This window comes from Rhineura floridana, chromosome 6 (genome assembly GCF_030035675.1).
Source record: "Rhineura floridana isolate rRhiFlo1 chromosome 6, rRhiFlo1.hap2, whole genome shotgun sequence".
Lineage (NCBI taxonomy): Eukaryota > Metazoa > Chordata > Lepidosauria > Squamata > Rhineuridae > Rhineura > Rhineura floridana.
In genome coordinates, this window is record NC_084485.1 from 144,156,955 (window position 1) to 144,301,133 (window position 144,179).

General features: G+C 42.4%; 1 long non-coding RNA gene across 5 annotated transcripts; it reads right to left on the reverse strand.

Annotated features, from left to right (window-relative positions):
- Positions 1 to 793: 793 nt before the first annotated feature.
- Positions 794 to 105,445, reverse strand: LOC133387990 (uncharacterized). 5 transcript variants are annotated; one of them, XR_009763617.1, is made up of 6 exons: positions 105,218 to 105,445; positions 100,859 to 100,955; positions 98,515 to 98,610; positions 95,328 to 95,476; positions 78,343 to 78,463; positions 794 to 2,595 (listed from the first exon to the last, which is right to left on the reverse strand). It is a non-coding gene; the product is annotated as an uncharacterized LOC133387990 (long non-coding RNA). The 5 variants fall into 5 exon arrangements; XR_009763619.1 differs by lacking the exon at positions 98,515 to 98,610; XR_009763618.1 differs by lacking the exon at positions 78,343 to 78,463.
- Between the last annotated feature and the right edge of the window lie 38,734 nt (positions 105,446 to 144,179).

Sequence of the window (144,179 nt, forward strand, 5' to 3'; positions counted from 1 at the left end):
CTGATCTATTGCAGCAAATGACACAGCAATTTACTAGTAGATTCGGATCAATTTTCTCCCCAACCCATCTTGGCTTTTCTTTAGACCTGTTTTTTTTTAACCCTAATTAAATTATTGTGTGCCACCCCAATCTCTGAACAGTGCAAGACTTCCAGGGATTTCTGTGCCTACTCAGGGTTTGGTTTCCTTGGAATGAATGTCAGTGGAGACTGTGGTGTCTTTATGACATATGGTTTATTTACACATATTCACAGCCTGAGCATAAGATGGAGGAACTCTCGGTATTATCAGTCCATCAGATCTTGATCCCAAAGGCCCATCAAAGACACAGAGAGCAAGCAAGTCTCTCTGTCTGTTTTTCCAGCTTCATCCCAAGATGCGATTAAAAGACACAAGCCTTTCCTTCGCTCCAGGAAGGGGGGAGGAAGGTCTCTCCTTTGAAAAGAGTTTCAGTAGCAATAGGATCTCTTGTGGCCACGTTCCTTCGGATATGCAGATTGACCACTCAAAAAGCCTGTTAACTCCTAGGCTGACCTGGTTAAACTATTAGCTCATGCAAAGAAGGAAACTTTGCCCAGTCTAGCAGGTCTAGCCACTGCAGATTGTATCTCTTACAGGCAGACAATTATGAACTAGAAGGGATCTCACAGACATCATCCAAACCCACCTCCACAATCCTGTAACAACATTACAGACTGAGATTCTATGGTGTATAGTCCAGTGAACTCTTAAAACACAAAACAAAGCAAGAACTCAACAAAACCACAAATATATTATAATAAAATAAGTCGGCTTAGTTTATTTTTCCCAGAAGACTTTTTATATGAAAAATGAAGGTGATCAAGAACCAAACTGCATCAGAATAATTGATCTTCAAAGGCCTTGTTATAACACAGAGCGATATCTCGTTAATGGAAATTGCTACCAGGAATGGGGCGACCACATCGCTTTAGAAGCAAAGTTAAAAGCTTCTGTAGAATATTAAACACATTCCAAGTTCATTAAAACAGTTTTGCTCCATCAAAATCACTTGTTACAGATGCCGTTTAAGTTTCCTCTCCAAGCTGTTACTACCAAACTTCCCCTGTCTTAAACCTTTCTTTGGAATGCTATGTAATTATTTCTCTTTTATAATTCATTAGAGTGTCCCAGGGGTTGGATCTCTTCCAGGTCTCTATTTTCCTTCCACATTATTGGCAAAAGAAATAAAAAAAAGAGGAGAAAATTACGCTGGAATGACGCCAGTTGTAACCCATTTAATCAAAATCATTTCTTCTGCACAGGCTATTACCAAGTCATAGCCTCGTACTGGTTAAATAATTAACTCGTAATTAAGAAATCCAAAATTATGAGGATGCCCTTGAATTGTTCACAGGATTTGCTTGCTTGCTTGTGTGTATCTGTGACAGTATTCACACATTCATACATAATGGCTGCAGATAAGAATCCGTATTATATAGTCGATGGACCTAAAACATGGTAAATATCACATTAATTCTGAAGATCAGACATATCCCACAGGGTTTTGTACACCAGGGATCTATCTGACAACTCTCCTGGTAACATTAAGCAATAAAGAATTCTATGTGAGCAAGTGAGCCTGGTGGAGGAAATATGAGTCATTCTATCCCTCTTCCAGCAGCTCACCTGATAGAAGGTAATTTTTTTAACTAGCCTGCTAGGAGGCTAGCATCCTATATTTCCATGCTGACCATAGGGTAAGCTCCCTCCTCCAAGATCAGCACAGAAATGGAGACTATTAGGCTCTTAGCAGCCAGGCTAGTAAAATCAATCAATCAATTGCAAGCTAGTAATTTTTGTGGACATTTTCAAGACTGTAACAACAAGAACAACAACAATAATATAATTTATATCTCATTCTTCCTCCCAAAGGACCACAGGGTAACAAACACATATGTGATAAAAGACCATTAAAATAATCTAAAATATTTAAAACATTTAAAACCAATTAAAAGCATGTAGTGTTTTTTTTTTTAAAAAAAACCAACACAATAAAGCAAATTTAAAAACAGATGTAACCAAATCATGTGTCTGGATAGACCTGCTGAAACAGAAAGGTTTTTAGCAGGCATCACCTGTCGCGAAGGTGTCCACATAATGTCAATAGACAGGGCATTCCAGAGCACAGGTGCTGCCAAACCAAAGGAAGGACTCCTTGCAAATGCGGAATGAACATATCATGGGACACATATGGAGTAAAGTGAGCATTTAAGCAATCTGGTGCTAAGGGCTGTATATACCAAACACTAACATCTTGGACTTGGCCTGATTGTGAACGTATGTGTTGCGGTATACACAGCCAGTGGCCTGTTGTTTAGATAGCTACCTGCCATTAGTCATGATGAAGTTGAATACTTTTTATCAGTGCAAAGATGTCTTATACAGATAGAATCCCCTGATGCCAAAGATTCTACACCACATCTGTCAATTGACTCCTGTTATTTCTATGGTTCAGTCCATCTGGAACAAATTATTCTATTCCACATTCACATCTCCTGTGATCTAGATCAGTGTTGCTTGGGTCTTGCTGACTTCTTTGCTCCCGACATCATTATAATCAATTGGATCCAGATTCTAGAAAATAAAAAGGACATAGTTAAACTATGGAATTTACTACCACAATATGTATTATTAATATTATTACTATGTAATTATTAACCAATTTATTTATTATTAATGTAGTGATGATCACCAACTGGGAAGGCTTTAAAGGAGGCAACTATCTCAAATAACATCAACTCTATCTCCAGCCTACTTGGCATGGATATGGGACCAGGGGGACATTCCTACATCTTTGGTGGGAGTGTCCCCCTGTTCATGATTTTTGGGTGGAAGTATCTCAAGAAATTTCAACGATACTTCACACAACTCTTTCAATTACTCCACAACTGTCTCTGTTAAACTTACAGGACTCTCAGATGGTAAGGTTTCATGCACAAGAACTGCTAACATGGATGCCAGCTGTGGCTTGAATCTCAGTTGCACAATAATGGAAAACTGCTCAGGACCTTCACTTACCTTTATTTTGTTTATTTATTTATTATTTGATTTATATCTCGCCCTTCCTCCCAGCAGGAGCTTTATGGTATAAAAATCTGAGGAACTTGGCAATCTTGGAGAAATTGACCCATGATTTATGGGTAACAAGCAGAAGTGAGGATCCAGAGTGCTTCTATGCAGTATGGTGGGAATTTATTCTACTCTACCAATTCTACCAATTACACTATTCTACCAATAGTGAGATGTATAAATCTTTACCTGTTTCTATGTGAGACACATATGGATGGCATAATGTACTCATTTTTTTCTTTTATGGGCTCTGTTCGTAAGATTGGCCCTAATAATGTAACATCCTGGAATGGCCTTATTTTATATTTCTGTTCTATGTTTGTGTTTATGCATGTACAATAAAACTTTTTTTTTTAAAAAAAATTCAATTTCCAAAACACTTTTGAGAACTAAAACACAGCCATCCTTTCAAAATTCACGCTTATTAGAATTTTGCAATGCTGTTCACCAACCAACTGATGTTTTACAAAAAAAAGTGTGCATAAAAATGAATATGTGCGTGAAATTAATATACAAAAACAACATACAAAAATGATCACCTCACCATCACTGTATCTGAGATTGCTGTCGACACCCATAAGAGAAAGCCAAGCAAGAGACAACATGCACAAAAGAGACCAACCCCCTGCTGTTGCTCAGCCCCACCCCCAGAACACGTATTTGGTGGGGCTTCCACCATGCTCTGCTGGTGAGGATATCACTGTGGAGCCTCTCGCCCACCCATTTGGTTGTGGGTTAGGGGATATCAGCTCTGATGGAGTGATGTCACTCTGTTGGCAGTGAAAGGCTGGCTGAAGTAATAGAAGAGATGCTACAGCTCATTGTAAGGGGGGGTGAATTGCAGTCTTAATGATTTATGGTAATTGATGGAAGTATTTTTGCTTTATTTGTGAATATTTTGTCAATATGATATGTGAAATGGATTCTTGAATTTTGCTAATTTTTTAGCTATATTTTGAATTATTACAGGTTGACAGAGTGTTTTTTTTGGTATCATTTGTCATTTCTGTGGTTGTAAACCACCTTGATGCAGTAGTGTAGAAAGGTGGTATACAAATTAAAAATGAAATGAAAATGAAATCCTATGATGAGAAACAGCTTGCAAACATGTGTAAATTAGTCAAAACCGCCTACAAAATGTGTTTATTGGGAGACATTCTTTTTTTTTATCATTAATTTTTATTCAAATTTTCAAAGACAAGAAACAAAACAAAACAAAAACAATTAAACAATAAAATAAAATGTTGACTTCTGATTTGTCGCAGATCAGTTATAGGTCTACAATATATAACAATCCTATCTCTAAAATTATATTATAAAATCACTTTCCTCCAGTAGTTATCTTAATTAATCATCAAATCTCATAAACATTATTTTATTCTTTCCACAAAAAGTCCAAGAGAGGTTTCAATTCCTTGAGAGATATATCTTTCAATTTTTCTCCAAATAAACATATCGCTTAATCCATCTAATTCAAATCTGTTAGGCCCAATAATTTCAATAGCCATTCTTCCATTATCTATATTAATTCCATCTTCCATCTTCAATAATCCTGTTAAGTCCAGTAATTTCAGTAGCCATTCTTCCGTTATCAGTGTCCCATAATAATCTTGTTGTCATTGCCATAGTCCAAGCAAACATATCAATTAATCCATCTTGTCAAATCTGCCAAGTCCAATAATTTCCACAACCATTCTTCCATTATCCATTCATCCATTATCAGTATCCCATGATGATCTTGCTGTCATAGCCATAGTCATATAACAAGAGTCTGATAGGAATTTCCCCCATCACAAATATGTCCTTGCAATCAATTCTGAATATGTTGTTGAAATATTGTTGTAAAGTCACATCTCTGCTCTGGGTGCATCTCTGCTCTGTCACATATTTGTAGTTAATTCCATAACTTTTTTCTATGTCAAGCCCCATCACATCATTCCAGTCAAGAATTCTGAGTATGTTGCTGCAAAGTCATATCTCTGTTCTTCTTTTTTACAAAATGCACTGGCTCATTTCTTAAGAGTTTCTCCACTGTCACATATCTGTAGCCAACTCCATAGATTTTTTCTATGTCAGGCTCCATCATATCATTCCAGTCCAGAAAATTATCCAAGACATTGATAACTTTACCACCAAAATCTTCATTAATTTCTTCAGAGACAACTTTGAATTCCAAACAGTAAACTTTATTTCTAACATCCATAAACTCCAAATCTTTTTCCAATTTCACATTTGTTCCAATCTCCAGGGCTTGTAGCTTCCCTGTCCCATCAAACTCCTCTCTCACAGAATCCATTGTTTCTTTAAGCTCCTGCGTCATTTTGTTAAATTCAATTTTCATCTCCTGTCTACCCTGTCTCAGGGTTTGTTTCGTTATCTCAATCTCAGCCATTATTTTCTGAAACATAATTTCTTCCATGGTCTCAATCACTTTCCTGGTTGTCTTTCTTAAAACCGCAGAAACAAAAATTATTTCAGCCACAATTGGGTTAATGTTCCAGGCTTGCTTATATCAGTGTAGACATTACAGCCTGCCTTATCTCTATGTATTCAGGAATACAAAAACAAACTTAGTTCCCAACATCAAAACAATTAGTGGCGTCGTGAACAAGCAGATTCGTCAAAATGAAATAGACCAAATAAAAAGTTTTTGTTCCCCCCTCCTCGAAATAGAAATCCCTCTTCCGTTGGTATCTTTAGAATGCACCTCCAGGACAGCTTTTTGCGATAAAAACAAAGATAAGCTTTTTCAATTTCTTTCCTCCTTAATTTTGTTAGTGAAAGAGAAAAGCCATAATAAACTCACCTAGAAGTTCTTCACAGCTGATTCATTGACAAATCTCTTTTTTGCTACACCAATTTAAACCAAGTAAAAAAAGAAAATAGAAAGAAGGATGCTTATCTGCCTGTTGAAGTCCGTTTTTCTTTAAAGAAAAGATAAACGTGTCACTGTAATCAGCAAGAGCTTGATGAAAGTCCATCCGGCATTGCAGTTTGAACCTTCTCTCATAAGTAAATGAAATCCAGTCCTCCCCACAAAAACAGGCTTTGTGGTTGATCTCTACGTTTCTCCCTGACCGGGAGAAAATCTTTACCAGTCAAAAAGAGCGTTGTGACTGATTTTAAAGCTGAAAAAGCTTCTTCTGAGACAAGAGCTCGTCTCAGAGGCAGCACAGGCAAAGCAGCCCTTCCCGGAAGTCTATTGGGAGACATTCTCACTGGAGAATTCATGAGGATTTTTTAAAAAATTACAAATTGCTGCAGAAATGCAGAGAACTGAATTTAAGACTGGAAGAATAACGTTTCTGCATTTTTGCAGGGGCGGGTTTGCCACCACCCTATTCCTGGGAAGACTTGGGAAGGTTCGAGAAAAATTTGTAATTGGTCAGGTGGGGCATCCTGACCAATTGGGAAAGGGATTGAGCAGCTATATATAGCCTGCTCCTCCCTAAAAACGTGCCTTTTTTGCCTTGCGGCACGCTGTGGATAAGCTCTGTTACCTAGATCTTCCTCGTGTTAACCTGAGTCATCGCTGGTGATCGTATAATCTATCTGGTTTTCTTGTTTTTCTGTCCTTAGTTCCCTGTAATTGTTTAGGCGTGCCAGAGTGGGTGGGGGGGTTCCTTTACCGCCTTCCCCCCTTAACCCCCTTTCCCCCCTTCTTCATAGTCAGTCCCCGCATTAGCTGGGGATCAGGGGCCGGGTGGCGTTCTCCCTGCCTTCCAGCGTTAAAATATTTACGGCACATTTTTACTGCAGGTCAGCTGTGAAGCGAGGGGAAGCCGTCCTTTCAGCTCCCTTAAGCGACATTGCAGGTCAGTGCCGCGCTTGATTGAGGCAGCCTGTGTTAATTTGGTTTCTCGGCTGGGCAGCGTGTGCAGGGCGGCTTTTCCAATTTGTCTGCTGCCGCTATAGTCGCGGCGCGTGGCCTGCCCTCCCGGCATTGCGTTGATCTGCGGCCCCAGTGTGCGTTGTCTTCGGTGCCTCTAGGGCCCTGCCGGGTGCCCTGATTGCCGCTGAGTCAATTTATTTTCCCTCCTTTTCCCGCGGATCAGCTGTGAGGCGGATCGGCTGTGAGGCGGCGCGGGAGGCTTTTCTGAGCTTGTCTGCAGCTCCTAAGGGCCTCAGCGTTGTCTAAATTTCCCGCCTCTCTGTAGCATTGTCCTGCATTCCAGACTCAGCCGGGTAGTTGGCGAGTTTGGGTGAGGCTGGGATTGAATTGCTCCCTGTTGTTTCAATTAATTAATAAGTTAGCCCCATCTACCCCATTTGATATCATAACATATATATATATATATATATATATAATTTAAAAAAAAGAGAGGGGGAGAGAAAATAAGAAAAGAAAATTAATTTAAGTTTAAATATACTCCATAGTTCTCTTCTCTGTTATTTAATTTAATTAGTTAAGCCATATAGATAATTAAGTATAATTAAGTAACATTGTTTCTGTATATGAATAAATAAATTTAAATTAGTGATATATACAACTAATAATATAGATATATTGAATTGATTCACCCTTTGAAATTTACCCCCCCCATTTTAATTTCCTTGTGCATTAATTGATTTGGCCAATTGGGTGGTGCCTGTGATTTATTTCTTTACATTTAAGGTTGTTGTCAATTTAGTTACTGGGTTATTTTCATAAAGGCATTTGGTCGGCATTGCATATTGCTAATAATTGTTGTTGTTCTTCTTCTTGTTGTTGTTAATATTGTTAAGTTTAGCTGGAATTCATCATGCCACCAAAGAAGGCTCAACAAAAGAGAGGGGTTCAAGTGGTGAATCAGGCAACTAAGTGCCCCCATCGCGGCAGGAGTGCCTGTCCTTGGATGATGAAGATGATATGGGGACGATTCATGCTTTGGTCGCTTGGGTGGAGGCCCTTGAGGGAGAGCGCAGGCATCCTTCAGAGCCAGGGGCAGGGCCTAGCACCACCCTTTCAGGTAAGAAGTCGGCCCGCTTGGCGGCTAAGGCAACTAAATCAGGCATTCTTTCTGATTTGGTTGCCAGAATTGGTGTCCTTGAAGCGGCAGCGCCCAGAGATGATTCCACCATTCCAGCGGTACCAGTCTACACATCTGCGGCACCTTTGGCATCCACTTCTTCTCAATTTCCAGTCTCCGCTGGCGCTGGCCTTCCCCAAGAACAACTGCATCCGCTACAACCTGGCATTCAAGCTCTTCCTACTGTTCCTTCCGGGGTAGCCACACCAGCAGTGGTTGCGTCTCCAGCTGCTTATGCGGGTGAGTGGTGTGTACCATCACATTCTTCTGCTACGCAGGTCCAGCAGACACAGCAGTTTTCTGCAGCTCCTCAAGCGCTAGGTGGAGCACATCAACCCTTAGTTTATATGGGAGGCGTCTTAGTTCCACAGCAGCCTGCGCTTCCTTGGCCCACTGTGGCAGTAACACCCTGGTAGCTGTCCGTGGCTTCAGCTAGTACACCTGCTCTTCCGCTGCCTCTTCCTTCTGGTGTATATCCACAGGGTGATACTTCCCTGCCATTGGGTGATCACTTATTATCTTCCACTAAGGAAAAGATTTGGCGTGGTGAATATATTGATATATTCACACTCCTTTTTTGGGAATCTGAAATAAAGCCCAAACAGGGTTCAGATCCGAATGAGCATGAGGTAGCGATAAGAAAGAAAGTTGATCGCATATGGCCTAATTGGCTTAATGTGTTTACTGTTTATATGGGTGTGATGACTCAGGTTTATCAGTCCAGGGCCATGTCCCTGATTAAATATCAGGACATCATTCATAGGGCCTTTAGGGAATTCTCTGGTACTGCTTGGTTGCGGTACGATGAGAATTTTAGGCAAAGGGCGGCCTTGGACCCCACGCTTTGTTGGGATGTTGAACATCCTGGTCTTTAGCTGCATTCTATGACTTCAACCAGACCCCCATTGGGAGACAGCTGATAGTGGGCATATTTTGGTGCGTGCGCAGACTTCAGCCTCCAGTTCCAGCCAGGGCTGGCAGCGGGTTCAACCCCCTCAGGTTTGTTGGACCTTCAACAGTACTGGACGCTTTTATAGGCACCCGTGTCGGTTTAGGCATGCATGTGGACTCTGCAGTGGCACTCACCCCAGTTCCACTTGCCAGAGAGCCCGTCCAGCTCGCCGGGGTTCAGGGGAACAACAACAACCTAAACGTGGATCCGGCAACAGCGGCAGTACGTTGCAAGGCCAGTAGCCCTATTAGGTTGCTTCCCCTAGTGAGATTATTGAATAGCTATCCCAATAGATCTGCGGCTAGATGCCTTTGGTATGGTTTTTCAGAGGGTTTTCGTATTCCTTTCGAAGGCCCGAGGGTTCCCACTTCCCCTGCCAACCAGCCTTCTGTTTTGGGTATGGCTCCTGTGGTTCTCAAAAAAATAAATAAAGAAATAGCTGCTGATAGGATTTCTGGCCCTTTTACTTACCCTCCCTTGTCGAATTTGAGGATTTCTCCTATCGGTATAGTTCCCAAGAAATAGCCAGGTGAATATCGCCTTATTCATAATTTGTCTTTCCCAAAAGGTGCCTCTGTTAATGATGGTATTTCATCATTATATACATCAGTTCGATATACTTCCTTTGATGAGGCTGTTAAGGTAGTCAGGAAGGCTGGAAAGGGCACTTTGATGGCAAAGTGTGACATAAAGTCTGCATTTCGATTGCTCCCAGTGCACCCTGGCGATGTTGATTTATTAGGTTTTCATTTTCAAGGCCAGTATTATGTAGATAGGGCAATGCTTATGGGATGCTCCGTGTCCTGTGCTGCATTTGAGACCTTTAGCACATTCCTCGAGTGGGCCTTACGGACAAGGGCTGGTTCTTCCTTGTCTGCTCATTATTTGGACGATTTTTTTGTTCATTGGCCCTGCAGGCACTTCTCATTGTCTGCATTTGATGCGAACATTTGAGGAGTTAACTATGGAATTGGGTGTCCCTTTAGCTCCCGAAAAGTCTGAGGGCCCTTCTATTTCCCTTTCATATTTGGGGATTCTTTTGGATACACAGTCCCAGTCTTCCAGTCTGCCTCAGGATAAGTTGCTCACATTGAGGCAGAGATTGCGCTCAGTTTTGACTTCAAAAAAGGTCACACTTGCTCAGTTGCAAGAGCTTCTGGGTCATTTAGTTTTTGCTTCTAAAGTCATTTCGCCAGGTAGGGCATTCCTTCGTCGTCTCTGTGACGCTATGAAGGGAGTTCGTTCTTGTTTTCATCTTATTAGGGTCATGTTGGGAATGAGAGAGGATTTCAAAATGTGGCTTACTTTCTTGGATAATTACAATGGCCTCTTCTTCTGGCGTGAGGACTTATTAATGGAAGCTGAGCTGCAAGTACATTCCGATGCTGCAGGTGGCATTGGTTTTGGTGTAATTTTTAGATCTCAGTGGTGTGCTGAGAGATGGCCTTCGGAGTGGCTAGCTTCTGGGCTTACTTCAAACATGACCTTTTTGGAATTCTTCCCAATTGTGGCGGCAGTCTATATTTGGCCTTTGGCATTCCAAAATCGCACTGTGCGTTTCTGGTGTGATAATGTGTCCACAGTGTGTGTGGTCAATACCCAGACTTCAAAATCACCTCAGGTGATGCGCCTGGTGCGGGCCTTTGTATTGCAATGCAACCATTTTAATATATTATTTGTAGCTCGCCACGTTCCGGGATTACAGAATTGTGTTGCTGATGCTCTCTCCCGCTTACAGATGGCACGTTTCTGGGAACTGGCACCAGGAGCAGCTCAGGATTCGGTCCCTGTCCCTTTCTTCCTGTGGAGCCTTGGGAATTAGAAGTTGGGGCCGCCATAGCCTCTGCCCTTGCTCCCAACACTCAGAGAGCGTATCAGCGTGCTTTTGGAACATTCCAGGCTTTTCATGCCAGCAGTGCTTTGCCTTCTGTATGGCCTATTCCTGTATCACATTTGCTGCAGTTTATGTTATATTTAAAAGGGCAAAATAATTATGTTTCTACCATCGCCGGACACCTCTCTGTGCTGGCCTTCATTTCTAAGGCAAGAGGATTGCAGGATCATTCTGTAGATTTTAGGGTCAGAAAGGTCCTTCAGGGTTGGTCGTGTTCCGCCCACAGGCCCGCTGACTGAAGGAGGCCAATCACGCCCGATGTTCTCCTTCAGATCCTGCCATTATTTAGGTCTATGTTCTCATCGCCGTATGAGTCGCACCTGTTCGCCGCAGTAACACTGACGATGTTCTATGGTGCCTTTCGCCCTAGTGAAGTATTGGCTTCCTCAAAGCATGATGTGTCCTACCGAGCCTTCTGCTTTGGCAATTGCACATTAGGTGCTGACATAGTTAGGCTTTCCCTTCGAGTCTCTAAGACTGATCAAAAGGGCCGTGGCAGTATTATTTCAATGAATGTTTTCCAGGTTCCTGAATTGTGCCCAGTTGCTGCAGTGTGTCTATTTTTGTCTATCAGGCCAGCGGGCCAGCGTTACCTCTTTATACATGCGGATGGTTCTGCCCTGACTCAATTTCAATTTTGGGCCGTTGTTCGGTGGACCTTGTTGGCCAGTGGTTGCGATGCTGGAGTCTATGGGCTGCATTCCTTTCAGATTGGGGTGGCTATGGCCGCTGCCCTCGTGGGCGTGAGCGTTGAGGATATTCAGGAGATAGGAAGGTGGCGTTCTTCCGCTTTTAAGTCTTATATCAGGTATTGATTCTAATGTGTTGTTCTTTCTTTTCTTAGGTGTGCTGAGCCTTCCAGTGCCTGCGAGGGTCGTCCTGTGTGGCCACTCGATTTTATTTTGGGCCCATCGGAGGGCCTTCTCTACTCTGGCCGGGACACAGCTGCAGCTTTCTGCTAGAGCAACGGTTGGCTGGGAGGCTCAGAGGGGCATGCTTTGGGATGCTTTAATGCCTCTGGTGTGTCGCCTTATGTCATCATCTAATGATCTAATGGGTGTGATTTATTATTGGAGGATTATAGGTTGGGTTTGGGGGTTCTGTTTTCTCTGGGTTGAGGGGACCAAGCTTCAGCTGATCCCCTCTTGTGGCGTCGAATTCAGGCAGGTGAGGTAATTGGGGTTAAAATTGAGGTGGGTGAGGCATTTTGGTAAAGGGCACACCCTGGTAAAACATCAAGGCATAATGTCTGGTGTGGATCTGGGGAGTGTCCACGTGGGACCGGCTTGCGCATCATGGTGAACGCCTGTACGGCAGGGCCAGGATGCGGAGGTTGGAACCACATACCTGACTCCAATTGCAAGGAGGGATAAGTTTTCCCACATCCTTGACTGGGGAGTTGCAGTACGATGTGACTGACTTGCCTCCTGGTTTGGAGGGTCTATACCCTCATAGATAGGTTGAGCCTCACCTGCCCGAAGTATTTGATATTCATTAATTGGCTGATTTGAATTTGATTGATTATGTGTTATATTTTAATAAATATAACGTTTCTCCATATATGTGTCACGAGTCTTCTTTGGTGTGGTGGCAAAATGAGAAACCAAGAGACCTGAAATTAACAAATCTTTCCATTTTTACTTTAAACATGTCTGTCCTATCAATCCTCTTTGGGAAGCTTTGTTCATACTTTTCTCCTAAAGGGCAAACTAATAACATTGCTTTCCCACCTACCCACCTCCAATTATTACAAGCTCCATGATCCCAGGTGGAAATTATCCTTCAAAATAGCAGTGGCTTGCCCAGGGGGAGGGAATCACAGCAATAACCTCCCAGCAGCAGTCTTTCTGCTGCTTACCAGGAGGGGAGAACTGAAGTGTCAACAAGGCTGGAGCTGCCAATTCAGCTCTCCCAACGGTGCATCCACACAGCCCCATCTTTGCTGCCACCAGGCCCCTCTCTCTGCTGGAGTGTCAGGGGCACTGCTGCCAGGAGGTTATTGCTATGGCTCTACTCCACCATGTGAAGTACCTTCTGGTGTCTTTTCTAGAATCTGGATCCAGCCCATTGCAATGATGCTAGGAGCAAGGAAGCCAGGAATCATTTGCTACTGTGGAGTAGGGCTTATGTAGAAATTTGGTTCGGTTTACATGTTAATATGAAACAAAACCTGAACAGAAAAGCAGATATCCTTTAAAATTTACACTTCTCCCAATTCTGTGATGCAGTTCTCTAACAACATATGTTCAAAAATGTGTATATTAAGAGAAAGTGTGCATATGAATGCTTATATTAGTGAACATATCATTCAAAAAAAGTATTGTTGCACGCCTCCCCCAATCTCTGAGCGGTGAGATTTTGGGGGTCCCTGCTCTTCTCCAGGGTTTGGTTTCCTTTGGGAAGAAGATCAGCGGAGACTGCGGTGTCTTTATGAAATATGGTTTATTTATTTACACACATTACAACCTGAGCTCAAGAATGGAGGGGTTCAAGGCATCAGCAGTCTAATATCCAGCTTTTCCATCTGGGTGCAGGGGCATCCTACAGCCATGATGCAGCGAGCCAGCCTCTCTGCCGGCCTGCAGCCACAGCAAAATCTCTAGACACACTGAAACTGCAAGCACACACCTTCTGCTAGCTGTCAGGAGTCCGGGGAAGGCTCTCCTACAGAGTTTTAAATGACAAAAGGGGTCTTCCTAGCCCATTCTCCTTTGCTAGGCAACTAATTGGCCCATTATCTTACCTGGCCAATCTATTTGGTTAACAAAAGACTCATTTGACCAGCAGAGAGTTCCTCATTCCAAGGCACAGGATTCCAAATCAGAGGCTGGAGACCCACAGGAATCACCCATCCCAACCCCACATGCTCATAACAGTATTATTAGGGGAAATGTGGAGAGGAGAACAGACCTCAAGTTTAGAAATGTGAGAAACTGAGAGAAACCAACATGGTAACATCCATCCATCTTTACTGAGGAGGTCTGTGAGTCATCTCACTGGCGGCAAGGTGTCATTTCCTGCTACGGATCATGGGACTTGTAATCAGGCTCCATGTCCCCAGGAAGGAACATCTATACATCAGCTGCCACAAGGCAAGGCCCTAAAAGAGCCTTCTACCACCTGTTACCTGCCCCTCCATGGCAAGACTTTTCTCTTGAGGAAAAAGATCAAGGAGTGACAGTGGTGGGGTGTGAGCCCCAGTTCAACAAGGCTGTCCCCATCTCAAGTGTGAGTGCTCTGTTCAGTCGGACCAGTTTATACTTTCAAGCACTGCAGGCTTTTAACAATTGCTCCATTTTAGGGGAAAACTGACATACACTGTCAGCTTTGCTTTAGTTAAAATCTTAGTTTTTATTGTATAATTGATTGTAAAATATGTTGTAATCTGCTTTGTGAGGTGTTTTACCTTGAAAATTATGCCTTAGATTCATTAATTGATTGATTTTTAAAAACCCAACACCATCTCTCTCTTCTTTCAATTGTCTTTTGAAAACTATATTGCTTAGACAGGCCTTTGTAATTTGAATGTTCTCTTTTTAACCAATCTGTATTTATTGATGTTTGAATAATGTTTTTAACAATGTTTTAATGGTTATTTTTACTGATTTCTTTTTTATATGCTGCATTCTGCCTCAATATATTCTTATGAAAGTGCAGATTATAAATATGTAAATAAACATAGAGATGTGTTGCCTTTTCTAAACTCTTTTGCCTTTTCTCAAAATTCTTGTTTCAGAAGTTTGTATTTAACTTCACGGTAGGCAATACCTTGGGGGCAGCTTTACTTCAAACATCTATTTCTCGAACCTGATGCCCTTCAAACATTTTGAACTCCCATCAGCCCTGGCCAGCATGACCAATACTTAGGTCTGATGAGGACTGCAGTCCAACAAGATCTGGAGAGCACCTAGTTTTGGGAGGCTGTGTCATTTTATGCAGAGGCAAATCCATGTTTTTTCTACTAAGCAGGACAGCCAATGATGTCTCCCTGGTGAATTTGTGTGTATAGTGTATGTATTTCAAGTCTTTAGATAACAGAAAAAGGAAAATGTGTGTGTGGAAGATGACAGAGATTTTTCTCCATTCTTTTCTTCATAATGCAGACACATTTTCAGAGACAGGGAGCCATTGCTTTGTCTTTACGTAGCATTGTCAAACACACATGTAACTGCTCCTCTTAGACTGTAATGGAAAATCAGTAAAAAATGCTTCCCCTTCCTACAGAGAAAAAGTCTAGTAGCCATTTATTTCATAGACATGGATATGTAAGGTTTCCCCTTTATAAATAAGTCTTCTTTGATCAATTCTTCATTGAATAAATCACTAAATTTGGGTATGCTTCCCTTTGAAATAATTTAATTGCTTTTAACATCTAATGCTTAGTTGTGAGTGCTACATTAAGCACATTAAGATGTTGAAGGGCTATTTTCTTTTACTGTTATCTGTGAATCACCAGCATACTATACTTTGTCGAGCTTTCCCTTTTTGAAATCCCATACTGACTGATGGCAATACATATTTTATTATTACAGGGTTTTAGGATGCCCTTTCCTAATTAAATCTGAGGCGAAGGGGGGGGAGGAGGAAGAGAATGGAAATTATCACATGTATTAATGACAACAAAAAATGTAACACTAAGTGCATTAAACAGCTTTGCCTTCTCATCAGGACAACTTGATGATAGTGAAGGCCTATATTAGTTGAATAATCTTGCAGACATGAACAAGCAGTTTTTACAGGCAACTCACCTTGATATCAATGAGTCACAGGAGAACAGTGGGTTTTGTACCATTGACTTGGAAGGGATTGTTACTTGCCCCCGGATTGGCTAATTAAAAAGCAGTTACAAAGGATCATGAGATGTAGTTGAAATTAAGGTAATAACTCTAATCAAAGTGTACGTGCATGTGTGAAATGTGACTTTCTCATAATATCCACAACCATGGTAGACCTGTTAGTTTACTCCCCAAAGACTGATCATTCCAGATAATTCCCAATCTGCATGAGAGGATGGGTCTTCTGATATGGCCATCGATTTGTTTATTTTATTTCCAAAAATGTATATATTGTTTGTATACTTCATGGGCAACAGGGGAAGACCTCAAGGGCACCATGATGCCCACAGGCACCACATTAGCAACCCCTGCTCTAAGGCCTTTCCATCTGTCTCTTGACATTGGCCCCAGGCCATGTCCCTCTCTGCTTTGGCCATACCTACTCCAACGTTATCTTTTTACCCGAGCAGATATGATCCATGAGAAAGATGTCAGTAGCACAGTGTTTCATATGGCTCTCAAAGCACAAGTAATTCTGGTAACAGCTCTTCTCTGATTTTTGGCAGTGATCAGAATTGCTTCTCCAGAGTACTATCTCAGTCTCACAGCTGCATTCTGCATCTCTTCAGGATCCACTGAAATCCCATGTGCAGTTCTGTAAGTGCTCAGTTACTTTTCCAGCTAAGTTATTTAGAATTGTACAGCAACAATTGCTGCAATGTCTCAGTGGTTTGCTGTCACAGTTTTGTAAAGCTTTTAGTAAATAAAATTGCCCGCATCCCTTCCAGCTTGGACTACATTGTTCAATCAGAGTATACAAAATGTTGTCGGTTATCCTCCCTTCTTAAAAAAAGAAGAAGCACAATCCAGCTAGCAATTCCCTCCAAGCAGAACATTTCTCCCTCTGCACTCTGTTTTTGTTTTCCAGCAGTCACATGACAATCGTTGGCATACTTCATTGTGCTATTTTGAGGGAGATGCCTCCTTAGCTGTTATTATATGGTGCTCTTTACACTTGCAAACCCTGGGGTTCCCCAGAGCATGCTGAGATCTCCATCTTTTTTTCTTGTTGGCCCTATTTTGACTACAATCCTGTCAGCACTGAGCTTGATATCAGGAGTGATAATCAACACTTAGCAAGTTTTATTGGATGTTCAATTGTTGACACATGAAGATGTGGACAGGGTGTGTTTGGCATTGACCATATAACATCTTGCCTGCTAGATCCATGCCCATCTTGGCTTGCATTAGGTTGCAGGAGATTGGGCCCAGTTAATAAATAACACTTCTCTAAAGGAGAATAAATTTTTGCTTGTAATGAAAATGTGGGCTGTGGTGAAGCTTAAGTTGAAAAAGTCTTGTGATTAAAATTATTATAGGCCAAATCAAATCTTTATTATTACAGTCGAAGACCAGTTATACATAAAAACAACAACGGCAGGAAAAATTGCATATATGTACAGAAATTGTATTTTTAAAATATTTAAAAAGTAACTGTCACTTGACACATAACTTTCTCCAATGAATTGCAGCAGATGTATATTTAGCTACTGCAAAAGTGACCTGGGGAGAAAAATCCCCTAGCAAATAGTCTGGATAAAATCTTTCTGATCTAACGGGTAATGACTTTAAAATGGGCACAAGTATTTGCTGTCTTAAGTCATGATAAAAGGAACAACGAAAAAGCACATGTTCATTGGTCTCGATCTCATCAGCTCCGCATGGGCATAGTCTTTTGGAATAGGGTGTTTTGTTATATCTACCCATTAACAAAGCAGAGGGAAGTATATTCAACCTAACTAACGTAAAAGCTCTCCTATATTTAGGTAATTCCAAAGTCGATAAATAAATCATTAAAGTGAAAAACTTAGGATTATGTCTTCGGTTTCTAATTTGCATTAAATGATGTTGAAAATCATTGTCATTAATACGCTGTTTAATTGCTGTACTTGCTGAATCTAGGCCCATCTGTAAAATAATTGGGAGAGAAAATCCTAGTTTGGATATTTTATCAAGGACAGATTTAACCCAAGGAGAATGAAAGGAATCTAATAGAACATGAGGGGCCAATCCATTTGGATTAAATAGCAATTTTAGCCATAGTAATATTTTCATTTTCCAAACAAGGGATTCAATAGACTGAAGGCCAACTTCTAACCTCAATATAAAGCTAGGCACACAAGAAGGTACTCCAAGGATAGCTCTAAGAAATGAATTTTGAATAGATTCTAAGCTTGAGATATTCTCGCTTATGAATAGTTGGGCACCATAAAGTAGTTGTGGAATAACTTTTGCTACAAAAACTTTTATAATAGGTGGAACAAGTTGGCCTCCCTTGTTATAGAAGAATGAAAGTAAGGCCTTAGTTGTTTGCTTTGCATTTAGCAATGAATATTTAAAGTGCATTTGCTGGGAACTAATTGCTTGGAAAACGATTCCCAAATATCTGAAGGATTTAACCTGATCTATAGAATAATTATTAATTCTCCATACATGATGTATTCTTCTCCTTGTAAATGCAAGGACCTTTGTTTTCTCATAATTTATTACAAGTTCTTCCTTCAAACAAAAAGAAGCAAATGCCCTCAGGAGTCTTTTCAATCCAATCGGTGTTAGAGAGAAGAGGGCTATATCATCTGCATAAAGAAGGCAAAATCTCGAGGCACCAGCCAATTTCAGAGAGTGGGAGGAAGTAGAGACAAGGCTTTCCACTACTGCATTAATATAAATATTAAACAGAAGGGGGGCCAATATACAGCCTTGCTTTAGTCCTTTAAATGTAGGAATTGGATTAGTTAAATGCCCCATATTATTACAGCAAATTTGCAAATATGTGTTGGCATATAGACCCTGTATAAGTAATAGTAAGCGCCTATCTATATTCAGAGCTGACAATTTCTCCCATAGTCTTGTTCTTGAAATCAGATCGAATGCCGATTTGAGGTCAATAAAAGTCGTATACATGGCTCCTCTCTTTTTGCAACTATATTTGTTTATCAAGTGTTGCAGAACAAGGGCATGATCAAGGGTTGAATGCCCTAGACGAAACCCGGCTTGTTCTGGGGCCAAAATTTTGTTTAGATTTATCCAATGCAATAGTTTTTTATAAAGATAGCTCGTATACAGTTTGCTTATTATGTTTAGCAAACTTATTGGTCTATAATTGGCCGGGTCTAAAAGAGAGCCTTTCTTATAGATGGGTACAATAATTGCGGTTCCCCAACCCTCAGGAATTTGCATCGTAGAGTTTATTGTAGTAAACAATACGGCAAGGATTGGGGCCCACCACTTGGTATTAGTCTTGAACACTTCCGGAGGTATACTGTCAGGTCCAGGAGCCTTTTTGGGGTTCAAGTCCGCTATAAGTTCTAAAATCTCTTCCATTAAGACAGGCGGCCAGGAAGGGGTATCGGTTGGTATGTACATCGGATTCCGAGAGCTAGAGTTAGTATTTTGAAACAAATTGGCATAATATTCTTCCCATACGACTGGGGCAATTGTACATTCAAATTTAAACGATGGTTTAGGCCACTGTTGGGCTATTTGTCGCCAAAAAATAGTAAGAGTTTTTCAGTTTAGATGCCTGCAAGAGGCTTTGCCAAGATTGTTTTAGAGCTAGCTGTTTTTTCTTTTTTATTAGGTGTTTAAATTGCCTTCTTGTTTCGCAGAATTTCACCAGGTTTTGTTGAGTTCTAGAATTCTTATAGTCTAAGTGTTTAGCCTTAAGGTGTCTTTTATATACTAAACATTCTTGATCAAACCAAGGCTTCGTCCTAAGGACTCTTCCTCTCGATTTATTCATAGATTTAACAATGAGAGGCTCTCGAACTTTAGATAATATAAGATGGAAGCAACTGTAAACCTCTAGAGTTTGAGATGTGGACATTAGTTGAGCTTTAATAATTGATAGATCAGGGGAAATTAATCTGCTTTGAATTTCCTCCTCCAGTTTAGGTAACCACTTTACTCTTGTTGGATGTATGATTACTTCATCTATGCCGAATACTTGCTGATCTATAATTAAAGGCCCATTATTCAAAGCAAGGGTTAAAGTAAGAGGGGAGTGATCACTTTCAGGTCGAAGCATAACTTTATAGCTAGCAACCAGGGGAAAAAGTTCTTGTGAGACAAATATCATATCTATTAAAGAAGCTCCTCTGGTTGATAAATAGGTCAGTTCACCCTCCGGATCTTCTCTCGCACGACCATTTAGTAGCAATAAATTTTGTTTTAATGTTAATTGCATGAGACATAATCCAGCGTAATTTAAGCCCTTATCTTTGGATTGTCTAGAAGGGATGGTCAAAGGGCCATCAAATAGTGGGACTTCCAATTGAAATTTAGAGAACAATGCGTGGTCAGTTGTGCCCACCCTTGCATTAAAATCTCCAGCTAAAATTATCATGGCTTCAGGGTGGGATTTTATTAATTCGTCTAAATAGACTTCTAATTTTTTAAATTTTTTTACAGCAAAATTTTTATTTCGGCTGGGCGAGATATAAACATTTATAAAAAGCAGGGAAATGTGCAAAAATTTTAATAATACTGCTAGTGCTAAATCAGGTAAGGGTTTCAGATTAATAAACCTAGCCTTAATTTTGGTTGTAATAAAAATACAAATACCCCCTTTGGGTCTCCCCCCCTTTTTACTCAAAACGGCATTCAGTTTAACTGATATATAACCATCTAGGCACATATCATCAATCATCCACATTTCTTGGATTAAGATAACATCATATTGTAGAATAGTATTCAGAAACGTCGGGAGTTGAACTTTATTAGACCACCTGGCAGTATTCCAAGATATTACTTTTAATTTGTAAGTGGGGTTTTCTGTACTTAGTCAATGTAGCGGTCTTGAAGTACGCTCTTTTCCCCCATAATTAGTAACAACTGATCGGGCGTTGATTGTTGGGACCTGCTCCTCAATGGAACTCAAGTTCTTTAGTGCCGCCATAAGATTTTCAAGACTGGTCATAATTTCAGATTTAGCTTCTGGTGGTAGAGTAGAGAAGGAATCCAAGAGTATTAATTCTTCCGAGATAAAATTTTCACAAAAAATTGGGAGATCGTTAACTCTCCTCAATTTGTGAAGGGCATTCGAAACCGAATCAGAAACTACAGGTGGTGACTCAAAGGTTCCATGTGCCCCCAACATCTGGTTTAATTCCATAGGCTATACCACTAGGGGATTTGTTAGAAGACATTTGTCCGACTTATTTTGATGTAAGACCATTGTAGTTTCTTCCTTTCCTTTATTATTAATAAGTAAATTTTGCCTTACAGTTTGATTTTGTATTTCAGTTAAGCAATTTGAATTACTTCAAATAGGCACAATGAGGCTTTGAGGTTTAGCTAAATTGTCGTATACCCGTGCGATGCCTAAGTTGTATTTTAGGAACAAATCTCTCTTGTCATATAATCGTTTAGCCTTATCTGCCCCATGAAATGTTATCATAGCTCTTGCGTTAGAATAGTTATAGAAAAGGTAGACAATATTTGCAATATCTACCTTACGTATTACTCCCGGGGATATCTCGTTAATGATCTTTAGGAGATGGGATATTCTTTCTTTCTGCATTAACTGACCTTTCAATTTGGGATAATTTACTATTGCCAGTGTTTTGGTATTTAATACTAAACTCCAATTTCTAGCATTTTGCTTATGAAAGGAAGAATTTGTATTGTTTACGTTCTTGGTAGTTATTTCAAATTGGGATGAAATCATATCATCCAGTGTAGATTGTAGTTCTACCAGTTGAACTTCAGAAGTTATTAGTTCTTGTTTATTCTCAATTGTGTCTGAGTTATTAGGTTCATGTCCATAGGGTAATTTATTTATATTTTTGGTAGTTATCTCAAGTTGCCTTGTATCCAAATCGTGCATTGTAGGTTGTAATTCTATCAATTGTACATCTGGGGTTGTTAAGTCTTGTTTGTTCTCAGTTAGAGCTGTGTAATTTGTTTCTTGTCCATGAGGTGATTTGGGCTTTGTCTTCCTTTTCTTTCTTTTTCTCTTTCTGGTCTTTTTCTTAGTTGTCTCCTTAGAGGTGTCTAGCAGTTTGAAAAGCTTTTTAAATTTCATATGACATCTACGATGTGATCTAGGCACTTTAATATTTTTGCTCTTTTTAACAGGATGAGATGTTGGTTTACTCATCTTCTTTTTATTCTCCACTGCCGGGCAGATTCTCAGCAGTGAGGTTTGGCACGCCTGTGAGACTGTTTCTATAGTCCTTGCCTCAGCATTGGGATAGAATTCCTTATCTGCAACCAGTTTGGTCAGTGTTGTGAGCAACATATTTGATTCGGCCACAAATCTAGAAACTTGAATTAGTGAATTTGACATTGCTTGACACCAACTTTCATTCATTGTTGCTGTTCGAGGATTAGATGTCCCAGGGGCTTTTTGGTGCGATAGCGGTGAACTATAACAAGATATCTCATAAATGTCCGAGGTTTCATTGAACTGGCAGTACTTATTGCTGAGATATTAAACTCCAATATAGATCTTAACGAGTCTTGTCCCTTCTCAACCTCTTCAATTTCACGGGCTAGGCTTTTTAACTCAGTCTCTTCATTGTTCATCATCCAAGGAAGAGGATTTGTTAGAGTCCAATTATTAATTAGGTTGTTGCATTGCAAAGTATCTTTTATCTCTGGCTTGGTGTTTATCTTAATGTCATTCACACTTGGATGGTAAAATTGGGTTATTTTGGCTTGCTTCCCTTTAAAGGGGGGTGGGAGTTCTTCCATATTCAGTGCAATGCCTAAGTCTTTGCATTTTTGTCTTGTTAACACCATATTAACAGTCAATTGATTTATTCCTTCACAGCCCAGCTGAAATCATTTTTAATTGCCCGAAATCCTTCAAAGTTATGAAGGATAAACAAAACTGAGCACTTTATAAATTCCAGCCCACTTTATAAACTGCAGCCCACGAAGAGATAAGCTATCTTTCCATTTTCATTCCACATCTAAGAAACCCTCCAAAGAGCCGAGAGTCAAACAGTCTGCCCACAAGACTACAGGTCCGATGGGGCTATACTCCAGCTCTGGTAGGAATAATCTAATTTGTTTCGTTGAGGATAGAAGAATAGAAGGATAGAAGATTAACAATTCTGTTGCACTTACTTAGCTTCTGACAGAGATATTTTATCTTCTATTTGTAACTACAAAGTTTGTAATTACAGAGTGCCGATTTAGACGTCCTTACTGTTTCGCGGCCATTTTGTAAAATTATTATAGGCCAATATCTAGTAATATGGCCTTTAGGGTTCATTGAAAACTGGATGGAGATTCCTTAATTCTCCTATGCAAGTTTACTCAAAAGTAAAAACCCCACTGTATCCAATGAGTCTTACATACAGTGTACACAGGATTATTGCCTCTGGTCAGGGGTATAGTCATCTGGGGTCCTGGGGGGTCTTAGACCCTCTTATCCTTTGGGGAACCAGGTCCCAGTAGGGTCCAAATATCTCCAGCATCCTATGGGCCAATCACTGGGAGTGTGTTGGCCACTGAGAAGAGTCCCACTGAGTGTCAATTGCAAGCAATCCTTTATTAGTTCCTACTTCAAAAAGCCAAGACAAGTTGCGGAGAGAGAATTCTGTAACTTCAAAAGAAGAGATGGTGAATCCCGATGATAGCATCCTATCGACATCATCAGGCAGATTGGTAGTAGCAGGAGATAAACATGTAGACACTGAATTCAGTAATTCAAGCAATAGCTCTGACAGTGAGAAAGGACAGTGAGAAATGTATGTTCTTAAACTGCAAGGATTTTTTTGCCTGTTAGTGAATTTCTTCATCCTTACATAAAGCTAGATGGCGAGACTAACATGTTAAACAAGCATAGACATCAGTTATCCTGCTGGATTCAAGGAATAGGGGGAATCACATGTTGTGATAAATGCAAAGTTTATGGGTATAAACTTTCCCCCTGCGGACACAGCCACAGTCACAAAGAGGGATTGGCATAAAATACAGAGGAACCCTTTTCCATCCATCACTATTCAGTTCTTCATTCACAGGTAAATGTGTGCTACAACAGAAGGCTCTCTCCCTCCCCACTGCAGGTTACTTGAGCCTTGAGCGCTTGACACTATCCTCAACCCAGATACAGTGCAAGCTAGAAATTCAGTTAAGATCATTACAGTACAACTCCTTTAAAGTGTAACTAACTGGCTATAGTGTTTAAATACTAAAAGTCAAATACATACTAATAGTACAGCATGAGGAAAAGAGCAAAGAGCAAAATAATATCTACACACACAGCATTCATAACCTGCTGCAGCACCCTCTTCACCCATTCTAGTCACCTAATCAAGTGTTTTTGCATCTTGACTGGCAATTAGTTTAAAAGACAAAAATATAGGTTTTCTAGGATGAAGCCCTAGCAGACTTCTTTTGTTTCTTTATTTCAGTCGTAGACCAGCAATAGCAATACAAAACAGTTCACTTATAAAATAAATATTTACAAAGTAGAGGCTTGACTTGCAAAACTGTCGTTAAGACTATTATCAATAAAACTAGAGAGACGTTTTAAAATCTTTAAGTAAGACCCTCCTGTGAGCGATAGCTGCTGCACAGAATTTATCTACCAAATCTGTGACCTCGGGGCGACGATCCTCGAGTAAGCTATAGACATATGTTGCCTCTAGGGCTCTTGGCATTTTGGCCAGACAAGGGGAAATAAAAAGATCACGGAGATCATGATATAACGGGCAGTGTAATAAAACATGGTCCGTGGTTTCCACTGCACCGGTCTCACAAGAGCACACCCAATCAGCGTAGGGGATTTTCTTGTACCTTCCTTCCAAGAGCACTGAGGGAAGTACATTGAGTCGCGCCAATGTAAATGATTTTCTGTATTTGGCAATACACAAGTTGTTTAGCAGCCCGCAGGCGCAAAGGGTGTCACACTGTTCTGGTAAGAAGGGTATGCAGCCACACAACTCAAATTATTTTGTAGCTCGATGTCTTTAATACGTTGGCAGATGACTTCCTTGGCCTTATAGTAACCTAGGGCTAGCACTACCTCCCTCGATAGACAAATAGAGTGAAATTTATTAGTTACGATGGTTTGCCACCATGATTGAAAAGTGTCTTCCAAAATTAGTGGGGCAAGTCATGAAGGGAGGAATAACAATTTTAGGCAAAGGTTAAACCTGTGAATCCAGGCATGAGCCTTTACCGAGAGCGACCCAAGTTCTAAGCGCAGCACTACATTCGGGACACAATTAGGAACCCCGAGAATGCTTCTGAAAAATCTAGATTGTATACACTCAAATGCGGAGTAAGTACTCTGTATGCAGAGCTGTGAGCCGTATGACATTTGGGAGAGGACCTTAGCGTTGAACACCTGTACGGCCGAAGGGATGAACTGGCCGCCTTTAGAGAAAAAAAAGGCAAGTACTGCTCTTGCACTTCTGTGCTCATTCTCGGCCACATTGTTCATATCAGCAGAACACGAACCTGAGGAATGGAATAATATTCCTAAGTATCTAAAGGTTGAGGCTTGTTCAAATCAATGATCATTTAACTTCCATCGGTGTTTGGTCCTTTTTCGGGTAAAGACCAGGATCTTAGATTTATCATAATTAATTTCGAGCCTCTCTTCCTTGCAATAAGCAGTTAACACTCTCAAAAGAAGCCGGAGTCCCATGATCATTAGGGACAGGAGAACCGCATCATCAGCATAAAGCAAAGCAGATAAAGATCTACTAGCCAATTTGGGAGGGTGAGAGTTTACTGCCGCTATACTAGTAATTAAAGAATTAATATAAAAGTTTAAAAGGGTAGGGGTGAGTACACAACCCTGTTTGACTCCATTAGTAGTTGGAATCGGGGCAGTCAGATGTCCAGCGCAGCTACATCTCACCTTTAGATGGGTGTTTTCATAAAGACTCCGGATGAGAGTCAATAATCGCTTATCAATATTGGTCTCCCTTAGTTTTCTCTAAAGTCTGTCCCTGGGGATCAGATCAAAAGCTGCCTTGAAGTCTAAAAATGCCGCGTAGAGAGATCCCCCGGGCTTTGAGGTGTACTTATCCACCAAATGTTGGAGCACCAAACACTGGTCTACCGTGGATCGTCCTACTCTGAAGCCGGCTTGTTCGTCAGCTAAGATATTTTCAGCCTCCATCCAATCCGTTAGTTTTCCTAGAAGGTGGGTTGCATAGAGCTTACTGATGATAGCAGGCTGATAGGTCAGTAATTTGCCGGGTTGGCTCTATTCCCTTTTTTATAAATAGGGATTATAATGGCTAATCTTCAGTCCTCTGTGATGTAACCTGTTTGGTCAATAGATGTAAATAAGGCTGCCAAGATTGGTGCCCACCACTCTATGTTGTCTTTAAGAAGTTCCAGGGGGATATTATCACCCCTGGGGGCCTTGCCCAATTTAAGGTTGTTAAGAAGAGTGGTAAGAGATAGACACTGCGGGCCAAGTAGGGAGATTGTTGATATCCTCCCAACCTAAAAATGAAGTACGTTGCCCCTTCGTAAAGATGGATCTGAAATGAGATTCCCAAGCACTGAGTGGGATGTAGAAATCCGCACTAACAAAATTAGACTGCCATCCCCTGGAGACCAGTCTCCAGGATGTGGCCATGTCCTTTGCTCTAGCGGCATTTATTAGGTTTTGCCACTCCTCTCGTTGGGCCTGCTTCCGTTTTTGCTTAATTAAAGATTTATACCTTTTCTTTAGCTTCAGGTATTCTGCAGGCATGGAAGTTAACTCAAGACTTCTGTACGATTTATATTTGTCTATAAGGGAATTCTTTAAGTCCCTACATTCCTGGTCAAACCAGGATTTGGAACCAACTAAAGAAGTGTACGGCTTTTTTAGATTCTTGACAGTTAATTGTGCATCAAAAGAACTGATCATCTCCTGGAAGAGATCTACAACTGTCTCAGGGGCCTTGGTGGATAAAAAGGACTCGCACAGACTGAGAGGACCAGCTGAATGCAAAAAAAATTGATAAATTATTTGCTAACTTGGAGGTCCATTTGATACGCAGGGCTCTTTGTTCAGCAGCTAAATTTAGCATAGGCTCGGAGGACACCTGAAGCAGCTGGTTCCCCAAATCAAGAGAAAGAATCAGGGGTAGATGGTCACTATCGCCACGGGCCCCCACACAACAATTGAGCACACATACTAAAAAGCTGTGTGAGACAACAATATAATCAATTGTTGAGGGCCCCGAGGACTTAATACAAGTAAATTCCCCACACCTATCACCTGCCACACTACCGTTCAATATCACCAGATCTAGTCTGTTTATCAACTGTATAAAGTAAAGTCCAGCATAGTTACATCTACTATCTTTGGATTGCCTGGTCAGGAGGAGATGTGTCAACTCAACTTCCGGTTGGGCTAGATGGAAATGAGAATATAGACCTGCATTGTTGGGGCCTATCCTTGCATTGAAGTCCCCAGCCAGGATAACATAAGCCTCAGGGTATCCACTCATCAATTTAGCAATAAATTCCTCCAATTTCCTCCAAATACCCTTTATTAGGAGTTTCTGATGCAAAGGAGGAAGATAAATGTTGATCAACAATAAATGAAATGGAGTTTGAGGAGCAGGGCCATCGCAAGATTTCCCAGCTCTCCTACCCTTGTGGTAATGCGACCAAGTTTGGTCGACACCAGCATGGCTACGCCTCCTTTGGGATGACCCCCTCTGTCACTAGGAGCTGCCTCGAGTGAATGGACTGCAAAGTCACTCAGCACTAATTCCTCTCAGAGCCAAGTCTCATGTACTAAGATGATGTCTTGTACATTGAGAAAAGCAAAAAAGGAGGGATCAAAGCTCTTGTTCACCCAACTGGCAATGTTCCATGACAGTAAAGACACTTGCTCATTTGACCGGGGAAATTTCCGTCAGGAAGAGGGACTAAGAAGCTTTCCTGCCTTTTCATTCCTGTGGCTATCCTGTTCTTTTTTGGATGCCATGTCACCATATACGTCCTTCTGTGATTGCTTAGACTTTCCTGTCCTCTGGGGTCCACTTAAGTCTGGGGAGGAACACTAGTGAGAGGGGCCAATATGGTCTGAGCCAGAGCTCAGTGCTTTCCCGGTTTTGGTACTGGAATGCTTGTTTCTCACTTTAGACTTGACTCCGTGGCTCTCTAAAACCTCAACGTCTTTTCCGAGAAGCTCAATCTCCTCCAAACATGGGCTCCGCTTGCTAACATTAGAGTGCGGTCGACTAAAGTTCATATTCGGGTATTCATTCGTGGATAGTATTGGTTCCGGCATACCCAATTCCATTGGCTCCAACCTTCTCATCTCTAGCCAAGAGGAGAACACTTTTGACCTCACAGGACTAGTGCTGGTAGATGTACGTTTTGTGATATTCAAGGTATCACTGCAGGGAACGTTGCTAACTACAGGATCCACATCCGCCAAAACCTGGAGCCTACATGCCCCAGGCACTCTATCTTGCACATCCTTCAAAACCTTTGAGCAGGTCTCTCTTTGAGTTGAAGTTGAATATTTTGCTACAACATTGGGGCTTTCATTTTTTGATCCACTTTTAGCGAAAGTGATGTCAGATGGGATTTTAGGGATTCCAGCCGTGCTATAATTTCCATTTGGGCTACAGCTGGTAATGCGCCAAACGAATTGAGTAATCTGAGTTCCTCCTTGTCGAAAAACCCTGCCTCGTCACCAGCGGACTGGGCTTTACTTGCACCCCCAACATCCTCAACCATCATATGAGTTCGACAAATGTTTTAAATTGTATATTTGTTTTAATGTTTTTGGTTGCTGTAAACTGCCCAGACAGCTTTGGCTATGGGGCGGTATATAAGTACAATAAATAAATACATACATAAATATTGTTAAAACCAACAAAGATCTGCACAAGGCAAACATAAAAAGGTGAAGGCAGGCACCATTGCATGCTAGAAAAATTGTAGAAAGTATCCCCTTTCTCTCTATCTTAATATTGTATTGTTATAGGATTGGGGGGTTAGATTGGGATCATTTGGATGATATTTGTGCATACTCCCCAAGCCTGTAATTCTGTATTACAGAGACCTGCTGACCTGGTCAAACCAGTTCTTTTCATAGGCTGATAGGCCAAGCCTGTCAAGTGCCCCCATTAACATGTCTAAGGATTTGGGCAAGAGAAAGTGCATTGCCATAGGAACTAGGATAGCCTTCTCCCCTGGCTGGGACAGGAGGCAGATTATGAATTAATCTAGTGTGGAGCTGAAAGCTGGAAACAGAGAGAGGCATGACTGCTCTGCATGCTGAACCTCAAATCATGGCTTTGGGGAGTCCCCAAGAAACCTAATGGGGAAGCAAGATCTGTTGAAATGTTAATGCTGAGAAGCCTTCCATCTTATGCTCAAGTTGTATATATGTGTAAATAAACCATATATCATAAGTGAACCACAGTCTCAGATAATCTTCATTCCAAGTAAACCAAACCCTGGGTAAGCATTGGAACACCTGGAAGTCTCATACTGCTCAAAGACTGGAGTATGAGCAACAGTATTTTTACACTGTTGTAACACACCCTGAGACCTGAATAATTTCCGCTGACTTATTCAGTCATCTTCCTGCTCTGCTATGTCACCACTTCCTTTTCCAAAGCATTCTTGTTAGTTTACATAATAATAGATTGTAGGCAGCCAGGTTTGGAAGACAATAAAGCTCATGCATAAATCTGTGTCCATTTTAAGTGGACACCATTTTAACTATGAAGACTGGAAAGCTGGGACTTTCAACATATGGAGTTCTACACTAGATACTTGTAGCAGATGCTCAGAACACATATCCCTACTGGTGCTATTCAACATTTGGGGAAGAACAAGAGATTTTCCAGTAAGACTTTAAACTTCAAATACTAAGGGTTAGGTAAAAAGAAAATGTTCCTGGTAAGGTGCCTCATCATTTTACATCTCACTGCTCTCGGTTTATTGCACACAACTCTGTGGCATCTGGTGTTGGCAACAGATAAGAGGGTGGATGTTGGGACATTCAGTCTAGAGATATTTAATTGATGGGCTGATTCAACTCCTATTAAAGCCAGGGGGGGAGCTGCAGTGGGCCATGACGGCATCATAATAACACCACATTAGTATTGCCTACAAATGAGATTTGGTCACCAGAGCATGAATGCTTTTATAATGCTTTTATGAAGCTTTATCTAATGCACTTAGCATGTACACAGAGATTCCAATGACATTCTAAGTATCTTGACATTGATAATAAAACATACTAAAATAAAATGGTTTGGCCAAACAGACTATCCAGACCAGCCTTTTATTGCCAATTTCTGTCTTCATTTGTCGATGCAAACATGGCTATCATTCATTTTGCTTGACTCCCACTATCTATGTCTGCATCTCCCTTGACTGATTAATCCATAGTGACATCATTTCTAGGATGACTGTCATATTGCTTGACTTCTGCTCTTGAACAATGGGCCATCTCTCTGCCTGATCTTGCCAATCCCTACAGAGATGTGTTGTGACCAGGTGTATAGAGTTGGCCATGCCATTTAACCTTGAACTGGTGTGGCGCATCAGCATGTATACATACCAACAGATCTCTTGCATGTTCTCCAACATTTCACAGATGAAAACTGGAACAGCCCTTATTTTATAGTAAGGGTTGCCTCCTTCCATTACGAAATGCAGATGGTACTAGTCAAACTGCTGTCTGCAGCATTCATTTACTCTGGGAAAGCCCCTCCCCTCTTGCCTGGCAATCTGTTATCAATAGTTCCAAATAAGTTAACCAGTATATATGTAGTTAGTATTGTTGCGCACCACCCCAATCTCTGAGCAGTAAGAGATCTCCAGGGGTCCCTGCACTTGCCCAGGGTTTGGTTTCCTTGGAAAGAAGGTCAGTGGAGACTGTGGGGTCTTTCAGGAAATATGGCTTTTATTCACACGAATTGCAACCTGAGCTTAGGATGGTTAAAAGCATCAGCAGTCCAATAGATCTTCCTTTTCCATTAGGCTTACAGGAGGCATCCTAAAGCCATGGTGCAGAGAGCCAGCCTCTCTGCCTGTCTCCAGTCTCCAGCCTTTCCTCAGACTCAACTAAAAACACAAGCCTCTCTTTTGGCCTGGGGGGTCATCTCCTGAGGAGTTTCAATAATAGGATCTCCCTGGCCCATTCACCAGTTAATGGGCACTTGGCAGACCCATTAACCCACCTGGCCACTCTATTAGAGTAACAAAGGGGACTCATCTGACCAGCAGAGCAGGTTTCTCAGCTGCAGAGCCCACCTCCAGGGGCAGGGTTCCAAATCAGAGGCTGGAAGGGGACTCATAGAAATAAACCCATAACAGTATACATTTATCCTGCCCTTGAGTTTACAATCTCAGGGTGGTCATAAATAAATGAAAATACAAATAACCTAACAAACAGACTGAGTAGATAAAACATACCTAAAATAAACTGCAGCTCAGCTATAAAAACATTTTATGGAACCAATACAAGTCCTTATGACATCAGAAAGTACTGCTAGCAACTGAACAAAGCCTGGGCAAACAGGTAGGTGTTAACTTTTACTTCTGGGGAGGGTGTTCCATAACTAAGGTGTCCCTGGAGAGGTCTGTTTGACAGTATGTCAAATAGGCAGTGTTCTACATGACATCTTAATGTTCAGCCAGCCATATGTTTTTTGTTTTGTTTTGCATCCCTATGCATTATAGAGACAAGATCCATCCATCCACAAATTAGGGACTTAACTCCTAGAGATCCTGGGGCAGAGCTGAACCTTGAAGAACAAGTATGCTAAAAACTAAATTTTTCACAAAGCATCCCCCAAAGGCAAAAATTAGAGACAAAATAGAAGCCAGCAATTTAACAGGAACAGGAACCAAAACAAAGGGAACAACCATTTTATATATTGCTTAATTACCAAAGTGACTTCTAAGTGGTATACAGGTATATAAATAGGGACAGTTGAGCATATGCTTTTATAGGCACACCCTCCTCTAGCCTTCAGCAAGGACCTCATTGTCACTGAAGTGGTAAACCTATGTCCAGGCTGTGTCACTTCAGAACTCATATGATGGAATGCTCCTTCATACACACAAAAAACTCTTCCACACACAAAAACCACATGTTGGGACAGGAGGAATGCTAGCCTACCCTGTCTCTCTCAGGCTAGTTTTGTATGTGAGGACAGCAGGGTTGACACTAGGCCTGACTGGCCCTTGGGCACCAGCCAGTCCTGGGCCAGCAGTGCAGTATGCAACACCCCCCAGACAGGCGACACAGGGTTAATAAGTCCACCCGTACGCACCACCTACCTCTCGTGCTGTGTGAATGATGTGCATGTGAGCATGCCTGCCATCAACCAAGATAGTGTCAGAGGGCATTAGCCCCTGAGGGAAGCCTCCACCATCATACTGGGTGATGGCAGGCATGCACGCACAGCACACACAGCATTCATGCTGATGGGAGAGGGAGGTGGGGCACACATGCGGGCTTACTGAAGACTGCACTGTCTGTATAGGGGGGTGCCTGGGAGCTCCCTCTCTGCAATCCATCAGGGTTACAGGAACCGATGCTGCCACGGTTCATGGAACAGGAGTGCCACCCTCTCACCTAAGGAGAGGCCATTCTGGGCCCTCTCTGGGCCACAAGGATCCTCAGCTAGGACCCAACCTGGCCGGCCTCTGGCGCTGGCCCTGATGGCAAGGCCCAGTTGTACCACAATGACTGTGTTTCAGCTTGGGAGGCTTTTGTTGCCAACTCAGATTTCAAATGAAAGGAGCAACTGTAGTTGCCAAGCAACTTCTAAGCACACCCTTTATCCTTACAGTGATTTCAGGATGCAACAATATGGACAGTTTTCTCTCTCCTTCTCCCCAAAAACTACCAAAAAAGGAAGACTGGGGTCATATTGTTACAGGGGAATAGTGAATCATTCTGATAATTGTCTGGTATTTTTAAAAAGGGAACATGCAAGTTTGCTTATTCAAACAATAATTAGTTTGAAAGACACAGGAGCCCTCTAACCATCTCTTCCACACATAGAGTGAATGCATGGATAGGGTGGGATATCCACCACTATCCTCAACTCCAACATTATAAAAGAAGAAGAAAAAGAAGTTGATTTCCTCGCAAATGTGACCTGATATCAATAAAGCACTAAAACCAATTGTAACAAACCAATTTTTAAAAACCCTAAAAAGTATCAGTATAGATAAAAGGTCTTGTGAAACCTGCCATGCTAAAATAGGCCACCAATACCTGAAGCCCTTCAAATTAAGGACCAAAAGCCAGGATAAGAAGGAAAGTTTTTGCCTGGTGCCTAAAAATAGATTATGATGGTGTCAGGATGGCGGAGAGCATTCCACAAGTGGGGAGCCACCACTGAGAACACCAATGTTCTCGTGTTGCCACCCTCTGCACCTTTTGGAGAGGGCACATGGAGAAGGGCCTTGGATGAAGAACACAGGGTCCAAGTCAATTCAAGTTGGGAGAGATGGTCCTGGAGGTATTGAGGTCCAGAGTCACATAAGGCTTTATGGGTCAAAACTAGCACTTTGAATAGAGCCTGGAAACTAACTGGTAGCAAGTGCAGTCATGCCTGAATCGATGTTATGTGTTCCAACCCTCCTGCCCCAGTCAAAATCTGGCTGCCAAATTCTGCACCAGCTGCAATTTCTGAACTGTCTTCAAAAGTAGCTCCATGTATAACGCATTGCAGTAATCCAACCTAGAGGTTACAAAAGTGTAGACAACAGACATTGGGCTGTCCTAGTCCAGTTATGGGTGCAGCTGGGCCACTAGTCAAAGCTGATGGAAGGCACTCTGCACCACCAAGGCCACTTGAGCCTCAAGTGACAGTAATGGATCCAGAAGTAACCCAAGCTACTCATCTGTTCCTTCAGAAGGAGTGTAACCCCTTTCAGAGCAGGCCCATCGCATCCATCCAGTCTAGGGAACCACCCACTAACAGTGCCTCAGTCTTGTCTGGATTAAGCTTCAAGCTATTGGCTCTCATCCAGTCTATTACCAAGGCCAAAACATCAGTCTAGTACCTCCACTGCCACACCTGTAGATGTAATGTTAGATGCAAAGGAGAAGTAGAGTTCTGTGTCATCAGCATATTGCTGATAATGAATTCCAAAATGCCAAATAACTCCACTCAGTGGCTTCATGTGGATATTAAAAAGCATGTGGGATAAAATCAAACCCTGAGAAACCCCACATTGAAGGCTCCAGAGTGCCAAGCACCATCCTCTGAAAATGACCATCCAAGTAGGACTGGAACCACCACAGAGCAGTGCCACACACACCCAACTCCATCAACTACTCCAGAAAAATACCATGAACAATGGTATCAAAAGCTGCTGAGAGATCAAAGAGAATTAACAAGGACATACTCTCTCTGTCTTTCTCCTGACAGAAGTCATCATACAGGGTGACTGTGATGTCCCTGTATATAGATATTACTGTAAATATGGTAAGTGCAGGTTTATTAAAGTATATATGGTAAGTGGACTGAGTGAGAGGGGGAGTACATGGGCTAGAATGCTGGAGAATGCTGTATGATGATTGGCTGAGCATTTGAGTGGCTGAAGGTATAAATGAGAGGATGACAGTTGAGAGGGGTGGAGTTTGGGAGTTCTGAGGTCGGTTGTTGTATGTTGGAGTTGGTTGTGGGTTGGACTGTATTAAGCTGGTATTGAGGCAGATTATATATGACTAGAAACATAAGGAGAATTGCAATATATGAAACCATACACTTCTTAAATATACCTTAAGTAACCTTGTTATTTCCTGGACTTTATAAATAAATATTTTCTTGGTTTACCAAAAGCCTGATCCTTGGCTGGGGCTTTCATAGACCAGAAGGGTGGGCAGGGTATTTACCAAGGTGGAGAAACAGTATCAAATGGTGGAAGCAGTGAAGAGATAGTGTAATATCATCAAGTATCCAGAGCAACCCAGGGCTGTATGCTTTATAGGCACAAAGATACAGGGGGGTTGTGGCCTGCAAGTGCACCCAGACACAAAGTAACAATAAGCCAGAAGGAGACTAAGGCAAAGTCCCAAGGCAATATTGTGAAATAGGGAGTGGCTGGTGGTGCTGCCTAGCAGTGGGATCTTGTGAGATCTGTGCTAGAGCCAGTGAGAGAACAAATAAAAACCAGGATCCTGACTGGTGGGACCTGACATGTGGTGGCAGCAGGAGGAATCCTGACAGTGACCAAGGCAGTTTCTGAGCTAAATCTGGCCTAAACCCTGATTGAAATGGATCTATAAAATCAGTTTCCTCCAAGAGAACCTAGATCTGGCCTGCGACCACATACTCAAGGACCTTGTCCTCAAAGGGAAAATTGGCTACTGGTCTGTAATTACTTAGATTTTATGAATATAGGGAGAGTTTCTTAAGAAGTGGTCTTACCTCTACTTCCTTTAAGCAGGCAGAGACCACCCCCTCTCTCAAGGAGGCATTAATTATCTCCTTGGCCCAGTCAGCCATCCCCTCCTTGATAGTTTTTATCAGCCATGAGGGGCAAGGGGCAAAAGCACAAGTGGTTGCCCAGACCAAGCCAAGCACCTTTTCTACATCCTCAAGCCTTACTAACTGAAACTCACCCAACACACCAGGACTAGACAGTGTTCTGAACACCTCTTGAGATTCATCTGCTATAACAGTGGAGTCAAATGATTTGCAAACAAATCACAGCGAGCCACCATTGGTTGAGTCACCTCCTTCAGGCCAGACTTCAAAAGGGCCCGTGCTAACCTGTGGAGCAGGACTGTAAGGAAAGCTCACCTCCTCCAACAATGATCTTCAGCTGCTTGTGCCTCCCAGAGAGAAAGATATCAAGGCTCCAACAGTGCCATGTCCCACTGGCCCCATGACCTTACTTACATGTGTAGTACTTGAAATGGGCAATACTGTGCTCCTCTGCCCAGCCTTAAAAAAGGGACCAGAAGGACAAGTGGCCACTTCCTGGTCTCCATCATGGAGAGGCTGCCAGGGCTTGGGAGGAGTGAGCCATGTATATAAGGATCCCCCCATATCCTTCCCTCTTCAGCCAGCACCCAGCCTGCCTTCCAGTATGCAATGTGGGATTAGCTGGTCACCGATAGGGGACGAGTGGATATTTTTATTCCCTTCCATGATTGGCCTGTTGAGGGAATTTTTTCACCTCCTTCATAGCTGCAGTGCAGGATAGGAGCAGTTAGTGGTGGGAGCTGAGTTAATGGGTTAATCGGTTGAATTGGGTGATTGGTTTGGTCACGTGGCAGGAATGTGCAGGAAAAGGGGAAACATTAGCATAAATAGTGAGTACTAGGAACTGTTCCGGTGAATAGACATTCTGGAGAGTTGCACCAAGGACTGTGGGACCAGTGGTGGCAGAGAATGGATCACTTTTGAGGCTACCCTGTGCCACTCAGAGTTGTAGGGCTATAAGGGGGCATAAGTCAGGAAGACCTCCCTTTCTGTCTGAAGGTGTATGGCATGGGGGGAGAGGTGGCATTAAAGCCACATTTCCACCCTCCAGAGTAGGCTTGCACAATGATGACAGGCATAGGAGCCTGATAATCTATATTTCCTGCACATTGACTTTCTCCTACACAGATCATAGGATGGTATTTAATAAAAACTGGCCCTAGTTTAAACCCACACCTTTGTGTCTTGCCATATCTCTTCACACAAATATGTGAACAGCTGTACATTTATTTATTTATTATTTATAAAACTATTTCTATACCACCTTACGCTACAGAGAGTACCAAGGTTCTTTACAATCAAAACCAAAAAAAACCAATAATATACTGATACAAAATAATAGACATGTTTTTATGAATATCAGTAATTATTAACAGTAACCAGGGTGCTAAAAACTGACATTAATGGTCTGGAAATGCTTGAGCAAATAAATACTTTTTTAAAGAATACTGGAAGTACCCAACAGTTCATGCCTGCCTAATCTCCAAGGGGAAGACATTCCATAGAGTAAGTGCCACCAACACAGAGGAGGCTCTTTTCTGTACCATCTGAAGATGAACTTCTGCAGGCCACACAATTAACAGGGCAGCCTCTATAAGTGGTTCATTCTTCTCAATATCCAATATGAAGTTTCCTCCTTCATCTGTTATTTTGACTTCTGCTCTGGGCAGATGTTTATCACTACCAGAGCCGCCATCTGTATTAGGATTTCATGATGATTCCTTGTTTCTGTTCATCCTGAGTCCTCAGCTGGAAATGTGCTTTCCAAAGTTCATCCCGCTCATGGGACACATGCCAGTAGGTATCACCCATCATAGCAATAAGCAGATACAGCATAGAGATGGTGGCAATCACATCAAAGGCAGAGTCCACTTCAGGGTTGGTAGGTCCTAAAAGGTTGATGGGGTAGTTATAGAACTCATTGGGGTCATCTCTTTTGAAGATAACATAAAATGCAGGTGCAAAGCCAAGTATTACCACAGCCTTCTGCCAGCAGAAGTGTGTAAGGTCTCCAGGCATCATAGGATTATATGGCATGATTCTCCTAACAAAGTCTGCAATGCCAACTTTGAAAAAATCTGGAATCTCCAGAATTAATATCACTATGGCCACAGTAGTTAACTCATACAAGAGGTCATCCTCAGGACCAAGGAAAGATTCCAGCCATTTGATGCAATTTAGGAAGATTTCTAACAACATCTCTCAGGTGTCTCAGCCTGCCTGTTTTTAAAAGGGGAAGATGACTGCAATCCATGCACCACCTACATGCTAAGTGTTGCTGGTTGCAGAAAGTAAACATTCCAAGGTTGCTTAGAAACAAAATGGTGAGTGATGACATCAAAGGAATGCCATTGTTTTAGATGTTAGCGGGCTTTTCAGATTCCATACTTTCTGGAGAAACACCAGCCTTGGGGGACAGGGAATCACAGGTGGAGGTTCCCCACTTGAACCCCCCCCAAAACTGTCCCACCCAATGCAGTTGGGCTTGAAAAAGTATTCTGTTGTAGCCAAGAGAAGTGTAGGAGGGCATTTTCAGGTCAACCCTTTCCTCCCCACCTATGTCCCCCTGAAATTGCCTCTCATGAAACAGAAGGGTGAGGAGGGGATGCTACAGGCACCAGGGAAGGCCTTGGTGGGTCCATTTATATTCATGGGTGCTTCATTTTAACCTCCCTATAGATAAACACATGTCATCCTAGTGTGGTGAATGGTTCTACATGAGTTCCCAAGGCCCTTATCTGGATTAAAAATTGCTTTGTCACACATTGTAACTTTAAATTCTAGACCTCTTTTTCTGCAGGTGTATTGATAGTTAATTTCATCTATGCAGCTATTGGTCCTCTATGTTTTTGGTGGTGGTCCTTCATTATTTCAAGGGAACTGACTACCTATCTTCTCCTTCCAATCCCATTTGCTGGGTTGTTGGTTTTTTGCCAAGTCTGTTTTAAAATCCTAATGCTTTCCATCACAAAGCCAGACTTCTGCTCTCTGTCCACATGGAGATTGCAGGGGCAAATAGTCCTTTGATGTCTCTGTGTGAGTGTGTTTTATCTGATTGGTGACAGCCAAACAGGATGGCCAGATTATCTCCACCACTAAACCCCAAACTAAATCTGAAATACATAGGACCTTAGGGATATACATATTTATACAATACACAGAAGGCATATGCACTTGTGAGGTGCAGGCCCTGCAGTTTTTTAGGACCCAGGGCAGCTCACATGTTCAAAACCTATATGTGCTGGGGTGTACATGCGTATACTATATGCAGATCTGTTCAAATACATAAAAGTTGAGTGGTCAGAGGGGGTGGAGCCAACAAGCAAATGTATCTCACCCTGACTATGCATCTGTACATGGCTGAAATATTAAGATGTTCCATGTTCACCAGAGTGGAGCTCATTACAACTCTATGAAAAGCCCAGATAAACAGAGATATGTTATGTCTTCCATGCAATGGGAGCCAAGGTCTATTTAACTTCCATAATTAGTGGTCATTTATTAAGAATTCATTTCATAATTTTCTGAAAACCACTTTTAGCAAAGATAGCAGGAAAGCATGCAGCCAGATTAATAACTGCACATTCCTGCCATGGTTCGTGTTTAAATCAGACTTTGCCTTTTTCGTACAACAAATGAAATGGGGAAACGATAAGATAATGCAAGGATTTTTTTTAAAGGAATATTCAAACAAACCCTTCTCTGACAGTAATAAAAGTTCTGCCTATAGATTTCTAAATAAGCCTTACTTTTTCCATTGGTAAACTAGGGTTGCCATATAATTTTGTTGAAAGAAAAACTTTGCCGCTCCCTTCTTTGAAGAAACGCCAGGAAATTTTAACAATAGCAATAAGGCTATTCAAAGCAATTTATATACAGTGGAGGCTGGTCTGTTAGGGTGAATGGGGCCCTGCTCCACCAACCTCAGCCTGTCCTCAGCCAGCCCCCTCCTGCATGCCTTCCTGTTATAAGCACTCCAGGGAGTGACACTTCCTGTAAGCTTCCTCCACCTTAATCTCAGTATTGCCGCTTGGGAGGAGGATGGGGACAAAACCAGAATTAGTTGGTTCCACCTATCATTGGCTCTGGCTCCACCTGCTGTTGATCTCCCCAGCCTTCTGGTCTACCAGCACCAATAGGCACCAGCCACCACTTTCTTCCTGACACCTAGTTTTCTGTGTGGTGAAATTTTGCATGATGGAATATTCCATTATATGAGCCTCCTCCTGGAGTGGCATAGTTCAGGAACAGGTTTACCACCAGAGTGAGAACTAGGCATGGAGTGTTGAGAACTTGCCCCTAGTCCAGGCGTGAGTAACCTGCGACCCTTATGATACTGCTGGACTGCTGCTCCCATTGGCCCCAGCCAACATGGCCAATGGTCAGGGATGGTAGGACTTGTGGTCCAACAACTTTAGGAAGATCACAGGCCATCTCTGCCCTAATGACTTCCCAACAAGAGGTGAAATTTAAATAAGAAGTCAAACCATTTAATCAAGCCTAATCATTTGATGGAGTGGAACATAGAGCAAAACAGAAGCAGTGGTTCACAGGATGAGGTCTACAACTTTGGTTTGACAGTTGCCAATTACCTAGGACAGGGATGGACAGACTTCAGGCTTGTGGGATCTGCTTTGATTTTCATTAGAACCCGAAGACCTACCAATCAGAGCCTGACGCAAAAATACAGTTAGAATTAAAATACAGGGCACCTCTGAGCAGATTCTGAACCTAAGAATTTATTTTCAGGCCTGGAACAGAACTCAGCTCACAGTCAAGGTAGAAACACATTCACTGTTCTGCTGGTTCCAATGCGTCTCTCCCTCTCTCTTCTGAAAACCAGGGCGCATGACGCTACTCAAACTCTGCCTCTTTTTACTGTAAAGCCTAGTGGGAGCCACTTGACTCCTTCTAAGAGATTTCATAACTTATTGACAAATCAACCCATTCCCCCTCTGGGTGAGGCTAATGGAAACACTTTGATCTGACGACTACTGTGTTTACAGCCTCATTTCACACAAAAATTCACTCCTGGATAGCTTTCTTCATCTCAGCAGCATAATTTAGGTGGGAAAAGTCATTTTGTTGCTCTGATTGTTAAACAATAAGAAGTCAGAAACCTTTGCTGATCTACTGCAAATCACCCAGAGATCTATAGTAGCTCTTGATCTATTGTCTGCCCACTCCTGATCTAGCAGAACACAACCTTTCCTTAATGAATTATAAACTGGAACCTGTTCTCACCCCCACACACCAGACTGGTTTTATACCGTCGTTGTTTCCACAGCCTAAAATAATACATTACAGAAGGGCATTCCTTCATTTACAGTGATTTCATGTCTCTCTTGGTCTGGTGATTTTTATTCATAAACCCAAATATGCCCTTATCCAATATTGATTAAGATCAAGACAAGGTGACTAAGGAAGGCAGTAGTGGATGAATACATAAATTGGAAACTATTTGTTGTTGTGGATGCTGAACATTTTGCTTATGCTTTCAGCCACTGTTTTTGTGGTGTTCATTATTGTTACTGTTAAGAATTGTTGCTGTTCAACAGGCAAGTAAGAGCCAACTGTTTAAAAAACCTGGTCCATTGTTTGTTTAAAATGATACCTTGATTAAAAGCACAAGCTAAATATATTATCGTTTAAAAGCACAAGCTTCAATAACAGCAAGCATTTATATGGAAGGAAGGAAATGTAGAGCACACTCCATCCTTTTATGAGCTCGGCTCCTGTGTGTGAAGAAAAATATTCACAGGATTGAACAGAGCCCTGTTTGCTCCCTTCTCCCTTTTAGTGCATGGGGAGGGGGAGAGAACTAAGAGGGAGGCAGAGAGACCAGAAATAATGCAGTTCGCAAAACTGTCAATGACTAAGACTGATTACAGCTCAAGGTGTTTTGGAATGCTGGGGTCTTTCTTCAGGAGCAACCTTAAAACTTGCAATTTCTAAAAATGCTAATGGAGGATAGCTACAGCAGGCTGTGTTATGTAAAAACTCTCAACCTTTCAAGATGAATCAGCCATCAACTGCACGAAGAAGAAGAGAAAGGTAGTTGGGAGGCAGGTCTGAGAGTTGTGGAGTTGGCTATGTGTTAGCCAGACCTGACTACTTGTGAAGTATATTGTCCCCATGGTGATCATTAACCCTTCTTGCTCATCTATGTGGGAACAAATGACACTACCAAGTATAACTATGAGCATATCATATCTGACTACAAAGCTCTGGAGAATAAGGTGAAGGACCTTGTTTCCCAGGTGATGTTCTCATCAATTCTTCCTGTAAAAGGTAAAGGAATACAAAGAGAAAGAAGCATACTTCAGGTGAATGACTGGCTATGCAGATGGTGTCAATGAGAGAGGTTCAGTTTCTGCGCCATAGGCTAAGATGCCTGAACATATGATATCTGATAGGCAGGGGGTTGCACCTCACAAGAAAATGTGTTCAGCAGCAGCATGTCAGACCTGAGCAACTGGGCATTATGTTAAATCTTGAGGAGGATGAAGACAGAAGCCTGAAGGCAAGTACTAAAGTAAGCAGTAAAGATTGGGACTTGGGTGGTACAGGAGAAACTGGGGGAAGTTGTTGTGGCTCCTAGGAAATCCCAGAATAAAACAGAACAGACATTAGAATATCCATGAGAATGGCTGTATACTATAGACAGCATGGATTTTTCGCATTCTGCAATGTTACATTGAAAATACCCACCATGCCATTCTGATGTTTCCCATAAGCTCATTTCAAAGCAAAACCTTACAAAACTTATAGCAAAACTGTACAAAACTTATGGTCATGAACTCAGAAATGCTTGCTTAACAACCCTCTAAATTTTTGTGGCAACGCACAAAACAGAGAGAATCGAGAATTCAAAGTGTAACAGAGAGAGAAAAAACAGACCCCTGTTGGACTATTTTCTGTCAGAGTTCTCATAATTTGTTGAAATTAATTAAAAATCAGCCATGTTCACAGAGTACCTGTAATCCTATTACTGACCTTGCCCCATGTTCCCTCCATTGGAGGTCCAGCACAAGGCCAGTAGTCCCATCAAGCTGGCCCCATTGGCTAGGTTGCTGGAAAGTTACCCAGACCACAAGGCAGCTGCTTATTTGTGGGCTGGGTTTTCAGGGTGTTTCAAAATTCCATACCAGGGTCCTAGGATACCTGTTTCCACTTCCAATCAGGACTCCATACGGGAGTTGAGCAATTTTGTCTTGGCCAAGCTGGCCGAGTAAATTGCAGCTGATTTAATTTCTGGCCCCTATTTCAGCCCCTCCTTCCCAACCTCCTGGTTTCTCCTCTGGGCATTGTCCTGAAGAGACAGCCTGGTGAATACCGCCTCATTCATAACCTGTCCTTCCCAAAGGGTGGATCGGTAAATGATGGTATCGCACAGGAAAGTATGTCTGTGATGTCCCTGTATAGATAATACTGTAAATATGGTACGTGTGGGTTTATTAGAGTGTATGTGGTAAGTAGACTGAGTGAGAGGGGGGAGTACATGGGTTGGAATGTTGGAGAATGTTGTATGATGATTGGCTGAGCGTTTGAGTGTCTGAAGGTATAAATGAGAGGATGACAGCTGAGAGGAAGTTCGGTGCGGTTAGTTCTGTTGGTTGGATAGGGTGGATTGGGCGGGTAGTGAGGCAGGTTATTGATGACTAAGAAACAAAAAGAGTAATGCATCTTATGAAACCACACGCTTATTGACTAAACCTTTATGTAATCTTGTTATTCCTTGTGTATATAAATAAATATCTCTTGCTTTACCAAAGCGCCTGATCCTTGGCTGGGTTTACACAGACCAGAAGGGTGGGCAGGGCATATACCAAGGTTGGGAAACAGTATCAGTGGTGGCAGTGGTGAAGAGATAGTGTAACATCATCAGGTATCCAGAGCAACCCAGGGCTGTAATCTTTATAGGCAAAAAGATACAGGGGGGTTGAGGCCTGTAAGTGCACCCAGACACAACGTAGCAATAAGCCAAGAGGAGACAAAGGCACAGTCTCAAGGCAATATTGTTTACAAGGAGTGTCTGGTGGTGCTGCCTAGCAGGGGGATCTTGAGAGATCTTTGCTAGAGCCAGTGAGACAACCATTAAGACAGCAGGACCCTGACGTGGGACTGTGACAGGCCGTGACCACAGGAAGGGGCCTGACAGTGTCTGTGTGATACACTTCCTTTGATGGGGCTGTCAGAGTGGTCCGTGGGGGGGCATGGGGCATTGTTGGCCAAGTGTGACATCAAATCGGCCTTTAGACTACTGCCAGTGCACCCTTCAGACATTGACCTCTTGGGTTTTAAGTTTAGAGGTCAGTACTATGTGGATAGAGTGATGCCTATGGGCTGCTCTGTCTCATGTTCCGCTTTTGAGGCCTTCAGTACCTTCCTCAAGTGGGCTGCCAGGGCCAGGTTTGGCTCTTCCCTCACAGCCCATTACTTGGATGACTTCCTTTTTACTGGAGCAGCCGGTACAGAGCAGTGTTCACACTTGGTCAACATTTTCTCAATCCTTACTGAGGAGCTAGGTGTACCATTGGCTCCCGAGAAATTGGAGGGCCCTGTCATATAATAATAATAATAATAAACAATAATAATAATAAACATATATTTGACATACCTAGGCATTGACACGGTTTCACAGAGTTCCAGGTTGCCAGCAGATAAGTTAGCGCTACTGCGCTCACGTCTGGGTTCGGCAGTTATGACCAAGAAATTGACTCTCCTGCAGCTCCAGGAAATGGTCGGTCACCTAGTATTTGCCTCCAAGGTCATCTCACCAGGCAGGGTGTTTCTAAAACGTTTATGGGATGTCACAAAAGGGGTGCACTCTAGGTTCCATTTCATTCAGATTTCAGCTGGCATGAGGGCAGATGTACAGATGTGGTTCACTTTCCTTGAGGAATACAATCTCCTCTTCTGGAGGGATGAGTTGCTCCTAGAAGCAGAGCTCCAGGTGATGTCAGATGCTGCAGGAGGAATGCGTTTCAGTATTATATTTTGAGATCAATGGTGCGCACAGTGGTGGCCGCCGGCATGGACAGCAGCCAGTATCACCTCAGACTTGACATTCTTGGAGTTTTTTCCAATAGTGGTGGTGGTACACCTGTGGCTGTTGTTTTTCCAAAACCACACAAAAACACAGTTAGTTTCTGGTGCAACAAACAAGCCACTGTGTGTGTAGTGAATGTGCAGACTTTGAAGTCAGTTTGGGTGATGCATCTGGTTCATGCTTTTGTATTGCAGTGTTTGCATTACAATATTCTGTTCATGGCCCAGCATGTTCTAGGACTCCAGAACTGCATTGCTGACTCCTTATCTTGCTTCCAGATGCAGCATTTCAGGAAGTTGGCTCCTGGTGCATCACCCGACCCCATGTGAATGCCGGCCTGCCTATGGAACCTTCGGAGGTAGAGGTGCAAACAGCCATCGAATCTGTACTAGTGGCCAGTACAGGGAAGGCCTATCATCGCAGCTGCTCAGCTTTCCAGTACTTCTGTGTCTCACAAGGTTTGCCTTTGGAATGCCCCATACTGGTGGGACATCTTATGCAATTCATGGGGTACAATTGCCCCTGAAAGACCAGGTCCGTAGCCTCAGGGTCATTCTTGACTCCCAACTGTCCATGGAAGCTCAGGTTTCAGCTGTGAGCCAGGCAGCGCTGTATCAACTCCATCTGATATGGAGGCTACGCCCCTACCTTCCCAATCATCTGCTCCCATCGGTGGTACATGCCCTGGTCTCCTCTCGCCTAGACTACTGTAATGCGCTCTACGTGGAGCTACTCTTGAAAACGGTCCAGAAGCTGCAACTGGTACAGAACATGGTGACACGCCTAATTAAAGGCAGCCACCGGTGAGATCATATCACTCAAGTGCTAAAAGAGTTGCACTGGTTACCAGTTGCTTACCGGGCCTAATTCAAGGTGTTGGTTTTGACCTTTAAATCCCTATACGGTTTCGGCCCAGTCTATCTAAAGGAGTTCCTCCAGCATCATCAGCTATGCCACCCAACAAGATCAGCCTCAAAAGACCTTCTCTCCATCCCATCAGTCAAAACAGCCAAACTGGTGAGGACTAGAGAGAGGGCTTTTACAGTTGTGGCCCCCACCCTGTGGAACTCCCTCCCAAATGATCTCTGCCATGCCCCTTCCATGATGAGTCTCCGCTGGGCCTTGAAGACCTGGCTCTTCAGGCAGGCTTTTGGGGTGGGCTAGATTTTATCTTCATTGTTTTTAGATTTTTAATGTCTAGGTATTGTATGCCTATTTCGTACATCGCCCAGAGTGGCTGGACAGCCAGCCAGATGGGCGACTAATAAATTCAATAAATAAATAAATAAAAATGCTGTCCCTTAGAGCCGAGGGAAGGGCAGTCGGCACCATAGTGGGTCATTTGTCAGTCTTAGCCTTTATCTCTAAGGCAGGCAGGCTGGCAAACTATACATCCAACTTTCGGAAAATGAAGTTGCTTGAGGGATGGGCACGTTCTTCCACTTGGGTCTCCGACAAGCCTAGGCCCTTTACTCCTGATGTCCTTTTGCAGCTGTTTCTAGAATTTCATAAGTCGTGTTCCTCTGCCTATGAGGCATTTTGTTTACAGCAACGGCACTGGTGGCCTTTTATGACATTTTCCATCCAAGTGAGTTGCTCGCCAGTTCCAGGACCGATGTGTCAGGGAAACATTTAGGACTGGATGACTGTCAGGTTCATGAGTTGTCCCTCCACCTTTCGTTGCGGTGGTCTAAAACAGACCAAAGAGACAAAGGAAAGATCATTCTGTTGGGCTCATGCCCCCGGTTGAATCTGTGCCTGGTGGCAGCTATGAATGCATATTTATCTTCTAGGCCAGCGGGCCAAGGCTATCTGTTTGTTCATCACAATGGATCCACTCTGACCCAGTTTCAGTTCTGGGCTATGCTGCATAGAGCCTTGTAGGCTATTGGGCGAGACCATGTGGTGTATGGCTTACAGTCTTTCCGGATTGGGTTGGCTTCTTCCGCAGCCCTCGTTGGCTTACCCCCAGAGCAGATACAAGCAATAGGCAAATGGCAATCTGCTGCATTCAAGGCTTATGTCAGATTTTAATGTTAATGTTTAGTCTTCTTGTTAATGGTTTTTTCTTTGTGTTGCAGGTTTGCGGTCTCTGCTGTTGCCTGCCCAAGTGGTCCACTGAGGGCTTTCAATCCTGTTCTGGGCACAGACAAGGGCTAATTCATCTCCCATTGGTACCCAGCTACATCTTTCAGTCTGGACAACTGTTCAGTGGATGGCCAGATGGGGGATGTTATGGGGAGAGCTTCTCCTGACTGTCATCTGGGTCTTGACAGCTGTCCCTGTCCCACATGTACTGGTTGTGCACCTTGGTGAGAATGATTTTGTGCAGTGACCTGGTCTTAATTTGCTGCACAGGATTTCTCACAATTTTAATGGGATTAAGCACAATTTCCCGGGCCTCTTTGTAGTATGGTCTGACATCTTGGAAAGAAAGGTTTGCCAGGGGGCTATTCACCCCGCAAAAATCAACAGGGCCAGAAGATGCGTCAACAGGAGAGTGCACAAATTGGTGCTAGCAATGGGTTGGGTGTTTATCCCTCATGTCAGAATCGGACATGATGTCCCATAATTTTTTAGAGATGATGATGTTCATCTCTCTACTTCAGGATGTGACATATTTTTGGAGGACCTGCAGAGGGGTTTCTCTGAAACTTTTTTTGTGGGGAGAGATCATGCTGCAGCTGATAGTCTCCTGTGGCATGGAGTTTGGGCAGGTAAGGATGGAGGGTTAGTATGAGGTATACTGAGGCAGTTATGGGATTGGGGTGCCTTTTGGGGAACTCCCAGTGTTTAGGCCTGGGGTGCACCTGGGGGGTGCCTCTGGGGGGCTATCTTGCACATTCTAGTGAATACTGGTACAGTGGGACCCGGATGTGCGGGGTAGGTGACCACCCATTGCTCATCTAGCAAGGAAGGATGTATTTATCCACATCCTTGGCCGGGGCCCCCACAGCCTATGGCTGTTGACATGTCCAGGGGTCTGGGGGGGATGTTCCCCCACCAGAAATAGTTTTAACCTCACCTTCCCAAACAGGTTTTTTTTGGTTAATTTGGTTGATTTGGTCTGCAGGTTCAGCAGAATTTATTGTTATATTTTAATAAATATAACATATTCCCAATTTTGTGTCTCGAGGCTTTCTTGGTGCTGTGGGGGCAATTGAACTAAATACCTGGGAGTGGGGAGAGATTTCTTCTTTGTTGATGGTCTTCAAGCAGAATCTGGACAGCCATCTCTTGGGGATGCTCTAGCCCAGGATTTCTTGCATCAAATAGGAGATTGGACTAGATGGCCCACAAGCCCCTCCCTCCTCAAACTCTATGGTTCTACTACTTATAGCCAAGTCAGCAAAAAGCATTAGACAGTTATGGATGTGTGTGGATGGAGCAATACTGGAATTTTTCCCCTCTGTTTTGTCTGTCTTGATGAACTGATGTTCCACCTGAAGTTCAAATTGGAATTTCTGCAATCTGAAAATTCACAAATAGCAAGACAAGAAATTGTGTGTGGGGAAAAATTGTGACCTTGGCAACAGAATGGTCATCATCATATACCAACCACTTGTGCATACAACCTGCATGTAACTATATATGAATGATATACACAGATAAAGGAAAGAGCTAATTCACACATTGACCACTTGTTTCCACCACCAGGCCTGGTGATAGTGGGCTGCCAGTTTGGTCACTGGCCAAAGGCTCCTGCAGCTGACAGATCTCCTGCGGCTGGGGCTGGGCAAGTGTAGCACCTGCTCTACAATCCATGCTAGCATTGTGTCATGGAACATGTTCCATGCATGCACAGATCACAGAGCTGGAGCCCCCCTCCCAGGTGACATCCCCTGCTTACAGCATGGGCTTGCTACACCACTTCCTGTGTTGCCGCATTGCCATTCACAATGTCAGCACACTGTGCACGCATGCTTGCCATCTGATGCAGCTGGGCTTATTTAAGCCTCCAATGGCAGTGGCAGTACTGCCACCGCATTGCCACTGCCATCAAAGGCCCGCTTCAGTCTGGTGCCAGCCCTGCCCTTCACACATATGGAATGTCATGATGGAACTCCCATGTGGTCCAATCTGTATGCTGTGGCCACCACCAGCCATTTCTGTTATTGTGGGAACTGGAAAAGGGGAAGGGTGGTCTTGCCTAGTGTGTACAGGGAAATATCTGTTTGTAAAATGGAGCAAGTATTGCTTCAGGAAGGAAACATCTGTTTATATATTTTTTTTCTTTTGCTACAGGAAAACCTCCAGGTAGTTCTTTTTAGAGGTCCAAAGCAGCTCTTTGGTTGGAGCCCATTACCATGTACGTGTTTACATAACTAACTCACCTCTAATGAGTATTTTCTGTTATTTTCCATGTTTATGTGCTGTCTGTTATAATCCTTTCTGTGACATATTGTGAATTTCTCTGTGCATCATTAATGAAAAGTTTCTTAATTATTGATGGCAGTTGATTCAGTGCCTCTCTGGCCTCTCCATTTGGCCCTTTGTTTGTGTGTCTAATAATGAAAGAGTACTAACAGTCCACATACCACAAGTGGTGAGCAAATTATTACATTAAAAACAGAGATATATAATTGAGATAACATAAGCCAAGGGTAGCTAAGCACTGCATTCTCAGGAGATACTGTGTAAGACATGTGAAATACAGATCTGCTTATGGTAGACTTTCCTACCCACTCCCTTCCCATGGACATATAAGGTAGCTCTTTAGGAATTCAATAAACCATCTTGTTTTGCTGCCTTCATGGGACTATAAAAACAGGGTAGTGATGGAGGTGCAGGTCATCAATCAGGCCTTTGTTCGTGGCTAGTGGACTGTATTTGACTTGGGGAGTCACATTAACACGATACAGATGTGAGCCTATGTGTATTAGAACAATCAAACACAAGCTTCAGTACATTGGAATTGGAGGTGATGGACTAGCTTTGAGGAACTTCACCGTTGCACATGCTAATCTTATATGGAACATTTCTACATACTGAAAATTTAGAACATCAGCCAGTTTCTTTCCATGCTCCTACATGTTTTAAAGATTAAACTAGGGGCATTAATGCTAGAGAGGGCCATTGCAGCGTGGTGGTTAGTGTGTCAGATTAGGACCTGGGGATGAGGATTCAAATTCCCTCTCAGCCATGAAGTTCACTGGGTGACCTTGGGCCAGTAACTCTCTCTCTTAGCCTAACCTATCTCACAGGGTTGTTGTGAGGATAAAATGGGAAGGGGAAGACCCATATACATTACCTCAAGCTCCTTGGCAAGGTGGGATATCAATATAATAACAAAGTTGTGGACACCAGCAATCATAAGAACATAAGAAGTGCCTACTGGATAAGTCCAATGGTCCAACTAGTCCAGCATCCTATTCTCACAGTGGCCAACATGCCTATGAGAAGCCACAATCAGGACCTGTGCACTCTTTCCTCTTGCGGTTTCCAGCAACTGGTATTCCAATGCATATTGCCTCTGACTGTAGAGGCAAAGCATAGCCATCATGGCTAGTAACCATTGATAGCCTTATCCTCCATGAATTTGTCTAATCCTCTTTTAAAGCCATCCAGGTTGGAGGTCACCACTGCATCCTGTAGGAGTGAATTTCATAGTTTTAACTATGCACTGTGTAAAGAAGTAATTTCTCTTGTCTGTCATGAATCTTCCAACATTTAGCTTAATTGGATATCAATGAGTTCTAGCGTTATGAGGGAGGGGGAGGAGGAGGGGAGGGGGGAGGGGGGAGGGAGGGGGAGGGAGGGGGAGAGGGAGAGAGAGAAAAACATCTGTATCCACATTCTCCATGCCATGCATAATTTCATACACTTCTATCATGTCACCTCCAGCTTGCCTTTTCTCTCAACTAAAAAGCCCCAAACCTTTCCTCTTAGGGGAGCTGCTCCATCCCCTTGATCATCTTGGTTGCCCTTTTTTGGATCTTTCCCAACTCTACAATATCTTTTTTGAGTTGAAGTGACCAGAACTGTACACAGTATTCCAAATGCAGTTGCACCATAGATTTGTATAATGACATTATATCGGCAGTTTTATTTTCAATTCCTTTCCTAATAATCCCTAGCATGGAGTTTGCCTTTTCCACAGCTGCCATATACAATGTCAACATCTTCATTGTGCTAACTACAGCAATCCCAAGGTCTCATTCCTGGTCAGTCACCACCAGTTCAGACCCCATGCGTGTATATGTGAACTTAAGGGGGCTTTGTCCTGTCATGCATCACTTTACATTTGTTTACATTAAATTACATTTACATTTTACTGCCCATTCACTCAGTTTGGAGATGTCTTTTTGAAGCTCTTCACAATCCCTTTTTCTTTTAACAAGCTGAAACAATTTAGTGTCATCAGAAAACCTGGCCACCTCACTACTCATCCCTGACTCTAGATCTTTTATGAACAAGTTTAAAGGCACAGGCCCTAATACAGATACTTGGGGGACTCCACTTTCTACACGTCTCCATTGGGAGAACTGTCCATTTGTTCCTACTCTCTGCTTGCTGATGCTTAAACCAGCTCCATGTCTGCTAAGCTTACTCAGGAATTTTTGGTGAAATACCTTGTCAAAACCTTTTTGAAAGTCCAAATACACTATGTCAACTGGATGCCTTTATCTACATGTTTATCCACCCACTGAAAGAACTCTAATAGTTTAGTGAGAGAGAACTTACCCTTGCAGAAATCATGCTAATTCTGCTTTAGCAAGGCTTGTTCTTCGATATCCTTTGTTATTTTATCTTTAACAGTGCTTTCCATCAGTTTTCCCAGAACAGATGTTAAGCTAACTAGTCTAATTCCCAGGATTTCTCTGGATTCCATTTTTAAAATTTGGTGTTACATTAGTCACAGTCGTTAGGTATGGAGGCGAATCTTAAGGACAAGTTACATATTTTTGTTAGAAGATCAGCAATTTCACATTTGTGTTTTTAAGAACTCTCAGGTGGATATCATCCAGACCTAGCGATTTGTCCATTTTTATTTTACTTTGCCTCTCATCACCACTATCTGCCTCAGTTCCCCATCCCCTTCCTGAAAAAATTAGTTCAGGCACAAGGATCTGCCCTATATCTTCCACTCTGAAGACAGATGGAAAAACTCATTCAGCTTCTCTACAATCTCCTTATCCTCTTTTAGCACACTTTTGACTCTCTTGTTATCCAAGCTTATTACAGCAAGGACAAACCCATGACTTCTGTCCAACAGGCAGATAGTTGTACATGTGACAGACAGTGCAAAACTGTTTTTGTGGTTTATTGAGTTATATCAGTCATTTAAGATATGCAGATGATACCATACTACTAGCAGAAACCAGTAAGGATTTGAAACAAATACTGATGAAAGTTAAAGAGGAAAGCACAAAAGCAGGACTACAGCTGAACGTCAAGAAGACTAAAGTAATGACAACAGAAGATTTATGTAACTTTAAAGTTGAAAATGAGGACATTGAACTTGTCAAGGATTATCAATACCTCGGCGCAGTCATTAACCAAAATGGAGACAATAGTCAAGAAATCAGAAGAAGGCTAGGACTGGGGAGGGCAGCTATGAGAGATGTAGAAAAGGTCCTCAAATGTAAAGATGTATCACTGAACACCAAAGTCAGGATCATTCAGACCATGGTATTCCCAATCTCTATGTATGGATGTGAAAGTTGGACAGTGAAAAAAGCGGATAAGAGAAAAATCAACTCATTTGAAATGTGGTGTTGGAGGAGAGCTTTGTGCATACCATGGGCTGCAAAAAAGACAAATAATTGCATGTCAGAACAAATTAAACCAGAACTATCACTAGAAGCTAAAATGATGAAACTGAGGTTTTCATACTTCGGACACATAATGAGAAGACATGATTCACTAGAAAAGACAAAAATGTTGGGGGGGGGAAGAAAAAAATGTACTGCCTTCAAGTCGATTCCGACTTATGGCAACCCTATGAATAGGGTTTTCATGAGGCTGAGAGGCAGTGACTGGCCCAAGGTCACCCAGTGAGCTTCATGGCTATGTGGGGATTCAAACCCTGGTCTTCCAGGTCATAGTCTAACACCTTAACCACTACACCACACTGGCTCTCACGGGAAAAACAGAAGGGAGTAGAAAAAGAGGAAAACCAAACAAGAGATGGATTGATTCAATAAAAGAAGCCACAGACCTGAACTTACAATATCTGAACAGGGTGGTTCATGACAGATGGTCTCAGAGGTCACTCATTCATAGGGTCACCATAAGTCATAATCAAGTTGAAGGCATATAACAACAGGAACAACAAACTATATAGAGTTACTATAGAGCTTAGGTTTTCTTTAGGTCAAGGAATGGAAAGGCAGAGTGGCGTGCCCTGGCCTCCTCACCCTGCTGCCAAACTCACTCTGCTGCTTAACTAGCCTTGACACTACATCAGGTGGGGCTCTTCTAGCTTGAGAGATGGTTCCTCTCACTGGGGTGCTCTAAATTTACTGTATATACCTGGCTAACTCCTCTCAGACACTATAGCAGCCACTGAGGTCTGGGGAGTGAGCAATGAGTTTTGATTAAGTGGGGAGTGGACAATGGATAATGGCTGGTGAGTCAACTGAGGATTAATTATTTGAGAAAGAGGCCTGCCTCCCTTCCTGAGAGAGATTCCTGTTTAAAAACCTTTCATAATATTAGGGTTTTTTTTTTAAAAAAAAGCTAATTACCTTCTACTTGATTTTGTAAATGTTATTACTGAGCACAATACACTTTACAAAGTGCAAGTTACCCTGTTGTTTTAAGTGGCACCTTGCACACTAGCTTTGATAAACTAGACTTGTTTTAACTGCTTTTAATTGGAACTGAAAGCTGGAACTTTCAGCTGAGTCTTTTTTCAGAACAACCTAACCTTTTTAACCTAGGAAAACAGAGTTTGTTGTGTTTTTGCTTTTGTTTTCAAAAGACTGAGTCTTCCCTTTTTTTAAATCTAAGCTGACTCTTCAATCCCTCCAGTGTGATTACTCACTGCCTTCTCTTTAGTATAAGACTTTTCTTTAGGCTCAACACACCCTCAGAGTTCCCAAATGCTCTGTTATTCACTGAGGGGCTCTGGTGAGTCTTTCGTTCCTCCTCAAGAAAGACCAGGACTCTTCCCATCATAAGGACCCCAAACTAATTAAGTATTATGTCTGGCTGCCTCATTCTATGTACAGAACCCCTCACAAATCTGTCCTCTATTTATGGAGCTATCTTCACTCCTCTTGTCAGTAATTTTCTTACTTACCTTGTAATAAGTTTCCTCTTTAAGGTTAGTCATGGGTCTGGTATCCTATAGCATCCTCCTATTTTTCACTGTTAAAGTTGAGCACTGAGCCTCAGTCTTCTTCCCCAGCTGCACCCTCCTCTAATATACTGTATCAGCAGGAGAGGACAGATCAGGCACGTGACTTAGCCAGCATCCCCTCACAACTCCCCTGAGCCAGTTCCACAAGAAGTCCTGAACTGCCACCCCCCCCCCAAATGTGTGAGAAATCTACACTAAGTGGCCTGAAAACATTGGTCCTTTGGATTCCTCTTTTAATATTTAGCTCTTTTCTGTGAGAAAAAACTATGTTTTAAGAAGTGTTTCCATGTGTATGAGAAATAAAATTATAACCTTGCAAATATGATTTAGTGATGTTTTCCATGGCTGAACTTTCCTCAGAAATAGAGAAATCACCTCAATCATTCCTTTAGTTTGGTGGCAGAATTTAATAATAAATTCACTGGCAGCTTTCCCTTCAGCAATCAGTGGGTGATTTATGGCATTTAATAGTCAAGTGAGAGTGATGCACCTTCCTAAGTAAAAGCATACAAGAAATACATTAGTGATGCATGATTAATATGAGGCCAGCTGCAGTTTTATATATATATGAAAATAAGTGCTTGCTTTAAATTTACATGAAATGAAATGTGTATTTTCTTTGCTAATAAATATACTTCCTGAATCATATAGAGTCAAGAAGAGCAACAGTGGATGCAAAGTGTGGCTTGAGAACTATAGTCACTGCTCTGTTAATTTGTTTGCTGACCATTTGGAAAGAATAGTAAATATTACCTAGAGCAGTGGTTTGCAATCTGTGTCCTTGGGAACCCTGGGGTTCTTCAAAGGGTCATCAAGTCTTTATCAATGGTAATGGTGAATATGCTTCTTCTACTAATAGTGGAAAATTGCCCCTGCCAATTTTCCTCTGCAATTTTCAACCAAAAGGTGGGTGGACATTGGGTATGTTTTTGGGTGGGGGTCACCAGCATTGTGCTCTCTAGATGTTGTTGGATTATAACTCCCAACCTCTCTGACCATTAGCCATGCTAGGTGGGGCTGATGGGAGTTATAGTCCAAGAACATTCTAGAAGATACCTTGTTGGCTACCTCTGTTCTTTGGTGTTTCCTCAGTTTGTGCAAGGCAAATGTGGAATCTATGACCTGTGTGTGCCTACAACATTCTCCCAAATTCTCTGCAGTGCAGATATGCTCAGGGAGGGCTTGGACAACAAAATGGAACTTCTTAAGCAGTGGTTCACAACTAATCCACACAAGGTGTGACCTGCTTCCTGGACTGCCTAGTATCAAGTCCATCTGTGTTTTGATTGGACCAGTGGGTAGAGCACTGTTCTGCTCCACTAAAGTGAGGTAGATATGCTTCTTCCACACATTCTGTTCCTTTATCATTCCATGGGTTTGTTCTGCCCTGCACTCCAATGTTCCTAAATTGTTTTTAACTTAGGAGAATTTTTAAAATTAATTAATATGGGAAGGGACCATAGCTCAGCTTCCTTCCCTGATGTGCTGGCATCAGCTGTAGCCTACTTCCTGACAGGGAGAGACAGCAAGCAACCCACCTAACCCAGACCTAGGGTTGGTCTGGAATTGGTCTGGAATTGATGAACCTTTCCAATCTTAAACTCAGTTCTTCACATTTCCACATCATTCTGCAATTTTATTTTAAAGTTCTCATGAAAATTCATCAGCATTTTAGTGCAAATTTCGCTCAATATACACATTTTTGTATGCAATCATGCCTAATATAGACATTTTTACAAAGAATTCTTCTGTAATAACACATTTTTGTATGTTATTTTCACAAATTCTGCACACTTTACCCTACTATATGCATTTTTGTACACATTACTTAACAGGATAAATTTCATTGCAAAATTCAGAGAAGTGTGAATTTTGAAGGATGGCTGTGTTTTGGTTCATGCACTGTTTTTTAAAAAGTGTGAATTAGGTAGGTTCACCTTTATATTTGAACCAAATCAAATTTCTCTCTCATCCCTACTCAGACCCTCCTGTGACCCTCACTGCTGCCACCAAGTTGAAGTTTTTTATTTCCTGACTGCTTCCACTAAAACAACTTCTTTTAACTCTGTAACTTTCTTACTGACCCAGCCAACTCACCATACTAGTTAGTGCGATACATTATAGGGTGAAAATCAAGGCATCAGATAAAAATTAAACCAGCCACCATTTTAGATTTTACTCAAGGTTGTGAAAAGCAGCATTTTAACAGTTAATGTGATGACAGGACTAATTAATCAGACGAAAAAACAGATAATTAGGAATTTAGATGGCCAAACTACATTATCTCTAGCAAATAAATGCTGTTTTGCATTATTTGTAAGAATCCACATTATGGGATTAAAGTGGCAAAATTGTTTGAAGCGCTAAATCTTCCCGAATATAGATGTGCTTTAACATTATCTAGATTCAATGTTTTACCCTCTGTACTGCAACGAAGATTTGGGGGTATTTGGTTTGCAGCACATTGATGTCCTTGTGAGATTGGAAAAGTTGATCTTGTTGTGCATGATTTGTTATTTTTACAAAAATCATTGAATGAGCTATTTGGATGGGTTTTTTGTAAATAACAGATATCGGATTGAGGTTTTAGCAAAAAAATTAAATGCAATGAGAATAAGACGGAAGAAATGCTGTTTAATATTTCACATTTTTGTTTTACTTGTATTTATGCTGGTCTATGACCCAAACAGGCTGGAGAACCCGTGATCTAAGGATCTTTTTCACCAGTTATTTTGCTTCCAACATCTAATTTTTGGAAGAATTTGGAATTTTGTTGGTAATATTAAAATGACAGAAGCATACAGAGATTTACATTGGATTGCCAGTAGGGGAAAGATTTGTGAGGAGGAAGGCTTTGAAGACTTGTGATAGTGGGCCTGGGGTAAGGATCAGATGCTATCATGCCATGTGATCCAGATGAATTTAGATTGGCTCAGAGTAATCTGACCTATTTCTACTGTGGCCAGAGCCAGACTGGATCCTCATATTAACAAGTATATCAGGCACATATTCAGATTCTGGCATGGCAACATCAAGTAAAGCAAAAGTCAGGCTTCACAAGAAATGGATGTCTATAAGAAGTATGTTCAAATGTAGCCAGAACAGTGAGAGACTCTAATGAAACTAATGGAGGATGTTTATCCTTCCAGGCTCGAAATATGTCTCTTAGTGATCATAAGGGCTGGTAATCCCCATACTACAGGAATATAATTTAAAAGTGCATGAGCAGCCACGAATATCAAAGATTTCACCAATACAAATTTGATACAGACAACTTCAAACCAAAAATAGTATATTACTGGACAAAATAGAAATGGACTGCCTTCAAGTTGATTCTGACTTATGGTGACCCTATGAATATGGCTTTCATGGTAGACAAGGCCATATAACATGCTTCAACAAGGAATTTTCAGCATTATACCTCCTACATCAGTCTGTATTGGACAGTGCATGTGGGACCAGGCTCAAATGATGTTGCTTCAGCAGCAAACACACTGACACCGCCTTTAATACTGACTGCATGGGATTGCCTTGCATTTTTATATACTACCTTTCTACCAAGTAACCTAAAGCAGTTTACAATTTAAAATATGAGAACAGATAAATGTTACAAAGTATTCTCAGGCCAACTCCAGGAGTTGACGGAACAAGCTCCCTAGCCTGACTTCCCCACTTCTGCCTTTCCTAAGGGCACTCAGGGCAATCCCAGGAAAGATGGGGAAGGGGCTGCCACAATTATTTGCTCCAGGAGCTGACTTGACTAGATTCCTTTGCTTCTCTCTTCCCTTGGGGTAGTCAGGTCTTAAATAGCCCCAACGAAAGGGTTGGACTGCTCCAACAGTGCTGCAGCTAACTTCACTCCTGATGAGTGAAGCTTCTTCGGTTAACAGGGCCCAGCTTGCTCCAACAGTTGTTGACTCCAGTGGCACAGGGAAATGCAGTTTCAATGGTACTTTTGGGCAGAAACCTGAGTATTAGAGGACAGCATCATGGCTTCCTCAGGCTGGAGAGGTATGGGCCACTGGGCTTGCCTTACACTGAAATTTCCAGGGCAGTGAGAATGTTCAGGGCCAGTTCTAAGAGCAATTCCCTCTCACCCCTCTAGTGCTCCTTTGGAATGCACAGCCTCATCCCCCATATGGCAAGAGGGAATAGCTCCACTTATTCCAAGCGAATCCAAATTGAGCTGGAGGACAGCTCACCCATTGCTAGTGAAGAATATCTCCTGATTTCTGCCGATCAATCTGCCCTAAAGTCACAAGATCAGGCATGGCAGATTTTCTGGTCAGTTGGCAGCCATACCGTTGCAATATCTGAGCATTTCAGACAGTAATGGGAGATAGATTATAGGTATTTTTCCCCATCTACCTTTGTGATGTGATTATGACTCATTTGTTTCTAAAGCATTCACGGTTTGGAGCAAAATGGAATCTACATTAACACTGGGATGGAGGGGGGAGGGAAGGTCATGCCGCTTTGGCTTCATAACGCTAAGTACTTCATTTAAATAAAAGATTTCCACCTCCAGTTTTGGGCAACCTACAGGATATGTTAACCTCAGAGAAATATATTCAGTGTGTTAACATGTACATTCCTGTCCACCGCCCTAGAAAGAAAAAGGTAAAGGAGAAAGACAAGAGTCTACTTAAACTAAATGGCATTTTGGGCTGAGTTGTTTTTCAGTGGTGTTAGCACAAACAGATAATAGGTTGAATTGAAATAAAAGAGGAACGCCGAGAGAATATTTAATCCTAATGACATCGATGGTATGGTAATATCTGCAGGATTGTGTTTCCTCACAGAGATGGATAATGTTATTTTTCTCTCTCTTTAATGGAAAGTGCAGAATGATAAAAGAAAACAAGAAAAAAACCCAACAACAACTCTTGTTTCATTGCAGAATGTGATGAATTTAATTCAATGTAAAATACAGATAATTCTCTTCATAGCTCCTGAAGAAGGGATGGTCATGTTTGCTGGTGTATTGACAAGGCAAGGTAATCCTAGGAGATTATTTTTTAGTAAATCATTAATCACATAGCACAATAGTTTAAACTATGTGGTAAACACAGGAGATGAGCCAAGCAACCCAAATCTGTCATTGCTTTTCCTGCCTTTGGAAGCCCAAAGGTTTTTGTTTTGTTTTAGTCTCAGAAGAGATTAATATTTGGGAAATATTTATTGTAAAGCCATGATGGCAGAGACTGATAACATGTATAAACATTTCAGTAGCACAATATATTTCGGTTCCCCTTCCCTCCCCACTCATTGTCATTTGCTGCTTCTTGCCCTATCTTGTTAAGGTAACTAAACACAATTTCATTGCATATGTACTGCAGGACAGTTCTCCACTGCAAATGTTCATTGAACATATCGACACATCATGGAATGGGTCATGTGTTGAATGTAAGCCATAGGCACCACTTCAGATGGGAACATAAAAAGAGCCCTATTATATTAGATCACCAAAGGCCCATCTAGTCCAGCATCCTGTTCTCACAGTGTCTAACCCAGTAGTGTAGTGACAAATTCAGAAGTTCAGGGTCCCTTCCTTATAGTCATGCCATACCTCCTCACAGCCACACCCTATTTTCCATTTTCCCTCATCTTCCTTGCTCTCCCTGTCATCTTTCAAGCCTACATCCCACTACAACAGATGTTCCTAGGAGCCAACCAGAATGAAAGGGAAGGTTGTGTGTTAGCTACTGAGAACAGTCTTCTCAGTGGCTGGCTCATTTCCTTTTACTCTGATTGGTTCCAATCAGCACAAAAGGACAAGGACTCTTCTAAGTGGCTAACACATTCCCTTTTCATTCTGATTGGCTCATACATAGAGATCTGGCTGGGATCCTGCTCCCAAAAATCTAATGGGTCTACACCTCCCCAGACCCCAGATGACTACACACCTGGTCCAACCAGATGCCTATGGGAAGCTCACAAGCAGGACCTGAGTGCAAGAGCACTCTCCCCTCCTGCAATTTCAAAAGCATATCGCGTCTGTCAGTGGAAGTATATTTATTTTTTATTTATTTATTAGATTTATATACCGCAATAGCTCTCTGGGCGGTGAACATAAAATAGCATAAAAATACAATAAATAACAAAATAATACTAAATACAATCAAAAATCCAATACAATAACATTTTTAAAAGTAAATCAATTTAACTTAAAATGCTTCAGAGAATAGGAAGGTTTTGACCTGGCGCCAAAAAGAGAGCAGAGTCGGCGCCAGGCGTACTTCCTCGGGGAGACTGTTCCATAGTTCAGGGGCCACCACTGAGAAGGCCCTAGATCTCGTCACTACCCTCCGGGCCTCCCTGTGAGTTGGAACCCGGAGGAGGGCCTTCGTAGCAGAACGTAGTGTATGGGCCGGTTCATATCAGAAGAGGCATTCCGCAAGGTATCGTGGTCCCGCACCGTATAAGGCTTTATAGGTCAATACCAACACTTTGAATCTGGCCCAGAAACATATTGGCAACCAGTGCAGGAGGGCCAGAACAGGTGTTATATGCTCGGACCGCTTGGTCCTTGTCAGCAATCTGGCCGCCGCATTTTGCACTAGCTGTAGCCTCCGAACTGTCTTCCAAGGTAGCCCTACGTAAAGCGCATTACAGTAATCCAAACGTGAGGTTACCAGAGCATGTACCACTGATGTAAGGTCCTCTTTACTCAAAATAGGGACGTAGCTGGGCCACCAACCAAAGTTGGTAGAACGCATTCCGTGCCACCGAGGCTACTTGAGCCTCAAGTGAGAGGGAAGAGTCTAAAGAGACTCCCAGACTACGAACCCGGTCCTTTAGGGGGAGTGTAACCCCATCCAGGACAGGGTATATATCCACCATCCGATCAGAGAACCTGTCCACCAACAGCATCTCAGTCTTGTCTGGATTGAGCTTCAGTTTGTTAACTCTCATCCAATCCATTGTCGCAGCCAGGCAACGGTTCAGCACATCAACAGCCTCACCTGAAGAAGATGAAAAGGAGAAGTAGAGCTGCGTGTCATCAGCATACTGATGACAATGCACTCCAAAACTCCTGATGACCTCTCCCAAGGGCTTCATGTAGATATTGAAAAGCAAGGGGGACAAAACTGACCCCTGCGGGACCCCATATTGGAGAACCCGCGGTGTCGAGCAATGTTCTCCAAGCACTACCTTCTGGAGACGACCCGCCAAGTAGGAGCGGAACCACTGCCAAGCAGTACCTCCAACTCCCAACTCCGTGAGCGTCTCCAGGAGGATACCATGGTCGATGGTATCAAAAGCCGATGAGAGATCAAGGAGAATCAACAGAGTTACACTCCCTCTGTCTCTCTCCCGACATAGGTCATCGTACAGGGCGACCAAGGCTGTCTCAGTGCCAAAACTGGGCCTAAAACCCGATTGAAATGGATCTAGATAATCGGTTTCATCCAATAGCGCCTGGAGCTGGCCAGCAACCACTCGTTCTAGGACCTTGCCCAGGAATGGAACATTCGCCACTGGCCTGTAGCTGTTAAAATTGTCTGGGTCCAAGGAAGGCTTTTTCAGGAGTGGTCTCACCACTGCCTCTTTCAGACAGCCCAGGACCACTCCCTCTCGTAAAGAGGCATTTATCCCTTCCTTGGCCCAGGTAGCTGTTCCATTCCTGCTAGTTTTTATCAGCCAGGAGGGGCAAGGATCCAGTACTGAAGTGGTTGCACGTACCTGTCCAAGCACCTTGTCCACGTCCTCAAGTTGAACCAACTGGAGCTCATCCAACAAAACAGGACAAGACCGTGCTCCGGACATCTCACTAGGATCAACTGCTATAACTTGAGTCTAGGTCCCGGCGGATACATGAGATCTTATTCTGGAAGTGATCGGCAAACTGATTACAGCGGGCCTCTGATGATTCCACCGTGTAGCTGGCTAGCAGAAAATAATGGTTCACTACCAGTCAAAGCTGTAATTTGTGGAATCATGATCCCTCTACTTCATCAAAGTAAATCACATTTATTGTATATTGCATTGTAAACTATTGAGAACTTACTTTCAAAGCAATCCTGTATATATTTCAATACATTTTCTCCTTGTTGTATATCACCTTGTCTGGCAGGGGGGGAAACGGCAAATGAAATGAGCCACTTCAAAAATTACTCCAATCTGCAAATATTGCCTTATCAGGAGTGCACTAGAAAACTTAGTCAATAATATTATCTGAATAAAAAGTGATAAGCTGCTTTCCATAAGACAGAGTTTTAAGCCCAAACTACAGTGTCTTGATTTCATGATGGGGACATGCAATAACTGAATCGTATTCAGAAAATGGACATGGAGCCCTGGATTCAGACAAACTATCTACTCCTGTCCAACACATCCATGCCAGAAAAGACTATCTAGCAGCAGTTAGAGATTCTAGAAGGATGTGGGGAGGGGAAGTGGAGAAAGAAAGACTGCGTCAACACCCGCAGTTTTTCATACAACCCACTGCTGATATCCATGCAAGGAGATGATGCAGTTTTCACAGATTCCTGCAAATTTGCTTCCTTGTATATTTATTTAATACCTTATATTACTGTACATCTAAATATTCCTAGTTGGGTTTCAAAGTTTTAAACATACAAGTAAAACAACAAACAGATTCATTAAATCAAAACCCAGTTAAAAGTGAGTGTATGACTGTCAATATGTTTAAAATGTCTTGTTGAATAAAAAATGCCTTGGCCTAGCATTTAAAAAATGTTAAAGTTGCTGCCAAGTGAACTTTCCAAGGGAGAGCATTTTACAATTGGGGCACTATCACAGAAAAAGTACCTCTCTTGTTAAGAGGGATAAGTGATAGCTGCAGCAGGGTGTTGACTGCTGATCTTAACACACATGCACTTTGCTGGTCAGCTGGTTTCCCCACAAAAAAGCAAGCACCTCAGAAAGGCATAAGCACCTTAATGACTGAATCTCTCATTATCCTCTTTCTAGCCATTGTTCTTTTTCAATACCAGAAACTATTTGCACTCTGTCGCATGGCATGTCAAAACCTGACTATTTAAATTCTGTCTGGCCACTCCATGAACTTAGAAATTGGCTTCATCACAATCCCATCTCAAAATCTTTATCCTCTTCCCCCCCTCCCCAACTTCCCCTCCCCTAACATACTGCATAAACTTCTTGCAAGCTGCTTGGGGGCACACATGCTGTGATGCTAGTTCAACCGTTACCAGTAAAGACCACCTCATCATACAATTCTGGAAGAGAGATGCACAGCACATTTCTGTACTTTTTTTCCCTATAGAAAATGTGAAGTTTCTGTTAGCGTGTTTGCACAGTCAGCAGGTAGAACAGAATAATAGCCAGTCATACAATGTAGAGCTTCAAGTAAGAAGGACTTTATTTGCTTGCAGCACAAATAGGTCCTATGGTAAGAGTTCAGTTCACTCACTTGCTTGCTTGTTCACCAGCACACCGCTCCGCATCAAATTCCTTACCCCCACACAGCCTGCTATCTCTAGTCCTCATTTATTATGCTAGGTGCTAGCAGATAATCTCCTGCAGGTGTGTCTCTAACAATTACTGAGAGTTACACCCAGTCTACTCATTAACCCCTTTCTCTCCTGTATTTCTCTGAGGAGCAAAAAACCTTTAACTTAAAACTGCAAGTCATCATTACTATAGGTAACAGTTTCAGGCATAAGTATGAGTCACTATAAATGTAACACACGGAAATAGAAAAATAGGACAAGGTAATGTAAGACCAGAACATAAACACAGGTGAGAAAAGAAACAAAAGGAACCATCTAGAACCACATCAGAATAGCAATGCATACAGGGAGCCAGTATTTACAAGGGAGTGGGACCTGATGTTGTTCCCAGCTCCTATCAGCCCCAGGCAGCATAGCCATAGTCAGGGAACTGTAGGCCAGCAACAGGTTTCCCACCTGATATACAGAGGAATACTCATTTGCATCAGCTAGCTGGGCAATTCCTTATCCACAGAAGGAATGCAGTTATGGAGCTGTCCCTGGATTGCAATGAATGGGGCAACTCTTGGAGACAGGAGAGCTTCCCCATGCATGTATCAGAGGACACTAAGAAAATCACTACTTTGGGGTAAAGCTGTTTTCATCATAGATGATATGAAACTGCTCTAAAATCTCAGAGCACAGGTTTGAATAAAAATACAGATTTCTAACACTGCAATCCACACTAAATATAATATGTACTGATTACAGATGAGATCCAGTTACTTTAGGCATGCCCAATAAGATTTTTTAACTTTTTATTCAGACATTCCATGCCATATGACAAATTATTTTTAGGAGTCCCCTTGTTTTAAAAACAAGTTTGCTATTTATTAAGGGTGAGGGGATATGTTCAAGAAATATAAGCTCAAACATACCAAATTTCTTGAGTGTGTAGAACTAATCTCACAATTCTTTGGATCCTATCACATACTCAAGACAAACCTTACTAATGAAAAATTATCTAAATTATCTACATTTTTAGTTGTTTCAGAATAAACAATCAAATTTTAAAAAACAAAAGTTAATTACCCTTCTTTGTAGCAGTATCTCAATCTGTACTTATCTTTTAAGTGATTCTGTTGACAGGAAAAATGATTATGAAGATGCTTCTTGAAAAGGAAAATAAATTGAAATATTTTCATAGCAATTTATATACTTACCATGCTATATAACACATAAGGCAACACAAGGCTACACACAATTCACAATATAACCAAACAATAAGGAAGTGATGGTTTAAATCATCATAAAAAAGGCAAAATTAAATCTTCACTGATAAAAGCTGCCCTGCATTTGACAACCGACAGGGCCTGCCCTATCATTAGGTATAGTCAGGCAGCTGCCTCTGGCAACTAGGGGCTCATAAAAGGGCATCAAATTGTTATTTCATTAATTATTGTTGTATTTTAATTTACAGGAAGGAGAAGCACTTGCAGAAAGTTCTGTCTCAGGTGCCAGTGTAACTTGACTGAACTTGTGGATGGGAATGTTATTTCCTGCTCTGCCTCAGGCTGCAAAATGTTTTGGAGTATATTATAATCTGTGCTAAATCAGCTGCTTTACTTTGAATATAGGTTAAATTTTCAACGACATTTAATCTGGAGAAGAGAACCAGGTAAGAATGTCTGCTTTCCAGTTTATCAGGGTAGATTAAAATCAGTGGTGTTTTTTAAACAAATTTGAAAAATAGATTTTTTAAAATTTAAATTAAATTTAAAATTTAAATAGATTTTTTAAATTTTACATTGGATTTAAATATAATATCTAGGATATTATACATCAAGGCATGGGGGTGGGGAAAAATAAATGAGATTTTTAAAGAAAATTATAGGAACAATTAATGCATGGCTCACCAATGCAGCACCTATGGGCACAAATATAATTGCAGAGACCTTCCCTGACATTTCCAATCACTCCACCACCACCACCACCCTGCTGAAATTAGCCTAAATGTGGTACAGAAAGAAATGGGGGAGGGTGTTTACAGCTGGGGAGAGTTAACTTTTCCCCTAACTGTGACTCCAACAAATTTTCCTAATAGAACAAAAACCCCTTTGTTTTAGAATCCTGTTGAGTTCAGGGGTTAAATCCTGTTGAGTTTGGCTTCACAACCAACTCAGGATTTAAGCCCATCCTCATGCCCATCAGATGACATGAGTGACATCAGCTGATGTGCATGGTTTTGGGGGAAACAGCTTTGTGGACAAGCTTATTTTATTTTTAATTTATTATTACATTTATATCCCACCTGTCCTCCAAAGAGCTCAAAGTGGCATACATGGTTCTCATTCCTCTCCATTTCATCCCCACAACACCCCTGTAAGGTGGTTAGGCTGAGACTGTGCCTGGCCCAAGGTCACCCAGTGAGCCTCATGGATGAGTGAGGATTTGAACTCTGGTCTCCTAAGACCAATAGGAAAGGTATTGAAAATAAAACAGCCGATATCATAATGCCGTTGTATGAATCTATGGTGTGGCCGCATTTGGAATACTGTGTACAGTTCTGGTTGACTCTTCTCAAAAAGGATATTATAGAGTTGGAAAAGGTTCAGAAGAGGGCAACCAGAATGATCAAAGGGATGGAGCGACTCCCTTACGAGGAAAGGTTGCAGCATTTGGGGCTTTTTAGTTTAGAGGAAAGGCGGGTCAGAGGAGACATGATAGAAGTGTATAAAATTATGCATGGCATTGAGAAAGTGGATAGAGAAAAGTTTTTCTCCCTCTCTCATAATACTAGAACTCGTGGACATTCACAGAAGCTGAATGTTGGAAGATTCAGGACAGACAAAAGGAAGTACTTCTTTACTCAGTGCATAGTTAAACTATGGAGTTTGCTCCCACAAGATGCAGTGATGGCCACCAGCTTGGATGGCTTTAAAAGAAGATTAGACAAATTCATGGAGGACAGGGCTATCAATGGCTACTAGCCATGATGGCTGTGCTGTGCCACCCTAGTCAGAGGCAGCATGCTTCTGAAAACCAGTTGCCGGAAGCCTCAGGAGGGGAGAGTGTTCTTGCACTCAGGTCCTGCTTGTGGGCTTCCTCCACGGACCTGGTTGGCCACTGTGAGAACAGGATGTTGGACTAGATGGGCCACTGGCCTGATCCAGCAGGCTCTTATGTTCTTATGACCTAGTCTGACACTCTAACCACTACACCACAAAATTGAACCCCTTGTCAGGGCAAGATTGACTAGCAGGCCGGAGGTTCCCCACCTCTGATACAGTGCATACTGCATGTCAAATCCATTTTAACATTTGAAAATTTGTAGCCACTAATAGCCCTATCCTCCATGAATGTGTGTAATCTTCTTTGAAAGCCATCAAAGTTGGAAATCTGAAGAGATTTATGATGGGAGCTGAGAAAGAAAGAAGGGATGGCTACAGTCCTCCTTAAAGTGGGAGAATCTAGGGTTCAGCTCTGTTTAAGAATGATGCCTTCTGACCTGAAGCCTTCTTCACAAATCTTAAATGTGGTTCCCACATGTGGGACACAAAGCAAATCAGATTCATCTAATATCCTGCCCTGGCCCTGTAAATGATGTTCTTGGCCATCTCTCAACATCTCCCTTCCCACCACTGTCACCCAAAGGGTAATTAGTACTTGTCATCCCAACGTTTCAGCAGTTAGCATACAACCTCACCAAAGGAAAACCAAGAGATTTTTTTCCCTTTGATCTGTGTCCAGGAAAATGGGTTTCTTTGTCAAGTATGAACAACAGCCAAGGTACTCATGAGCTTGCCTTGGTGCATTTTCTGGTGCTATGGCAGGCTGTCCTATCATCATATGTAATACAACTTCCCATACTTCACGGAATGGCCAGCTGATGATGTCGTGGCATTTTCAGGAAATCTGGGCACCCAGGAAGGCTGCAGAGTGCAGACCACCAGAGAGATGATTTGAAAAATGAAAGTAAGGACACCACTTGGCCACCCTGAAAGCAGCATTAGCACAACAAACCCCTGCACCCCACCCATGAGAATATTGCTGACCTTTCTCATAAACTGATAAAGAATAGTCAGGAAAAATGCTGAAACCCTCAGCAGAACATGACTAAAAACAGCAATTATGCAACTCATTCTCCCCTCTCCCTGGAAAGTCTAGTGCTACAAAATGCATGATGTGATACAATTGCAGTGTGTGTTTCCCCATCCAGCCAATGAAGTCACTAGCAGCCAATGAAGTGGAGCAGGAGAGGGCAAGGTCTCAGACTAATATCTTGTCATATATTTTGTAGCACTAGACATTATGGGAGAAAGAGGGGAAGAATGAAATGTGTGGCTGATCCAGCAAGGATCTTATGTTTTTAATCCCCCAACCAGGGCCGGATTTACGTACAAGGTAAACAACCTACAGCTTAGGTCCTCACATTATGAGGGGCCTCGTATTAGAAAGAAAGAAAGAACATCTAATTTATATACTATAACCTTATATTATATTGTTTAATTGTGTTATTAGTTTGACAAACTCCTAAATAAAGAACGTGCACACATATAACTTGCATTTTAATACCTATATTACACAACTATCAAATTCCATTTAATTGTACAGCTCATATTTTGCATTTAAAGTGTTTATTGTTTGTTGAAGAGGGAACGCCCTCACTCATGTTATAGCTTAGGGCCACAACAAGTTTAAATCCGGCCCTGCCCTCAACGATCATTTTATTTCATCCCAGGAGCTAGAATGTAATCACTAAGGACACAAGAAGAGCTCTGCTGGATTAGACCAATGGCCCATCTAGTCCAACATCCTGTTCTCACGGTGGTCAAGCAGATGCTCATGGGCAGCCTGCAAGGGGATATATGAATGCAACAGCGATCTCCTGCTCATGTTCCTCAACGAGTAGAATTCAGAGGCATACCACCTCTGATACTGGACATAGTACACAGCCATCATGGCTAGCAGCCGTTGACAAACTTTTTCTCCATGAATGCATCTAATCCTTTTTTAAAGACATCTAAGCTGATGACCATTACTACATCATGTTATAGTGAACTCGATAGTTTAACTATGTGCTGTGGAGATAAGTAACTTGCCATTTTTTATGTTATTTTGGGGGCATATTCTGTTCTTCCTATTACCACTTGGCCTACTTCCCTTCCCTTTTTTATTTCATCATGCATTATGCCGACAATAACATGTGCCTTAGCAAAATAATGTGTATGGGAATTAGAGGTAAGCTGTATGTCAGACCCCTGACTACAATTCTTCAGCACTACATTCGGAAGATAGGCATTTTAGTACAGTATTTGAGCTAGGGCTGTAGAAGTATTTGAGACACAACAGAAGACATTTCTATAGTGAAAGAAGGAATTGCTTCAAGAGAATAAACTTACCAGCTGTTAAAGCATGCAATTCAGAAACCCATAATCCTTCTAAGCCTGGAGTAATGGTTCATCTCATTTTACAATTCCAATAGCCCTTCAAAGAAAGTTTAGGTTGAAACTTACTGACTTGCCCAAGTCAAAGTCATCATGTGAGTTTCATGGCTGAGTAGAACTTTGAACTCCATCTGCTTTACCAGAATCTCATACCCTGTGACTCATCAGGCTGAATGCCACCTAACAACCATGTGTGGCCGCACTCTATAGGCTTGATAAACCTTCAGAATTTCCTATCCACAAAAGCAGATGGAATGTCAAGTATGTAGAAAGCCACAATTTGTGGGTATATTTGATCTGGTGAGCACACATGATACCAGAAACAGTTTACCTGGAAGGGCAGAACTGCAATGCTAGCTTTCCAGCAGGTGTGTCACTGCTGCTCACTGGGTGTGGGAGAGGTGAGGTGACAGGGACATTGGTGTGGTGCAGGTGCACCAGTGGTAGCACTGGATTGGCTCCACCAGTACACTCACACAGTGGTAGCCTCCCTGATGCATCACCCCTAGGTGAACTATTGTTGCATGATACAGGCCTGCACTGTATACATTAATGGCTGAGCATTTCAGATTGGAAGGAGTAATATGTCAGTGTTAAAAATCCTTACCCATCAATTTAACTATGGCTAGGAACAGCCCAGCAAAAATAAATATATTTTTCAGCAATCCTAAACTGTGTTTATGGCACTGGAGAATCTGTAGGCAAAGTGACCATCTGTGGGTGTAGAGTTGCCATTAGGAATTATCGCTTTATGGATTCTATCAGTACATTATAAGCAAATTAATGGGAAGAAATGCACACTCAAAAGATCAAATAATGAAGTACAAATCATGTGAGTATTATAATTTGAACCTAGCCATTTGAAAGGATGTACAATGAACATCCTTAAAAATCATGGTTCACATGAAAATCAGTGGATTGAATTCATACTTACAATACAAACTTTAGAAATTGACAATGTTCAGAGTTTTGGTTGAATTGAGAAGATTTGCTTTAGCTTTAGCTGCAGGATGTGCACAAATATCCCAGTTTTGTGATTGAGAAAGATTACTACTTTGTCATAAGGTTCAAAAGTGCATTTCTGTAATATAAATGTTAACAAAATTGTCAGTGACACTGATCTTATAATTAGCAAGCACGGTGATCAGATTGTGGAAAAAAACTAATCTGATTTGTTTTACAACCCAACAGTCCCTTCCTTTTAATCATGTTAAAGGGCTGTTTTCCCCTCAGTAGTCATATTTATGAATATATGTTGGCTAGAAGGGAAAGAGGCTTCATCAAGCCATTTGTCATCCAAACAAGATTAACATCTTTGCTGTAATTCATTTCATTAATCTAAATTCCAATATTTTGTAGTCACATGTTCATTACGCATATTATCTGCTTCAAAATGTCTTTGCTTGAGGCATGTTTCTTTTGTGGGGAAGTGAGGGAAGGAATTAAAACACCCAGCAATATTTCTTCTTTTCATTAGATCCAGGTGAGGCAGTTGCTTCCCTGAATAAGTGTCTAAAATCAGTGGTAGTCTGAATGGAGGAGGACAATAAACTTTGTCAGTTCCGAACAAGACAGTGCTGATTGTGGCAAGCAAGTCAGTGGACCAGCCAGGTGGGGAAGTCTCTGTCTTTGATGGGTTTGCATTCCTTTTTAAAGGGCAGTTGACTGGATGACGAAAAGATGAAAGAAAATACCTCTTCGCATAACACATGGTTAAAATACGGAATTTGCTTCCACAAGAGATAGCGATGGGCACCACCTTGGATAGCTTTAAAAGAAGATTAGACAAAATCATGGAGGATAAGGCCATCGATAGCTACTAGTCACACTGTATGCATTCCACCTTCACTGTTTGAGGCAGTAAACCTCTAAATGCCAGTTGCTTGAACTTGCATCATACTTGTGGGCTTCCCATAGGCATCTGGTTGGCCACTATGAGAACAGGATGCTGGACTAGATGGGGCCTTGATCTGATCCAGTAGGTTTCTTCTCATGTTCTTAGGTTCAACTGGCTTACCAGCCACACCTACTACTGGAAGACAAATACCTAGCTAGAATCATTCATGCCCTGTGATTTCAAGATGATGATGAACACTGTTATTTTCTTTTTGCAACAACAACAACAACAGTCTCAATACCTAAAATGCTCATCCAATAACATACCAATAACAAGTCCAACCCACCGGACTAAAAGATGAGCATACAGGTCAGTTTAGTTACCAAAGGCATAGGTGGAAAAAAAGGTCTTAGTCTGGTGGCTATTACAGTGCTTTGTTTGGGATTGCCCTTGAAGACAGTTAAAAAACAGCAGCTGGTGTTCGTACTGAATGCTGCCACCTGCCCAATGTTATGTGCTGGTTGCTAAAAAGAGATTACATCTGTTTGGGATCCCTGCATTAGTTATTAATTGTTCATTTCCAGATCTAGTTCAAGATTCTGCTTCTGATCTTTCCATGTAGTCTGACTGAGAGTATCTCAAGGAGCACTTATCTCATAAGCCCCCCACACATACACACACAGAGGTTTTGTGATCTGACAATGAAGTCTTATTTGAGTTACATCCTTCAGGAAATATCTCTCTTTCGGTATTTCACCACATGACAAAAAAGCAAACAAACACCCTCCCTCTTTAGGCAGGCATTTGGTTTTGGTTTTTTAGACAGATTTAGCCAATGTCTCTATTTTATCTGCTTTTATTATCACTGTTTTTATTACATTGCATTTTTATCATTTTGCATTTTATCGTTGATTTTAAATATTGTTAGCTCTCCTGGGTAGTGTGCAAGCATCAGAAGAGAGAGATAGAAATGTTCATGTAAGTAAATACATAAGATTGCAATTTCCCAGAAACAAGGTATTTTCTATAGTGGCCCCATATATAGAGAGAGACAGTTTTGAAAGCAACAAAGAGAACTTCACCCAAGCTTGCTCTGGATCCCTGTAAGGATTCTGTTAGTCACCTAAAAATATATGCATGTAATTGTGATTAACAAAACAGAGGTTTTTATTGCATTACCAAAACATTTTGGCTTCCACCTTCATCAGCTAACATACAAATGCTGTTACCAAGGTGGCAGTTATAGAGATTTGAGGATGGAGTGCTCAGAGGGGCTTCATTTGCAGAAGCTAAGTAATGTTTGTGCTGTCCTCCAGGTTCAAGCCATGTGGTGCCATTGTGTCCAGAGAGTATATCCAAAAGTTCTCCCTTTTAGTCAATGCTGCTGGATCTGTTAGCTTCTCTATAGCTGTTATAGAAAAGTCTAACAGGCTGTGACCCTCAATGCTGAAATGTTTTGCAACTGGTTGCTCCACTTTTTTTTCTTAAGATTGCCGATTTGTAGTTCCTGAAGTATGTGCATAGGTCAGTTGTGGTTTTTCCTACGTATTAGACATGACATCCTGGTCTTTTGCATTCGATGACATAAATTATATTGCAGGACCTGCAGGTGATGTTCTCTTTGATGTAATATGCCCTGCCTGTCCTAGTGCTTGTAAAAGTGGCTGTCTCCCTGAGGTACACACAGGTGATAGAGTGTTTGGAGTGACAAGGATGAGACCCAGGATTGGTGATAAGTGGCTTAAGCACAGCTCTCACCAACAGTCTGCGCAAATTAGGAGGTTGGAGAAATGCTACAACAGGAGACCTGCTGATGGCTCTAGCAAGATGTTTAGAGTTGACCAGCAATGGGTAGCTCTCCCTGATTGCTCAGTGATACTTAGGAGATGCTGGATGGAAATCTACCACAAACGGAATCCATTGCTCTCTGCTCTTTGACACCTCAGTATGATGGAGGAGGTTTTCTCTGGACAGAATGGAGGCTCGGTGGAATTGTTGCAATCGATAATATGTGGAGCATATCCTCTCAGAAGAAGATGTTCTTTAAGTTCACTGATCCTTCTCTGGTATTTATCTTCAGTGTTGCAAACAAGTTTGATTCTCAGAGCTAAGCTATACACAAATAAGGTCAGCTTTTACATGTAGATTATCCAGTTAATTTGTTCATTTAAGTTCCTTCCCAGAACACAAAATCACCATGTGAACATGAACCCCCCCCCCAAAAAAAGATTCAAGTGTATTTCTCATTTTAAATTGATAAATGCCAAAGAGATGGAAGGAATAGATTGGCTATCCATTGAGCCAGGTTTCATCTCTCTCCATAATGCAATTTCAATTACCTTTTGTTATATTTCTGGCATATCAGTGACAAAGATACTGATAGTACAGCCCTGTCAAGTTCTCCTTCCCTCAGTACATCACTTCTGACAAATCTGCAATCAATCTCTGTACTTTAAGAATTAATGTTAGCTCTAACAAGAGACCAAATCAAAACATGGACAGCTTCCAGCAAAGCTATTTCCTGTTTCCATAGTCAGGAGATTATTTACAGCTATGACATCTCGTACACCGTTCAGGTAGTAAATCTGCTTATCCCGCAACGAGAGAATAATGGGTGCCATGCATTGGAAGCTATTCTGTGAACATGGCTTCTTACTGAGGGCATGGAGGTGAGACATTAACAACTTTAGAGCATATACTTTGAATAAACTAAAACAACCTTGCAGATATACCCGTAAAAGTTGCTGGTCTCTAAAAAAGAAAAAAAGGGGGGGAAAGGTACCAGCCTGCTAAGAGGCTTAGTATCCTGCACTTCCATGTTGACTGCAGAGGAAGGAAAGCTTCCCTTTCTCCATGGTCCAGTATGGATACCAAAGTGGACTGGTAGAAGAGGGACAGAGAAATCCATGCCCTCTTGACACCCCACTCCCTTGCTGGCATGGAATTCCTTGTCACCTATGGCTCTCGGCTGGGTTGTTCAAAACAAGGGGAAACTAGGTAGTTTTTCACAAAAGAAAAACAAAAGAGAGTAAGGGGAAACATATGGTGTCCTAAAAAATCTTCTGGACTTCAGTTTCATAAGAACATAAGAAGAGCCTGCTGGATCAGGCCAGTGGCCCATCTAGTCCAGCATCCTGTTCTCACAGTGGCCAACCAGGTGCCTGGGGGAAGCCCACAAGCAGGATCCGAGTGCAAGAACACTCTCCCCTCCTGAGGCTTCCGGCAACTGGTTTTCAGAAGCATGCTGCCTCTGACTAGGGTGGCAGAGCACAGCCATCATGGCTAGTAGCCATTGATAGCCCTGTCCTCCATGAATTTGTCTAATCTTCTTTTAAAGCCATCCAAGCTGGTGGCCATTACTGCATCTTGTGGGAGCAAATTCCATAGTTTAACTATGTGCTGAGTAAAGAAGTACTTCCTTTTGTCTGTCCTGAATCTTCCAACATTCAGCTTCTTTGAATGTCCACGAGTTCTAGTATTATGAGAGAGGGAGAAAAAATGTTTCTCTATCCACTTTCTCAATGCCATGCATAATTTTATACACTTCTATCATGTCTCCTCTGACCCGCCTTTTCTCTAAACTAAAAAGCCCCAAATGCTGCAACCTTTCCTCATAAGGGAGTCGCGCCATCCCCTTGATCATTCTGGTTGCCCTCTTCTGAACCTTTTCCAACTCTATAATATCCTTTTTGAGATGAGGCGACCAGAACTGTACACAGTATTCCAAATGTGGCCGCACCATAGATTTATACAATGGCATTATGATATTGGCTGTTTTATTTTCAATACCTTTCCTAATTATCGCTAGCATGGAATTTGCCTTTTTCACAGCTGCCGTACACTGGGTCGACATTTTCATCGTGCTGTCCACTACAACTCCGAGGTCTCTCTCCTGGTCGGTCACCGCCAGTTCAGACCCCATGAGCGTATATGTGAAATTCAGATTTTTTGCTCCAATATGCATAATTTTGCACTTGTTTATATTGAATTGCATTTGCCATTTTCCCGCCCACTCACTCAGTTTGGAGAGGTCTTTTTGGAGCTCTTCGCAATCCCTTTTTGTTTTAACAATTTAGTATCGTCAGCAAACTTGGCCACTTGACTGCTCACTCCTAATTCTAGGTCATTAATGAACAAGTTGAAAAGTACAGGTCCCAATACCGATCCTTGAGGGACTCCACTTTCTACAGCCCTCCATTGGGAGAACTGTCCATTTATTCCTACTCTCTGCTTTCTGCTTCTTAACCAATTCCTTATCCACAAGAGGACCTCTCCTCTTATTGCATGACTGCTAAGTTTCCTCAGAAGTCTTTGGTGAGGTACCTTGTCAAACGCTTTTTGAAAGTCTAAGTACACTATGTCCACTGGATCACCTCTATCTATATGCTTGTTGACACTTTCAAAGAATTCTAATAGGTTACTGAGACAGGACTTTCCCTTGCAGAAGTCATGCTGGCTCTGCTTCAGCAAGGCTTGTTCTTCTATGTGCTTAGTTAATCTAGCTTTAATCATACTTTCTACCAGTTTTCCAGGGACAGAAGTTAAGCTAACTGGCCTGTAATTTCCGGGATCCCCCCTGGATCCCTTTTTGAAGATTGGTGTTACATTTGCCACTTTCCAGTCCTCAGGCACAGAGGAGGACCTGAGGTACAAGTTACATATTTTAGTTAGCAGATCAGCAATTTCACATTTGAGTTCTTTGAGAACTCTCGGGTGGATGCCATCCGGGCCCGGTGATTTGTCAGTTTTTATATTGTTGATTAAGCCTAGAACTTCCTCTCTCATTACCACTATTTGTCTCAGTTCCTCAGAATCCTCTCCTGCAAATGTTAGTTCAGGTTCAGAGATCTGCCCTATATCTTCCACTGTGAAGACACATGCGAAAAATTCATTTAGCTTCTCTGCAATCTCCTTATCATTCTTTAGTACACCTTTGACTCCCTTATCATCCAAAGGTCCAATTGCCTCCCTAGATGGTCTCCTGCTTTGAATGTATTTATAGAATTTTTTGTTGTTGGTTTGTGTCAAGGCAATCCAAATTCTGCACTCACAAAGCTGGATTCTGCAACCTATATAAATTCTGCAAAGTAAAGAAATTTGCATAATTTCTCTAATTGCATTGCAAGATTCGGAGAAGTGTGAATTTCAAAAGAAGGCTGTGTTTCAATTTGTATATTGTTTCGTAACATGTGATTTCGATAGCTTTGCCTTTCAATGTGAACTGCATCAAATTTCTCCCCCTTCCTTAACATTGATACATTTCAGCATAGGCACTTCTCGGCCACAAACTCAGCTCCAACCTCATGCATTCTGATTGCAGAGGGATAGAATACATGGTCCTTACATTTCCTTCTAATTCTGTGGTTATGTCTATAGAGGAAGGTAAATATTTTTGTGCTTTGAGGATAACTTTCCTTCTCCATGCACCGAAGATAAAACTTTTGTTAACAATAGATAAATCTTATATCACCAAGGGAACAAAATGTCACAGGGAAGTGTGGTTTCTTTAAGTATGAAAGGAGTATATATTGTCTCTTTTTTCATTTTAAAGTTAAAAGAGAAAAGTGGGGCATCTTGAAATAAATCACAGCTGCTTGAAGCCTCAGCTATTTATTTCCACAATTATCCAGTATTCAACTAAGCAATTCTTAGATAAAGATGGCAATTATGCGGTATTCCATTCATATCTCAAAATAATCTCCAAGGTCATTTCAAGGTTAGTTTTGGAGGTGATGGCCCTTGTATTTGTTGATACAAGTCTTTTTGAAATTTTATTTCAAGAATTGGATATGTCCCTTTACATGGTATATCTCAAGCTGAATAGTTCTTTTTGCAGTGTCCAAATGCCTAAACTCCATATTGAATAAGAAAAGAAAAAGGGAATTAATTCTGCGGGGCTTTCATGAAATTAAGTGCTGTAAAGAACTTGCTAGGTGGTCAACTCCTAAATCTAGGGCAGTTGGTCCCAGCCAGGCACAACTTGTGCCTCCCTTACCAGGGCTAAGTTAAACGAACGCCAACGAGGTAAGGTGGGTAGACTGCCACCACCCCTTAAACCCAAAGTGCCAGAAATAGATCTGCCAAGGATTCCAAAAGACAAGAGCCAAAAGTGCACTCCTTGTCTTGGAGTTTTAAGGCAAAATACTCTGTTATACGGTAGTCTGTGGCTAAATGGCCAAGATGCTGGATTCAGAGCAAAAATTCCCCTGCAATGAGCATACGCTGGTAAATAAGAGGTAGTCATTAAAATAAAATGATGTGCAAAAATATAGTAACAAAATAATTCCTTAAACCAAATACCTGGAAGGTTAGGTAAAATAGAAAAATTACAGACAGTTCAAATCTGTCTAACCTATTCTATACTCACACATTATAGAAAGACAGGCAGAGTAACTTCATGGTTCCACATCTCCTACAAAGATGTATGGCCTGGATAGCAATAGGAAGATGGAACTCCAACATCAGATAGGAACATTAGGGAACAAAGACTAAATTCATTTACAGGCAAAAAACTTTGGGGTTTAAGAATCTACCTATAGTCCACAGATATTTATATCAAACTTTAAAAAGCAGGGAAATTGGGCAGCTATAGTGAATGCACCAGGGGAGCAGGAGACCTGACCTCCTCTCTGAGATATTGGACTGCCCTACAAATTGGTCAAAATGCAAACGCCATTTGGGTTGGTCTTTCACAGTCCAATCCACTTGCTGTGTAGCTTGGAAGAATTTGGTAATTTAGCCCTGCAGATGTTGATAGAATTAGAGAGGAGAGAAGTTTGGTTCAGTTTGCATTTAAAGGCAAACCTATTTCATCCATGCTTCCTGAAACAATATGTAAACTTTTTGAAACAATATGTAAACTGTCCTCCTAAATTTGCATGTCTCAGAATTTTGCAATGCAGTTCTTTAGCCAAATTATGTGTACAAAATGCACTTACATTTTGTAAATATAAATGTTTACTAGGGTAAAATGGGCATACAATGCACATATTGGTGAAAATCAGATACAAAAATGCGTTATATTCGGGAAATTTGCTTGCAGCAATATGTATATTAAGCAAAATTGCATAATATATATATGTAGATGTTTTCACTAAAACACTGATGAATTTTCATGAGAACTTTTTTTAAATAAAAAAAACACGTGGAAATGTGGAGAACCAAACTGAAGATTGGAAAAATGGGAAACTAAGAGAAACCAAAACCAAGAGATTCACCCATCCCAAACTGGACTACAACTCCCATCATTCTTGACCTCTGGCCATGCTAGCTGGTGGGAGTCCTACAGCATCTTGGAGACCACAGTTCATCATTTCTGCTCAATATAGCATTCCTTTGGGGGGAAAATATAAATGTTTGGTACTATAGTTGACTGATTTTCTGGTTCTCTTGGTAGCTATCTCTTCAACCTAAGGCCCCCTTCTGCTCCCCACTTTCCTTATAAAATAATGTTTTAGATTGTAATAGTGTAGACAGGATATTTTCATGGGGGGATATTTTGCAGAACATCTACTGAGTTTGAGTATTGTTGTTGTTAAGAGGCCGGAAATCACAAAACTATCATATAGCTTATAAATTACTACATACCTAATTTTTATATAACCAATTAATGTAGATAAACGTTGGTAATTATATTCCATGTATTGCATGGATTTATTATCAAATTCAATCAGGTGTAGTACTTAGAGAGTATCTTATAGGATCCAGCATAAGTAAGGCTGTCCCTTTCTTCCTTGGGCACAGAATAATTTTTCATATGCAACAATGCAAATGTTCTCTGTTGTGCCATGAAGCTTCAGTTCCAGGTTCTCCAGGAGTCCTCTTTTGTGCAATGCCTGGGCAGGAGGGAGGTGGAAGAAAAGGGGATGTTCTGTTGCACACAGATCCTACATTTAGGCTTCCCACAGGCAACTGGTTGGCCACTCTGAGAACAGGATGCTGGACTAGATGGGTCTTTGGCCTGATTCAGCAGTCTCATCTTATCTTCTTACATTTATTTTCCTATTATGTAAACAGGTATTGAGATATAGGGAGTAACGCTTGGGTTCATACCCACTCCTATCTGCCAGACATTCAGTATGAAGGAGAGCTGTGTTCTCTAACCTGCTGCCATAACCGAAACCATGCCAGTTACAAAGCCTTCTTCAGCATTAGTATTCATTTAAGTGTGTCTCTGGGCAGATTCTCAGCTGGTCCCCAACACAGTATATTTTTCTGCCTTCAGCTAGGAATAAAAACACACAATGATTCTCCTTCACACAGTTAACTATTTACATTCTGGGCAGTCACTATGTTTAATACAGAACAACTTTTTTAGATTTATCCTCAGAAATGTACAGTTTCTTCACAGAACAACAATATCTGGAGGAGCACAGGTTCCTAAAGGCCAATATATGCAAGGAAAGGCTTGTGGGGGGGAGTGCCCCCTCATCAAGCAGTAATCTGAGAATGAGACCTGATACAAACAGGAAATTATGTAACCTTTTCATCCCATGCAGTCTTCCCTTTCCTAGCACTCATAACTGCATCTATCAAATTAGAGCATGTTGAGAAAAGATCAGGATTGTGACCAAAGGGCCACATGTCGTGTTCTATATATGCAACTTGGCTTCCTTATCCCCTTCTTGCTGCAGCCACTTAGGAGCACACATACGTGCGGGCACACACACACACACACCCCAAAAGCCCAGAGGACTGCAGCGGAGCTGGGTACAAATTGGTAGCCCCCAGCTAGGGATGGGGAGAACATGAGCAAGAACCGGCAAGCAGAAAGAGCAAGCACAAAGGCAAGTGTGTAAAATACTTTTTTTTATTTTTGCTGAGGCGAAAATGCCTTCCCATTGATGATGATGATAATGAAAATGTTTATTGACCCAGCAGCCATTGCAACCAATCAGAAAAGCATTATAACACTGAGAGCACCATGAATTCATTAATGGATTTCAAGCATTTTAGCCCTTATGACAATTACAATATTTCAAAATTCCCATTGTTGTAAGGCCCATTCAGAGAACCTGAAAGGGTGTTGTTGTTGTTTTTGAGGGGATGTGCATTTTGTACAACTTTTAGAAGGGGGGTAAAACAGTGACATTTGTGAGAGGTAGAGGGCTTTCTGGAAAAGCAGCAGTGAGATGCTATTCCCTTTTATACTTTTTCTTAGTTTGTGTTGGGGGGTTGCTGCTGCAGTGGTGTTGTCGAGGGTGTCCTCCAAGAATGGGGGATGAATTTGATTCAATTTGTATTTAAACACCAACCTACCTAATTTGCACCTTCTGAAACAATACATGAACTGAAACACAGACATAATTTAAATGTTTGCACTTGTCTGAATTTTGCAGTGCACATCTTCAGTCAAGTAATGTGTACATAAATGCATATACTACGGTAGAGGGTGCATATAAATGTATATATTGGTGTAAATAACATAGATAAATGCATCATATTAGGGAATATTGCTTTGCAAAACTGTGTATATTAGAAAAAAATTGCATACAAACCTGTGAATATCAGGGAAAAATTGCACTACAATGCCGATGAATTTTCATGATGACTTTTTTAAAAAAAATGTGGTGTGAAAATGTGAAGAACTGAACTTAAGATTGGAAAAAGAGAGACTTGGGGAAACCAAAATTGACAGATTCTCCCATCCCTATCCCCGCATGTGAGTAGAAGTGCCTTCTTCTAATTCAAGGCGTATTTTAGATCCAAGGTTTGGTTTCTCGAAATCCAGACATCTCACTCAGTTATTCCTGAAATTACTTTTAATTGCAAGCAATGGCTTGTATTTACACACATGCAACTGTTTAAAAAATGCATCAACTATAATTTAAGGAGTTAAATAATAAACAGTTACCAATCTTTAAACTATTTTTTTTAAATTAAATATAATATACTTCTTTTTTAGTAACACAGCTCTCCCTGCTGAACATTATGGCTTAATAATATAAACACCAGTAAGGCTTTGACAAATAGTGGTGTCAGCAAACTACATGCAGCTCTTCCACCAGTGACTGAATCTAATTAAAATATGCCTATAAGCAATTATTTATTGAGAAGGAACAAAAGCATTCTATAAAGTGAGGTCATCCGCATGCTTTTTTTAAAAAAATCCCACAAGTTTGTTACTTCGGCTAACAAAGTTTGTTACTTTGTTAGAGCTTCGGCTATGGGGCAGTATACAAATGCAAATGATCTCACTTTATTAAGTTGTCCTGGTTCTGGAAAGAAAGGAGAATCGAGGACCATGGGCTGTCTGATGACACAATCCTTCACATGCCTACTCAGACGTAAGGCCCATTGAGTTAATGTAAGTCCTAGTAAGTGTGTATAGAATGGCAGCCTGAATCACTGTGTGATGAGTGGGCCTCTGATGTTATATATAAAAGCTGTCAACAAAGCTGCCCAGGAAGATGTTAGGACTCCAGCTAAAAACCTTGCAGGTTGTGCTGTTACTCTAAGCAGCTAGAGCTGATCAACCCCTGCACCTTCTTCCTGCCATTTTCCCTGTTGCTTTTGTGGGGCACTGAGGAGGCTAGGCAGGAGATGGTTCAATAACCTCCACTACATGTCCATAAAATGAAGCATTCAGTGGAGAAACTGAAATGATGGGTACAATTCAATTGATACAACTCCATGTAACTTTATGTGAGATTGCAGCTGCATTCCATGTGGCTTTGGGATGAGTGGGACCACTTAGTTCTGCTCTCAAAAATGTTGGCAGAGCAGAGAATGACTCTGTTCCACTCTGCCAAATTCTAGCATGAACTGTAGATTTATAGACTCTGAAATGGACTCCGCAGTCCGTGTTAGACACATGCAGAGAAGCCTAGTATTGCTGGACTGGGCCACCACTCTATTCATATGCCAAGACTTCCAATGCAGTGAAGGGTCAATGAGTGACATCAGTGTCCCCTTGTCCCACTGGAAGCAGGTATGTGGGTTAGGGGGCTGGGATATGATTCAAAGTCTCATCCCACATTCCTTAAGACCATTGCCATTTGACACAGGTATTTGAAAATTGTTTGAAAGACTGAAGTGTACAGTGAAATCTATTATAGGCAATAAGCAAACATCTGTGGCTTTAATATGTTGGCTATAATTAACTAAGACAACCTTTGCCAACCGCCAGATGTTGTTTCATTCAAACTCCCATCAGCACTAGCCAGAATGGCCAATGGTCAGAGAAGTTTAGACTTATAGTCAAAAGCATCTGGAGGGCACCAGGATGACAAAAGGTGAACTAAGAACTCACTGTCATTTTCAAACTTGCCTTTTTTTTCACCCTTGTAAATAAAAATAATTAAAAAAACTTTCTGCACTCAACCATGCTGTTTTGTGGGTTAAAAAATGGCCAAAGGCAACCGATATAAAGTCGACCTAATAATGCCTCCCCTTCCATTGGCAAGCATAGCCACTTTGCATAGGTCTAAGCCACCTCTTTACATAGGTTGACATGGGATGGCATTTCTATATCTATATTCCTTCACAGGAGTCATTAGTTAATTAGTCAATAGCCAGAGGATAGAAACGATAACATATTTAATTGTGATTAAGTTGCTGCTGCTCTTTCAAGATTTTTGCCATTTTCATTTTAAGCTTTTATGTATGGCTGTAGTTAGCAGACAGGTTGTATCCAAAACTCAGAGAACATGCTTTGGGCCTGGCAACCAAGAGGTCTTCTGTATCTTTAAAAGTTGGACAGGGGGGAGGGAGAATTCCTCCTTGTGTTTTATCCCATTACAGGGTTGCAAGAACACCTGCACTTGGCTGACTTTCTCTTCTCCTAAAGGTACAGGATCAGTCTCAGGCCCTGAACCTGGCAACTCTATTCAAGGTTCTTTTTATTAATGTACAAGGCCCTTAACAATGTGGGGTCCAGGATACCTTAAGGACCACTTGATACCTTATATCACAGAGGATCCAATTCTCTCCTGGCTGAGATCAGACAGGCCCCTCCCTGTTGAACTTCCAGCACTTGGTTAAGACCTTTATTTATTTCAGCAGGCAATTTCACTAAGGGTGGGTTTATGTGTATGTGTGGTTTTATGATGTATGTGTGGTGTCCCTATTGCACACCACTTAGAGTCTATGTTATTAAGTGATATATCAATTACTGATTGACTGTGTGAATGATATGTACCCCCCACTGTAAGGCAAGCAATTCTATAACGATAAACAATGTTTAGATGAAATAAGCAGATGTCCTTGATGCAGGGAGAATACTTATATAGTCAGTATATCTTGTGCAATTAAAATGGCATGAGATCTGTAAATCTGCATACATATTTGTGTTTTGTTCACATGAGAAAGGTGTGCCATTAAATGAAACATGAATGCATTACAAATCTGTAGCATACATTCTTCTGTATCCAAGCAGAAATCCATTATCCCCCCACCTTTGCAGAAGCTATGGACTATTAACCAACATCTCCAGTGGGCTAGAGATATTACTGAAAACAAAATGAATGGAAAACTTTCTCTCTCAACATGCTTATGAGCTCTTATTGCAAAAGGCATAATGGTCAGTATTTCAAAAATGATGTAGCATTACTAATCAATATTGAGGTAGGAATGGCCATCCGGATTTTATCAGGCCACAGTGTAATGAAAACTAATGAAGTTTATGGGCGAATGACACATGTTCACATACTTGCAGTTAGGAGGAACTGAATGGATTTGCTTCACAATGATGTATAATTAACTAGCAAATCCCAGGTACATTGGCTCTCCACTGTACAGCTCAGCTGGAGTTGTACAATGATTTTTTGATAGGCCATAAATGTCTGTTAGAACTGATGCTGCTTTCAGTGAAAATGGAGACATCTGAAGTAGAGACAGACATTAAATCTTTTTTCAAGCAACATAGTTGCTCATATGCAAGCTAAGTTGATCTCATTTTTTCCCAAGTTAAGTTTTGGAGAGACAAGATATGAAATGTATAAATGCATAGCTATTAAATTCACCACCACTCTCTGTCCTTTACATTTGCCATTATTTCAGACATACAGCCGCCTTGGTTTCCAAAGGGACAGAGCTGTTCAAAAAAACTTGCTCAGGGTTTTGTTAAGAGCAGAATAGTTAGTTAAAGCACAGTGCTACAAGATTGGTTGTTCTAAAGATATGTGTGAACTGGAATTGGTATATCATTCAAAAGACAGTAGTGCTTTGTGTGGTTGTTGTTTTTTTGCTATTTAATAATGATTTAAAGATAATTAGAAAGGATGCCACATTTTGTTGGCATTAGCAGAATGCTATTGATTGTATTACTTACAGCTCAAGCCTCTTTATCAGGAGTGGTGAACCTTTGGCCTTCCAGATGTTGCTGAATTATATCTCCGATCATCTCTGACCATTGGCCATGCTTTCTAGGGCTGATGGCAGTTGTAGTTCAGCAACATCTGGAAGGCCAAAAGTTTCCCACACCTGCTCTGTATGTCTCCTCAGAAGTTAGTCCCACTGAGTTCAGTGAGGCTTACTCTCAGGTAAATGGATTGCCGCCTCACGGGGTTGTTGTGATGATAAAATGGGGAGACAGAGAATCATGGATGCCACCTTGATCTTGGAGGAAAGATGGGATATAAATGGAATAAATGATTGTAACAACAAATTCAGAGGGTGGCACCGCCTAACAGCTTCTTAGTCTCGGTGTTGCCCTTGCAAAACTCATAAAGAAAGAAGATTGGGACAAAACAAGAATTCGTTGACTCTGCCTATCACTGGCTATATTGTGTCTATCATTGGCTCTGACTCAGCCTAATGTTAGATGCCTGCTTTATGCCCTACTAGTCCCAATGGACATCAGTCACCACTGGGTTTGCCCCATTCCCTCGAGACAAAAGGACATGGTACAGTTGGGGGCTGCTCAGATCAGAGCATCTCTAATAGCCAGAGCTTGGAAGTAACTCGTTATTTTTAACGAGTTACTTGTAATTAGTTACAATTTTAAATAATGAGTGGGTAATTCCATTACATTTGGCAAGTAACGGAACGACTAGTAATTTCCCTACTTTTCAGCTGCAACTTTAACATTTCCACGTTAGGTTGCATGTTACTTGGGGGCGGGAACAAGGGGAAGTCAGCTCCTGGCTGTGATTGGTTAACACAAGACATGTGCCTCACACTGATTGGACCTCTGCGCAGACTATCTCTTCCCTCATGATCTGTGTTAGGAGGCACAAGGGAAGAGGTGAATAGGCAGGGCCTGCTAGCGTCTGAGGGGAAAAAATGGACGCCGGAGGAAAAAGCCAGGGCAAGGACAATGGAGAAGGCAGCAGCAGAATGGCGAAGAGCTCTGGAGGTGAGTGACGATGATTTGTGTGTGTGTGTGCCCCCCCGCGGCACCATTCTGCCCCCCTGCCCCCCCGTGGCACTGTTCTGCCCCCCCACTGCCTCTCCTTGCCTCTGCTGCCCCCTCCATCAATCACAAGGCACTTCCGAAACTTCAGCCTATCAGAGCTTGGAAAAGTTACTTTTTTGAACTACAACTCCCATCAGCCCTAGGCAACATGGCCACTGGATTAGGCTGATGGGAACTGTAGTTCAAAAAAGTAACTTTTCCAAGCTTTGGCCTACTTCTCTTCCTTCCCCCCCTTTTTGAACTCTCCCCCTTGTTTCCATGCATATTTGTGTGCTGTATTTATCCAGACAGAGCACTCCTGCCTTTTAAAATGCTGGCTAGCTTTTTATTGTATATTTATTTGAACTCCATCTTTCTTTTTATTTGTATTTTTGTCCTGTTTAATCACAAGACTGAATTGTATATGGGACAAAAACTGTCTCAGTAATAATAATAATAATAAAAATAAAAAATCATTAGGCGTATAATAAATGGCTTAAGGCTGATTTTTTTTGTTCTTGGCAGAGATGAGGTGAGAAGTAGGGTCCTTGCAGCTCCTCCTCTCAGTCCCCCAGCTCTCAAACTCATGTTCTGTGAGAAAGAGAGAGATTCCCAGTCCCAGAGAGAGATAGACTGTTGACAATCTCTGCTAATATCTATACAAATGTACATAACATGCATCACCTGAACTCACATGATCTAGAGTTACCTTAGATCTTGCAAGATTTGCAAATGAGAAGCAATAGGGTTTTATATTAGTTCTGATTGTCTATTGGGCTATCATAGGTTATATGTTTTTTCATTTTCTATGGCAAAAACTCCAACTTCAGTGGAATTTATGTGATGTGTTCTAATCATTTGAATTTGGCTAATGAATGCTTTATTCTTTCATCAGAACTTTAGCAATAGTACTAAAATATTAATAAAAAAGAAAAGGGGAAGAAAAAATACTTTACATACATCATTCAGCTGTATTGCTAATTATAGATATAGATATAAAAGATAAACGGCATTTTGTCAAAAGTATTTTTGTCTACATTTTATACCTTATCCTTGGTTTTCCAAGCTTGGCATGGAATGCTTCTCATACAGAATTAATTTGAAATGCTGCATATTTATTATCATAATCATCATATTCAAAATAAAAAATATATGTACCGCCTTCAAGTTGATTCCAACTTATGGTGACCCTATGAATAGGGTTTTCATGAGGCTGAGAGGCAGTGACTGGCCCAAGGTCACCCAGTGAGCTTCATGGCTATGTGGGGATTTGAACCCTAGTCTCATTTTGTTCTCACAACAACCCTGTGAGATAGTAGGTTAGACTGGCCCAGGCAGGGTTATTCAGTGAGCAAAAATGATGCAAATAGGATCTCTTTTAATTGTGCTATCGACCTGCTTACTTCCACTCTGACTGGGGGATCTTGCAGCATGGGGAAGAGATGGGGGCACACCACAGCTGAAGTTCACCCATATAGGAGCATTATCTCTTGTTTATTACAGAGACACCTGTTGCAGGTTTTGCTGCTGAGAGCAGCAGTCAGTTAGTGCGGCCACTTGAGTCACAGCTTGTTGATCCTGAGGAGGCAAAACTAGAAAGTGAGGTTCAGAAAGGAGGTCCTGTGCATGAGGAGGAGGAGGGCATGAAGCAGTGCCAGTTGCCCACAGCCACATCTGCAGAACAGCAAGTACCATGGTTTGGCTTTGAGAAAGCTTGTACATTTGTGAGCCAGAGTGGGAAAAATGTTGTTGTAGGATGCAATTACTGCCTTCCAAGGATCAAAAATCTGAGATCAGCTGTTTCCTCCTCATCCAATGTGAAGAAACATTTTGAGGTAAGCCTTTGTCATGCTGGTCCTCAAAGAGTGTCCATTGTCTATTTATGTTTAAATTGTGAAGTTCCTCTTCCATTTTTTCTTGGATTCATGCTTTGTTCTTCTTCCTCCGAGGGCACACCCTGAGAAGCTGAGAGCAATTGAAGAAGCAATAAAGGCAAGGAGACGTGGCCTTCCTGAACCAATGCATGACACCCCTCCTCCCAAAATGCTGAAGCAGCAGCAGACAACCCTTGAGAGGTGGGGATCTGGCAGGGAGCCTGTCACCCAGAGCAATCTCGACAGGAGAATCATTGATTTCATTGTAAAGGAGACATTACCACTTCAGACTGTGGACAAACCATCATTCATTAATCTGGTTCGCATTGGACTCCCAAAAGATCTCACCATCATATGTGCCAAGACTCTGAGAGACAGAATTGAGAAGAGAGCATGCCACATGAGAGAAACTCTTGCAAACCAAATGGGTGCTGTGGCATATATAGCAACCACTGCAGATTGTTGGACCAATGGCAAGAAGAGTTACTTTGGGGTAACAGCCCACTGGATCAACCCAACTACCCTGAAACGTGAGGTCGGGGCCTTGGCTTGTAAGCGTCTGAAGGGGCGCCATACGTACGATGTCCTTTCAAAAGCACTGCATGATGTACATGTGCAGTACAGAATCCACAACAAAGTTATGTGCACTACTACAGACAATGGCTCCAACTTTGTGAAAGCGTTCAGAATTTTCATGGCCAAAGAACCAGTGGAAGCTGCAGGCACCAGTGACGATGATGGTGATAACCAGGAGGAGGAGGAGGCTGAGGTGGAGTTTGTGCCTATCTGTGAGATCCTGGACATAGGACCTGAGGCAGAGGAAGAAGCTGCAGACTCAGGAGAGGATTTTGTTTTACCACCACACCAGAGATGTGCAAGCCACACCCTCAACCTTGTGGCAACACAAGACATAGAGGCCATGCTTTCTGACTCCTCCAAAAGTAGTCTTCTTGGTCCTTTCAAGAAATAGTTTCGTTCCTTGATGGGAAAGTGCAGCAAGTTGTGGTCCAAGCAGAACCAGTCAGCACAGATTGCTGAGTATATCCATGCGCAATGTGGTGTGTATCTGAAGGTACCGAATAAGACCAGGTGGAATTCCACCTTTGATGGGTTGAAGCAACTACATGAGCTCCTGTCAACTGTGCCACTAAAAATGCATGCCATAATGGACCGCTGCTCCTTGTCCAGAATCACAGCTGCTGAGATTGAAGTGGTACAGGAATACACAGAGATTATGGAACCACTAGCCCAGTCCTTAGATATCCTGCAACGGGAGAACGGCATGTTCATGGGGTATTTGCTACCAACGATCTGCAATCTGGACCGCAAGTTAGAAGGACTGGAAAACAAACCTGAGAGGTACACATACTGTTTTCAGCTGCTGAGAGGTGTGCACGAAGCCCTAAGAAAGCGGTTTGCAGCTATCTGGGAGGACAAGAGGCTTCTTCTGGCAGCCTGCCTACACCCTCGCTTCAAACTAGATTGGCTGGAATCGTGTCAGGCCACCACCCATACCAACAAGTAAGAACATTAGGGAAGCCCTTTGGGTGGATTACTCCAAGGGAAATGTTGTCTCAAGGGAGGCATCAGAGGGCTTAAGGTGGTAGGCAGGGGCTGGGCCTTTTCTTCCTGGGGCTCCTCATCACAACCTTGGGTTGCTGCAGGTAATCCTTAAGGGTCTGCTGTGCTGCCCCATGAGTGTGGTGACTTGGTCACCTTCCTACCTTCCATGTCATCATCCACAGGCTCAGGCTGGACCCTGAACCAGGGGACATGACAAGCATCAGGAAATGAAGAGCAGATGATGGTTTCCTAACATATATGTGTTAACATATCCTCTCTCTTTCTTAGATACACAATGGAAGCCTTGTTGAAAGCTGAAATAAAGATGGGTGTACTTAATGAGGACAGTGATCAGTCTTCAGATAAAGATCAGGAAGGAGATGACTTAGAAGATGACTTCTTTAACTTTCTGCCCCAGGGCAAGAAGTCAGCAGTGGACACTGCTGAGGAGGAACTGGTGAGGTACCTGAGGTCTCCCAGCAGGAAAGTGTCATCGCTCTATGGCTTTCCACGTGTGCTGCAGTGTTTTTTGCAGCACGACACAGGCATGCCTTCAAGCGCCGCAGTAGAACGCCTGTTCAGTACTGGTGGCAACGTAATGACTGTAAAAAGACATTCCTTGTCTGACATGCTCTTTGAGCATCTTGTTCTTTTGAGACATAACAGAAACATATTATAAAAGCATTTCAAGTGTAAAATTTGATTTCAAGAGTTGGGGTATCTTCATTGCTTGGGGGGATGTGAGATTCTGTTATGCCATTATGTTAATCTTATGGATAAAAAATTTTATTCTACTACCCCCTGTGTGTGTGTGTTTATTTTTAATATTGTTTTAGGCTTCTTAGATGTGCAGCAGCCAAGGCCAGCACCTTGTAGGAGTTTTTAAAAAAAAATAACTGAAATGTAATTGTAGTGATTACTTTTGAGAAAAAGTAAAGTAATCAGTTACTTTCAGAGCAATTGTAATTGTAACGGTAATCACTACTTTTTTGGGCCAAGTAATTGTAACTGTAATTTATTACTTTTTAAAAGTAATCTTCCAAGCTCTGCTAATAGCTTGGTGAGATCCTTTAAAAGGTTCTCTTTCCCTGAAGACTTCCTCTTTCTTCTCAGTACAGCAGAGAGGAGACATCAGACCCTAGCCCTCAGTCCAACTAAGGTAGTGTATTTGGATGAGCTCACTGTCTTTCACTGTTATCCCAACAGGGAGGCAGTTGACTACATGTTGTCTGATTTCAGAATCTCCTTTGCGGCCCTCAACCAGAACACTGAGAAATCATTGCAAGGGATGGAAAGTTGTGTGCTAAATAAGATAATGGAGGAAGCCTCACGAGGCAAAATGGTGGGCTCCTTTGACCAGTTTAGTTTAATCCACAACCTGTCATACTCCAAAGGGCCATCAGTCAATGATGTTAACCCAAAAGTATTAGCATCTCTACTCTATGTATCATTGCTGCTGTCACAGGACGTGTGATACGGCAACCCTGATTACAAAGTGTAACATTAAGTAAGGTTTCTAGCTGCTACCAGTCCACTGGGGTGATATAGACCTTCTTGGCTTTACATTTCAGTAGAAGTATTTTGTGGAGAAAGCCCTGCTTATGGGGTGTTCTATATGTTGTGTTGCCTTTGAAGCTTCTGGCACGTTCCTTGAATGGGTCTTCATGATAGGTTATATCGTGATAGAACAGGTTCCACTGGGGTGGTTCATTACCTAGATGAAGGATTATAGCTCAGTAGTAGGACATTCTGCTTTGCATGCAGAAGGTCCCAGGTCCAATCCCTGGCATTTCCCAGAAGGGCTGGGAATGTCTCCTGTCTGAAACCCTGGAGAGCCATTGCTAGTTAGCATAGACAGTACTGAGCGAGATAGACCTGTAGTCTGACTCAGTTTAAGGCAGCTTCCTATGTTCCCATGCTGGGCAGGCAGGTCCATACAATGCTCACATGGGGGGTGTCACAGTAGCTGGGGAAAAGGTGGAGGGCCCCTACCACATGCCTTACCTTTCTAGGCATTGAATTGGGCATGGTAGGGCAGGCTAGTTGCCTCCTTCAGGACAAGCTGAACATTATCAGATGGTGCTTGAAGGTGGCCTATACAGCAAGGAAACTTTCATTGCACCAGCTGCAAGAGCTGGTAGGCCACTTAACTTTTCCCTGCAAAGTTATTGGTCCTGACAGAGGATTCATGTGCCAGCTGTGTCATGCTATGGAGAGCTATAGGGCATTCACCACCATGTCAGGGTGTCTGGGCAGATGAGGGAGGACTTGCAAATGTGACAGGACTTTGAGTTGCACTACAATGGTGTGTCATTCTGAAAGAAGGCTCATCGCGTCAGAACTCCAAGTGAAATCCAACACTGCTTGGGATGTCAGTTTTGGACTATTGTTTGATAGCTGGCAGTGTGGAATGGTGACCTCCCCATTGGCTCCAGTGTGGTAGAGCCAGGCCCCTAACCTTTTTGGAACTCTTTCCAGTTGCGGTGGCTGTGCACCTATGAAGGGATGAGCTCAGGGACTGAATTGTGTGTGTGTCACACAAACACTCAAGCATCTACATTCCCCAGGCTATGTGCCTTGCCGTGGCTTTCATTTTGCAATGTCTCAAGACAAATCTTTTGTTCCAGACTTGGCTTGTGCCAGGCCTACAGAACAATATCTCTGCATTATCTCATCTGGAGATCAATTGCTTCCAGAATTTGACACCCAAGGCAAGGGCTCTCATGGCTAAGATACCACCAGTGCTTTGGAGCCTTAGCGAGTATAGGCCCAGAGGGCCATTGCCACCACTCTGGTACCTAGCACTAGACACAGCTATGGAAAGAGAGTCAGGGAGTTCCCACCATTTAGGTTAAAAGCTGACTTGGTACAAGTTTGGCTCCTGCCAGTTGACCACTTCATACAGGGTTTGTTTGTTGTTTTGGTGTATCTCAGGGTGCAAGGGAGTTCTGTAAGAACACTGGGTGAAGCCCTTTCTGCTAAGGCTGGGGAAGTGGAAAACACCACGGAGGACTTCAAGGTTCAAAGAAAATGGTAGAGGGCTCATCAAGGCTGCCCCTTCTGGCACTGATAAGGACAAGCCAGTTACTCCTGATACCTGACAGGCTGTCATTTGCCATTTTGTTAAGCTAAGCCACTCTGCGTAGGAAACTTGCTTGTTTTCTGCAGCTGCCCTCTCAGTCTTCTTTGAAGCTTTCAGAGCTGGGGAATTACTGGTACGATCAAGGGAAGATAGGTCCGGCAGACTCCTCTCCTGGGGCTACAACCAGTTTGGTGGCAGCAGAGAATCTGTGTTGATCAAAAAATCCAAGATAGATCAGAAGTACTGGAGAGCCCATGTGAAGCTGCCTGGGAGCAACTTAAGCAATTTGTGGAAGTTCAGCCTAAGGGGCAGATTTCTTTCCTTCGTGGCTAGCATGGTTCTCCTCTCCCACAATACCAATGTGGGGCACTTACCTCTGCCTCCCTAGCAGCAGAGTTTTGATCCTCATCACATTTGGGCTGCTGTGGCATTCCAGCAAAATGGAGAAGGCACTACAGAAAGCAGGGTTGAAAGTACAGTGCTGTCCAAACAAACCAGAGTCAAGCACAAGGAGTCAAGGCAAAGCACAGCTCAGGAAGGAGGGCAGACTAGGTTTGAGAACAAGGAGCCAGAGACAGGACGGGGGTACTGAAGGGAGGAGGATGAATTGGCTCAAACTGCATCCCCCCTCCACTCTGTCATGGATGTCTTCCATCAGCAGAGGGACACCAATTGGATGTTAACCAAATTTTACATAAGCACTCAGCCTTGATAAGAGGCACATGTATTTTGTACTCATAGCTAAGTACAAAATGTGAACTGAACATTCTGCTGGAATTTTAGGGAAAGTTGGTGACTTTGGAACCCTAGTATAGTTGTATTATTGTAATTCAATGCTGGCATGAATGCTAAAGTTTGGAAAGGCCATTTTTGCAATAGTCAGCCAAGTATCTAATAGATACTTCCTCTCTTATTCCTGTGTTTTCCCTCTGGACCATCTTCATGACTTATTTGAACCCATTCTTTGGACATTAATAGACACATTTTCTTCAGATCCAAGGTCTTGAATTTATTCTATTTTATTACAAACATCAGATAATTTTACAATAGCCATCAATCTCTATTAGTAAATAAAAGTTACTCTGTGTGAAAATTTCATGTGTTAATGGTTTCCTTTAAAGAAATAAAAAAGGAAATGATGTTCTTCATGAGAAGAGATATACAGCTTCACAGGAATGCCAGTGGTTTAAGGTGAATCCATTAGTATCAAAAGCCCAACAAAATTTAGAAGATGAGAAACTGTATCTGCATTAAATGCATTTGATGGTTGAAAGAGGAAAAGGCACCTGGAAACAATTTTCCCCAATGATCTCCAAGCAGGCATGTGGTCTAAGCATATAAATAAGAATAAAGTGCTCAGATAGCAGGGGGAAGAAATCCCTAAGTCCCACTCCCTGACTCCTCCACTTACTTTTAGCCAAATCATGTTCCTCGTAGCTTTCTAAAAACATTAATTATGGGGGCACACACTAAAGGTAAGGAGGTGACCATGTTCTGACTCAGTGTAAGTTGAGCATTGAAACACCCAAGAATTGTGTGGGGAACCCAAAGAAAGTTGATAAGGCCCCAAAATTTCTTGGAACATAGAGAAGTAGTGCTCCCTCCCTGTACGATAGCAGAATAGTTTTACCCCCATTTGACAGGTAACAAGCTGAAGTTAAAATATAAATTTCACTACCTAGTGAGTTCCTCCTTTCAAATGAGGATGTTTTTGACTCACAGTTCTCTCATTTAGAGACAATCTAAAGGTTACATGCAAATATGCAAGCCTGCATTCATAACTCTGTGGGGAGAAAATCCACTCCGGGTGGGATTTGAAGAGGTAAATGGCAGATACCCCTATCCAATCACGTCTCTTATTCACATCACCCCTGTAGAATTTATTTATTTATTACATTTATATACCGCCCCTTAGCCGAAGCTCTCTGGGAAGCAGCTTTTTCATCTCTGTTAATGTTACATGCTTCAGAATGTAACATTCAGTTTGGCCTTTGCTACATGTGCATTTTCAGAAATTTTCTAGCCCCTTGTCTTACATGTGCTTTCTGAAACAAATTTAGGGAAATATATCGTGTTGAATAAACTTTTATATACACCCATGCAAATTCAGCATTTGTAGGTAGCCTGTGCAGAGATAATGCATAACCTTTAAAAGCTTATATTTAAATAGTTACATTTCATTCACAAGCAGGTACTGCTCCAGAGAACTTATTTCAGTACTTGCATCAAGGAATCTGTTCAGTACCAGCAGAAATTAACAGCTGGTTGTCTGAATTTTCTTTAATAAACAAGGAAGATATAGGATCCTGGAAGCAGCCATGCAATATATCTAGCCTCTACATAAAATGAATTTGTTTCATGCTCGCTGCCTTTAACTCGTCTCCAGTTCAATGTAAGTTTCTGAACTACAATCTCAAAATGAGGCTCTTAAATTGCCCTAGTGAGAGAAAGAGTGGTGACCAAATTGAACTCATGAGACAAAAATCCATCTGAAAATTGTTGTTTTTAAAACATCAGAAGAAGCCCAGTGAGCACATTGCACTTTATAAAAAATATGAGCAAAGAGAAATCAGCAGCACGGTATACATGAATAAATATTGGGGAAGAGTGAAACAAGGAATAGTATATGAAAATAATGATCATAAGGTAAAGCAAAACAGAATATGGATATACAACTTAACTTTACTCAGAAGAACAATATGCAAAATAACAATTAACTACAATTTTACTATTGCTGAATTCTACATTGGATCCCAATATTTCCCGCTGGTTAAAACTTACTACGTTATTCCAGCTGCCCTAACTACATGACATTTTAGCTTAATAGAAGAGCGTAGCTACCAATCCAGAGTGAAGACTACAACCTGGGAGACCAGGGTTCGAATCCCCACAAAGCCATGAAGCTCACTGGGTGACCTTGGGCCAGTCACTGCCTCTCAGCCTCAGAGGAAGGCAATGGTAAACCCCCTCTGAATACTGCTTACCATGAAAACCCTATTCATAGGGTCGCCATAGGAATTGATTTGAAGGCAGTCCATTTCCATTTTTCAGACTGCCAGATTCATTCACACTTATTTTTTACTTCACTGAAATTCTACTCACAAATGGGTAAAAAAAATGTTTATACACTTTCTGAAAAACTTGATCTACCATAGAGTTTAATTCTCCTGCTCCATAATAGCCACTTAGTATTGCTGTTTGTGGTTATCAAGTTATCATATTCCATCATTGTGCTGGTTTATTTCAGTGATCACTTCAATTATTACTGAAAACAGTTTACACATACTGTTTTGTTAAATCTCGAATGGTCTTCAAAATCCTTTGGGATGGAAGCCACTATATAATTAAAAGCTTATTGGTGTCACATGGCTACTGGGAAACTCTTTTTACTAGATGCCAGAGAGTGAGAGATTTTGCAGTATTTCACTTTTGTCCTATGATCTTGATTATCATTATGAATTCTAGTATTTGAATTTTTGTTTTGTTGCTGTCTACTGTTAATCTTGCTGTTTATTTCATCTGGTTGTTTATATTGTTGTTGTTGTTGTTGTTATATCCTGCCCTTCCTCCCAGTAGGAGCCCAGTGCAGTTTTATCGTACAAACTGCTCTGGGATTTTGAATGAAAAGTGATCTATAAATTAAGATTTATTTATTTATTTATCTATTGTATTTGTATACCGCCCCATAGCCGAAGCTCTCTGGGCGGTTTACAGTAACTAAAAACAAATATACAAATTTAAAATGCATCTTTTAAAAACAATTTAAAACACAATTTAAAAATTTAAAACAATTTAAAAACACATGCTAAAATGCCTGGGAGAAGAGGAAAGTCTTGACCTGGCACTGAAAAGATAACAGTGATGGTGCCAGGCGCACCTCGTCAAAGAACTCATTCCATAATTTGGGGGCCACCACTGAGAAGGCCCTCTCCCTTGTTGCCACCCTCCGAGCTTCCCTCGGAATAGGCACCCGGAGGAGGGCCTTAGATGATGATGATGATGCCACCATATACAGAAGCACCAATTTAAAGCAGCCATGGATATATAATATGGAAGGTCAATCACCAACATTTCATGTACTATGAACAGAGACTAACCTGACTTGTGTTCATCGTTTCTGTTCATACATTCAGGATGTATTATAAAGTTTGGGACCGGATTTTTCCACTGGAAGTGGACTGCTTGGATGCTTTTAATGAAACAGAAGTATGCAAACATATACATACATACATACTCTGTAGGTATTCTTATTCCAGGTCCTTCGAGATACACCTGCAAGGGGTATGTAGAATCCCTGGAACTGATTCATACAAAGAAAGCACCAGGCTGTACAGTTATTTTCCTTTCATGTAGCGGAGTGCAAAGGCATCTCATCCATTGCATCTATAAGAGAAAGATGGGAGGATTGCCAATTGCTGTGACATAATTGCCTCCAAGACTAAAGGCAACGAGTTCTACCACCTCCTTATATGCAGCTGGTGACAATCTTTGGTCAAACAACTCTTTAGGGAAGCTAGCTGTAAGAGTAGCTGATACCTTCTGTGTGCATACTGTACTCTATCTGGCCTTCCAAGCAGCCTCCTGTTCCTCCTGCTTTCCCTATTATATCCTACTATTTCCATACAGAAATGCTGTATACATAATTTATGTTCAGGTTAGAACAAAAACAAGTATGTTCTGCAACCTCTGTGACTGTCATGAGGCATTGCGTTGTTACATTGTTCAAACCAGCTTAGTGATGGTTGCTTGGTGACAGGTTCTGAGAAGAAAGAGACACAATCCCTTTGAGAATGTATTAGATGGGGCCTGGATCAGGTAAATTCATCCTGATTGGTCTGGGTGACAGCAGAATCTGATTGGCTGGAGATTACAGTCAGTCGGAAGTTAATGGTCAGTTAGGAGAGAGTCATTTGGGAGTTGGTTGGCATTAAGAGTTGGGAGTTGAGGAGAGAGGGTTGGTTCATGAGGGCAGTGTGATGAATAAGACCAGAAAATAGCTGAGGAGAAAACTGAGGCCTGTGCACTAATACTTAGGGTGCTGATAATAATTTTCTGATGAAGATCAGAAGGAAGATAGTGACGATGTTGATCTCAGAGGCTGCCCCGTGAAAAGGTTTTATGAGATGGAAGCAACACAAGTGGGCTTTTAAAGTTGGCTAAACTGTTCAAACAGCCAGGAGGACAACCAAAGAAGCTTTGGCATATAGCGTTGCATTGTCCCCAGTAGCTGGGCTGTGTTATAGGAGTATTTGGTTGGGGTGGCAGCTTAAGGGAATGGGCCTGATGTAAAAGCCACTTGGAGGGTGGTGTCAGAAATGTTGTATCTTGGGATTAGGGTTGCCAGGTCAGAAGCCTTCCAAATGCTGAGATTTCAGGAGCTGGACTTAGTGATGTCTCGGAGCAGGTGCTAGTGATGTCACATGACACCTTAAGCATCGACCAAAGTCGCTTGGAGCATACCACTCAAACAAAAGAAAAATTCTCCGATTGGAAATTAAGATAGAAATCTTAGGTAAATGAGGGTGTCCCCAGGTCCAGCTGAAGTGATGGGATCATTCCTTCTCACCAGTTTGGGGAGCCTGGGTAGAGAACAATTAACTTAGCCTACTTGCTTCTGGCAAGAAAGGTTTAAGTGCCCTCAGGCCAGGCCAGTCTCCAGAAGGCCACTGTAGGAAGAAAGGAGCCTAGTGTTGTGGAGTTGTTAGATGGGAGCACTCAGGATAAAGTTGAATGCACCTGAAGGCTACAATTCTAAACACACTTACTAAAAGACTAGGCCCCACAGAACTCGATAGAACTTACTTCTGAGAAGATATGGTTAGGCTTGTGCTATTGGAAGGGCTTGACTAAGGATCCTCTGAAAAGATATGCATAACAAAGCAGGTTTGGTAACCTCCTCCCTGGAATGCCATGCCTCTACTTTTTAATGTGGCTGCTCCAAACTTCTTCACATACTTGACCCTTCACTGCAGAGAGAGGTTTGAGAAATGAGTTAAGAAGGTTCTCTAACCTTTCCTCCCTAACATGTAGGCTGCTATAAACTCACTTTGACAGCCAACCCGATTCCAGTGAGTAATAATTGACAGAGAGAAAACACACATGGTTTGGTCTACCTTCACAGGCAGTAGCTTGGGAATAACAGCAGTTGACGCCACACTCCCCAGTATGTGAATTCTCTTGTACTACTATTGATCAAGAAAGAAAACAACAGAATGAAATTCAACAGGGATAAGTACAAAGTTCTACACTTAGGAAAAAGAAACCAAATGCACAGTTATAAGATGGGGGATACTTGGCTCAGCAATACGACATGTGAGAAGGATCTTGGAATTGTCATTGATCACAAGCTGAATATGAGCCAACAGTGTGATGTGGCTGCAAAAAAGGCAAATGCTATATTAGGCTGCATTAACAGATGTATAGTTTCCAAATCACGTGAAGTATTAGTTCCCTTCTATTCAGCACTGGTTAGGCCTCATTTTGAATATTGCATCCAGTTCTGGTCTCCACACTTCAAGAAGGATGCAGACAAACTAGAACAGGCTCAGAGAAAGGCAGCAAGGAAGATCAGGGGACTGGAAAAAAGCCCTATGAGGAGAAACTGAAAGAGCTGGGCATGTTTAGCCTGGAGAAGACTGAGGGGAGATATGATAGCACTCTTCAAGTACATGAAAGGTTGTCACTTAGAGGAGGGCCAGGATCTCTTCTCGATCATCCCAGAGTGCAGGACACAGAATAATGGGCTCAAGTTGCAGGAAACCAGATTTTGACTGGACATCAGGAAAAACTTCCTAACTGTTAGACAACTGTTTATTGTCAAACCAGTTGGTCATTGCAGTCCAAATCAGTATTAGTTTCCTACCAAATAAAAGCAGAGACTTTTGGGTGAAGGATGGGTAATAAATTCTAATTCTAATAATAATTCTAAGCACTGTCTGTTTGCTTAAAAAAAACGTTTGGAGGGGGAGAGAAAGATGTACAACACAATCCTTTGTTGTGTTCACTCAAAAGTCCCATTAATTTACAACCCAATCCTAACCATGTCCACTCAAAAGTAAATCCTAGGTGAATTCAATGGGGTTTACTCCCAAGTATATGGGATTAGCATTGCAGCTTTACTCCCAGAAAAGTGAGTATAGAATTAAAGCTTCATATTGGGAAGGTTTTCAAAACAGGCAATGAATTAGACAAACTGCCCTCTTCAACAGCTCTGTAAAATTGACACTTGACTCCTTATAATTAGAAAAGTATAACATTTTGTAATGGCATAAGAGGCAGCATGTACACTTTTTCAAATTTCTGTTCAAATATTATTTGTAAGATAGAAGTATAATATGCTATTTTTGCAAGTAATTGAAAAACCTGCACATACAATTTTATTATAATCATAATGACTGAAATTGTTTACTGTGTATGCCTACCAAGATGCTGCTGTGATCTTCTGTTCTAGATTTCCTGGTATATTATTGTAGAAAGGCAATATTGCTGCTGCTGCAAGTTATACACTCATTCAACTTCTGATGTGCAGACAAGCAAGAAAAGGAAAGAAAGACAAGCAAGAAAAGGAAACAGTTTTCAGGATTTGCAATGGTTCTAGTTATTGCCTGGAGGTCGGCAAATCTCTTGTCAATCACAACTCCAACTTCACTTATTGGCTAAAAACCTGAAAGAAGTTGTGGGTTTGTGTGTTTTTTGACATTTTGGTGTACATCTCTTGAACCAGACCACCTAGAAACTTAATTTTTTAAAAAATGAAAGCTAAGAGTCCAGAAATTAGGGTGAGTCACCCACAGAGGGCACTAAAAAAACCTGGGCAAAAACTAGAGATCTGAAAACACTATGTGGGACTCCAGAATCCTTTAGCAATGCCTTAAATATCCCCAATATAAGTATCAGCATTCCTTTTATAAATAGCATTCATTTAATAAACCTATAATTTTAATTTAAGATTTAATCTAGCATTGGTGTCCATCTGACCCCACTTCAGTTCTCCCTCCAGCCCCAGTGTGCTCCTAGTTGCATTTATTTTCTGGCACACCAGGAAGAGAGAGAAGTCATATGCTGAAGAAAGCATTTGCTTAGAGGAAGGAAGAAGCACATGGCATGGGCTACTGGCCACACTATCCCACATAGCTATAACACTATCCATCTACAGAAAGTGATATTCCAGCTTAGATCTCCCTGCAGACATTCTTCCCACACCACTACTGCACTAACCATCATATTGTAAGCCAGGAGTTCCCAGCATGGCACCAGTCGTGTGTTCACCAGTACCTCCTATGATGTCTAAGAAAGATCTCAATAAACAACCCCTCAAAAATCTGTAATTCATGAATGACTGTTTGTTCTTCCCGCTCCGTTTCTGTTTTTTCTTCTGTCTTAGCCTCTCCTACACTGATGTCCCCACCACAGCCATTTTGTGGTATGGCACACCCTCACAGAGTTCATTTTGCGATATGCCACAACCCCATGGCAGCCATTTTGTGACTGGCACCCACAGCACTTTATCAAAATTCTAAATGTGTCCACTGGCCTCAGAAGGTTGGCAATTGTTGTTCAAAGTCAATTTATGAGGAAAGCAATCTCACAAACAAACAAATTATGTTGCCACTATCACCTTTCTCTATAACCTCTTCTAAATTGAGTTGGACACTCCAGCAAAGGCCTCAAGACAGGGAGATTCAGATACATTTGATTGTGTCACTAAAACCCCACAACTTCACAAGCCTCACTTTCCTTCCATAGAGAGGGAGAAGGGGGGAATGTAAGAATCTTCAGAAAGCAAAGAACTTTTCTTTATCCCAGGATCACAAGTTCTGATCTGTTTAAGCCACGGAGCCCTGAGGCTTAGCCAGGAGGCAGTGAAGATCAAAGCCTGATGCCCTGCCAAGCTTCAGAAAGAGAATAGCTAATCATTTGTAAAATAAATGGGGATGTGGAGCTCTGAGAGCTCATCTCAAGTTGGCAAGGAACAGTATGTTGGTTGCACACGGACATCACCTTTAAAATAAAACCTTCCTTTCCCCAGATAGGCTTGCTTTAATCTGAATGAATATCTAAACCAGGACTGAATAATTAAAACTGCAAGTTACAACATGTGTGTTCAGAACAATACAGAAGAATGTGAAGAGAAGGTCCAAGGAGAATTCTGTGACAACTTCCTTAAAGGAGGAATCAGCTGATCTCACTTGAAATGTCGGTTCTATAGTCCCATTACCTTCTGTGATGACACAGGAAGGGATATACTGGCATAAGGGGAGTTGGTGGAAGCTGGAAGAAGGCCTGCAAAAGGGGTGTTCTGGAGGCATGTCAGAGGGGAAGCTGAAGGGGGGAACTGCGCAATATTCAGGTCCCATTTGGCTCCGTCCCTCAGCCCTCCATCATGGCAGCCAGTACACTGGGAAAAGGAGCGGTGGAAGGAACCATGTATTTTGGTTCCTTCCACCACAACTTCCTGGCACAGCCAGTGTCTTCCCCTCCAAAGAGGCTTCCAAGTGGCAGCTGGATGTGGCGGCCCCTTCCACCAGCTCCGCCTCTGCTGGCTTCACTCTCCCAGCCTCTGGCACGTTGAATTGCCATGTAAAACAATAGAACAAGGAATGAGCACAAAGGCAAGCGTGTAAAATTACTTTTTTAAAATTACACTGGCTGAGCCTCAAATGCCTTCCCATTTTTGTATGGTCCATTCGCAGGCCATGAAAGTTTGTAGAGGGAGTGCATTTTCTGCAACTTTCAGAGGGATTTTGTAGGAGGTGGGGGACTTACCGGAAAAGAAACAATGCTGTTCCCTTATTTGATCCTTTTTCTAAAAGTTGGGGGTTTCTGCTGCAGCAGTGTCATTTAGCAGCCTGGTGGCTATGCCCTCCAAGGGATGGGGGAAATTTAATTACAAAAAACCTATGTAATTCACACTTTCTGAAACAATACATGAACCAAAACACGGCCATCCTTTAAAACAATCCTCACTTCCCTGAATTTTGCAATTCACTTCTCAGCCAAGTAATGTGTACAAAAATGCATATACTAAGATAGAAAGCACATATAAACACATAGTGAAAATAAAATAGAAAAAATGCATTGTTAGGGGGAAATTCTTTGCAAAAATTTGTATATTAGGCAAAATTGCATACTCAAATGGGTGTAAATTCACACAACGCTAATAAATTTTCATGATGACTTTTTTAAAAATTGTGGAAATGTGGCGAACTGAACTATAGATGGGGAAAATGAGGAATGGAGAGAACCCATTGTATCCGCCGGGACCTAGACTCTCAAGTTATAGCAGTAGATCCTAGTGAGGTGTCCGGAGCACAGTCTTGTCCTGTTTTGTTGGATGAGCTTCAGTTGGTTCAACTCGAGGACGTGGACAAGGTGCTTGGACAGGTACGTGCAACCACTTCGGTACTGGATCCTTGCCCCTCCTGGCTGATAAAAACTAGCAGGAATGGAACAGGTAGCTGGGCCAAGGAAGTGATAAATGCCTCTTTACGAGAGGGAGTGGTCCCGGGCTGTCTGAAAGAGGCAGTGGTGAGACCACTCCTGAAAAAGCCTTCCTTGGACCCAGACAATTTTAACAGCTACAGGCCAGTGGCGAATGTTCCATTCCTGGGCAAGGTCTTGGAACGGGCGGTTGCTGGCCAGCTCCAGGCGCTATTGGATGAAACTGATTATCTAGATCCATTTCAATCGGGTTTTAGGCCCGGTTTTGGCACTGAGACAGCCTTGGTCGCCCTGTACGATGACCTATGTCGGGAAAGAGACAGAGGGAGTGTAACTCTGTTGATTCTCCTTGATCTCTCAGCGGCTTTTGATACCATCGACCATGGTATCCTTCTGGAGAGGCTCGCGGAGTTGGGAGTTGGAGGTACTGCTTGGCAGTGGTTCCGCTCCTACTTGGCGGGTCGTCTCCAGAAGGTAGTGCTTGGGGAACATTGCTCGACACCGCGGGCTCTCCAATATGGGGTCCCGCAGGGGTCAGTTTTGTCCCCCCTGCTTTTTAATATCTACATGAAGCCGTTGGGAGAGGTCATCAGGAGTTTTGGAGTGCGTTGTCATCAGTATGCTGATGACACGCAGCTCTACTTCTCCTTTTCATCTTCTTCAGGTGAGGCTGTCGATTTGCTGAACCATTGCCTGGCCGCGACAATGGACTGGATGAGAGTTAACAAACTGAAGCTCAATCCAGACAAGACTGAGATGCTGTTGGTGGACGGGTTCTCTGATCGGATGGTGGATATATACCCTGTCCTGGACGGGGTTACACTCCCCCTAAAGGACCGGGTTCGTAGTCTGGGAGTCTTTTTAGACTCTTCCCTCTCACTTGAGGCTCAAGTAGCCTCGGTGGTTAGGAATGCGTTTTACCAACTTCGGTTGGTAGCCCAGCTACGTCCCTATTTGAGTAAAGAGGACCTTACATCAGTGGTACATGCTCTGGTAACCTCACGTTTGGATTACTGTAATGCGCTTTACGTAGGGCTACCTTTGAAGACAGTTCGGAAGCTACAACTAGTGCAAAATGCGGCGGCCAGATTGCTGACAAGGACCAAGCGGTCTGAGCATATAACACCTGTTCTGGCCAGCTTGCACTGGTTGCCAATATGTTTCCAGGCTAGATTCAAAGTGTTGGTATTAACCTATAAAGCCTTATACGGTGCGGGACCACGATACCTTGCGGAACGCCTCTTCCGATATGAACCGGCCCGTGCACTACGTTCTGCTACGAAGGCCCTCCTCCGGGTTCCAACTCACAGGGAGGCCTGGAGGGTGATGACAAGATCTAGGGCCTTCTCAGTGGTGGCCCCCGAACTATGGAACAGTCTCCCTGAGGAAGTACGCCTGGCGCCGACTCTGCTTTCCTTCCGGCGCCAGGTCAAAACCTTCCTATTCTCTGAAGCATTTTAAGTTACATTGATCTAATTTTAATAATGTTTATTGTATTGTTGATTGTATTTTAATATTATTTTGTTATTCATTGTATTTTTATACTATTTTATGTTCACCGCCCAGAGAGCTATCGCTAGTCGGGCGGTATATAAATTTAAAAAAAAAAAAAAAAAAAACAACCCAAAACTGACAGATTCACCCATCGCTATTCTTCTCCACAATGCTTCCCTCAATGGTGTTACTTTGCGATCCAATGTTATTCAGGGAAGCATTGTGGACAGGAAAATGTGGCTTAGAGAAGCACTGCCACCACCACAAAATAAAAATAAGAAGGGATAAGCCTCTGCCGCTACAGCTGCTTTTTCTAGTAAGTCCTCTATCCCTTCCAAAAATGTCACGCTTTTTCTCCCATCTTCATAATGTCTTGCTTTTTCATACTCCCCCCCACCAGATATTCATTATACTATTTATTTAACATGTATACTGCTTCATATTTCAACAGAAATCTCTAAGTGGTTTACATATCCCCCGCCCCACCCTAAAAAAAAAGATACATGGATTTTACTCATATCTTGCTCGTAGCTGTGAAATTTGAACTACAGTTTATGCAGTTTTATTTTAATTGTTGGCATTTTGTGCCTTTGATCCTTTTGCACACTACTTTGAGATTTTGGAATGTTAAGCAGTTTATTTATTTTTAATAAATAATGAATACCCTGTCCCTTGACTTTATCTGAAAAAGTTCTCTGTGGGACTCTCAGCCCAGTTCCAAATTGTGAGTTTGAAGCAGCCATTTCAATACTTGGGGGAGCCAGTTTGTTGGGGCGGGGGCTTACAATTCTGACATGTGAGGGGTACTTCTCCTTGAAAATCTTTCCCTTTTTTTCTCTTGTTCTACAGCTTTTTAAATACTTTAATATGCTAGTAGCAAAACAATTTAAAAAAGAAAGTCAATGAGTAGGTTCGAAAGAAGAAAAAAGAAAAGAAAAATGCCTCTATGCCAGAATTGTAACACATCTAGAGATAATTTTCCCAGATTATTTCACCCCTCCCCTTCAGACGGTTGGCCAATTCAACCGAACACTTGAAGCAAAATAAAACACCAGCCCTCACAGAATCTAGTAATAACTTTCTTGTTGTAGGATACATGTGATAGGGTTGCCAGTCCCGGCCTCCAAGAGGTCTTCTGTATCTTTAAAAGTTGTGCATGGGGAAGGGAGAATTCCACCTTGTGGTTTTTCCCATTACGGTGTTGCAAGAACACCTGCACTTGGCTGACTTTCTCTTCTCCTAAAGATACAGGATCAGTCTCAGGCCCTGAACCTGGCAACCCTAATATGTGAGCCCTCCACTTACTGCCTGAAGTAGTACAGTTCAAACACAGGTTTTTCATGCTAGTGGGAATGAACAATGGAACTGTAAATTTCATCAGGTAGATTTTTCTTAAAAAAATAATTAATGCAGGGAGAACAATTTTACAATGCATCATTAAAGTATGGGATTTGCTACTGAAAGGCGCAAAGACAGCCACTAGCTTAAAATGGCTAAAAAAAAAAAAGGATTATACGAATTCATCAAGGATTGGCCTCTCTACAGCTGTTAATCATGGTAACTACATGAAATGTGAATCTAACTAAACGCAGCCTCCCCATTCATAGTAGTATAAGATATTGGGGAAAAGATGACAGGAAGGCCATCACTCTGAGTATCAATATCCAGAGTAGGGTTGGAAGGATCTGTCCATTTCAATTATTTCAGTTTCTTATTTTACCAATCATAAATTCAGTGCTATAGGTTTCTGTAGCAATTTCATATTTAAAAATAAAAAAACCCAAAAATACTCATGAACATTCTTCAGCATTTTAGTGGGAATTTCTCCTAATAAATACGTTTTTGTTTGGTTTTGATCAATGTACACATTTCTTGCAAGCAATTTCTCTTAACATTATGCCTTTGGGTATGTTATTGTCACTAATATGTTCATTTTATACACATTTCCCCCTAATATTAGCATTTTTGTAGACTCTGTGTGGTTGGAGAACTGCAAAATTTGAATAGGTGCAAATTTGGAAGGATGGTTGCATTTCTGTTCTCATATTGTTTCAAAAAGCACAAACCTGATAAATTCATCTTTACATGTGAAGTGAATCGAATGTCTCCCCCATCCCTAACCCGGAGCAATCTGACTATCTGAGACATACTACTGAAATAGACTGAAGCTGCAACTCAATACACACTTACCTGGGAGTAAGTCCCATTGAACCCACTTCTGAGTAGACATGTACTGGATTGCAGCCTAAGCTGATCCAGTAAGGCAATTATCATTCTCACAAAAGTAAGCCTCTTCCATTGAAAAGTTCCTTACTGTTTCAGAAAAGATGGCGGCTTAGAAAGACGTAGCCTAGGGAGCTCCCTTCGATTGTTTGTAAAGGGGCTTAATTTACCAACTAACTATTCACTACTACTGACTTGCCGCCGTATGTTGACCTTCCCCTTTGATTGCTGCACGTTAGCTCTATCTTTTTCTGGACTTTTGACCCCAGAGGGCGGCTTTGCGGAGACAACATTCCTTTTTTCTTACTCTGGCCCGCCCTGGCCGACATTCAAATTGAGTAAGTAAACATCGTTACTCATGGATAAGGAGTAACTTCTTTACCATCTGGCAACAGTAACCTCAAAAGGATCTCAGGTCTCTTTGCATCATTTCCTTGATTTTTTAACGTGGCTGCCACTTATAACTTTAACTAGCAGCGTGCATTTTTGCCTGTTTACTCACTCCAAAGTCCGTTGGACGCTGATGAACACGAACCAGCAGCATTAAAGCAACAGGGTTGAAATTCCCATACTTATCATCAAACGCTTGGCTCCTAAGTAGTTAGCACCGAGGAACTTTTTTACATTAAGTGCAATGGTCGTCACCAGGGAGGGCTATAAGCAGCAAGGCTTGGCCCCCCTGGCTGAGGGTTACCAGCCAGTTAGTATACAAGAAAATCAATGCAGGATAACAGACTTTTTCAGCCCAAACTCAAATGCCCCCCTCGCTAAGCACCCCTGATGCCCCCGGAAGAAAATTGAGAATGTCTTGACTGGTCCCTGGGCACACACCATCTACTGTTTTCACTGAACATTGTGATTGCCAGGGCGGAAGAGCAGTCCCTGGCTGAAGAATTGGACCGTGCCCAGTTCCCATCTGGAAATACCGGCTTGCCCGGCAGCCCTATGTGACCTTATACCTCTTTGAATTTTACTTTGCCTGAGGGTGAGGAGGGTGAGGAGGTCACACAGGCAGATCACATGCCTAGCTGTACCTCCCCTATACCTCAGTCACACTCCTCACTTAGACACCAATCTGCTACTCACAAAGGAGCCCAATATGAAGCCCCAGCACCAGAGACGACAGTAAATCTCCTTAATGCGCAGCTCGAGTTAATTAACAGCCAATTTACTCATTGGACAGAGGATCTATCACAAATCAAGAGCCTCCTTACATTACGTCTGGACCAGTTGGCACATTTAATGGTTCTATCTCTGACTAGATCAAAGGGAACAAGTTTATCCCCTTCAGCCAGCTCGTCCAACTTCAAGCAGGTGGCAAAGCTTTGCTCTGACCGGGTTGTTAATCCCTCATATGGTTTTGTCTCTCCTACCAGGGCAACAGCTCGCACAATGCAATGCTGGGATAGAGCTGTCATAAACCCCCTGAGCCACGCTCTTACATCCACAAAACGGGGTCCTAGTGCATTGGCCTTACACAAAAAGGGCCCTATTTGCAGCAATTATAAGACTCAGACGAAACAGGAAAAGAAAACAAAAAATATCAAAGCCCGTGGCAGCCTTAGGAAAGGATCCAAAATGAACTTTAATAAACTCTTTATGGCCCTGGACCTGAAGGAAAAGGGGCACAAAAATCCGGGTAGATCCCAGCATAAAAGCGGGAATAACCTCAAAATTAAGCCTGCTAAGGCAGAACCCAATCAGATATCCAGATTACTAAACCCCGCAGCAGTATCCAAGGAGAATTCAGTATCAGCTCGCCTGGAACCCCCGTCCACTTTGCCTTCCGTGATTCAGAATGGTGCCCCCATAAGTGGAACTGGGCCAGGAGAGCATCACTTGGCAGCTAGGCCAATTACCTTAGGACAAAAGAAATGGTGATTGTAGCTGGAAGAGAGGACTCTGGTTTTCACCAACTACCCTAAACCATCTGGTTGGAAGTCCCAGAGGGAGGGGAAACTCCATCTTCTGAAACTCCTATCAGCGGCAATCGGGCAATTTGGGGACCCGGACCTGATCCAGAAGGTTGAATATTTTTACCACAACTCAACATCGGCCTACGCTCTGGTCACGTTCTCCTTAGCCTTCACGGCAGCCATAATTCTCGCACACAAGGAGACACTCTTTGACAGAGGAATTGGGATCAGAAGATTTTTTAGAGATTACTCGCCTCCTCTACCCCTGTTCGAATGCCGCTTGAGGAAGACTATAGTGCCTACCACCTTGGAAAGAGCAGAATTTCCTCAGGGACCCCTTACTGGAGCACCCAATTCCCGACCACATCTCACTACAACCACATCAATTAATACCTGCGACTCGGGCAAGCATGGGGTGATGACCTGTTTGGATAAGTCTAGCAGGAGGGGACACCCCCAGGGAGAGCTGGTTTCAGCTACTGGGTATTACCCTCCCGAAGAACTTTTACTTATAAACAGCTTTGGGGCCCTACCTGAGCAGCAGCAGCGAGAGATTTTGTCACGACTGTCGACCTTAAAAGACACTCTCTTGAAACTGCTCAACCACAGAAATGAGGAAAATCAGGATGTTCCTTTTTGGCAGATGCCTGTGAACCTGTCCTTACCGAAGCCAGCCTTAAGGACTCCAGGAACTCCCACGAGCAAACGCTTGGGCCAAGAAAACTATTCCCCCCCCTAAAAATTGTTTTACGATCGTGACGGATCAGCGCGTATTAAATCCAGAAACACTCATCGTTCACCCGTCAAAAAGAATGAATTTACCCTCACCTCCAATACCACCCTTACACGAGGTGATTGAGGATGCACCAAATTCAATGCTTTATTATGATTATTCAAATCCAGTGGCGAAACCCTACGATTGGTTGGCAGTCCAGCACCTGGACCTGCATGAGTGCTGTTCTCCTCCTCATAAAGCTAGTTCTCCAACCCCTAGAGTGCCATTTTCTTCTGCCAGACCCCCATCAGCCAACTGTTGTGTCCTGGAAGCTTTTGATAACATTTTAGAGAAAGAAATAGAGATGGAGTGACTACATCGGCATTCTACACCCCCCGAACCATCCCAACAGAGCCCAAGGAAGATATCTTCATTAGCCGGCTCGGACTCGACAAATGCCATCAAATTCCTATCATGGAATATTGCAGGATGGTTCAATAAATTGGCCGACCAGGACTAAGTTCTTCTCCCTCTCTCATAATGCTAGAACTCACGGACATTCAAAGAAGCTGCATGTTGGAAGATTCAGAACAGACAAAAGGAAGTACTTCTTTACTCAGTGCATAGTTAAACTATGGAATTTGCTCCCACAAGATGCAGTGATGGCCACCAGCTTGGATGGCTTTAAAAGAAGATTAGACAAATTCATGGAGGACAGGGCTATCAATGGCTACTAGCCATGATGGCTGTGCTGTGCCACCCTAATCAGAGGCAGCATGCTTCTGAAAACCAGTTGCCGGAAGCCTCAGGAGGGGAGAGTATTCTTGCACTCGGATCTTGCTTGCGGGCTTCCCCCAGGCACCTGGTTGGCCACTGTGAGAACAGGATGCTGGACTAGATGGGCCACTGGCCTGATCCAGCAGGCTCTTCTTATGTTCTTACATATCATACTTGCAGTCCTTTGACATCATATGTCTCCAGGAAACCTGGCTCCTGGAACCTAACACCATACAGCTTCAGGGCTTCAGGGCTTGGGAACGGCCGGCAGAGAAAACCTCCCCCCATGGGCATGGTAGTGGAGGCCTAGCTATTTTAATTTATTTGACCTTGGATGTGCAGGTTTCCATGGTGCACAGTTTGTTACCAAGCGTCTGTCAGGCACTGATAGTACAGGGTTCGAGGGTGAATTCCCTGATCTGTGTAAATGTATATTTTCCTCCATTTTCATCCAAAGTCGACATAGGTCTTTGGTCAGATTTAGAGGACTTAGTTGAAAAGCTTTTATTTAACTATCTGACTTACTCGCTTTTGATGAGTGGAGATTTCAATGCTAGGATGGGCCCCGGGTTCCCTAATGAAGAAGCTTTGTGGTCTGAGCCCGGTGAACCCAACATCGTTCCCCGTTCTTCCTATGACAAAAAAATCAATAAGCACGGGCATGCTCTTGCCTTGTTAGTGTTTAAATTCCATCTAGTGTGCCTCAATGGATCCTATTTGGACCAAACGTCGGGGCACTTCATGCACATTTCCAAGAAGGGCGCAAGTGTCATTGACTACTTCATTACTTCCCCCTCTATTATTCCTTTCATTCAGTATATGACAATAGAGAATAGGGTAGAAAGCAACCACCTCCCATTAAGACTCAAGCTTCTTTTTCCAATTACTCGCCCTACAGTATTATTTATTTATTTATTTATTAAATTTCTATACTGCCCCATAGCCGAAGCTCTCTGGGCGGTTCACAACAAATAAACATCTAAAGTACAAGTAAAAAGCCATATATAACACAAGTTAAAAATGAATTAATTAAACAAAAAATGTAAGCATAATGAAACACATAACTAACTGCAAAACTCAATACTAAAATATGAAGATGTGACATTGGTAAGAATGTTAAAATATTAAGATAATTAAAATGTCAACATATTAAATAGGTTAGATGTTTAACTGTTTAAGATGTTTAAAATGTTTAAAATGTTTAAAATGTTTAAAATGTTTAAAATGCCTGGGAGAAGAGGAAGGTTTTTACCTGACGCCGAAAAGATAGTAGTGTTGGCGCCAGGCATACCTCATCAGGAATGGTATTCCATAGTTCGGGGGCCACCACTGAAAAGGCCCTTTTTCTCGTTGGGCCACCAGCCGTCTGACTCACAGATGTGCGGCCACCTCCAGGGGTCTAGACATCTTAAATGGTCCCTGGGCATTGATGTTAGCATAGGTCAGTTATTGGGCTTGAACAAATTTCTTTCCCTACGTTCCCTAGCGGTCACTTTTCCAGAGTCCATTCTCAGGACTTTTCAGGATATAATCAATGAAATTAGACCCCTGGTCATTTCGACCTCAGTTGGTAAAGGTTTGAGTTTCCCCCGGTCTTGGTATGATAAGGACTGCAGGGCTAAGAAAAAGGAACTTGGTCAACTTACAAGAACGCTTGCACACCAGGGTCCGGCAGCGGTTGCACTGCTTTTACAACACTGCCGGAGAGAATATAAATCTTTAATAAGACCAAAAAAAAGGGCCTTCCACATAGACAGTTGGAATGCCCTGCTCTCGGCTCTGAGAGAAAAAAAATGACCCTAAATTCTGGGAACTAATCCGTTCTGGGCTAACAAGTGCCATAAACAGGGTAGAGTCACCCATTCCTCCTGATATATGGGTCTCTCATTTTTCTAACATCTTTGGATCCAATGGAAACTCTCTACAGGCACCGTTGGAAGATATCCTCAACTTTCCATCCTGGCCACCGGTGTCGCCCTCGGATATCCTGGACTTGATTGCCAAGCTTAAATGTGGTAAAACCCCAGGGGAGGGCGTGATCCCCCCTGAGGTTTTACTTTCCAATGCAAACTGGTGGGCGCCGGTTTTGGCCTCCCTATTTACTTATATAAACGCTACTGGAGAAATGCCTTCAGGTTGGCGTTCCAGCATAATCATCCCTATTTATAAGAAGGGCGATGTATTGGATCCCCAAAATTACAGGCCAATCAGCCTTCTAGACATTACTTCTATGCTCTATGGGAGGTTTCTTCTCAATAAGCTCCTCGATTGGGAGACCAGCAATTGTATCCTCCATGAAGAGCAAGCAGGGTTTAGAAGAGGCAGGAGCACGATCAACCAGGTATTTGTGTTGCAACATCTAATACAGAAAACCACAAAAAGCCCCAACAAACGTTTGTATGTGGCATTCATGGATTTCACCTCTGCCTTCGATCTTATCGACAGAGATCTACTTTGGCAGAAGTTGGCCCAGACCAACATAGATAGAAGATTACTCCATCTTATCCAAGCCCTTCACCAGGGAAACATGCTACAAGTGCTTTTAGTCCTGCAGGGCACGCTTTCCCGGGGCATTCGGGTTCGGAAAGGAGTGAAGCAGGGATGTATTCTGGCCCCTTTATTTAATGTTTCTATAAATGACATCATCCCCGCAATGGCTTCTCCGTTCTTCTTCCCTCCTTCAATAGGCTCTCGTAAGACCCCCTATTGTTATACTCTGATGACCTGGCCTTACTTTCTTTAAATAAAATTGGCCTCAAAAGGATGCTCACTCACCTGGGCGTTTACTGCAAGAAACACCTTTTGACAGTTAATTACACCAAAACCAAGATCTTGATCTTCGGCAATAAGAAGGCTGCTTCCAGCTGGTCAATTGAAGGCCATGCGCTGGATCAAGTTTGCCTGTTCAAATACCTGGGTATCTGCTTCAGTGAGAACTCCTCATGGAATTCCCACATTAAGGCCACCAAACTGGTGGGTGTGAAATCTACAGTCCAACTCCAAATATTTTTATCCCCCCCGCGTTGCTCAAGGTTTTTGTTGCTAAAACAGTAGCCTCCACACTTTACGGGGCCGAACTTTGGGGGGCTGTGGCTAAGCATGAAATAGGAACTTTACAAAACAAGTTTATGAGACAAATTCTAGGGTTCCCATTGGAAACCCCCGCTGCGCATCTCAGAGCGGAACTTGGGCTACCCTCCTTAGCATCTAGAATAGATCTAGCTCACCTTAGATATTGGAGGAGAATATACCAAACGGACGACAATTCTCTTACTAAACTTTGCTGGTCTGAGCAGCTATCGAAGGGGGGGGCCCTCACTAACCAGGCACTGCTGGAGCAATATAACCTCCCTATGGGCGAGCTTCTGAGTCTCAGCTCCCAAGCCCTTAGGAATTGGGTTTTTAATCATGCAGCAAGGACATCTTAATAGCCCCTTTCTCCATTTGGTACCCCCAACTCAAGCCTAATCATGTTAGATCATTGTATCTTGAGATCCTCACGCACCCCTCTCTCCATAAAGCATTTTCGGAACTAAGGTCCCAATTGATGCCTTTGGCCTACCTGGAGGCGAGGTATATAGGAGTCCCCTTTGAAGAACGGAGATGTATTTTTGGGTGTAACATTCCGGAGGACATCATTCATTACTTGTTATACTGCCCATTGTACACCGATCCCAGACAGAAATTCCTGCCCCAACTTATTTATCCCCCCCAGGTTAAATGCCCCAAGGAACTGGTAGTAGAGCTCCTAAATGACACACGTGACTATCTCCGTAGCTAATTTCACCTTGGCAGCTAAGAAGCTACGTGCAGCTTACTCTCAGAAACAGAAACCCTGAAATATTTATATGTTTTATCTTATTCGCTAGGCATATTATGGGTCTCATGGTGGATGATTTTACCTTATTCTCTTATCACATATTGTGGTATTTGTTGCAATGGCCTTTGGCTAAAACGCAATAAACTGAACTGAACTGAACTGAAAAGTTCCTTACTATGGCAACCACCTCTCTGACTGGATGCAGCATCTGCATATTAACAGTGACGCTGGTCCTGGATGCAGGTGGACACAGCAGGGAATACCTGTGCCCTACAGAGCTTTCAAAAGTTAATCTCACCATGCAGAGAGCCAGCTGCCATGGTGAAGGCCACTTCTGTGGCCACCACAGATGAGGGGTAACATTTAAAATCAGCTCTGAGGTAAGGGAACAGTATTCCCAGCAGCAATGGAAAAGCGTGACAAGTATGTATGAACACACACACAATTTTTGCCGCTATTTTAAGTAATACTTTATACTATTTTGTAAACTGCTTAGAGATATTTTTGATTATGTTATATATATTTTTTCTAAATAAAAATTTACATATATATTTTATCCACCCTTCACTCAGAGGTCTGAGGGTGGGTTACATAAAAAGGTACAATCTAAAAATCACATCAGTATTACAGAAAAAGCTGTAGCATATCAAAACACTAGAGGTGATAAATTTAGACACATAGCACAACTATAACCTTGTAGCACAATTTTGCACACATAGTACAGATGTAATATGGCTTAACAGGCATTCATTCTCCTAAGGGAATCCTAGGTATTGCAGTTCTTTGAGAGGGAAGCAAGAAATGCCAGATAATTTTTAACACCTGATCAAAGTACAGTTCCCAGGCTTCCCTGGAACAAGAGTAGAAGCCATGTTGGCTGGGGCTAATAGGGATGGAGACCAGCAACATCTGGAGGAGCGCAGGTTTCCAACTTGTGCTTGAGGAGAGTCTATGGCAATTAAACTAACTTACCCACCAATAGAACTTGGAGCGTAAAAATATCCCTTAAAAAAACCATGTGCATAGTTAGTCATGCCAATTTCAGAGGAAAGTCTAAATATCTTCATCTGTATTTGATTTCTGTTATTTCAACTGAAGCCGTCAAACCCACTATGCAATGATGAAGCGATTCTGCAAAATCTATGTATACCACAGATTTCTCTGGGGGAAGGAGGAAATAATAACAATCTGTTTTTTGTAAATCTTGGAAATAAATTGAGTCATCCACAAGGCCACCTGCAGTTAAATATGAAATATTTATTCAAAGTGAAGTAATAAACAAAATTTCAGTCTCAATCATTCTAATTAGAAATAAATCTCAAAGAGCTTTTACACTGGAATTTGAAAGGAGTGCTTAATGCTTCACCAAAGCAGTTCATTTGGAGAGCTGTGTATTTTCAATGAAACAATTGAAGCATTTAATTGGAGTAGCTATTTATTTATTTGAGAAGCCATGAACGCAAGAGCAAGGTAAATTCAAAGTTTTTTAAAAATGCATAATTTTCTATGAATTTGTGTGAGGTTCCTATAAGCTGTAATGATGCTGGGTCATCATTTTGATAATCAAGAAGGGATATTATAGAAAACAGAAATATACCTGACAGCCTAGGACTGCTTGATGCACAGTTGGTTCCCCAGTTGTTACTCTTAATCTGCTCCTGATCTGCTTGCCTGCAGAGATCTGGAAACCAATTCCAGCACTTAAAAAAGCTACTGTTCACAGTGCAATCCTCTGCATGTCTATGCTGAAGTAAGTTCCATTGAATCCAATGGGGTACTCCTAGGTAAGTGAGTTTGGGAATACGCTGTCTGGGAATAAGCCCCACTAAACTTAGTGGGGCTTACCTCTGAGTAGACATGCCAAGGCTTGCACTGCCAGAATTTATTTCCTGAAGGATCCATTTGTACTTGGAAGCATGATGAGCCAATATGGTCTGACTCTCAGGTCATAGACACATTGTACATTTAAAGGACTCTTATACCACTTTAACTGCCATGGCTTCCCCCAAAGAATCCTGGGAACTGTAGTTTGCTAAGGGTTCTGCTCTCACAGAGCTACAATTCCCAGCACCTTTAACAAAATACAGTTCCCAGGATTCTCCATAACTGTCAATGTGGTGTAAGAGTGCTTTAAATAGATGGTGTGGATGTGACTTCAGTCTCTGTGGTCCCCTAAATTGTTCTGATGTTAGTGTTCAACAAATGGACAAGCACCTTTCCTCTTTTTTAATCCTCTAAAAAAATTAATGTCACTTCCTTTTCTCACACTGCACTGATAAACATATGAATCAGCAAAGCCACATGAGGGGGCTTGCTCCTTAAAAGCCCAGAGCTGATTGCACCAAGTCAATGCTCACAACTTCCACAGAGTGAGCATACAGAAAGGTGTGCAGGTGACTTTAGGATGCCACAAATACTAGGGTCATACAACAGGTCTCTGTCCCACCTGCCCTAGACAGAAGTTGGGTTGCCAGGTCCATGGCCTGAGACTGATCCTGTATCTTAAGGACAAGAGAAGGTCAGCCAAGTGCAGGTGTTCTTGCAATTCTGTAATGGGAAAAACCACAAGGTGGAATTCTCCCTTTCCCCTGCACAACTGTTAAAGGTACAGAAGACCTCTTGGAGCAGCCTTTCCCAACCAGTGTGCCTTCAGATGTTGGACCACAACTCCCGTCAGCCTCAGCCAGCATTGCCAATGGTCAGGAAAAAAAGTTGTATAAAGGTAAAGTCTTTCATGAAATATACAGGAATATGCACTGACAGTGATGGTGAAGGTATGGCCCAAAAAGGTGGCTTGACTATACAGCAGTTTTAGCCTTGACTTTTCCCATTCAAGATAATTCTGTGCATCTTCCAGCATCCCACAAATAGGGGCTACTTCTCACTGACAGAAGTGGAGTAATGCCTACAGAGTTGGACTAGGACTCCCCACTCAGATGGGATTAGGGTTGCCAGGTTCATGACCCGAGACTGACCCTGTATCTTTAAGAGAAGAGAAGGTCAGCCAAGTGCAGGTGTTCTTGCAATTCTGTAATGAGAAAAACCACAAGGTGGAATTCTCCCTTCCCCCTGCACAACCTTTAAAGATACAGAAGACCTCTTGGTTGCCAGGCCTGGCCTCCAAGCCTCACCACACTAGCTGCTATTGTTAATAGCTGTCAAAGGCAGCTTCCTCCTAGCCCAATCAGGAGCGCAACAGGCAGTGGAGTTACAGTCATTAACACAGTTCTGACAGGCTGGGCTGTGTTAACCCTTGGAGGAAGGCTGATGGCAATTGGAAAGAGGAAGGATGTCGCCCCAGGAAGCGCAGGCTCCACACACACCTACCGAAAGCCTATTGCCCCACCAACTCTTCCCCTTTGTCAGGCAACTTCCAGTGAGCTGTATCTATTGACATTTTAAAGGAAAAGAAACAAACAAATAAAATTATCATCATCATCATCATCCACCACCGCCACGTGAACTATATCTATTGGCAATTTAAGGTAACATAAATAAAATAAATTAATACATTATTATTATCAACAACAAAAGAAGACAACAACAACACATTGCAAAATATAGCCATTGATGACAAAAGCATTATTGAAGAAAGATACATCCTTGAGTGTGGGTGCCTAGATCAGGTTTTGCCCTGTGAGCGTTGGTGTTGCAAACAGGCTAGGCGGTGTGACACTATGTATAATACATTGGCTAGTTGCTTTTCCACCGCCATGGAGGAAAGTAACCTGTTGCTTGGTGTGACTGAGGGCCCCTCCAGACTGGTGGGGGTTTTTTGCAGGTGTATCTTGCAACATGTCATTAATGCAACACTAGTTCGTTAATGGTGGATTTATACTGGATTGTCCACACATCATTCTGCTTTATTAGTTGTTCTGCAATCCTTCCCAATTGTTACCAAATCATTGCTGTCTGGAGGGGCACTCTTGTGCTGTAGTGAAACAAAAGCAGGACTAAAGAAGAAGAAAACACAGCCCAAAACATTATGAAAAGTTACAGGATTTTATCAGGAAAATATGGGTAATGCACCTATTGCAAATGAGGTAAGACTGCCCCAAAACTTTTGCAGCAGCAAATGGCATGGAAATTGTGATCTTGTATAACTGCCTCAGTTACATCATGAGCATAAATCATGATGAATTCTCAATAAAAATAATGTCTGGAGGGGACCTTGGTGACCAGCTGTCCTGGTTAGTGATCCTGCAGAGAGACTGGTGTAGGATGTGGAAGACAACCTGCATCCTTGCAATCTTTGCAATTTAGGTTCTTTATTTTGCAAATCAGATATAAAAGACCAAGAAACATAACCCAGATACAAAGAAGTTATGGGACTAAGGAGATTGTGGCAGGATCAGCTTTCAGATGCTCCTACTTAGTACTATGGTAGGAGTGGGAAACCTCAGTCCTGGGGGCCAAATGCAGCCCTCCATCCCTCTGTCTTTGATCCTTGGGACTCTCCCAGGCCAAGGCCCTCACTGGCCCTGCTCTGCATTCTCCTTGAGTGCTTTTGCCTGGCTGGAATGCATCCTTAAGCATGCCTTTTGCTTGGTGCATATATGTGCATGTAAAGCTCTGATTTTTTGCATGGCTGGAAAATGCAGCATACTGTACAAAAGTGAGAGTTGCATCCATAGCTCTGCCCACATTCGTCTCTGGCTACACCTACCACTGGTATGCCACCCTAGCGCATTGCCCATGAGGAACTGTGGTCCCTGGGCTGTAAAAGGTTCCCTGAGACTTGTAGGGGATGAAAAGAAAATATGTTGTAATTTTGGACAGGAAAGCCATATTAGATGGTTTTTCTAAATCATTAAAGTAGTAGAAGTAGGCATATTGGTTAGTATTTGCCATGAAAGTTAAATGGAACTTACATGTTTGGAAGACGCAAAAACACCTGAGCATCAAACGTTAGGGATGTGTACTTCAAAATTGTTCATTTTGTTTTTTCATTGTGTGTCTTGCAACCCCATGTTCCATTCAGTATCATGCCATTCCTGTCATTTCTCTTTCATTACAGCATCATTCGTTTTTCATTTGCTTTGTTTCCACATTGATTACAATGGAGGCCCAGATAGTCTTCTGATGCCTATAATGTTGGTGTTTTCAAACAACATGTCATTTGCAGGCCTTCTACTCCTCCTTGAAGGCATCAGAATTACAATATTTCAGACAGACTGAACAGACAGTCCCCAATGTATAAGTAATTGAATGGGGTAGCATCCTCTTCAGTTTCCCATAGCTATATGCTTCTGACTGGACGGTTTTGCTGCCACACCAAGGAAGACTTGTGACACAAATATGGTATGATGTTATATTTATTAAAATATAACAAATATTAAGCCATAATAAAATTCAATCCAATTAACCAAATTTTTAACTCCTTCGGGCAGGTGAGGCACAAACTAACTAGGAGGGATTCTCCCTCCAATCTTCAAGTAAGATCAGTCACCTTGGACTGTAACTCCCCACAAGGATGTGGAAAACTTATCCCTCCTTGCTACTGGAGTCAGGTATGTGGTTCCAACTTCCGCATCCTGGCCTCACCGTACAGGTGATGTGCAAGCCAGTCCCAGGAAGACACTTCCAAGATCCCCACCAGAAATTAAGCCCTGATGGTTCCCTAGGGAGTGCCCTTTACCTAAATGCTTCATCCTCCTCAATTTTTCCCCAATTACCTCACCTGCCAGAATTCCACGCCAGCCAAAGCAGAACAACCCAAATAACTCCCAGGAAGCCAGTCAAATCAACCCAAGCTGTATGGAGTAGGCAAAACCAAGGGGATTCTGAAATCAGGATCCCCCCCCAAAAAAATCCTACTCAGCCCCATTTGGTGACTAGCAAAGCCCTGACGAGGGAGGGAGGGAGGGAGGGACGGAGGGAGGGCGGGTGCCGCAAGGCAAAAAAAGCAAGTCTTTCAGGGAGGAGCGGTCTTCTATACCCGCTCATCCCTGTCACCTCATTGGTTTAAGAACACCACCTGACCCTTTTGAATCCTTCTCGATCCTTCCCGAGTCTTCTGCTAAATGGGGTGGTGGCAAACACGCTTCCCAAAGCGGAAATGCCATTCCTATTGTGTCACTTTTAGAACATTCCAGGATCCTCACTCAACTTCTCTACAGAATGTTCCTCGCAAGTATCAATGTGCTGAACAATTTAATGTAATGCAAAGTATCTTGTCAGTTTCAAGAATCTCTCCGTTGAGACAGAAATGGAGAAAGGAAACAAATGAAAAATAAAACAATGGAGGAAAAAATGAAAATTCTTTTGTTTCTCTCATTTACCTTATTTTTCATTTGCTTTAGAAAGGAAAGCACACCTCTGCTGGGGATAGAGAAGAAACATCATACCTGGCTTATGAACATTCAGCAGCACCTGACTGACCAAGGCTGAAAACATAATGTTGGACTAGATAGACTGTAGACCAGAGGTAGCTAATGTAGTACCCTCTAGATGTTGCTGGACTACAACTCCCATCATCCCCAACCATTGGCCAAGAGGATGGAGGCTGATGGGAGCTGGAGTCCATCAACATCTGGCCAGCACCACTTTAGCTACATCAGCCTGAGACTGATCCAGAAAAAACAGACCTTACAGTTTCTCTGGTCATATCACTAGTAAATTCACTGGATTATTAGCATAGCACTACCAAGGCATCCCCATGACTACTAAATCTTGCCATGATCCCATCATTGCCTTAGCTCACCTCAGTCATCCCATGGCCTATTTTTCAACAAATGGAACAACCAGTTCAAAGCAAATGCTGGATATCCATACTGAATTATATAACAGCTTTAATTATCCAAATATGATGTGCATGTTCCTAACAAGTCCTTGATGAACAGGTTCACCCACTTCAGTTTGGCAATTTTGAACCAAATGAGACCTGCAACAAAATGTACTGTGTACTGCTTTTCAATATTTAGTCAGTCAGGTATGCCATCCTCCATTACACTCCATTCCATTCTCCGTCCCATCCCACCCCAACAGTGAGTAAACATTCTATTGTCACTGAGCATGCTCAGGCTTCAACAAGCTGTTCTGGGTTCTTTTCCCCTCCCTTAAGTAGTTCTGCAAACCTTGGGATTCCTGCAGACTTGCTGATCCCTCTTTCTTGTGCATGAATTTTTCATATAGCAGTTTTGGTGACATAAGCAAAGGCACTTACACCTGAATGTCAGAAATAAAGGGAATGGTGATATTAAAGTATAAGAGTCTGAGGAGTTGCAACATGCCCATGACCACAGTAGGACTTGGAAAAAAGATGATCTGAGTAAATAACCTGCAATTTGATGGTGAGGATCATAAATATCAACTGTGTTTACTCATAATAGCTCAGAAAGTCAGATTTCCTTCAAGCCAATATTCCTTATGAAGAGCAGAACCCTGCACATTCTGCCAGGCTCTTTTCATTCATATTGAAAGAGCCTAAAAATGAAAGCTTCAGCTACCCACAGAGACAGGTTGTGCCCAGAGGCTGAGTGTCTACATTAAGCACAGAGGCAGAGGTCAGGCTTATCAGCCAGCTGCTAGCTCCTTTCAAGCCATTCAGGATGTGAAACCTTGATGGCTGCCTATGCCAGCACCTACAAAGGGACAGATCTCACCCAACTGTGAGGACATCATCATCTCAGCAAAAGCACATCTTGGAACCCACACGCAGGCAACTCACATTTAATTTTGCCGGACTTAAAGGAAAGTCATTCAGTTTTGGCAGGCAAGCACAGAACATCTTCCAGGTTTGTTAACAATTGTGCTACTGGTTGTTTTCTCTGTGCTGAGACAGCCTCCTTAAGCCGTGTACTCTTGCCAAAATGAGAAATACAGAGCTCTAAACCCAGAGGAGCTGCAACCACGTCACATAAGGAACTCAGTTATATACACACACAATGAGAGAGAGAGAGAGAGAGAGGAGACCCAACGAGTTGAAGAACTTGATTCTTTGACAAGGTAAAATAAATACCGAGCAGTGGCTCAGGAAGCAGGACTTTGTTGCTCTCCTGGATAAGAGCTGAAAGGCTTGTGGGTCCGGTTATAGCATAGATTTAAGTCCACAACTCATTCCTGCAACATCTGCATTTCACTGCTGCATGTTCTGGAGTTAAGTTGATTAGATATAGGAATATTGCTGTTGCTATAGATAAGTTCTCACACCTCCACCAATCTTTTTCTGGCCAGTGGATATATTTGGAATTTTTTTTAGAAAGTGCTGCGGACAGCAGTCAATTGGAAAACACCAGGCACCTAAAGAAAAAGGTAACATGTTATTCAAATTTCCAACGGAAAGAATAACAAAATTCATGAGGCTTGGTCACAACATAATTCCTTCCATCTCCACACAGCATTTATCCAGCAATAGCTCCACAGCCCGGAGGTGACAGAAGCTGAGGCCTAAAGCTGCTTCTCAGCCCAGGACTGTGTAGTCAGAGTGTAGCCTCCTTGGGTTTCTAGCATGAAAAGAAAGGCGGGGTGGAAACGTAATAAATAAATAATAAATAAAATAAATAAGGACTGGTGTTTTCCAGCTGGACCACTCATCTTGATAAAAAAAACCTACTGGTATGAAACTTAGTATGTGAAATTTGAATTTCATTACTTGTATTATATTGTTGCATGCACCCCAATCTCCAAGCGGTGAGAGCCTTCCAGGGGTTCCAGCGCTTACTCAGGGTTTGGTTTCTTTGGAATGAAAGTTGGTGGAGATAGTGGTGTCTTTAGGATATTTAAATAACCAAATAAATAAAATTCCACATTCCCATTGTCATGAACAGAACATCGTGGATGCACCCCCTTTAGACATTCTATTAGAATGATAGATTTTATCTATACGTATGTAGAGCAAATTTATAAACCTAATGAAAAATGAAATGGACAGCCTTCAAGTCGATCCCGACTTATGGTGACCCTATGAATAGGGTTTTCAAGGTAAGCATGTTCAGAGGTGGTTTACCATCGCGTTCCTCTGAGGCTGAGAGGCAGTGACTGGGCCAAGGTCACCGAATGAGCTTCATGGCTGTGTGGGGATTTGAACCCTGGACTCCCAGGTCGTAGTCCAACACCCTAACCCAGCCTTTCCCAACCAGTGTGCCCCCAGATGTTGTTGGACCACAACTCCCATCAGCCTCAGCCAGCATTGCCAATGGTCAGGAAGATGGGAGTTGTGGTCCAACAACATCTGGAGGCACACTGGTTGGGAAAGGCTGCTCTAACCACTATGCCACACCTAAATGCAAGTGTATTAAATGAACAAATTCATTTCAAAGTGATTGCAAGATAGATCACATTTGTGAAAAACATGATAATATATTTATGGGCCCTCTAGAAAGACAGTAAATGGTGAAGAATCATCTGCTGCTGGTGATTATGGGGAATGAACTACATCAACAGTTAGAAGCTTGCTGGGCTTCTCATTGATTCCAAGTGACACAGTGTGATTTCCTGCTGCAGATCATGGGGCTTATAGTTCAACTCCATGCTTCCCACCAGTAAAAAGCACTGCCAGCATCATTTTCCTAAACTGTCTTCATTGACAGCTACCCCATCCATCTTTCTCAAGGTGAGTTTTCCCCTTTGGGAAGAGGGAATGGGTATCAGGAAGAAGAAAGGTGTGAGGTGCAAGCAGAATTGAAGCAGGGAACCTGCTTCAAGTGAGCTGTGCCCACCTTGACTCTGTTTTCTTGAAGAGCTCCTCCAGATGACCTGTTTATTTAGCATTTATCCTGATTTGCTCACACAAAGTTTGGGCAGTGAATAGACTATTAGGTCATCCACACTTAAGGAAATTGTGCAACTATTCTATTGCATTAAAAAGTTGGATTTTCTAAACTCTGAAAAGATGGAGGCTGAACATGAGTAGGGAATGAAGGAAATGGCTTATTCACAACATCATGACAATGAGTGAACAAAGAATGGATATTCCACAATAAATGGCCAGTGTGGAAGCAGTCTACATCTAGTCTCCTATTGGTTTATGGCACAGTTATATGAGCATTCATCCTGCATTCATCCTGATTTGCCCATGGAGTGTTTACATGTCTTCCTGTTAATCATTCATTCAACCCACATTTTTCAATTTATTTCTCCATCATTTTCCAAACCACAAAGAGTCTTTTAAAAAAGTGGGCTTGTTGTGCCAGGGCAACTGAGCCCTTTAATCCACATTCATTCATTCGTTTAAATACAATTATACACCGTCTTTCCTCCAAGGAGCTCAAAGTGGTGTACATGACTGCTCCCCTCTCTATTTCATCCTCATAACTACCCTGTGAGGTAGGTTAGTCTGAGAGACAGTGACTGCCCCAAGATCACCCAGTGAGCTTCATGGATGAGTGAGAATTTGAGCCCTGATCTTCCTGGTCCTAGTCCAACAGTCTAACCACTGTGCAAACCTGAAACTTGAATCCCTCCCATAAACTAGTGGCTGTCTGGAGACATCCAAAGTCAAGGGAAGAGTGCTCGCTTAGTCAGGCACTCCAGGTTCAAATTCTCATCCCATCCAAGTGACACTGTGACATCCCATTCACTTGACTAGGAGAATGTCATTAATTAAGGAACAAGGAAGAATCAGCAGCCAATGGAAACATTGGTGCAGAAGAAGAAGAAGCCTCTATTGGAAGAAAAGGAGGAGGAGGAAGCCCCAAGCAGTATGGGGATTGGGCAGCTAATATTCCTGCAATCACTTTTCCAGGGAACCAAAATTACTGTTGGGGATTGAAAACTGAAACTAGTGAACATTCAATGCAGCTTTCATTATAACGTGAAGAGTCTCCTCTTTGGATACAATATGGCAGGAGTCACCAATCATTTTGGACCAGAGGACACATTTCAATTTTTGAGAAAGTGCTGGGGGCACCAGTCACAAAATGGCTGTCATGGGCATGTGACATAACTCAAAATTAGAGAGTAGTCATGGTGATACTTTTCCAAAAAATGTATTTCCGTACCTACAAAAGGCTTGCCCTACTGAATTCCTGCCTGCCATGTAGCTGTTAAAGGCACAAGAACTCCATTTTCCCCAAATGCCAAGCGTAAACCAAAGCCTAGGTTGCCATTCTTTTATTATTATTATTATTACTCTTTATTTTACCCCGCCCTTTTTCCAAAAATGGAACTCAGGGCGGCTTACAAATAGGTAAAAAACATACAAAAATATACAATTAAAATAGAATTAAACTATTCGTAACATTAAAACCATGAAACATACACTTAAGATACTAAGACAATTTAAAACATTAAGAATAGGACCATAGAACAATACAACAGATCTTATGAGGTCCTATCTTAAACATCTTCTAGTCCAAAAGCCTGTCGGCATAAAAAAAGTCTTTGCCTGCTGATGGAAGGATAGCAAGGAAGGGGCCATTCGTGCTTCCCTAGGAAGAGAGTTCCAGAACCTGGGTGCAGCCACCGAGAAGGCCCTATCTCACGTCCCCACCAATCGCACTTGCGAAGGTGTTGGGACTGAGAGAAGGGCCTCTCCTGAGGATCTCAACGCCTGGGCAGGCTCATATGGGGAGATACGGTCTGACAAATAGCCTGGACCTAGGCTGTATTTTTTTCTATTTTCTATTTCATTAAATTTATAGACCGCCCCATAGCCGAAGCTCTCTGGGCGGTTCACAAGAACAAGAACAACATTAGAAATACATAAGCATATACAATATAAAAACACAATTTAAAAGTACAAAATATTAAGAATTAAAACACTTCCAATAAATGCAACATAATTAAAATAATTAAAATAATTAAAATGCCTGGGCGAAGAGGAAAGTTTTAACCTGGCGCCGAAAAGATAGTGTCGGAAGGCAGAGCTGGGGTCCCAATCCCGGGGAGCTGGATCCCGGAGAGTTGGGAGAAGAGTATTCGGATGGATGGCAGAGGGAAGGGGGAGGAACTTCCCCCCTTTGGAGCGAAGACGAAACAGAGGAACTGCCAGTGATAAGGTCACTTAGCAACGGGGAGCCTGAGCCCTTCCTGGACATTCTCACGCCTCCCCCTCTTTCAGGCTCAGAGCAAGAGGGGAAAGAGGGAGGGCTGCTCACAGCAGAAAAGTGGGGAGGCAGTTTACCATCAGCTCCTCCCCTATCCCCCATCCTGGAATTGGAAACTTCAGAAGAGGAGGGGGTGATGCTTCCCCCCTCACCGCGCACACACAGACAGCTGAAAAGACAGGAGAGAAGGGGGGGAAGGCGGGCAGTACCTGAGGGGCAGTTAAGGAGGAGCGAAAGATTGCGCGCCCGTTTGGCCCCTTCTTAAAGAACAGGCGGGAAGAAGTCCCTTGCTCTGTCAACTTTCTCCCAATGCCGCAGGACCTGTATCCCTGTATTGCTTCATGAGAAAACGCAGTCTTTGTTTGGACATTACCCTAATAAAACACGAATTAACTACAGCCGTTGGTCTGGTTCCTGAGTCACATCCTGGGCCTGACAGATAGTAACGTTGGCGCCAGACGTATCTGCTCTGGGAGGGTGTTCCACAATTTGGGGGCCACCACTGAAAAAGCCCTTTTTCGTGTTGCCGCCCTCCGAGCTTCCCTATGAGTAGGCACTCGGAGGAGGGTCTTCGATGTTGAGCGTAGAGTACTGGCAGTTTCATATCGGGGGAGGCGTTCCAACAGGTATTGTGGTCCTGTGCCGTGTATGGCTTTGTAGGTTAAAACCAGCACTTTGAACCGGGCCCAGAAACAGATAGGCAGCCAATGCAAGCGGGCCAGAATCGGTGTTATATGGTCGGACCATCTGGTCCCCGTTAACAATCTGGCCGCTGCATTCTGCACAAGCTGCAGTTTCCACATTGCAGTAATCTAATTTTGAGGTTACCAGCGCATGAACTACTGAAGCGAGGTTCTCTCTGTCCAGATAGGGACGTAGCTGGGCCACCAGCCGAAGTTGGTAAAAAGCACCCCGTGCCACCGAGGCTTTATAGGTCAAAACCAGCACTTTGAATTGTGACCGGAAACAAACTGGCAGCCAGTGGAGCTGTCGCAACAAGGGGGCTGTATGGTCCCTGTAACCAGCTCCAGTTAGCGCTCTGGCTGCAGCTCTTTGTACCAGTTTAAGTTTCTGAACAGTATTTAAAGGCAGCCCCACGTAGAGCGCGTTACAGTAATCTAAATGGGATGTAACTAAGGCATGCATCACTGTAGTCAAATCAGGCGTCTCCAGGAATGGGCGCAGCTGGCGCACCAGTCTTAGCTGGGCAAAAGCACTCCTGGCCACTGCAGAGACCTGGGCCTCCATGTTCAAAGCTGAGTCCAGGAGCACACCCAAACTGCGAACCTGTGTCTTCAGGGGGAGTGTAACCCCATCCAGCACAGGCTGAATCCCTATTCCCTGATTTGCCTTTCGACTAACCAGGAGCACCTCTGTCTTGTCTGGATTTAATTTCAATTTGTTCGCTCTCATCCAGTCCATCACTGATGCCAGGCACTGGTTCAGGACCAGGACAGCTTCCTTGGCTTTAGGTGGAAAGGAAAAATAGAGTTGGGTGTCATCCGCATACTGATGACACCGAACCCCAAACCCCCGGACAACCTCACCCAGCGGTTTCATGTAGATGTTAAGTAACATAGGGGACAAAACTGAGCCCTGAGGGACCCCATATGTCAACGGCCAAGGAGTCAAACAGGGATCCCCCAGCACCACCTTCCGGGTTTGTCCCTCCAGGAAGGAGCCGAGCCACCACAACACAGTGCCCCCAAGTCCCATCCTGGCAAGGCGGCCCAGAAGGATACCATGGTTGATGGTATCGAAAGCCGCTGAGAGGTCCAGTAGAACCAACAGGGACACACTCCCCCTGTCCAGCTCTCTGCGTAGGTCATCCACCAAGGCGACCAAAGCCATCTCTGTCCCGTAGCCGGGCCTGAAACCAGACTGAAATGGGTCAAAATAATCCATTTCATCCAAGAATCTCTGGAGCTAGGCAGCCACCACACGCTCTATTACCTTACCCAGAAATGGAATGTTGTACCATTCTGTACCCACTTACCTGAAAGTAAGCCCCATTTACTTCTGAGTAAAGATGTATGTTGTCATAATTTCACTATACAGTGCTTTCTTTAAAGTGCCCCTGGTCTTTAGCACCTGCAAAGCAGGATACATGCCTAAGCCTCTTTACAAAAGTTTCACATTTACCTTTTGTGGGGTGGGGGGGTTCTTTAACATTCACCCACACCTATCATGTAGCAGTATTTGCAGAAAACAACTTCTAGGGACTATCTGATCTCAGGCAATCCCACCACAGGAAAGATGCACCCTGTAAGAGCAAACTATGCAGATTCCACAGGCTTGAAAAAAAGACACAAGCAGGAACAGTACACTAAAATGGAGGACCCCAGGGATTCCTATAGCCTGGTGTCCAACAACTCCCTTATCAACCACAGTTCTGAATTCACTTATTGGCTAAAAATGCTGAGAGGTGGCTCATTTCACAGAAATCACTTAGAAGGGCACCTGCACATTTTGCTCCATAACTTTCTTTCTAAAAGGGCTAGAGACTTACTTTTTTTTTTAAAAAAAGGAAAGCTTGGAGTCTGGATCACCTGCCAGGAGCACTACTGAAGGCCTTTTGGGTGCCATGGCAGGTGTTGTGTTGGCAACCCCCACAATTATGAAAACATAGCATTTTTATTGGATTAATGTCTGAATAGGAACCCAGATACAAATAAATTATCCAGGCCTTTTCCAGCTAAGGAAAGTAGAAACTATGAGGAGCTCCTCACACAGCGTGCTATTATTATAGAATACAATATGGGAACATTTTCTCTTGGCAATGACAAATTCTACAGCTGTGTTAGCAGTAACATGCTAGAGGTCAGGGATGAAATGTTAGATAGCAAAGGAATTAACATGAGTAAAGCAAAACCAGTGGTTGGTGGAGATGAAATCTGAGGCTACATACTTGACATCATCTTCCCTCTTAGAGATTGTCAGTTACTCACCAGCCGATTAATTCAGCAAGCATTTCATTAAGCATTTCATTCAGCATTGTTCATAGATGGGTTTCCCTATCAACTTGAAATTGCAATTTATTTCCCATAATAGAAACATACATAGCAGTTATCATGGCATGGCAAAGTGAAGATCTTACAGATTGGAGATAGCAGCTTACTACGAACCTTGCAAAACCAGCGAAGAGGAAAAATATAATCCTCTGTTTCTCTTCTCTGTGATAGATGCCTGCTTCTGAGAATAACCTCATCTGCTCAAGGTTGTTTTGAATGAAAAGTTGGAGTGATATCAACTGGCGTGTTTTGCTTTCACCTGTACTGAGAGGCATATTATGAGCCGGTGTGAAATTTACTGTTGCATTGCTGATGCTAGCCTGGCTGAGGATCAGCCCCAATAAGTATAGTGAAGGTCATGAGATAGAGTAGTATTTATTTTTATCCCAAAGCTTAGGAATTGCATTTGGCCTAGAGATATAATGAAGGGGGAGTGCAAAATGGGGTATATGGCCTGGAAAAATGTACAGCGAGGATTTTTTTATTTATTTTATTTATTTTGTTCAATTTTTATACCGCCCGAAGCCAGAGGCTCTCTGGGCGGTGCACAATAAATACAATATAATAAAAATACATTAAAATGACAATAGTAACACTGAGCATATATTTTAAACAATTAACAGCCTGGTCTGTATAACAACAACAAAATGTAAAATTTTTAAAAAGCCTGGGAAAATAAAAAGGTTTTAACCTGGCGCCGAAAAGATAAAAGTGTAGGCACCAGGCGAACCTCGTCGGGGAGACTATTCCATAGATAGGGGCCACCACTGAAAAGGCCCTAGATCTCGTTACAACCCTCCGAGCCTTGATGGATTGGTGCCACTGCCTGTCCCTTGCCTGTAGTATTTCATACTACTTCAGATTCTCACTTTAACCCGTTATAAAGCCCCAAACTGGAACGGGGAGGGGAAGAAAAATGCCATCAAATCCTAGTCCTACCCAGAAGATTAGATTAAGCCTAAAAATGTAAAAACTGTTTGTCATGTGCCTAGCATGTGAACCTTTATGCCATAAATGACTTCTTCTGTTTGATCACGTTTTCTCATCCCCTCTAAAAGTGAACTCATATAGCTGAGCGTCGACAGGACTGGAGCCAACACAGGGCCAATGAGAAAAAAAGAGAAATGTTGCCACTTGGGTGCTGTAAAGTATGTGGAAGTACAAAACATTAACAGGCAAGGCAATCTACTGCCAACTGTTTCCACAGCTTCCTGCTTTTCATATACTTACTTTGACCCACTGCCTTTAGGTGTGTCCTATAAACCTGCTTAACCAGGCTTCCTTAGCAGTCCTCTCTCTCTTTCCCCCACACCACAGACTCCCTTAAATTTAAGCACTGTGAGTTCCTTCAGAGTTCTAAGCTTGCATCAGTTCTGTCTCCTTTCCTATCCCCACCTTCATTTTCTACCCCTACCCATTTTTCTCAGGTCCCTCTTTCTCAGTGTATTCTGTTCTCCATCCTTTTCAACCTCCTGATTTATTTGTTTATTTAAAGAATGTATGAAGTCCCACCATTTGTAGATAGAAGAAAAAATAATCCAAGCCATCTGTCTTAGCCTACATTCATTCATTCCCTACATCTTCCTTGCCTTCAGCCTGCTCTGGGTGGAGGTTTAGCCCAAGCCTACCTTCCTCCTCTTCCTTCAAAGTTATATTTGGGTTTTCCCATCTTATCCATTGTAAGAAAATGTCTCAGGGTTAATACTATTAGCAGAATTGTTTTTAAGCTTTACCTGGACCATTTCATTTCAGCATGCAGACTGAGAAAGGAGGAGTTGCATGCTGGAATGTTCCCTCATAGGAAAAAGAACAGAGAACTAATATGTCAAGGAAAATGGTTGCAATTTTTCCCTGTTTGTAGGGAGATTTTTTCCCATGGGCTGAAATTCATACATTCAACCACACACCAGCAGCCCTAAATTGTTCCATTCAGATTACCATTTTATAAACCTAGGCCCATTAATGGTTTTCTTGCAATGGTTATATTTGGATCAACTATCCCTAGTTGCAGTATTTAAATGATTCTTAAACACCTTTGGGATGCTCCTTCCCTTATCTGTGATATTAAAATGCAAATCATTTTCAGATGTGCTGGGCCCACCACCTTCTGCAGCCTACTTTTTTTTTTCCTGGTTGCATAATTGTCCCTAGGTGAAACCAATTCACAACTGATGAAATCAATAAATTAATCTTAGGGAATTGCTTTTGACAGGGGTTTCCTGTGATAAGGTGAAAGTTATGGATAGACTGCAAGGTTGTGGGCTCTCTGAACAATGACAAATGAAGATGGGCTTCCCTCAATAAACATAGGACAATTAAATGACCAGAAGCATATTATTGCTTCAAAACCAGATCTGCTGTCCTTGGAGAAACCATGTTTACTGATAGAGAGCTGCTCGTTGAGGGTCAGCTGATTTGTTTTCAAAACGGTTCCCTAAGGTTTCTCTTATTCTGATATATTTTGGGCTGGCATGGTAAAAAGGCTGAGGTATTCTTTGAGAATGGGTTCAGAAAATCATTTCTCTCAGTAATATATTCACACAGTATGTATCTTCACAAATATACACTATAACACAGCAATTCTATATAAGGGCTGAAAAATGACAGGATAAGGTATTGGATGCAGAATGCATCCCTTCATCAGAAACCTTCATTTTTCTTTTATTTTTTTTAAGTAAGTATCTAGTCCTTATGGTTCCAAATACATCCTTGAAAGTGTTTCAGTGGTGTCTTCTAAACATCAGAAAGATTGCTGAATAAGAATTGCAGTGGATGGAATGGGGATGTTCTCCCCATAGCTTTTTCTCCCTTTCTATGACCTGCACAAGACAGGATAAATCTGCACAAAATAGCAAATGAAAGGCAGAGCACATTTTACAAATGTCAGACGTTTTACAACTGTGCTTAATTTGAATAACTCATACAGCTGCAGAATCCAGCTTGTCTTGAAAGAGAACTGAAAGTACCATGGCCCAAAGTTCCGATTTTTCAAAGCATAGCCAAGTATCATTTGAAACATTTTCCCCAAAACAAAAAGCATTCTTTATATATAAACATTTTAATAAATCTTATACTTTCTCTCTCTCTGATCTCTTCCTCTGAAAGGAAGAGTACAGGCAGGTATCACAGAATTGCCGGGATGGTGTCAGAAAGGCTAACGCTGAGAATGAGCTGAGGCTAGCGAGGGATGCTAAAAGCAACAAAAAAAGCTTTCTTCAGGTATGCCCATAGTAAAAGACAGAGAAAAGAAATGGTGGCACAGCTACTCAGTGAGGATGGCAAAATGATAACAGTTGACAAAGAAAAGGCAGAAGTGCTCAATTCCTACTTTGGCTCAGTCTTCTCCCAAAAAAGGATCTGTGACCCTCCCGGGAAACATGAAGTAAGAAGGGGCAGGATTGGAGCCTGAGATTGATAGACAAATGGTCAAGGAATACCTAATCACTTTGAACAAGTTCAAATCGGCAGGGCCTGATAAACTGCATCCTAGAGTATTGAAGGAACTGGCTGAAGAACTCTCAGAACCACTGTCTATTAACTTTGCGAATTGTGGAGGACTGGTGAAATGCCGGATGACCAGAGGAGAGCAAATGTTGTCCCTATCTTCAAAAAAGGCAAAAAGGAGGAACCGGGGAACTACAGACCAGTCAGCCTAACATCAATCCCTGGAAAAATTCTGGAGCAGATTATAAAGCAGTCAATCTGTAACCACCTTGAAAATAATTACTAGGAGCCAACATGGATTTATGAAGAACAAATCCTGCCAAACTAATCTTATCTTGTTTTTTGATTGGGTAACCTCCCTTGTAGACTGTGGAAATACTGTGGACATAATATATCTCAACTTCAGCAAAGCTTTTGACAAAGTGCCCCATGATATTCTGATTAGCAAGCTAGCTAAATGTGGGCTGGTTGGAACAACTATCAGGTGGATCCACAGTTGGCTATAAAATCATACTCAAAGAGTGCTTATCAATGGTTCCTTCTCAAACTGGGTGGAAATAATGAGTGGGGTACCACAGGGCTCGGTCCTGCGCCCAGTGCTCTTCAACATTTTTATTAACAACTTGGATGAGGAGGTACAGAACATGCTTATCAAATTTGCAGATGATACAAAATTGGGAGGCACAACTAATACCATGGAAGACAGAAACAAAATTCAAAGGGACCTTGATAGGCTGGAGAGCACAGTTATAAGATGGGGGGATACTTGGCTCAGCAATATGACATGTGAGAAGGAGCTTGGAATTGTCGTTGATCACAAGCTGAATATGAGCCAACAGTGTGATGTGGCTGCAAAAAAGGCAAATGCTATAATAGGCTTCATTAACAGATGTATAGTTTCCAAATAGCATGAAGTATTAGTTCCCCTCTATTTAGCACTGGTTAGGCCTCAACTTGAATATTGCATCCAGTTCTGGTCTCTGCACTTCAAGAAGGATGCAGACAAATTGGAACAGTTTCAGAGGAAGGCAACAAGGATGATGAGGGGACTGGAAACCAAGCCCTATGAGGAGAGACTGAAAGAACTGTGCATGTTTAGCCTGGAGAAGGGAAGACTGAGGGGAGATAGCACTCTTCAAGTACATGAAAGGATGTCACACACAGGTGGGCCGGGATTTCTTATCAATCATCCCAGAGTGCAGGACACGGAATAATGGGCTCAAGTTGCAGGAAGCCAGATTTCAACTGGACATCAGGAAAAATGTTGTAACTGTTAGAGCTATATGACAATGGAACCAATTACCTAGAGAGGTAGTGGGCTCTCAGACACTGGAGGCATTCAAGAGGCAGATGGACAGTCATCTGTTGAGAATGCTTTGATTTGGATTCCTGCATTGAGCAGGGGGTTGGACTTGATGACCTTATACGCCCCTTCCAACTCTACTATTCTATGATTCTATGAACATTATCAAACATTTATTATTATTATTATTATTATTATTATTTACTAATGTATATACTGCTTAATTGCCAAATTAGCTAAACAGTACTTTTCAATGGGCACACAGAGCTACCATGAAAAAGCTGCTCTCCGGCACAGATCAAGTTGCCTGTTGCATGCAACACAATAATGTGTAATAACTCTTCAATTCTTGATAACATCTATCTACAGAGATAAGTCTCCATTTGCGGTCAATGGGTGAAATAATACACAAACAACAGCAGTTATGGTTGAACAAAGGGCCACTTTATTAAATTATAAACAAAATATTTCAAGCAACCTGCAGAGGTGAAACCTAAGTGCGGGAACTAACTGTAGGCAAGCAGCTTGCCCTATAGCTCTCACGCGACCAGCCCCTGCTGGGCAAAGGGCAAGCCCCTTTTGCTTACCCCTTGCCCTGGCCACACCTTGTAGGTGAGTAGGGAGGCCTTCCCACGTCACTAACCCCCCGGGGCCATAGAACCCTCGGGTGGATGAGGTAAGAATGGCCCCAAAAGCAGCCCATATCCTGCCCTCGGGCCTTAAAACCCTGAGAGGCAGGCCTCTCTCTAAATCTCTATTTAATCCCCCTATCCCCATTGCGTAGGAGAACTTCCAGCAGACTCCTCTGCAGGTCTTGCAAAAATATGTCATTCCCTGTATCCGACAGGTGAACGCCATCAGGCCTATAGAGTTCAAGCCTAGAATGCTGTATCAGCGGATGGGGAATGGGCAACCCACCATCCCCAAGAAGCGCCAACCGAATCTGTCGGTTGACCCTCTTACGTGCCCAGTCTATCCTCCTGGTGTCCCAAACACCACGCCACTCCCTGCGTGGAAGGATGTCTGACCAAAGCAGACAAACTGAAGGCCAACACTGCCTTATAACTCGCATGTCTTCACATGCCTGAACAGTAAGAGCCCTGCCCTTGAGTAAACCTAGGTCATTACAACCCACGTGAATGACCAAAATGTGCGGAACCGTTCACACTAACCCTTGCTGGAACAGGGCGGGTAGGAGGCCATCCCAATGCATCCCTCGCCGGCCAAGCTGCTGTACGGTAGCTTGTTGGCTGAGCCCCAGCTGCAAGCCCATTCGAGACAACGCGGCCCTGCGGCCCGCCCAGAAAATCATGCTGTGGCCGCAGATTAGGATGCGCATCCGCTCCGTCCCCGTCCAGCAACCTGTCAAAACAAGGCAAACATCATTAGGCTTCCGTATTACCAGGCCCCTTCAAAGGGCAAACATGTTTTGTAGGCCTCTGAAGTCCACCTTACAACAGCCTGCAACCTAGCCTGTGAGAACCTAAGCCCAGCCACTGTAGAGGGAGCTCCAATTCTGAAGGAGTGGGTCCCAAATCCCAATGGGTCGAGTCCAAGTCTTTGCAGGGCCATCTTAGTAAGCGCCCAAAATTGGTATTTAGTAAGGGGAGATCCATTTCCATGAATAAATAGATATCCACTCCTTGCTCCTCTAACTTTTAGAAAGACTTGCAGGGCCAACACCGGGCAAATGTGTGGCAAAGGGGAAGGGGCTAAAACAATGGTACGCCCCTTACCCCTCTGGTCAGTCTTGGACTTACGCAGTGTAATGCAAGCGCAGCCTGTTTTCATAACTATATCCGAAATTAAGAGGGCACGCTGGGAATGGTTGAGTTTAGACCCAGCCACCACTTCCCCAATTCTAAATGCCCAAAAAAAACTGCGTAAGGGACACTGCCTTAAATAGCTGCACTTCGTGGCTGGAGGAGCATACTTCTGGCCACTGGGTCATCAGTTCGCCTAAAAGTTCCAGTGATATGGGACGGTGCTGATCAGGGGCAGCTGGGTGCTCCCTAGCCCACCCAGCCAACACACATCGTACCCTAAAATCCACTGAATGGTCATGAAAACCCCGTCCCTTGGCCATAAAGGAAAGTCCAGCTAGCTTACCTTGTAAGGCTTGGATGGACAGGCCCTTCTTTCTGCCATCTACCAGGAATTCCAGCAGATGACGCACCGGAATGGGCCACTGGGGCATGTATCCCTTGCTGGCCCAAAATTCTTCAATTGCCCTACCTGCTCTTTGATAACTGGTGAGCATGCTGGGGCCAATGGATAGGCTTATGGCCCTCTCCGACTCTGCTCTCCAATCTCCCAAATTGCAGGGGGCAAGGCATCCGGCTGAGCCCTGGCCATCAGCGACAGCTGACGGAAACGGTCCATCTGGTTCCATGACAGAGCATCAGCAACACTGTTGTCAATGCCAGGAACATGCCATGCCCAAAAAAGAATGTTAAAACGCAGGCATTGGAGAACAAAAGCCCGGACAAGGCCCATTAGCCCTGGTATTACTGGATGTAAGGGAATTGATAATATGTAGTGTGGGCTCCTTGTCACACCAAAAATGGACAGTAGAGTTCTGGAGCCTCTCTGCCCATAAATGTACAGCCAACACAATGGGGAAGAATTCAAGAAAGGTCAGGTCTTTGTCCAGCCCTTCCTGAATCCAAGCCCGAGACCATTGCCCATTACACCAGGAAGACCCGAATATTACTCCAAATCCATAAGACGCTGATGAGTCAGAACAAACTTGCATCTCTGCCTCCAGGAGTCACTCCTGTCTCCAAAAGGAGACCCCATTGTATTCCTGCAAAAATGAGGACCACATGGCTAGGCCGGCTCGCAAGGCTGCAGTAACCCTGAATCTATGTCGGGGTTGAGAAAGCCCCGCCATAGCATCATAGACGTTCCTCAAAAAGGCCTGCCCGGGTGCAATGACCCTGCAGGCAAAGTTCAAGTGTCCTGCTAGTTCCTGGAGCGTAGAAAGGAAAACTTTCTTAGCCCCAGCTACCTCCCAGATCTTAATGCACAAAATATTAATCTTATCCATGGGAAGATGGCACCTCATGGCCACTGTATCAATTTCAATACCTAGAAATGTCAGGACCTGGGCAGGGCCCTCCATCTTCTCCAAGGCCAGAGGCACACCTAAATCCTCAGCTAGTTCACTAAATTGAGACATTAAATGTTGGCATTCATCCATGTTTGCCCTGCCCGCAAACACAAAGTCATCCAGATAATATACTACCGTGTGTCTCCTGACAGCCCACTCCAGGAAGGAGCTGAAGCGTTCAAACACAGCACAAGAAATTGAGCACCCCATGGGCAGGGCCCTGTCCATGTAGAAATGGACCGAAAAGGCAAAGCCCAGTAGTTCAAAGTCTGCCAGGTTGACTGGCAGGAGACGGAAGGCGGACTTGATATCACACTCACCCATAAATGCCCCCTTAACACAGGAACGCACCATGCGCACCGCAGTATCCAGAGATGTGTAGTGGACAGAACACAAATTATCCGGAATAAAGTCATTAACAGACAGCCCACAAGGGTAGGACAAATGATGAATGAGCCTAAATTCCCCGAGTGCCTTCTTGGGAACAATACCCAAAGGAGACACTCTAAGGTTAGGGATAGGGAGAGACTTGAACGGGCCAAGGACTCACCCTGCCTGCACCTCTTTGTCTATTTTCTGTTGTACTAAACCCTCCTTTCCCACAGTGGATTGGAGGTTGCGAGACATAAAGGCTGAATGTGGGCCGGTGTAGGGAATTCAGAAGCCTAAGGAAAATCCATCCAACAAAAAATGTGCGGCCCCCTGGTTTGGGTAACCATCCGGGAGGCATTTTAACCTGTCTAATTTAATTGGGGAGGGGCCCTTTTCTGTGAGCAGCTCCAGCAGGGGGTTGCTTCCGGCCTCCCTGATAGTCCCTACCCCCACCTCTGAAGGGTCTGCCCCATGGGCAGGTTGAACATGAGTGTGCTGCCCTGCATATAGAACATTCATGCCGAAAACAGCACAGGTTGCGGGTGCAGGATCCACAGGAATTAAATTCCCAACAGAACAGACATTGTTGAACCCCCTGCCCCTCATTACTGTGGGGCAGGGTAACAGCCGACTGTCTGCTGAGAATGTGTCCACTATCAGCCCTGTCTCCAGTCATGGCGCGGGCTGCAGTCATGAACTGCAGCCATAGCTCAGGTTCTTTCTTGTCCCAGGGGAGTGTGTTATCGAAGGCCACCCGCATACGGAAGGACTCATCGTAAGACAGCCAAGCCAGGCCAGAAAACTCAATACAGGCCCGGTATATGATGTCTAGATACTTTATCAGGAGGGGGCCTCTCAGTGGCAATTTTTCCATCACCACTCCTGCGTAAATGAGGTAAGCTGGCAACCAATTATGCCATGTTTGCTCCACCTTCCTACGCTTAGGCTGCTCCGGCTCCACATCGCCATCCTTGTCCCTATCTCTCTTGGGTTGCTCCCTGTAAAGCAGAGTAAACAGGTCCACATATTTCCTGTGCCAAATCTTCTCTTTGGACACTGGGAGCAGGTGGAATCCCAAGGAACAGGATGTCGTACCAAAAGGAATAGCTCCCGCAGCGATTGAACCTAACGGGTGCATAACCGCTGCGGAAGCTGAACTGGCGGCTTGCAGCTCCAGAACAGGAGTGGGAGGCTGCACAGCCCCCATGCTGGAGGGAGCAGCCGTAGCTGATGCCTCTACCCCAGTATGTTGCCAAACTTGGTGGCAAGCCATCTGTAATGGAGTTGGCTGACCCCCTTGAGTGTCAGTCATCCCTTGCCTTACATATGGCGTAGAGCTAACTGGAGTGCACTGTAGTCCAGCTTGCCCTGAGGCCCACTGCTGCCACCCTTGTATTGGCCACCCCCCATCTTGAGTGGGTGCTGGTGACTCACCTGTCCCTGTCACCGCCCGAGGTGCTCCCAAGGGCCAGCCTTCCTCATTGAGGGACTGTGTAACACTGGATACTTGTGCTCCCAATGCTGCAGCTGGTTCTGACGCCACTGGAGGGGCTGGAGGGGCATCCACCCTGACTACTGTTGTTGAAGCGTGACTGGGCCCAGCCTCCAGCGCTTCCAAACGAGCTAAAATTAACACAGCAATGTTAGAGTCAGTACCCACCAGCTGACCAGATGAACGTTTTCCCCGCCCCCTGGGCCTGCTAGACCTAGGCCTGGCTGCAGGAACTGCAGCCGTTTCATGTGCCACAGGCACCGCCCCTATCACAGCCGGCTGGACATTGGCCTGCCCGGGTAAGCCTACCCTCTGCTTCTCAATTATGTCCAATCACACCATAATAGCCGCCCAAGGTGGTGGCTCATCGTCATCCGACGACATTGCAACTGGGGGGGCACTTGGGCAGGGGCCTGCTGGCCCTCCCTTTCCCTTTAGGGCCACCTATGCCTTTTGGGGGGGCATTATATTATTAAGCCCACACAATCTGTTCTCCCTGTAATGGCTTAAATAATTATTTGCATGGTGTTATCAATATACAAGGTGGTTTATAGAGCTAAATAAACTACAGATGACAAAGACTCTGCATGAGAGTTAAGTCATTGGGGGTCATGCTCCCAGCAGGAAACCACAACCTGAAATGAAAATAGGTGCACAGTCTGGAAGCTCAGTGGATCAACAAGTTTTTTAACTGCCAAGGTTATTCTGGAATAGGGATGGAACTTTCTGAAAATCTCCATATCGAGCTTATTCTCACATATGTTTTCTAATTCCCATCTTGATGAGAAGCAAGTGGGTTTTTTTTACCAGGCCCACTAAAAATATGAACAATTCTCGCATACTGTATACATTATAATATTCTTCACATATTATATGCATATACACTGCAGATTTCCTAAAAGAACCATCACATAAACAGGTTCATACAATAATGGATATAAATACATAATAATACTTCTGTATGGATACATTTAAAATTATGCTATAGAAATATAGTACTGCATAGGACTTGACTCTTATAATACATACAAAATATACATAGTTTCTGCATATAATTTGGCATATAATTACTTGGGCTTTTTTAAAAAAATGACAATACACAAGTGGCTTGGACATAAGTGTGTGCTCGATGCAAGAGGCAAAGCTCAATCAGGTTGAAACTGTCATACTCGGTGTATAAATCCCTTTAAAACAGATTCATTCTCTATCCTTATAATCTGGAATGTATCTTGGGGTCTCCACCGATGCCTAACACACCCTAATCCTAGGCTGCCATGATCAGTGTGGGAGCCATTGCCATGCACCTTCTTCCCATGCTGCCAGGATAATGAGAGAAACCTGTACAACATAAGAATGACACGTGTAGCTTCTGGGCAACACTGGTGTAGATGGGAGCCACTCCAAATGTGTGCCCTATTTCCTATTCTTGATGCTCCTTTTTCATGCACTGACTGAAATCCAGAGTGTGTTCCATCACTGTAGAATACCTCTGTGCACACATGAAAACAGTATACAAATGATGAAAAGTGATATGCAAATATCTGAAATAAATGAAGTGTGGCAGTGCCTTCTTGGACAATGAGAATTATGGAACTGTGGGACCCCTTTATGTTCCATCTGCCATATCCAGCCATGGGAACTTGGTGTCTATATGCGATTCTGGTTTTCAGCTACAGATAGAGATGCCAATTTTTTTTTCTGAAAGCAAAAGTTGAGCCAGATTTGGAGGACCCTGCTTGAAGAAAGCATATGTAGGGTTTTTAAGAGAATTTAAGGTGCGTGTAATAGCACATGGAGGGGGGATGTTCACACAAATGCTGTTTTACTGCCCTGGGCTCCTACTGAGAGGAAGGGCGGAACATAAATCAAATAAATAAATAAAATTATGATAAGTTTGGCGGAGGTGGGTGTGAATTTGGAAGGTGCTGTTCAATCAAAACATCTGGAAGAATTTTTCAGAAAGTGAAAATAGTATTATTTGTTAATAGCAAACTCATTCCATCCATGCACAAGAGGGTGGGAAGGGGTATCAGCTTTAGACACCCCTCTCCCAAGTAGCCCAGTAATGGGTGTGCACAGAATGCAGACTGACTGTTGGATGAAAGAATAGGAAACCAGGGGAGAGGAAAGTAGAATGGCACTTCCTGGAAGAAAGTGTGACTGATTAAGGCATATCATCACAGGGCTGGGCCCTCCAGATGTTGTTGGACCGCAGCTCCCATCAGCCCCAGCATGGACAATGGTCAGAAATAATGGGAAAACCAACAATATCTGGAGGGCCACAGATTTCCCAGCCCTGTCATCAGTTAGCAAGCACTGCCAATAATCTGACACCACAGGAATATTCCACTGCGAGCCTGGGGTAATGTCCAATGTCAGTTATATGCAGAGGAGACCCACAAAAATCAATAGGCTTTAGGTCTGAAAGCACATAAGGCCAGCTCCCTGCTGAAGCTAAACAGGGTCAGGTACGGTCAGTCCCTGGATGGGAGACCGCCTGGGAACCATATGTAAGCTGCCTTGAGTTTCTATCATGAAAAGAAAGGTGGGGTATAAATGTAATAAATAAATAAATAAATACTTAAGTTTATTGGTTCCAGAGGGTCTCCTCTGAGTATAACTCATATTGGATATCACCCCTTTTATAATGGACAATAAAAATCATACGGTTTTATTCAATGTTCTACTCACAGTAAACCCATTGAAAATAGTGGAAATTATGAACTTTGGTCCATTAATTTCAATGAGTCTGCTATGAATAGAACTTAGGTGGCTATAACCCATAATGAAGGTACTGAGAAATTTAGTCTAAATTTAGGTTGACCATGACATTTGGAGTTCCTCCTCAGGACTAAGCAGAAGCCAAAACAGTTTTGATAACAACAGTGAAGTTTCAGAGGGTGGCTCCACACATCCTTTGTTGCCACATATTGATGACAGCGAAACAAATATTGATGAAAGAAAAAAAAGGGGGGGAAAGAATTTGAAGGTTCCTCTTCAGGTAAAACATCTGAGGAATGTTAAAGAAAGTCATAAGAGCTTTTCAATACAACTAGGGAAAAATCTCAGGACATCCTTGGCCATCAGGTTTCTCCATCCCTATTCCACACTATTGGCTACTTCTGGGAGGGGCAGGTAAATGAACAGCATGATGATATCACATCATTTGGTGAGCATCACTAGACATTCTAGGCAATGATCCTATGTTTGCTGAAAGTTTGTTCCACCCTCCAAAACAATAATACAACCACAAGGCCTCAGTGATGTATATAATGATAAACTGATAGTCTTTCATCAACTCAGCAACAGGTAATAAAGATTTGCATGTTCCTGCATAACGAAATTCATAAAAGGAACATGGAAATGAAGTGATAAGGGAAAAATCAATTGAAGTGACTGTTTAATTGTTGAAAGCTGACATGAGAAACACACTTACGACGTTAGAAATATATGTGGGGCTCGCTGCGACAGTGAACATTATGAAGGTATAGCTGACATACAAGCACAGCTAAATTTGTCAAATAAAAATGGAGGAATAGAACATTCCAAAATAAAATGTCAGCAAACTAGAAGATGGAAAATTAAAAACAAACCGAAAGTAGCAATAGAGGGGAGACTTGAGACATGGAACACCCATAAAGTGGGGGAGCAAATAGGTCACTGAGGACTCGAATAAATGAAAGAGAGGGACATAAGGAAAGCAATAAAGGATGCTACAGATAGACTGTATGGTTTCCATTTTCAGGGGGAAATAGAAAATCTGTATTGTTTAATTAAGAGTGAGCAGAAGTTATACAGTAAAGCAGTGTCAAAACTTTTGGAATAGAAAGACAAATATAATACAGTGAAACAAGAAGCTGATCCATTAAGTATGTGGTTGAAGTGCTTGCATCTAGTCATAGAGGAAATTAAAGGCCTGTCCATATGACTGTATAATCTGCAGTCTTATCTCTTTGCATCCTCATTAATTCACCGTCGTCCATTTAACGTTGCAAGCTAGTATGGATTTTCATGTTCACAAATCTGCATTAGAAATACCCACGGAAAAATCGATCTGCTTTCCTGTATTGATAATCGCATTAACGTCCATAAGCTCAGACGCAATGCCGCGGACTTTCCTGCAGTAGGTGGTCCATGGGCGTTCCTCCATCATATGCCAAGCCCCCATCTCCTTCCCACCCAATAGCACATCCTCAAACCTGTGCATGTGTAGGAATTTATTTATTTATACACACACACACACACATTTCTGCGCTCTTCCAAAAAATCATGTGAGAAACAAATGACCGTTATGGACCAATCACTGAAAAAGGGTGGACTAAGGTGAGTGGCCAATGCTAAAGCAATTTAGACCAAAAAAAGCCCACATGTATGGATGCTTGATAATTGGGTTTTCACAATAATCAAGCCACAAACAGGACATGAATGGATCGAGAGTCCACCAACAGAATATGGAAAACGTGAATTTTGCAGTTAGGCATGGAATGGCCCTAATATGTGAGAGGAAGCCATTCCCGCAAATAGTGTTGACAATTACTAGGCTGTCGACTACTTCCTCAGTGTCAGTGGTATAATGGAAATGTAGATTTTTTTATTATGTAAAGAAGTATATTGTATGCATACTTAGGAAAGATGTGCTGCAGATACTGGATTTATAGAAATGGTTGATATTTGCAGTGTTCTGCAATGATAAATTCAAGGATTTAAGAACCTATTTTTGTTACTAGTATTCAGAATATGGTTAGCAAGTCAGAAGCATCCCAAAACCTGAGATTTCAGGGGCGGGTGCTTGTAATGTCATTAAGCATGATACATTAAGCATCAACCAAAGTGGTTTAGAGCATACCACTCTAACAAAAAAAAATTCTCTGATTGGAAATTAAGATAGATATCTTAGCTAAATGAGGGTGTTCCCAGGACCAGCTGAAGTGATGGGATCATTCCTTCTCAGCTCTTAGGGAGCCTGGGTAGGGAACATCTAATCTAGCCTACTTGCTTCTGGCAAAAAGGGTTTAAGTGCCCTCAGGCCAGTCACCAGAAAGCCATTGTAGGAAGAAGGGAGCCTAGAGTTGTGGAGATGTTAGATGGGAGCACTCAGGAGTAGAGATGAATGTCCCTGAAGGCTGCAATTCTAAACACACTTATGAAGGACCTAAGCCCTATACAACTCAATAGGATTTACTTCTGAGTAGATTTGGTTAGGATTGTGCTGTTGGTGAGGCTTGACTAGGGACCCTTTGCAAAGATATCCACATCAAATAAGAGATGGCAACCCCTGCCTACTTTTTAATGTGGCTGCTCCAAACAAGCTAGAATCTTAATTTTTTTTTAATAATGAAAGCTAAGAGTCTGGAGATTGGGGTGACTCACCTGGAGACCCAGAGAGGACCTCAAAAACCCAAAGTCTCCAGGCAAAAACTGGAGATCTGGCAACCCTAATTCAGATGAAGCATAAATGTTGTTATTAATTTCTGTGTAGTTGCCTGTACATTTTATATTTTTTAAAATAAATTATTTGTTATATGTATTTCCTTGTACTTGGACATTTAATCCTGTTGTGTACACGAACACACAAACATACATTTTAAAAAGAGATAAAAAGGCAAAGAAAGAAATTAGACACCTTTAGCATGACCTTGACATGATTGCTATATTTCTAAAAAGAAAGATACATCTGAGGAAATATTCTTCCTGTATGAGTTTATGTGAAATTATCTGAAAACAAAGCCTTTTCCTTTGAGAAATTGCCTATTGGCAATCCTAGGTTGCAAAGCATTTCCAAAACATTTTATCATTGGTCCTTTATCAGGATCTTTTTTTGGAGGGTGGATAGACAGAGAAGATGACAAACTGTTAAACAAAACAAAACAAAACCCTTTGGAGTGCCTCAGCATAATGCCATTATAATATTTAAAGAAAGAATTTGTAAAAGTTAAATCTAAAATTCAAAAAGCAGAAGCCAGAAATTATATAACCAGGTACTTTGAAGACGTTACAGCTAAGAAATATATAAATCATGATAAAGAAACTGCTTATACCATTATGGAGAAATGCTAAGTATGTATTTGTGTGTTTAAAAAAATGTTACATGACCTCTGTTACTGCCGTGAGGTCTTGTTTGGGTACATTGCTGCAAGCCTGCTTGGCAGTGGTTGCTTGGTGACAGGCCCTGAGATGTCAGAGACATGTTCATTTTAAGATTCTATTGACCAACAGGCAAAAAACCTTGCGGTTTAAGAACGTACCTATAGCCCACAGCTATTTCTATCAAACTTTAAAAAACAGGGAAATTGGGCACCTATAGTGAATGCACCAGGGGAGCAGGAGGCCTGACCTTCTCTCTGAGATATTGGACTGCCCTACAAAGTTGTCAAAATGCAAACCCAATTTGGGTTGGTCTTTCACAGTCCAATCCACTTCCTGTGTAGCTTGGAAGAATTTGGTAACATGTGTCTCTGAGCATATGGTGAATGGTGGCCACTACACTGCTACACTAATGGGGGAAACTGTCACACATCATGGTGAAAACATGATATTTTTGTGCTCTATTAAGATATAAAAATTGGGACCATAGTCCTCCTGAAGCACCTGTTCCTGGTGTCTTTGCAACTTAAGAGCATCAGCAATAACCAGAGGGAGTAAAAATAGATAAACCAAAGGATTGCCATATGATTCCAGCATCTGTGGAATATAATATATTATAAACCCTTGTACTTTACGAGGCAAAGCCTGCTGGTTGCATCTGACATTTCAATGACACCTTCAGACAGGATGTAGTAATTGTCTCCACTCTCACATATGTCACAATGTTATCGATCGTTAACATCGGTAATGGAAAAATAAGTGTGATCGGCATCAATAACTGGAACAAATATAATTTGCATGCAACACCATTGGGATAGACATGACAAGGTCATATTGAAAATTTAAAGGAGCAAGATCTGTTCACCCATCAATAGGTGTACTTTGTTTATGCCAGT